The sequence below is a fragment of the Lepidochelys olivacea genome (assembly GCF_965140295.1).
Source record: "Lepidochelys olivacea isolate rLepOli2 genome assembly, chromosome: 10".
NCBI classification, from domain to species: Eukaryota; Metazoa; Chordata; order Testudines; family Cheloniidae; genus Lepidochelys; species Lepidochelys olivacea.
Window position 1 is genome coordinate 48039122 of NC_140420.1, and position 109066 is coordinate 48148187.

At 50.7% G+C, this 109066-nt stretch overlaps 11 protein-coding genes, 2 long non-coding RNA genes and 1 pseudogene across 14 annotated transcripts; all 14 read left to right on the top strand.

The window, feature by feature from the left end:
- Positions 1 to 2807: 2807 nt before the first annotated feature.
- On the top strand, positions 2808 to 7782 carry LOC311526897 (zona pellucida sperm-binding protein 3-like; the record flags this gene model as incomplete). Its single annotated transcript, XM_084640361.1, has 9 exons — positions 2808 to 2993; positions 3740 to 3858; positions 3939 to 4042; positions 4119 to 4296; positions 4374 to 4494; positions 4595 to 4686; positions 4775 to 4917; positions 5081 to 5206; positions 7608 to 7782. 9 exons carry the CDS (start codon positions 2808 to 2810, stop codon positions 7739 to 7741), a joined length of 1203 nt encoding a protein of 400 aa, XP_084496487.1. The 3' UTR covers positions 7742 to 7782.
- Positions 7783 to 11651: 3869 nt separating this feature from the next.
- On the top strand, positions 11652 to 14797 carry LOC311527433 (zona pellucida sperm-binding protein 3-like; the record flags this gene model as incomplete). Its single annotated transcript, XM_084641410.1, has 9 exons — positions 11652 to 12065; positions 12717 to 12835; positions 12916 to 13019; positions 13093 to 13270; positions 13351 to 13471; positions 13572 to 13663; positions 13752 to 13897; positions 14021 to 14146; positions 14691 to 14797. 9 exons carry the CDS (start codon positions 11652 to 11654, stop codon positions 14795 to 14797), a joined length of 1407 nt encoding a protein of 468 aa, XP_084497536.1.
- A 4907-nt stretch (positions 14798 to 19704) lies between these two features.
- Positions 19705 to 21606, top strand: LOC311526899 (zona pellucida sperm-binding protein 3-like; the record flags this gene model as incomplete). The annotated part of the gene is made up of 6 exons (XM_084640366.1): positions 19705 to 19890; positions 20656 to 20774; positions 20855 to 20958; positions 21035 to 21212; positions 21290 to 21410; positions 21511 to 21606. The coding sequence occupies 6 exons, from the start codon at positions 19705 to 19707 to the stop codon at positions 21604 to 21606; spliced, it is 804 nt and encodes a 267-aa protein (XP_084496492.1).
- Positions 21607 to 21693: 87 nt separating this feature from the next.
- LOC311527680 lies at positions 21694 to 22715 on the top strand. Its single transcript, XR_014713417.1, has 3 exons — positions 21694 to 21836; positions 21960 to 22085; positions 22630 to 22715. It is a non-coding gene; the product is annotated as an uncharacterized lncRNA (long non-coding RNA).
- Positions 22716 to 27055: 4340 nt separating this feature from the next.
- LOC311526900 (zona pellucida sperm-binding protein 3-like) lies at positions 27056 to 28881 on the top strand (the record flags this gene model as incomplete). The annotated part of the gene is made up of 4 exons (XM_084640367.1): positions 27056 to 27566; positions 28326 to 28444; positions 28525 to 28628; positions 28700 to 28881. Exons 1-4 carry the CDS (start codon positions 27153 to 27155, stop codon positions 28879 to 28881), a joined length of 819 nt encoding a protein of 272 aa, XP_084496493.1. The 5' UTR covers positions 27056 to 27152.
- A 299-nt stretch (positions 28882 to 29180) lies between these two features.
- LOC311527740 lies at positions 29181 to 30440 on the top strand. The gene is made up of 4 exons (XR_014713431.1): positions 29181 to 29267; positions 29356 to 29501; positions 29625 to 29750; positions 30310 to 30440. It is a non-coding gene; the product is annotated as an uncharacterized lncRNA (long non-coding RNA).
- A 6848-nt stretch (positions 30441 to 37288) lies between these two features.
- Positions 37289 to 42263, top strand: LOC311526901 (zona pellucida sperm-binding protein 3-like; the record flags this gene model as incomplete). The annotated part of the gene is made up of 9 exons (XM_084640368.1): positions 37289 to 37474; positions 38221 to 38339; positions 38420 to 38523; positions 38600 to 38777; positions 38855 to 38975; positions 39076 to 39167; positions 39256 to 39398; positions 39562 to 39687; positions 42089 to 42263. 9 exons carry the CDS (start codon positions 37289 to 37291, stop codon positions 42220 to 42222), a joined length of 1203 nt encoding a protein of 400 aa, XP_084496494.1. The 3' UTR covers positions 42223 to 42263.
- Positions 42264 to 46132: 3869 nt separating this feature from the next.
- Positions 46133 to 49334, top strand: LOC311527084 (zona pellucida sperm-binding protein 3-like; the record flags this gene model as incomplete). Its single annotated transcript, XM_084640709.1, has 9 exons — positions 46133 to 46546; positions 47199 to 47317; positions 47398 to 47501; positions 47578 to 47755; positions 47833 to 47953; positions 48054 to 48145; positions 48234 to 48379; positions 48503 to 48628; positions 49173 to 49334. 9 exons carry the CDS (start codon positions 46133 to 46135, stop codon positions 49277 to 49279), a joined length of 1407 nt encoding a protein of 468 aa, XP_084496835.1. The 3' UTR covers positions 49280 to 49334.
- Positions 49335 to 53851: 4517 nt separating this feature from the next.
- On the top strand, positions 53852 to 57245 carry LOC311527085 (zona pellucida sperm-binding protein 3-like). Its single transcript, XM_084640710.1, has 9 exons — positions 53852 to 54362; positions 55110 to 55228; positions 55309 to 55412; positions 55489 to 55666; positions 55744 to 55864; positions 55965 to 56056; positions 56145 to 56290; positions 56414 to 56539; positions 57084 to 57245. Exons 1-9 carry the CDS (start codon positions 53949 to 53951, stop codon positions 57188 to 57190), a joined length of 1407 nt encoding a protein of 468 aa, XP_084496836.1. The 5' UTR covers positions 53852 to 53948; the 3' UTR covers positions 57191 to 57245.
- Positions 57246 to 62087: 4842 nt separating this feature from the next.
- On the top strand, positions 62088 to 65156 carry LOC311526902 (zona pellucida sperm-binding protein 3-like; the record flags this gene model as incomplete). The annotated part of the gene is made up of 9 exons (XM_084640369.1): positions 62088 to 62273; positions 63021 to 63139; positions 63220 to 63323; positions 63400 to 63577; positions 63655 to 63775; positions 63876 to 63967; positions 64056 to 64201; positions 64325 to 64450; positions 64995 to 65156. The coding sequence occupies 9 exons, from the start codon at positions 62088 to 62090 to the stop codon at positions 65099 to 65101; spliced, it is 1179 nt and encodes a 392-aa protein (XP_084496495.1). The 3' UTR covers positions 65102 to 65156.
- A 4517-nt stretch (positions 65157 to 69673) lies between these two features.
- On the top strand, positions 69674 to 74972 carry LOC311527086 (zona pellucida sperm-binding protein 3-like). Its single transcript, XM_084640711.1, has 9 exons — positions 69674 to 70184; positions 70932 to 71050; positions 71131 to 71234; positions 71311 to 71488; positions 71565 to 71685; positions 71786 to 71877; positions 71966 to 72108; positions 72272 to 72397; positions 74798 to 74972. The coding sequence occupies exons 1-9, from the start codon at positions 69771 to 69773 to the stop codon at positions 74929 to 74931; spliced, it is 1431 nt and encodes a 476-aa protein (XP_084496837.1). The 5' UTR covers positions 69674 to 69770; the 3' UTR covers positions 74932 to 74972.
- Positions 74973 to 78840: 3868 nt separating this feature from the next.
- LOC311527840 (zona pellucida sperm-binding protein 3-like) lies at positions 78841 to 81974 on the top strand (the record flags this gene model as incomplete). The annotated part of the gene is made up of 9 exons (XM_084642228.1): positions 78841 to 79254; positions 79906 to 80024; positions 80105 to 80208; positions 80282 to 80459; positions 80540 to 80660; positions 80761 to 80852; positions 80941 to 81086; positions 81210 to 81335; positions 81868 to 81974. The coding sequence occupies 9 exons, from the start codon at positions 78841 to 78843 to the stop codon at positions 81972 to 81974; spliced, it is 1407 nt and encodes a 468-aa protein (XP_084498354.1).
- Positions 81975 to 86657: 4683 nt separating this feature from the next.
- LOC311526903 (zona pellucida sperm-binding protein 3-like) lies at positions 86658 to 89932 on the top strand (annotated as a pseudogene). Its single transcript, XR_014714732.1, has 8 exons — positions 86658 to 87071; positions 87818 to 88101; positions 88178 to 88355; positions 88433 to 88553; positions 88654 to 88745; positions 88834 to 88976; positions 89121 to 89246; positions 89773 to 89932. The product of XR_014714732.1 is annotated as a zona pellucida sperm-binding protein 3-like (transcript).
- Positions 89933 to 96909: 6977 nt separating this feature from the next.
- Positions 96910 to 99814, top strand: LOC311527841 (zona pellucida sperm-binding protein 3-like; the record flags this gene model as incomplete). The annotated part of the gene is made up of 9 exons (XM_084642229.1): positions 96910 to 97317; positions 98032 to 98150; positions 98237 to 98340; positions 98412 to 98589; positions 98667 to 98787; positions 98888 to 98979; positions 99068 to 99213; positions 99347 to 99483; positions 99791 to 99814. The coding sequence occupies 9 exons, from the start codon at positions 96910 to 96912 to the stop codon at positions 99812 to 99814; spliced, it is 1329 nt and encodes a 442-aa protein (XP_084498355.1).
- Between the last annotated feature and the right edge of the window lie 9252 nt (positions 99815 to 109066).

A 109066-nucleotide genomic window follows, 5' to 3' on the forward strand; every position in this document is an offset into this window, starting at 1 on the left:
ATTTTGTGATGCCCAGCGCAGCAGTCTGGGAGCTGACCTTGTTAGTGAAAACAGAGGCAAAAAAAGCATTGAGTACATTAGCTCAGTTGCATGCCATCCCATGGGCTCCCCACAGGTATGGTGTTGAGAACAAGTGTCTGTCTCCCTCTGGGCACACTGTCATTCCATGCAGGCTCTCAGCAGTCCCATTCGTTGCTCCATCAAACCAGAGATAAAGTTGAATAACTTCATATGGACTAGCTTTTGGAGCTTGCCCCTGGTGCAGGCCACTAGATTCCCACAGGGGTACCTCTGTCCCAAGAACCAACTGACAGAGGGTACTGGGAGACACCGGGGGACAGGGACCCCCTGGGTTCACCAAAAGAATGTCATGTAAGGTCTCGAATGAAACCCCGGGTCACACAGGTCATCATAACCTTTGTGAGATGTAGGCATGGGAAGCATGCAAGGAGCACTGAAAATTACAATCTGTAGGCCTTGTAGATGAAGCAGGCCTCTCAAAGGTGTGCATCTTGAGACAAACTCCTCCAGTCAGCAAATGAGGAGCTGGCAGAGACTTCAGAAAGAAACTAACAGGATGAAGTCAACATTGGAGGGGGAACCCTAGCTAGAGGTAAACATCAAAGGTGCATTCTGGTGTATTTGAGGAGCAAAAAGACACCCTGACATCAGGTGCCTAGGAAGTAAACTGACAGCGAGTTGGTGTCATGAAAAAGGAGTCTCAGCCAGGCTTAGCTGAAAATGCTGGAGAGAACTTGGGTGAGAGACACTTTTCGAGACTGGAGGATAACTTGTTAGTTAAGTGGAGGCTCCAGAACGCAAGTTATGATTTTGTTTCACAGCTAGCCGTTTGTTTCCAGCTCTCACACCATTTTTATGTGACTATTCTGTCTTAAATAAATCTCCTTTTGCTTTAGAATTCGGCTGAAGCGTAGTGTGTGATACAAGAGCGGTGAGCTAACGCCAAACTAGTAAAGGGGGACGCCCTGTCCTTTAGCAACAGAAGGTCTGGGATTTCTGTGGATCTCCAGTGATCAGGGTGGATCCCACATTGAAGGGACTTGAAGCCTGGGGCGCATTGATTGTCAACCTGCCAGGCAAAACACAGGGCTGGGCTATCCCAGAGAAGAATGCTTGAGGCGCTGATGGGCTGGTTGCATTGGGGAGCTAACACCCAGCTGGCACAGGCAAGGCTCCTTCATACTGGAGGCTGGTGGCAACTAGGTTGCTGCACAGCCCTGGCTGCCCTGAGAAGTGTCACAGTCCCTATCCCAGGAATCTCGGTTTCAAATGGATCCTCCCTCCAGGACAGGCCCTCTCTTCGCTTTGAGAAACAAACCATTCTGGGGAGGGGAGATATGGGGGCAGATGTGGGTACACGTTGGGGAAAACAATTCAACCCAGCAAACTCCACCCCAACCCTGGAAGGAGAACACCAGTTCTGGAACTCATCTGACGAGTTATGCGAATATTAGAGAGGACACAAATTTCCCCTTGAACAGATTTTACTTTCACACTTATCCACAGTGGAACACTTGGTGGGCCAGACTGAGAGAGCATGTGACCAGGAATGCGGCTGTAGTCCGGTGGGAGGTGGAAGCACTGGAGACTGGTCCCTCTTTCATCATTTATCCACAACAGAACAGCTTGAATGGGAAAGTAGGAGGAAGCCCAACATCAGAATGTCCCCTAGCTCAGTGGTTCAAGCATTCTTCTGAGAGATGGGAGACCCCTGTTCACGTCCTTTCTCTCCCCTCAGCAGAGAGGGGGAATGAAACCTGGGTCTCCCATATTCCAGGTGAATGCTCTAACCGCTGGGCTAAAACATCTGAGGAGGACACCACGTCCTGCTTCAGTGCAATTGTGAATGGGGTCAACATGGGCAAGCAGCACAGCTAGTGAATTGAGCTCCGCATATGAGGTAGGCAACTAAATGCCTAACTTCCCCTGGCTCATGGATGGCTCTGGGCTTAGGTGGGAGACAGGTGCCCGGACTCCCAGAGGGAGGCAGCTGGGCATGGGCCCAGAGGCTGAGACACGGGCACCAGGGACCTTTATAGTGTAAAAACTTCGGTGCTGCTGAATTTGGACACCTACAGAGTTCGCTATATGGTTTGTATCAGAGGGGAGTGGGTGGGTCTGATGAAGAGGGTATTCACCCACGGAAGCTTATGCTCCAATACCTCTGTTAGTCTATAAGGTGCCTCAGGACTCTTTGCCGCTGTGTGATTTGTGGATCACAGTGGAGCCAAACCCAGGATTTACAGGCCTAAATTGGGGATTGAGGGGCCTGGGTCCCTTTGTGGTGGAGCCCACCCTTAGCCTTCCATTGAACGAAACAGGGCAGGAATTTTCCAAACTGCAGCTGATGTACTGACCAACAGGTGGAGCTGATTCCCATTGGCCCTCCTATTTCCCTGGTTCAGGGCGTGGGCACTGGGCATGATTGGGCCCCGGTTACCTGCAGATTAGGGGAGGGTGTTAATTACCTGGGACAGCTGTCACCTGGCTCTGAGTCACGGAATAAAGCCCCAGAGCAGCAGTTTCCCTCCATACTGGATTTGCTGCAAGCAGGCAAGATGGGGTACAGAAACAACCTGTGCTTTGTTCTTCTGTGCTGGGTGGTCAGTGGGGTGACCTGTTACAATCCCTGGGATTTCTCTAGGATTGACTCTGCCATCTGGAGACCCACCCCCAGGGCTGAGCCCCCTCAACGACAAGCCCATGTTCTCTCTGTTGCCCAGCCCTACCCCTGGGCTCGGGCTGATACTTCCCAGCTCAGGGCTGTGTCCGTGCTGCAGCCTGTCATGGTGCAGTGTGAGGAGGCTCAGATGGTGATCACTGTGCACAGGGATCTGTTTGGGATGGGGAGACTGATCAAAGCTGCTGACCTGAGCCTTGGCCCAGCTGCCTGCCGGTACGTGTCCCTTAATGATGCAGAGAACACAGTGATCTTTGTAGCTGGGCTCCATGAATGTGGCAGCACCTTGCAGGTAAGGATTTATGCAAGTCAGGAGCCCCTACTGATCCCTAGCATCACTGCCCCTGCCTTGTCTGATGGGGTAAAAATGGGGCAGCAGGAGAGAACAGTGGGTGGGATTTTGTCCATGTTATTGATAAGCTCCCTGGTTTTTCCTGGGTGCTTCTTCTTAGCTTCCAGTCTCATGCGCCAGGCAAAGAATTCTGCCTTGCTCAGCTCCTGGAGCAGGCTCACAAGTGGAGCCTGAAGAGGGTGCTCTTGTGGCTCAGACAGACTTTACTTCTAGCCCCCCCGTCCAAAGTCTGTCTGCAGACTCCACAGACCGGAGCCTGCAACTGAATAAACTGATTGGTGTTAGCCTGAGCTCTGCATAGTCTGTAGGAGGGAAAGGGACAGACTACTGGCTTCCTTAATCCCTGGTCAAAATTCACCTCAAGGCAGCTAACAGATTAACCCTGGGGGTTTTACTGTCTGAGATTCCTTCACAACCTGCACAGAGGAAAAGAGTGAGCAGAGTTGTGTAAAATGGCACTACTGTGGTGCTCATCTTCCGATGGCTGCTCTAGCAGACTGAGCTCTGAAATCCCCTGCTTCTAGTGTCCAGTCCTTCCAAAGGCAGTTGCCAGTTGACTGGGCACTGGTTGGAAAACTTGAGCTCAAGTTTTCCATCTGGCTGAGGCTTGTTCTTGGGCTCATCTGAATGACTTTACAAATGCTCTGTGTACTAGTGTTAACCCTTCCATGTCTGCTGCTTCCTAGATGACCCCAGACTCCCTGGTTTACAGCACAAGCCTGAACTATAACCCCACCCCTGCCAGCAACCCAGTGATCCTGAGAACCAATCCAGCTGTGATTCCCATTGAGTGTCACTACCCCAGGTGAGAGTCTGAGATGCTCAGATCCCCTCTCTCCCCTTCTGGAATCTGGCTCAGTGACTGAGGTTTGCTCCTCCTCCCAGGAAGGACAATGTGAGCAGTAAAGCCATCAAGCCAACATGGGTTCCCTTCAGCTCCACCCTGTCTGCTGAGGAGAGGCTGGATTTCTCCCTGCACCTGATGAATGGTAGGTGGGAGGAGCCTTCAGGGGAGCCCAGCCCTGCCTGCCTGTCTGTCCTGCTCAATGTGAACTTGCCTTGCAGATGACTGGAGTGCTGAGAGACCCTCCAATGGATTCCAGCTGGGGGAGGTCATGCATATCCAAGCTGATGTCCACACTGGGAACCATGTGGCTCTGAGGCTCTTTGTGGACAGCTGTGTGGCCACCCTGAGCCCAGACAGGGACTCCTCTCCCCGCTATGCTGTCATTGACTTCAATGGGTAAGAGCTGGGAGCCCTTTCTAGACTAAAACAAGACTGATCAGGGACTCTTACTGACCCTTGATTCTTGTGTGTAGGTGCCTGGTGGATGGGAGATCAGATGACACCACCTCGGCCTTCATATCCCCCAGGCCCAGGCAGGACACGCTGCAGTTCATGGTGGATGTGTTCAGGTTTGCAGGAGATGCCAGGAACTTGGTGAGAGCCCACATTTCTGCTCCAAGTCGATTTCCCCAGGCTAAGCAGCTGTTAGGGTCCCCTGGGATGGTCCTAACCCCTCTTCCCACTTCCCTTCCAGATCTACATCACCTGTCATCTGAAAGTCACTGCAGCTGAGCAAGCCCCAGATCCCTTGAACAAGGCTTGTTCCTTCAACAAAGCAGGCAACATGTGAGTAGCCTAGAACCCCATCAGGGGAGTGACAGGCAGCCTAGAACAGAACTCTTCACTGTAGATGACTGTTCCTGTTCTGTTCCAGCTGGTCTCCAGTGGAAGGCACCCGAGACATCTGCAGGTGCTGTGAGACTGGGAACTGTGGGCTGGCTGGACAGTCCAGGAGAGTGAACCCTCTGGACAGATGGTCAGGGAGGCGCTTCCAGAGAGACGTGGCCTCCAGGCATGGTAGGATCTCTATAATCAGAGTTAATAGGTGGCTGTGTGGTGTTTAGGTCTCTCAATAAAAAAGGGGGTTCTGCTAGACAACCCAGGGACCTTCAGCTTGGCTTTATCACAATGTGGATAACGAAGCAACACCCATGTAGTAACATCTCTTACCTCAATACAGGTGACTCCTCACTGAGGGAGGCTGAGGCTGATGTTGTGGTAGGACCCCTATTCATCACTGATGCCTATTGGGGATCCAGGAATCTTGTGGAAGATCAAATGGAAGTAGGGAAGGCAGCATCACCAGGTACTTAACTTGTATAGTAGTAATCCATGCACCTTCAGGGCATTGGGCCTTTTATGAAAAGTGAAAACTCCCTGCAACCACCAGGCTCAGCCCTGCAACCCAAGGGAACACTGAGTAAATGGCTTTGCCAGGACAAACCTATGAGCTGTCAGACCAGTGGGGAGGACCCAAAAGAAGCAAACTAGAATCCAGGGAAGTTCTCCATCCTCCACTCCTGACTCCACCCCCAGCTGGGCTGAAGCACTAAAGTGGCTGAGACTAATTTATAATCTGCGTGGCTTGTTTAACAGGAAGTGCCTGACTCCTGCTCCAGGAAGTTATGACAAAACACATACCACAGAACCAATAGAGTGACCTTAACAGAGGGCTAGATTTAGGAGGGAACATGGAAAATTACAGTAGGGTCATAGGATTAACAAGGTGGGAATCTGATCATGTCTTGGATTTGTGGATCAACATCCAAGGAGTATGGGGAATAAAGTGGTGGTAGAAGTACATAAGTTTAGCTTATGTCCCAGCTTGGTGGGAGAAATCTCATGACTGGAATGTAGCTATAGATGGATATAGCTCCTTCAGGAAGGACAGGATTTAAAAAAAGGATACCTTGTCTATTCTTGATGTACATGTGTTCTGTGTCCTCTCCTGGATCTTAGATCAGTTTAATGTCTCTGCCTAAAGAATATATCCGGGGGGGGGGGGGAGTGCAGGTCCATTGTAGATTCCAAATCAGGAAGAAGTGGATGAGGAATTTCTAGGACATAATAGAAATATCAAAACAGGAGACCTGGTGGTAATGGGGGACTTTCTTTTCTAAGACATCTGGGTTGTCCAATACAGCAAAAACTAATTCTTCCAACAAGTTCACACTACATTCTGTTTTGGAGAGTAGAGGCAGTAACTGAGGAGAGCCATCTGAGACTTGATCCTGACCAACAGGGAGGCATTGGTAACAAATCAGAAGGTGGAAGGCAATTGGGGTGGAAGAGATCCTGCAATGATCTCTTACAAGCCTAAGGCAAGAGCAGTAAAATCAAGATAATGGACTTCAAAAATAGCCGATTAACAGACAGGTAGGGAAAGGTCCCAAGGGAAGGTAATTTAAGGGGAAAAGGAATTCAGAAGAGCTAGCAATTTCTCAAGGAGAAATATTACAAGCACACCTGCAAACTATCCCAATTTAAAGGAAAGGTAGAGTAAGGTCACTATGGCTCCATCAAGAGCTCTTTAATGTCCTAAAAATGCTAAGGAGTACAAAATGCTAGCACAAGCATGTAGGGACAAAATCAGACTAAGGCACAAAAATGAGTTACACCTGCCAAGGGACATAAAAGGCAAAAAGCCATTCTGCAAATACATTAGGAGCAAGAGACTAAGGAAAGGGGCTGCCCTTTCCTTAGTGGGGAGGGGATCTAATAAGGGATGACATCAAGAAGGCTGAGGTGTCTAGTGCCTATTTTTCTTCAGTCACCATTAAAAAGGTTTACGGTGACCAGATACTCAACACCACTATTAACAAGGTGGAAGGAACACAAGCCAAAGTAGGTAAAGAACAGGATAGAAAGTATTGAGCTGTATTCTAGTTGGCAGGGCCTGATATCTGTCCTACGGAACTAGCTGAAACCATCTCTGAACCGTTAGTGATCACTCGTCCTCCATGCACTCTGAGATGAGGTCCCAAAGGACTAGATAGGCACTACGTTTGCACCAAGCTTTAAAAAGGGGAACCAAAGGCCTGGGAAATAGGACTAGTTAGCCTAACTTTATTACAAACTGATTGTGCCATACCTTACAGGTAGGTGCCTAGAAGACAATAGGGTTATAGGGAGTAGGCAGCATGAATTGGTTTGACATTTGTTCTTGATCAATAACTGTCAAAAAAGGAAATTACTGGCCTAGTGGTGCAGGAGGTGGGGGAAGCAGATGTCAGGTGTGTGTATAGACTTTTTTAGTCAGCCTTGGATCAGTCCAATGAGTCTCATAAGCAAACTAAGGAAATGCATGTAGATGCAACTGGTTGAAAGATATTACTCAGTAATTATCAGTGGTCTGCTGTGACTCTGAGAGGGTGTATTTAAGCAGACAGTCCCTGGGTCTGGTACTAGTCAATATTTTTGTGAATCTCTTAGATAAGAGGGGTGAGTGTACTTAAAATGTGGCTGACACCGTGCAACCCCTCTCAGCTTGCACTCTGGAGTACAGGATAAGAATTCAAAACTGACTGGAGAATTCAAGATGAAAGTCCATGAAGTGCTAAGCACTACACTTAAGAAGGGAAAAATCAAATGCCTGGCTACAAAAGAGGGAATAACTGGCTTGCCTATGTAGGATACAAACACCCAGCGATTTCACTAAAGCTGGAAAAGTGCCTGGTTCCCATTCTAACCACAGATCTTTCCTACAGGTGCAGAAGAGACTCCTGGGCTGGTGCTTGGGCTGAGCTTGGTGGCGGCTGCTATTGGTTTGGCCTCCGTGACTCTGACCATCTGCTTCATATACAAAAACCGCAGCCGTGCAATGGCTGGTGCTGTCATGTGACTTGGCCCTTCTGTGTCATGTAAAATAAACCCATAAATGGACTTGAGTCTGGTCAGTGCTGACTTCTTAATGGGTGGGAGTGATGCTTTCTGTGCTGTGGGGGTAACTCAACCAGCTGGTCTCCTCATGAACTGACACTGCAGTGATTACTATTCACACAGTGGCGGGATGAGGGCAGAGTTAGCCTCTCTCCTGGCAACAGAGTTGAGCTGTTAATGTGAAATGTTGGCAGTGCTGTCCTGAGCTGCTTGGGATCTAACACCTGCTACCTGTAGTCCTTCTCCAAACAAAAGCAGTCTGCCTTAATTTGCAGGGGGAGTCATGGCTGGAAGTCACTGGTGACAACAGCTAGAGGCAGCCAGAATGCTGAGAACAGATCTAACAGCAGGCCTATCCTAGATAGAAAGGTATAAATTCCACCTCGAGGGGAGACACCCACGCTATAACTAGTGTGGCTGTGGAGTGGGAGGGGCTCCCTGCCTCCCTATGTACCAGGGTATCACTGTCAGGGCAACTAGCCCCTCACAATACCCCACTCAACCATTTTATTTTAAAGTTGGCAAGCTCAACAGCCAAGTGCAGATAAGCTTCCTCCAGCTGGAATTTACACCTGGTCAAGTCTAGGGTAGCATTATTGCTAATGAGAACAAGCTACCAGTGGACCAAACTCATCTCTGGTATAACTTCGGTGGCCAGGTATTAGTCATAGTCCTGGCCCTGCGGTGGTTCAGTAGGGCTTGGCTTATTTATACAGTGGCCCAGCCAACATCACTTAAACAACCTCCTGCACTATCTTGGTCAGAAAACTCTGCTGCATGACACCCCTTACAGTGTGGGGAAGGGACGCTGCAGCTGGGCTCTGATGACCTCTGTAGCCAGCATCCTCCATCCAACCTGCCTTGCTGTAGAAAAGTCCTGGTACAGTAAAAAGAAAAGACGTACTAGTGGCACCTTTAGAGACTAACCAGTTTATCTGAGCATCGAATGCATCCGAGGAAGTGAGCTGTAGCTCACGAAAGCTTATGCTCAAATAAATTAGCTAGTCTCTAAGGTGCCACTAGTACTCATTTTCCTTTTGCAACTACAGACTAACACGGCTGCTACTCTGAAACCTGGTACAGTAAAAACTCCCTTGGAAGGAAAACTGCAAATGCAGGGGACAGAGCAGGCCTGGGGGGGGGGGAAGGGGTGCATAGAGAGCAGGACCACTGAGGGCACCAGTAATGCTAGGGTGGAGGATGCCAGCAGCTAAGATGCATGTTCCTATCTGACAAGATGTGGAATAGGAAATAATCCCATGTGCCTCCTAAACATCTTCATAGGGCTGTGCTGCTGTGGGGAAAACTATGGCCTTGTCTACAGTGAACACTTGTGCTGAAATGTAACTCCCCTGCAATGGCAACATCATAAAACCATCGCAGGGAGTGGTGTAGCACTTCTGTCCATGTAGTTAGGATGATGGAGTGTCTGGGTAGATACTGTTCCATACATCAGCTGTTCTTGTCAATTTTGTGGCTCCAGGGGAGCCATGAAACTAACAAGAAAGCCAGTTCCCCAGCCTGGCTGCTATTCTGGCTTGGGCTGCTACCTGGGCTACCCCCTGGGAGCCCTACTGCCCCCCAGAGTCCCTGCCAGGAGTACAGCAGCCAGCTAGACTCCAGCTGTGGATCTCTCTGCTGGAAGCAAGAAGCCCCAGGTACCTGCCCTCCTGGCTGGGAGCACAGAGGCAAGAACTGTTCATGGTGGGTGGGAGGCACAGGGAGCGGGAGGTGCTGATGGGCAAGGCCCGCTGGAAGGCAGGAGGCACTGGGTTGCCAGTGGGTGCTCAGCACCCACCATTTTTTTTCCCCATGGGTGCTCCAGCCCCAGAGCACCCATGGAGTCGGCACCTGTGATGACACAAGATGCAGGGAGGAATTTTATCCCTATTTTACACCTGTGGAAACTGAGACATAGAGAGGCTGTGACATGGTCGTGGTCCCCCAAGAATATGGCAGCAGAACTAGAAGTTGAACCCTGAGCTGGGGAGTCCAAAGCCAGTGCTTCAACCACCAGAACACACCTCAAGGTCATCAGCGGGGTTCTGCACACATACTGCCCTCAAAAGAGCAGAGCTGGCTCTAGCCGCTGACCGTCCCTCTGTTCTCCCAACCTTCCCACGCCTGGTGCTGCAGAGATACTGACTGCTCAGCTGCCTCTAGGACAACTTTAACCTTCCCCCCATTCCTTAAGCTTTCAACCCAGCCCTTTGTTCCACTCTAGACAGCTCCCTGCCCCTAACATCCCTCCACTATGACTGCATTTATCTATCCAAACCTGCAGTTAGGGAGGGGTCGTGTAATCATCCCCATCTCTCACAGGGGAACTGAGGCACGCTGACAAAGGGCCAGAATTAGTGGCCACCTATCTAAATTCCCATGTAAGTGATTTTGAAAAAAAAAATGCAAAATTTGGTTTTAAAGAGAAATTTAGCTGCGGCCTTCACTGAACTGGCTACAGAGAATTTCTATCAGGTGGAACCATAAAATGCCCAACCATGATCGGCATCCAATTTAACGCAGGCCCTTTAGAACCAGCCCGTGGCCCTCTGCCCATTCAGCTAATCCACCGTATAAGTGGACTGTTCAACGGTTGGTTAGACAGCAGCAGAGTCAGGCTGCTTGTGTCAGGAATGGAAGTGTTCTCTAGTGGTTAGAACCGTGGCTACAGACAGGACAACCAACCACATGCTTTGGATGTTCGCTTCAATAGACAGCCTGGCTCAGTGGATGACACTCAGGTCTGCCATATTAATGAGCTAGATATAAATGTGACCTTTCCCAAGAGGACCATTGTGCAGCCTCTTGGTGACGTTACCTATAAAACAGGGGAGAATGAGACCTGTCTCCCCTAGTGCATGCGGAGGAAGCTAGTCAAGTATAAATACACATAAATATGAACAGCCATCGCTGGAAGCAACAAATCTTGAACTTACAGTCTCCTGGGCCCAGTTCTTCCAAGGTATTTAGGCTCCTAAATTCCATTGAGCCTAACTACCTATGAGGAGCTGGGTCATGGTTCCTAGCCCAGTGCCCTGTCCCCTGGTTGAAAGAGGAATCCTGTGTTTATCTGTGCATACAGGCACAGCATGCATGGCTCACAGAAAACCCCTGGGCTCTTCCCCAGGACCAGAAATAAAACAGAAGGATTTTGGATAGGCTAAGTTTTGGGACTTGTTCTTTGGACTGGACCTTAGCCTTCAGCAGGGGTAGCCCAACGATCTCCGTTTCACGGGGATCCCTCCCTGATCATTTCTTAGCTGTGGAAAAATATCATGATCAGATTGTTCCAACAGCATACTCAAAATTTAAAAGTAGGCCACTTGGGAGAGCTGTGGCTGGCAAACCCTTTGGTCAAATGAACTCAAGTTGGCATCCCAAAATGCACCTCAGCCGCTGAACTAGATTGCCAGTTTGGGAGCTGATCTGACTATCGACACCAAGTTCAGATAAGAGGCAAAATTCAGAGACCAGGAATTTAAACAGAGAGTGGGTTTCAAACGTAACCATGATGCAGCGATCACTGCTCCATAATAAAAATCCCCTTTGGAATTGAGTATCAGCATTGCAGACTCTGCACAGCTGATGTTTCACATCCACGACAAAATGTGTCAGATTTAATTGAATGAAACCTCACAGGAATCTCCCAGAATACAACTGATGAACTGACCAACAGGTGGAGCTGATTCCCATTGGTCCTCCCATTTCCCTGCTCCAGGGATGGGTAGTGGATGTGATTGGGCCCCAGCTGCTTGCAGTCTAGGGGAGGGTGTTCATTACCTGGAGCAGCTGTGAACTGGCTTTAGGTGCAGGGTATAAAAGGCCCACAGCAGCAGATTCTCCCCATACTGGGTTTGCTACTGGTAGGCAGGATGGGGTACAGAGGTAGCCTGGGCTTTGCTCTTCTGTGCTGGGTGGTCAGTGGGGTGACCTGTTACAATCCCTGGGATTTCTCTAGGATTGACTCTGCCGTCTGGAGACCCACCCCCAGAGCTGAGCCCCCTCAACGACAAGCCCATGTGCCTTCTCTTGCCCAGCCCTCCCCCTGGGCTCGGGTTGATGCTTCCCAGCTCAGGGCTGTGTCCCTGCTGCAGCCTGTCACAGTGCAGTGTGAGGAGGCTCAGATGGTGATCACTGTGCACAGGGATCTGTTTGGCACGGGGAGACTGATCAAAGCTGCTGACCTGAGCCTTGGCCAGGCCACCTGCAGGTACACATCCCTTAATGCTGCAGAGAACACTGTGACCTTTGCAGCTGGGCTCCATGAATGTGGCAGCACCTTGCAGGTAAGGCAGCTTCATAGAAACCAGGAGCTTCCTATTTGTGGGATTAAAAAGGGGTAACAGTGCAGCACAGGGTCTTGGCTCAGTTACTGAGCCGCTAGCTATTTCTTGGAGGGGAGGGTGTCTTTTCCCCTTAGTCTTCAGTCTCCTTACAGTTAAGAACTATTTCATGTCTTTATGCTCCAAAAGGTGGTTTAAGAGCATGCATGGGGAGTGAGCCATGGTGGCTCTGTCAGATTTCACAAGTGGACCCTTGTGCTCAGTCCAAGCCAGGGACTTTTACTGCCAGGAAAGCCCAGTTTGGCTCACTGAATTCTGTGAGATCTCCAAACCCTGTAGATGGGAAGGAGGCAGCTGAATGTGTTTCTGTACTCTGCTAGCGCAGTAACTTGAGAAGTGGAGTGAGTGTGTTTTACATGGGGGGGGGGGCAGTTACTGTATGGCACATACCTCAGAACAGGCACAGAGGAAACGCGTGAATAGTCATGCGAAGGGGGGCACTACCATAGCTCCAGTATTTTGATGGCTGCTCAGCAGAATGAGCACAGGAACTACTTGTTGGAAGACATGCCCGCTTCCTGGAGAACTGTCTTAAATTCTCAGCTCTCAGCTGAACTACTTGCCCTTAATCTGTCCAATGTCCCCTCCTTCCAGATGACCCCAGACTCCCTGGTTTACAGCACAAGCCTGAACTATAACCCCACCCCTGCCAGCAACCCAGTGATCCTGAGAACCAATCCAGCTGTGATTCCCATTGAGTGTCACTACCCCAGGTGAGAGTCTGAGATGCTCAGATCCCCTCCCTCCCCTTCTGGAATCTGGCTCAGTGACTGAGGTTTGCTCCTCCTCCCAGGAAGGACAATGTGAGCAGTAAAGCCATCAAGCCAACATGGGTTCCCTTCAGCTCCACCCTGTCTGCTGAGGAGAGGCTGGATTTCTCCCTGCACCTGATGAATGGTAGGTGGGAGGAGCCTTCAGGGGAGCTGAGCCCTGTCCTGTCTGTCCTGCTCACTGTGAACTTGCCTTGCAGATGACTGGAGTGCTGAGAGACCCTCCAATGGATTCCAGCTGGGGGAGGTCATGCATATCCAAGCTGATGTCCACACTGGGAACCATGTGGCTTTGAGGCTCTTTGTGGACAGCTGTGTGGCCACCCTGAGCCCAGACAGGGACTCCTCTCCCCGCTATGCTGTCATTGACTTCAATGGGTAAGAGCTGGGAGCCCTTTCTAGTCTAGAATCTACCTCAAGTCTGTGGGGATCTTACTAACCAGAGTTCTTGTGTGTAGGTGCCTGGTGGATGGGAGATCAGATGACACCACCTCGGCCTTCATATCCCCCAGGCCCAGGCAGGACTCACTGCAGTTCATGGTGGATGTGTTCAGGTTTGCAGGAGATGCCAGGAACTTGGTGAGAGCCCACATTTCTGCTCCAAGTCGATTTCCCCAGGCTAAGCAGCTGTTAGGGTCCCCTGGGATGGTCCTAACCCCTCTTCCCACTTCCCTTCCAGATCTACATCACCTGTCATCTGAAAGTCACTGCAGCTGAGCAAGCCCCAGATCCCTTGAACAAGGCTTGTTCCTTCAACAAAGCAGGCAACATGTGAGTAGCCTAGAACCCCATCAGGGGAGTGACAGGCAGCCTAGAACAGAACTCTTCACTGTAGATGACTGTTCCTGTTCTGTTCCAGCTGGTCTCCAGTGGAAGGCATCCGAGACATCTGCAGGTGCTGTGAGACTGGGAACTGCGCATTCCTTGGAGGACAGTCTGGGAGAGGCAGCCCTCTGGACAGATGGTCAGGGAGGCGCTTCCAGAGAGATGTGGCCTCCAGGCATGGTAGGTTCTGTGCCCACTTCACCTGGGAAGATGTCTGGCTTACTCCAGCAGACTGTTCCTAGGGGATCTTCCACCCAAAATGGGATGGATTGGTTTTCTAGTAGTGCTTCTCTCCCAATACAGGTGAGCCCTTGGTGAGGGAAGCTGAGGCTGATGTTGTGGTAGGACCCATGATCATCTTGGATACTGATCAAGGATCAAGGGATCTCTCAGTTGCTCAAATGGAAGCAGAGAAGGCAGCATCAGAGGGTAACTAGTTCTAATGAACAAGTCTCATGGTGCCTCTATTGTCACTACTAATCTACATTGGGTTTGCTGGGAAAAGATGCACTAAAAGATGGAAGAAATGAGTTTTACAAAGTCAGTTGTAAGAATCCCTTAGTCCAAGGAGGGAGTGTTAATAATGAGTCAACAAGACTCAAGAAGGGCTCCTTGTTGAGAGGGTCCAACCAGAGCCAGTCATACATAGGACTGTCGGCCACTGTAGCCTGGGCTTACCTGCTGGGACACCAGTTGTGTGACCTGAGACCTGCAACCTATTATCCAGTGGGATTTATAAAGAGGTGCTGATCTCCTGCTCCAGCCACTTCTAGTAGACAAACTCCAATATGTATGGCTATAAAAGACTTCAAAAAACACAGCCCTACAATACAGCTCAAAGAAAAAATCCCCCATTTTATTAACTGTGGCCTTGACTCATGTACCCAGCGAGTCCCTGGTAGATTTTTGGAGAGGAGAGGTTGCTGGAGAAGCAACTAGCTGCAGTTTTAACCATGTGTCCTTCCTCTTCTAGGATTCTCTTCCACAGCTGGTCTGATCTCAGTGGCAGCTGCCATTGCACTGGCCTTTATTACACTGGGGATACTCGTATACAGAAGATGCAGCCATTCCAGTGCCTGAGCAGTCACAGCCCTTTTTACCTTCTGTCTAATGTAAATAAACCCCAATGACTTGATTCTGGTCTGTGACGTATTAATGGGCAAGGGAGATGCCTTCCCTTCTGTGGGGAAGGAAATGGTGTGGTTGATGCACCAACCACATTATGGACACACCCACGGGGCTGCATGGGGAGAGATCATGTGAGGGTGAAGAAAGCAGAGATTGCTGCCTTCAGGCTCCCAGAGGCAAATGGCAGGGGGATTTCCCTCCATCTGAACTGTCCATCTGGCACCTGTAACCATTACAGGGCTCTTGCAGTAGAGAGAACACACATCCCCCAGCCACTGTGCCCTCTAAGTGAAACAGATGCCATGAGGGAGTTCCTACTGACTCCATGACTGGCTTTAGGTGATGCTCTAGGGCAAGGGTTTTTAAACTTCATTGCACTGTAATCCCCGTTGTTCAACTACTGCCCTGGTCCAGGGGGTCAAACCCCCAGGGCTTACCCTGGGGAGCAGGGGCTGTAACCTGAGCCCCACTGCCTAGGGCAAAAGACTGAGATCTGCCAAACAGGGCTGAAGCCCTTGTGCTTTGGCCCTGGGCACTGGGGCTCAGTCGGCAACTTTAGTTTGAGCCAGTCTAACACAGCCTTAGCAAACCCATTAAAATGGGGTGGTGACCCACTTTGGGATCCTAACCTGCAGTTTAAGAACTGCTGCTCTAGGGTAACTACTCACCTTAGAGAGAAGGATGGGGGCACTTTAGACAACCTGGTCTCACCATGGACTGAAATCATGGCTGGGGTGAACTCTTTAGGCTCAGGCTAGTTAGTTCTGCAGGCTAGCCCTGTTCTCTTACCACCAGGCCTAGGCAGAAAGTGTCTTAAAAAAAACCTTCCAGTTTCTGTGCCCTTACCTGCAGTGGAATGAGGCCTGTACAACAATGATCATGCAGCCTCTACTCAAACCCAAGTGTAAAGGGCTCTATCTAGGTCTCTACCGTGGTAGAGACAACACAGCCAACCCTGCTCTAGGACAGGATGTCACTTCTTCAACATCTGCCCTTTAGCTGTGTGGGGAGCAGATCCAAGACCAGGGTTGCACAAATAAACCTCCTCAGCAGGCCAGAGGAGAGCAAAGGGAGCAGCAGCGTGTATGTTCCCAGAACAAGCTCTCTGCCGGAGTGGTTATTCACCCTCTCCCGTGTGATGCTGCAGTGGGGCAGGAGCAGCCTCTTTCCTCCAACACATGCAGCTCTCTGAGCAGGGGCCCTTGGAGGCTTGCTGTGCACCTGCAAGTGGAAGGGACTCTGAGCGAGTAAGGTCCTGACAGGGACTGTCTAAGGTCAGAGCGCCTCATCTACAGTGTCCAATGACTCCCCCAATGCCCTGGGAGGTAGGGGAATGCTGACCACCTTTCATACAAGGGGGGAAAAGACAGGGTTATTAAGTGAGGTTGCCCAGGAAGGCTTTGGCACAATGTGGAATTTAACCTTGGTCTCTTGCATGCCAAGGTGGTGTCTCAACCATCAGACCATGTCTCTCAATGCTTTTCAGCCCGTATTCCCAAAGTCCCTCTGTTCTTGTCCCCTCTGACTAGCTGAGATCCAGCCCTCAAGCCGGAGGTACATTTCCCCCTACCTCTGGCACAACTCCAGCCCTTCCTCTAAAATATGGGTCCTCTAGTTGGGAAGCTCCAAGACCCTGACATCCTTCAAATCCCCCTCCTTTCTCTGCACTCAGCTTGTTTCTCTCCCTCCCAAATATTGTTGGCTGTATCGAAACAAAGAGCAGGAATCATTCCTGTCCTCATTTCACAGAGGAGACTCTAAGGTTCAGTGCTGCTAAGCCAAAATTAGTGGCCAGTTCCCAAACTAAGAGGAGTTGGTGCTGCATGAGGGGTGTGGATTCAATGCCTGGAGGTACTGCAGCTGGTAGAGCTGTCAGGCCCTGACCTGCCAGTTTTCTGGCTTTCTCGCGTGCCTTGAAGAGGGGATGCCAAAATCTGATTTTTAAATAGAAATTTCACTACAACCTTCACTAAACTGGGAAAAGAGCAATTCCATCATGTGGTGCCAAAATTACACCCCTGGGACTCACCTGGTTTGGACACAGTCCTCTGCTCCTTGACCTAACCTTTCTGTCAGTGGGCTTCACAGCTGCTTGGCAGAGAATCAGGATTCCTGGGTTCTTGACCCAGCTCTGGAAGGAGACTGTGGTCTCGTGCTTAGCACAGGGAATGTAACCGACTGCATTCACTCCATGCATTCATTTCAGACAGCAGCACGGCTGTGACTGGGGTCATCTGGAGAGACCTAGGTTTTATTTCTAGCTTACCCAGGGAGAACATGATGTAACTTCTCAGTAAGCTTAGCTCTAAGATGCCAGAGCATGAGAGCTGCCTTGCCCTGGAATAGGGCTATGAAGCCTTAATCTGTTATTAGCACTGCAGGAACAAATACGTATTTGGCAGAGGGTACTGGGAGGCACAGGGACTCTCTGGGTTCACCAGAAGAATGACATGTAAGGTCTCTAATGAAAACCCGAGTCACACAGGTCATCATAACCATTGTGAGATGTAGGTATGGGAAGTATGCAAGGAGCACTGAAAATGAGGTTCTGTAGGCCTTGTAGATGAAGCAGGCCTCTCAAAGGTAGTGGGTCTTGAGACAAAATCCTGCAGACAGGAGGGGTGGGCGATGCTTTTCTTCATGGTGGACCATTGTGTGTTGTATGTCATGCAATGTCTAAGACAAATGCCAATGAGGAGCTGGCAGAGACTTCAGACAGAAACTAACAGGAAGAAGTCAATATTGGAGGGGGAACCCTATCTACTGATAAACATCAAAGGTGCCTGCTGGAATATTTGAGGGGCAAAAAGACATCCTAACATCAGGTGCCTAGGAAGTAAACTAACAGCGAGTTGGCATCATGAATAAGGGGTTTCAGCCAGGCTTGGCTGCAAATGCTGAAGGGAACTTGGGTGAGACGCTTTCCAGATTGGAGGATAAATCTCCTTTTACTTTAGATTAGAGCTGAAGTGCTGTGTGTGATACAAGAGAACTGAGCTAATGCCAAACTGGTGAATGAGGATGCGCTGTTCCTTTGGAAACAGAGCATCTGGGATTTCTCTGGGTATCCAGTGATTGGGGTTGAACCACAGAGGGGCCCACTTTGAAGGGACTTGAAGCCTGGGGCGCATTAATTGTTATCCTGCCAGGCAAAACACAGGGCTGGGCTATCCCAGAGAAGAATGCTTGAGGCGCTGATGGGCTGGTTGCATTGGGGAGCTAAAACCCAGCTGGCACAGGCAAGGCTCCTTCATACAGGAGGCTGGTGGCAACTAGGTTGCCGCACAGCCCTGGCTGCCCTGAGAAGTGTCACAGTCCCTATCCCAGGAATCTCAGTTTCACATGGATCCTCCCTCCAGGACAGGCCCTCTCTTCGCTTTGAGAAACAAGCCATTCTGGGGAGGGGAGATATGGGGGTAGATGTGGGTACACGTTGGGGAAAACAATTCAACCCACCAAACTCCACCCCAACCCTGGAAGGAGAACACCAGTTCTGGAACTCATCTGACGAGTTATGCGGATATTAGAGAGGACACAAATTTCCCCTTGAACAGATTTTAGTTTCACACTTATCCACAGTGGAGCACTTGATGGGCCAGACTGAGAGAACAAGTGACCAGGAATGCGGCTGTAGCCCGGTGGGAGGTGGAAGCACTGGGGTCTGGTCCCTCTTTCATCATTTATCCACAACAGAACAGCTTGAATGGGAGAGTAGGAGGAAGCCCAACATCAGAATGTCCCCTAGCTCAGTGGTTCAAGCATTCTTCTGAGAGATGGGAGACCCCTGTTCACGTCCTTTCTCTCCCCTCAGCAGAGAGGGGGAATGAAACCTGGGTCTCCCACATTCCAGGTGAATGCTCTAACCGCTGGGCTAAAAGATCCGAGGAGGACACCGCGTCCTGCTCCAGTGCAATTGTGAACGGGGTCAACATGGGCAAGCAGCACAGCTAGTGAATTGGGCTCCACATAAGACATAGGCAACTAAATGCCTAACTTCCCCTAGCTCATGGACAGCTCTGGCCTTAGGTGGGAGACAGGTGCCCAGACTCCCAGAGGGAGGCAGCTGGGCATGTGCCCAGAGGCTGAGACACGGGCACCAGGGACCTTTATAGTGTAAAAACTTCGGTGCTGCTGAATTTGGACACCTACAGAGTTCGCTATATGGTTTGTATCAGAGGGGAGTGGGTGGGTCTGATGAAGAGGGTATTCACCCACGAAAGCTTATGCTCCAATACCTCTGTTAGTCTATAAGGTGCCTCAGGACTCTTTGCCGCTGTGTGATTTGTGGATCACAGTGGAGCCAAACCCAGGATTTACAGGCCTAAATTGGGGATTGAGGGGCCTGGGTCCCTTTGTGGTGGAGCCCACCCTTAGCCTTCCATTGAACGAAACAGGGCAGGAATTTTCCAAACTGCAGCTGATGTACTGACCAACAGGTGGAGCTGATTCCCATTGGCCCTCCTATTTCCCTGGTTCAGGGCATGGGCACCGGGCATGATAGGGCCCCGGTTACCTGCAGATTAGGGGAGGGTGTTAATTACCTGGGACAGCTGTCATCTGGCTCTGAGTCACGGTATAAAGCCCCAGAGCAGCAGTTTCCCTCCATACTGGATTTGCTGCAAGCAGGCAAGATGGGGTACAGAAACAACCTGTGCTTTGTTCTTCTGTGCTGGGTGGTCAGTGGGGTGACCTGTTACAATCCCTGGGATTTCTCTAGGATTGACTCTGCCATCTGGAGACCCACCCCCAGGGCTGAGCCCCCTCAACGACAAGCCCATGTTCTCTCTCTTGCCCAGCCCTACCCCTGGGCTCGGGCTGATACTTCCCAGCTCAGGGCTGTGTCCGTGCTGCAGCCTGTCATGGTGCAGTGTGAGGAGGCTCAGATGGTGATCACTGTGCACAGGGATCTGTTTGGGATGGGGAGACTGATCAAAGCTGCTGACCTGAGCCTTGGCCCAGCTGCCTGCCGGTACGTGTCCCTTAATGATGCAGAGAACACAGTGATCTTTGTAGCTGGGCTCCATGAATGTGGCAGCACCTTGCAGGTAAGGATTTATGCAAGTCAGGAGCCCCTACTGATCCCTAGCATCACTGCCCCTGCCTTGTCTGATGGGGTAAAAATGGGGCAGCAGGAGAGAACAGTGGGTGGGATTTTGTCCATGTTATTGATAAGCTCCCTGGTTTTTCCTGGGTGCTTCTTCTTAGCTTCCAGTCTCATGCGCCAGGCAAAGAATTCTGCCTTGCTCAGCTCCTGGAGCAGGCTCACAAGTGGAGCCTGAAGAGGGTGCTCTTGTGGCTCAGACAGACTTTACTTCTAGACCCCCCCCCCCCCCCACACACACACATCCAAAGTCTGTCTGCAGACTCCACAGACCGGAGCCTGCAACTGAATAAACTGATTGGTGTTAGCCTGAGCTCTGCATAGTCTGTAGGAGGGAAAGGGACAGACTACTGGCTTCCTTAATCCCTGGTCAAAATTCACCTCAAGGCAGCTAACAGATTAACCCTGGGGGTTTTACTGTCTGAGATTCCTTCACAACCTGCACAGAGGAAAACAGTGAGCAGAGTTGTGTAAAATGGCACTACTGTGGTGCTCATCTTCCGATGGCTGCTCTAGCAGACTGAGCTCTGAAATCCCCTGCTTCTAGTGTCCAGTCCTTCCAAAGGCAGTTGCCAGTTGACTGGGCACTGGTTGGAAAACTTGAGCTCAAGTTTTCCATCTGGCTGAGGCTTGTTCTTGGGCTCATCTGAATGACTTTACAAATGCTCTGTGTACTAGTGTTAACCCTTCCATGTCTGCTGCTTCCCAGATGACCCCAGACTCCCTGGTTTACAGCACAAGCCTGAACTATAACCCCACCCCTGCCAGCAACCCAGTGATCCTGAGAACCAATCCAGCTGTGATTCCCATTGAGTGTCACTACCCCAGGTGAGAGTCTGAGATGCTCAGATCCCCTCTCTCCCCTTCTGGAATCTGGCTCAGTGACTGAGGTTTGCTCCTCCTCCCAGGAAGGACAATGTGAGCAGTAAAGCCATCAAGCCAACATGGGTTCCCTTCAGCTCCACCCTGTCTGCTGAGGAGAGGCTGGATTTCTCCCTGCACCTGATGAATGGTAGGTGGGAGGAGCCTTCAGGGGAGCCCAGCCCTGCCTGCCTGTCTGTCCTGCTCAATGTGAACTTGCCTTGCAGATGACTGGAGTGCTGAGAGACCCTCCAATGGATTCCAGCTGGGGGAGGTCATGCATATCCAAGCTGATGTCCACACTGGGAACCATGTGGCTCTGAGGCTCTTTGTGGACAGCTGTGTGGCCACCCTGAGCCCAGACAGGGACTCCTCTCCCCGCTATGCTGTCATTGACTTCAATGGGTAAGAGCTGGGAGCCCTTTCTAGACTAAAACAAGACTGATCAGGGACTCTTACTGACCCTTGATTCTTGTGTGTAGGTGCCTGGTGGATGGGAGATCAGATGACACCACCTCGGCCTTCATATCCCCCAGGCCCAGGCAGGACACGCTGCAGTTCATGGTGGATGTGTTCAGGTTTGCAGGAGATGCCAGGAACTTGGTGAGAGCCCACATTTCTGCTCCAAGTCGATTTCCCCAGGCTAAGCAGCTGTTAGGGTCCCCTGGGATGGTCCTAACCCCTCTTCCCACTTCCCTTCCAGATCTACATCACCTGTCATCTGAAAGTCACTGCAGCTGAGCAAGCCCCAGATCCCTTGAACAAGGCTTGTTCCTTCAACAAAGCAGGCAACACGTGAGTAGCCTAGAACCCCATCAGGGGAGTGACAGGCAGCCTAGAACAGAACTCTTCACTGTAGATGACTGTTCCTGTTCTGTTCCAGCTGGTCTCCAGTGGAAGGCATCCGAGACATCTGCAGGTGCTGTGAGACTGGGAACTGCGCATTCCTTGGAGGACAGTCTGGGAGAGGCAGCCCTCTGGACAGATGGTCAGGGAGGCGCTTCCAGAGAGATGTGGCCTCCAGGCATGGTAGGTTCTGTGCCCACTTCACCTGGGAAGATGTCTGGCTTACTCCAGCAGACTGTTCCTGGGGGATCTTCCACCCAAAATGGGATGGATTGGTTTTCTAGTAGTGCTTCTCTCCCAATACAGGTGAGCCCTTGGTGAGGGAAGCTGAGGCTGATGTTGTGGTAGGACCCATGATCATCTTGGATACTGATCAAGGATCAAGGGATCTCTCAGTTGCTCAAATGGAAGCAGAGAAGGCAGCATCAGAGGGTAACTAGTTCTAATGAACAAGTCTCATGGTGCCTCTATTGTCACTACTAATCTACATTGGGTTTGCTGGGAAAAGATGCACTAAAAGATGGAAGAAATGAGTTTTACAAAGTCAGTTGTAAGAATCCCTTAGTCCAAGGAGGGAGTGTTAATAATGAGTCAACAAGACTCAAGAAGGGCTCCTTGTTGAGAGGGTCCAACCAGAGCCAGTCAAACATAGGACTGTCAGCCACCGTAGCCTGGGCTTATCTGCTGGGACACCAGTTGTGTGACCTGAGACCTGCAACCTATTACCCAGTGGGATTTATAAAGAGGTGCTGATCTCCTGCTCCAGCCACTTCTAGTAGACAAACTCCAATATGTATGGCTATAAAAGACTTCAAAAAACACAGCCCTACAATACAGCTCAAAGAAAAAATCCCCCATTTTATTAACTGTGGCCTTGACTCATGTACCCAGCGAGTGCCTGGTAGATTTTTGGAGAGGAGAGGTTGCTGGAGAAGCAACTAGCTGCAGTTTTAACCATGTGTCCTTCCTCTTGTAGGATTCTCTTCTACAGCTGGTCTGATCTCAGTGGCAGCTGCCATTGCACTGGCCTTTATTACTCTGGGGATACTCGTATACAGAAGATGCAGCTATTCCAGTGCCTGAGCAGTCACAGGCCTTTTTACCTTCTGTCTAATGTAAATAAACCCCAATGACCTGATTCTGGTCTGTGACGTATTAATGGGCAAGGGAGATGCCTTCCCTTCTGTGGGGAAGGAAATGGTGTGGTTGATGCACCAACCACATTATGGACACACCCACGGGGCTGCATGGGGAGAGATCATGTGAAGGTGAAGAAAGCAGAGATTGCTGCCTTCAGGCTCCCAGAGGCAAATGGCAGGGGGATTTCCCTCCACCTGAACTGTCCATCTGGCACCTGTAACCATTACAGGGCTCTTGCAGTAGAGAGAACACACATCCCCCAGCCACTGGGCCCTCTAAGTGAAACAGATGCCATGAGGGAGTTCCTACTGACTCCATGACTGGCTTTAGGTGATGCTCTAGGGCAAGGGTTTTTAAACTTCATTGCACTGTAATCCCCGTTGTCCAACTACTGCCCTGGTCCAGGGGGTCAAACCCCCATGGCTTACCCTGGGGAGCAGGGGCTGTAACCTGAGCCCCACTGCCTAGGGCAAAAGACTGACCTGCCAAACAGGGCTGAAGCCCTTGTGCTTTGGCCCTGGGCACTGGGGCTCAGTCGGCAACTTTAGTTTGAGCCAGTCTAACACAGCCTTGGCGAACCCATTAAAATGGGGTGGTGACCCACTTTGGGATCCTAGCCTGCAGTTTATCCGGGGCTCTATCTAGTTCTCTACAGTGGTAGAGACAACACAGCCAACCCTGCTCTAGGACAGGATGTCACTTCTTCAACATCTGCCCTTTAGCTGTGTGGGGAGCAGATCCAAGACCAGGGTTGCACAAATAAACCTCCTCAGCAGGCCAGAGGAGAGCAAAGGGAGCAGCAGCGTGTATGTTCCCAGAACAAGCTCTCTGCCGGAGTGGTTATTCACCCTCTCCCGTGTGATGCTGCAGTGGGGCAGGAGCAGCCTCTTTCCTCCAACACATGCAGCTCTCTGAGCAGGGGCCCTTGGAGGCTTGCTGTGCACCTGCAAGTGGAAGGGACTCTGAGCGAGTAAGGTCCTGACAGGGACTGTCTAAGGTCAGAGCGCCTCATCTACAGTGTCCAATGACTCCCCCAATGCCCTGGGAGGTAGGGGAATGCTGACCACCTTTCATACAAGGGGGGAAAAGACAGGGTTATTAAGTGAGGTTGCCCAGGAAGGCTTTGGCACAATGTGGAATTTAACCTTGGTCTCTTGCATGCCAAGGTGGTGTCTCAACCATCAGACCATGTCTCTCAATGCTTTTCAGCCCATATTCCCAAAGTCCCTCTGTTCTTGAAGGGACCCCTCTGACTAGCTGAGATCCAGCCCTCAAGCCGGAGGTACATTTCCCCCTGCCTCTGGCACAACTCCAGCCCTTCCTCTAAAATATGGGTCCTCTAGTTGGGAAGCTCCAAGACCCTGACATCCTTCAAATCCCCCTCTTTTCTCTGCACTCAGCTTGTTTCTCTCCCTCCCAAATATTGTTGGCTGTATCGAAACAAAGAGCAGGAATCATTCCTGTCCTCATTTCACAGAGGAGACTCTAAGGTTCAGTGCTGCTAAGCCAAAATTAGTGGCCAGTTCCCAAACTAAGAGGAGTTGGTGCTGCATGAGGGGCGTGGATTCAATGCCTGGAGGTACTGCAGCTGGTAGAGCTGTCAGGCCCTGACCTGCCAGTTTTCTGGCTTTCTCGCGTGCCTTGAAGAGGGGATGCCAAAATCTGATTTTTAAATAGAAATTTCACTACAACCTTCACTAAACTGGGAAAAGAGCAATTCCATCATGTGGTGCCAAAATTACACCCCTGGGACTCACCTGGTTTGGACACAGTCCTCTGCTCCTTGACCTAACCTTTCTGTCAGTGGGCTTCACAGCTGCTTGGCAGAGAATCAGGATTCCTGGGTTCTTGACCCAGCTCTGGAAGGAGACTGTGGTCTCGTGCTTAGCACAGGGAATGTAACCGACTGCATTCACTCCATGCATTCATTTCAGACAGCAGCACGGCTGTGACTGGGGTCATCTGGAGAGACCTAGGTTTTATTTCTAGCTTACCCAGGGAGAACATGATGTAACTTCTCAGTTAGCTTAGCTCTAAGATGCCAGAGCATGAGAGCTGCCTTGCCCTGGAATAGGGCTATGAAACCTTAATCTGTTATTAGCACTGCAGGAACAAATACGTATTTGGCAGAGGGTACTGGGAGGCACAGGGACTCTCTGGGTTCACCAGAAGAATGACATGTAAGGTCTCTAATGAAAACCCGAGTCACACAGGTCATCATAACCATTGTGAGATGTAGGTATGGGAAGTATGCAAGGAGCACTGAAAATGAGGTTCTGTAGGCCTTGTAGATGAAGCAGGCCTCTCAAAGGTAGTGGGTCTTGAGACAAAATCCTGCAGACAGGAGGGGTGGGCGATGCTTTTCTTCATGGTGGACCATTGTGTGTTGTATGTCATGCAATGTCTAAGACAAATGCCAATGAGGAGCTGGCAGAGACTTCAGACAGAAACTAACAGGAAGAAGTCAATATTGGAGGGGGAACCCTATCTACTGATAAACATCAAAGGTGCCTGCTGGAATATTTGAGGGGCAAAAAGACATCCTAACATCAGGTGCCTAGGAAGTAAACTAACAGCGAGTTGGCATCATGAATAAGGGGTTTCAGCCAGGCTTGGCTGCAAATGCTGAAGGGAACTTGGGTGAGACGCTTTCCAGATTGGAGGATAAATCTCCTTTTACTTTAGATTAGAGCTGAAGTGCTGTGTGTGATACAAGAGAACTGAGCTAATGCCAAACTGGTGAATGAGGATGCGCTGTTCCTTTGGAAACAGAGCATCTGGGATTTCTCTGGGTATCCAGTGATTGGGGTTGAACCACAGAGGGGCCCACTTTGAAGGGACTTGAAGCCTGGGGCGCATTAATTGTTATCCTGCCAGGCAAAACACAGGGCTGGGCTATCCCAGAGAAGAATGCTTGAGGCGCTGATGGGCTGGTTGCATTGGGGAGCTAAAACCCAGCTGGCACAGGCAAGGCTCCTTCATACAGGAGGCTGGTGGCAACTAGGTTGCCGCACAGCCCTGGCTGCCCTGAGAAGTGTCACAGTCCCTATCCCAGGAATCTCAGTTTCACATGGATCCTCCCTCCAGGACAGGCCCTCTCTTCGCTTTGAGAAACAAGCCATTCTGGGGAGGGGAGATATGGGGGCAGATGTGGGTACACGTTGGGGAAAACAATTCAACCCACCAAACTCCACCCCAACCCTGGAAGGAGAACACCAGTTCTGGAACTCATCTGACGAGTTATGCGGATATTAGAGAGGACACAAATTTCCCCTTGAACAGATTTTAGTTTCACACTTATCCACAGTGGAGCACTTGATGGGCCAGACTGAGAGAACAAGTGACCAGGAATGCGGCTGTAGCCCGGTGGGAGGTGGAAGCACTGGGGTCTGGTCCCTCTTTCATCATTTATCCACAACAGAACAGCTTGAATGGGAGAGTAGGAGGAAGCCCAACATCAGAATGTCCCCTAGCTCAGTGGTTCAAGCATTCTTCTGAGAGATGGGAGACCCCTGTTCACGTCCTTTCTCTCCCCTCAGCAGAGAGGGGGAATGAAACCTGGGTCTCCCACATTCCAGGTGAATGCTCTAACCGCTGGGCTAAAAGATCCGAGGAGGACACCGCGTCCTGCTCCAGTGCAATTGTGAACGGGGTCAACATGGGCAAGCAGCACAGCTAGTGAATTGGGCTCCACATAAGACATAGGCAACTAAATGCCTAACTTCCCCTAGCTCATGGACAGCTCTGGCCTTAGGTGGGAGACAGGTGCCCAGACTCCCAGAGGGAGGCAGCTGGGCATGGGCCCAGAGGCTGAGACACGGGCACCAGGGACCTTTATAGTGTAAAAACTTCGGTGCTGCTGAATTTGGACACCTACAGAGTTCGCTATATGGTTTGTATCAGAGGGGAGTGGGTGGGTCTGATGAAGAGGGTATTCACCCACGGAAGCTTATGCTCCAATACCTCTGTTAGTCTATAAGGTGCCTCAGGACTCTTTGCCGCTGTGTGATTTGTGGATCACAGTGGAGCCAAACCCAGGATTTACAGGCCTAAATTGGGGATTGAGGGGCCTGGGTCCCTTTGTGGTGGAGCCCACCCTTAGCCTTCCATTGAACGAAACAGGGCAGGAATTTTCCAAACTGCAGCTGATGTACTGACCAACAGGTGGAGCTGATTCCCATTGGCCCTCCTATTTCCCTGGTTCAGGGCGTGGGCACTGGGCATGATTGGGCCCCGGTTACCTGCAGATTAGGGGAGGGTGTTAATTACCTGGGACAGCTGTCACCTGGCTCTGAGTCACGGTATAAAGCCCCAGAGCAGCAGTTTCCCTCCATACTGGATTTGCTGCAAGCAGGCAAGATGGGGTACAGAAACAACCTGTGCTTTGTTCTTCTGTGCTGGGTGGTCAGTGGGGTGACCTGTTACAATCCCTGGGATTTCTCTAGGATTGACTCTGCCATCTGGAGACCCACCCCCAGGGCTGAGCCCCCTCAACGACAAGCCCATGTTCTCTCTCTTGCCCAGCCCTACCCCTGGGCTCGGGCTGATACTTCCCAGCTCAGGGCTGTGTCCGTGCTGCAGCCTGTCATGGTGCAGTGTGAGGAGGCTCAGATGGTGATCACTGTGCACAGGGATCTGTTTGGGATGGGGAGACTGATCAAAGCTGCTGACCTGAGCCTTGGCCCAGCTGCCTGCCGGTACGTGTCCCTTAATGATGCAGAGAACACAGTGATCTTTGTAGCTGGGCTCCATGAATGTGGCAGCACCTTGCAGGTAAGGATTTATGCAAGTCAGGAGCCCCTACTGATCCCTAGCATCACTGCCCCTGCCTTGTCTGATGGGGTAAAAATGGGGCAGCAGGAGAGAACAGTGGGTGGGATTTTGTCCATGTTATTGATAAGCTCCCTGGTTTTTCCTGGGTGCTTCTTCTTAGCTTCCAGTCTCATGCGCCAGGCAAAGAATTCTGCCTTGCTCAGCTCCTGGAGCAGGCTCACAAGTGGAGCCTGAAGAGGGTGCTCTTGTGGCTCAGACAGACTTTACTTCTAGACCCCCCCCCACACACACACATCCAAAGTCTGTCTGCAGACTCCACAGACCGGAGCCTGCAACTGAATAAACTGATTGGTGTTAGCCTGAGCTCTGCATAGTCTGTAGGAGGGAAAGGGACAGACTACTGGCTTCCTTAATCCCTGGTCAAAATTCACCTCAAGGCAGCTAACAGATTAACCCTGGGGGTTTTACTGTCTGAGATTCCTTCACAACCTGCACAGAGGAAAACAGTGAGCAGAGTTGTGTAAAATGGCACTACTGTGGTGCTCATCTTCCGATGGCTGCTCTAGCAGACTGAGCTCTGAAATCCCCTGTTTCTAGTGTCCAGTCCTTCCAAAGGCAGTTGCCAGTTGACTGGGCACTGGTTGGAAAACTTGAGCTCAAGTTTTCCATCTGGCTGAGGCTTGTTCTTAGGCCCATCTGAATGACTTTACAAATGCTCTGTGTACTAGTGTTAACCCTTCCATGTCTGCTGCTTCCCAGATGACCCCAGACTCCCTGGTTTACAGCACAAACCTGAACTATAACCCCACCCCTGCCAGCAACCCAGTGATCCTGAGAACCAATCCAGCTGTGATTCCCATTGAGTGTCACTACCCCAGGTGAGAGTCTGAGATGCTCAGATCCCCTCCCTCCCCTTCTGGAATCTGGCTCAGTGACTGAGGTTTGCTCCTCCTCCCAGGAAGGACAATGTGAGCAGTAAAGCCATCAAGCCAACATGGGTTCCCTTCAGCTCCACCCTGTCTGCTGAGGAGAGGCTGGATTTCTCCCTGCACCTGATGAATGGTAGGTGGGAGAAGCCTCCAGGGGAGCCCTGCCTGCCTGTCTGTCCTGCTCACTGTGAACTTGCCTTGCAGATGACTGGAGTGCTGAGAGACCCTCCAATGGATTCCAGCTGGGGGAGGTCATGCATATCCAAGCTGATGTCAGCACTGGGAACCATGTGGCTCTGAGGCTCTTTGTGGACAGCTGTGTGGCCACCCTGAGCCCAGACAGGGACTCCTCTCCCCGCTATGCTGTCATTGACTTCAATGGGTAAGAGCTGGGAGCCCTTTCTAGACTAAAACAAGACTGATCAGGGACTCTTACTGACCCTTGATTCTTGTGTGTAGGTGCCTGGTGGATGGGAGATCAGATGACACCACCTCGGCCTTCATATCCCCCAGGCCCAGGCAGGACACGCTGCAGTTCATGGTGGATGTGTTCAGGTTTGCAGGAGATGCCAGGAACTTGGTGAGAGCCCACATTTCTGCTCCAAGTCGATTTCCCCAGGCTAAGCAGCTGTTAGGGTCCCCTGGGATGGTCCTAACCCCTCTTCCCACTTCCCTTCCAGATCTACATCACCTGTCATCTGAAAGTCACTGCAGCTGAGCAAGCCCCAGATCCCTTGAACAAGGCTTGTTCCTTCAACAAAGCAGGCAACATGTGAGTAGCCTAGAACCCCATCAGGGGAGTGACAGGCAGCCTAGAACAGAACTCTTCACTGTAGATGACTGTTCCTGTTCTGTTCCAGCTGGTCTCCAGTGGAAGGCATCCGAGACATCTGCAGGTGCTGTGAGACTGGGAACTGCGCATTCCTTGGAGGACAGTCTGGGAGAGGCAGCCCTCTGGACAGATGGTCAGGGAGGCGCTTCCAGAGAGATGTGGCCTCCAGGCATGGTAGGTTCTGTGCCCACTTCACCTGGGAAGATGTCTGGCTTACTCCAGCAGACTGTTCCTGGGGGATCTTCCACCCAAAATGGGATGGATTGGTTTTCTAGTAGTGCTTCTCTCCCAATACAGGTGAGCCCTTGGTGAGGGAAGCTGAGGCTGATGTTGTGGTAGGACCCATGATCATCTTGGATACTGATCAAGGATCAAGGGATCTCTCAGTTGCTCAAATGGAAGCAGAGAAGGCAGCATCAGAGGGTAACTAGTTCTAATGAACAAGTCTCATGGTGCCTCTATTGTCACTACTAATCTACATTGGGTTTGCTGGGAAAAGATGCACTAAAAGATGGAAGAAATGAGTTTTACAAAGTCAGTTGTAAGAATCCCTTAGTCCAAGGAGGGAGTGTTAATAATGAGTCAACAAGACTCAAGAAGGGCTCCTTGTTGAGAGGGTCCAACCAGAGCCAGTCAAACATAGGACTGTCGGCCACTGTAGCCTGGGCTTATCTGCTGGGACACCAGTTGTGTGACCTGAGACCTGCAACCTATTATCCAGTGGGATTTATAAAGAGGTGCTGATCTCCTGCTCCAGCCACTTCTAGTAGACAAACTCCAATATGTATGGCTATAAAAGACTTCAAAAAACACAGCCCTACAATACAGCTCAAAGAAAAAATCCCCCATTTTATTAACTGTGGCCTTGACTCATGTACCCAGCGAGTCCCTGGTAGATTTTTGGAGAGGAGAGGTTGCTGGAGAAGCAACTAGCTGCAGTTTTAACCATGTGTCCTTCCTCTTGTGGGATTCTCTTCTACAGCTGGTCTGATCTCAGTGGCAGCTGCCATTGCACTGGCCTTTATTACGCTGGGGATACTCGTATACAGAAGATGCAGCCATTCCAGTGCCTGAGCAGTCACAGGCCTTTTTACCTTCTGTCTAATGTAAATAAACCCCAATGACTTGATTCTGGTCTGTGACGTATTAATGGGCAAGGGAGATGCCTTCCCTTCTGTGGGGAAGGAAATGGTGTGGTTGATGCACCAACCACATTATGGACGCACCCACGGGGCTGCATGGGGAGAGATCATGTGAGGGTGAAGAAAGCAGAGATTGCTGCCTTCAGGCTCCCAGAGGCAAATGGCAGGGGGATTTCCCTCCATCTGAACTGTCCATCTGGCACCTGTAACCATTACAGGGCTCTTGCAGTAGAGAGAACACACATCCCCCAGCCACTGTGCCCTCTAAGTGAAACAGATGCCATGAGGGAGTTCCTACTGACTCCATGACTGGCTTTAGGTGATGCTCTAGGGCAAGGGTTTTTAAACTTCATTGCACTGTAATCCCCATTGTCCAACTACTGCCCTGGTCCAGGGGGTCAAACCCCCAGGGCTTACCCTGGGGAGCAGGGGCTGTAACCTGAGCCCCACTGCCTAGGGCAAAAGACTGAGATCTGCCAAACAGGGCTGAAGCCCTTGTGCTTTGGCCCTGGGCACTGGGGCTCAGTTGGCAACTTTAGTTTGAGCCAGTCTAACACAGCCTTGGCAAACCCATTAAAATGGGGTGGTGACCCACTTTGGGATCCTAACCTGCAGTTTAAGAACTGCTGCTCTAGGGTAACTACTCACCTTAGAGAGAAGGATCGGGGCACTTTAGACAAATTGCTCTCACCATGGACTGAAATCATGGCTGGGGTGAACTCTTTAGGCTCAGGCTAGTTAGTTCTGCAGGCTAGCCCTGTTCTCTTGCCACCAGGCCTAGGCAGAAAGTGTCTTAAAAAAAACTTTCCAGTTTCTGTGCCCTTACCTGCAGTGGAGTGAGGCCTGTACAACAATGATCATGCAGCCTCTACTCAAACCCAAGTGTAAAGGGCTCTATCTAGGTCTCTACCGTGGTAGAGACAACACAGCCAACCCTGCTCTAGGACAGGATGTCACTTCTTCAACATCTGCCCTTTAGCTGTGTGGAGAGCAGATCCAAGACCAGGGTTGCACAAATAAACCTCCTCAGCAGGCCAGAGGAGAGCAAAGGGAGCAGCAGCGTGTATGTTCCCAGAACAAGCTCTCTGCCGGAGTGGTTATTCACCCTCTCCCGTGTGATGCTGCAGTGGGGCAGGAGCAGCCTCTTTCCTCCAACACATGCAGCTCTCTGAGCAGGGGCCCTTGGAGGCTTGCTGTGCACCTGCAAGTGGAAGGGACTCTGAGCGAGTAAGGTCCTGACAGGGACTGTCTAAGGTCAGAGCGCCTCATCTACAGTGTCCAATGACTCCCCCAATGCCCTGGGAGGTAGGGGAATGCTGACCACCTTTCATACAAGGGGGGAAAAGACAGGGTTATTAAGTGAGGTTGCCCAGGAAGGCTTTGGCACAATGTGGAATTTAACCTTGGTCTCTTGCATGCCAAGGTGGTGTCTCAACCATCAGACCATGTCTCTCAATGCTTTTCAGCCCATATTCCCAAAGTCCCTCTGTTCTTGAAGGGACCCCTCTGACTAGCTGAGATCCAGCCCTCAAGCCGTAGATACATTTCCCCCTGCCTCTGGCACAACTCCAGCCCTTCCTCTAAAATATGGGTCCTCTAGTTGGGAAGCTCCAAGACCCTGACATCCTTCAAATCCCCCTCCTTTCCCTGCACTCAGCTTGTTTCTCTCCCTCCCGAATATTGTTGACTGTATCTAGACAAACAGCAGGAATCATTCCTGTCCTCATTTCACAGAGAAGACTCTAAGGTTCAGTGCTGCTAAGCCAAAATTAGTGGCCAGCTCCCAAACTAAGAGGAGTTGGTGCTGCATGAGGGGTGTGGATTCAATGCCTGGAGGTACTGCAGCTGGTAGAGCTGTCAGGCCCTGACCTGCCAGTTTTCTGGCTTTCTCGGGTGCCTTGAAGAGGGGATGCAAAATCTGATTTTTAAATAGAAATTTTGCTGCAACTTTCACTAAACTGGGAAAAGAGAAATTCCATCATGTGGAGCCAAAATTACACCCCTGGGACTCACCTGGTTTGGACACAGTCCTCTGCCCCTTGACCTAACCTTTCTGTCGGTGGGCTTCACAGCTGCTTGGCAGAGAATCAGGATTCCTGGGTTCTCGACCCAGCTGTGGGAGGAGACTGTGGTCTCGTGCTTAGCACAGGGAAGGTAACCGACCACATTCACTCCATGCATTCATTCATTCATGCACGGCTGTGACTGGGGTCATCTGGAGAGACCTGGGTTTTATCTCTAGCTTACCCAGGGGGAACATGATGTAACCTCTCAGTTAGCTTAGCTCTAAGATGCCGGAGCATGAGAGCTGCCTTGCCCTAGTATAGGGCAATGAAGCCTTAATCAGTTATTAGTGCTGCAGGAACAAATACGTATTAAGAGCTGTCAGTGGAATGGACCATAGAATCATAGAATATCAGGGTTGGAAGGGACCCCAGAAGGTCATCTAGTCCAAACCCCCTGCTCGAAGCAGGACCAATTCCCAGTTAAATCATCCCAGCCAGGGCTTTGTCAAGCCTGACCTTAAAAACCTCTAAGGAAGGAGATTCTACCACCTCCCTAGGTAACGCATTACAGTGTTCCACCACCCTCTTAGTGAAAAAGTTTTTCCTAATATCCAATCTAAACCTCCCCCACTGCAACTTGAGACCATTACTCCTCGTTCTGTCATCTGCTACCATTGAGAACAGTCTAGAGCCATCCTCTTTGGAACCCCCTTTCAGGTAGTTGAAAGCAGCTATCAAATCCCCCCTCATTCTTCTCTTCTGCAGGCTAAACAATCCCAGCTCCCTCAGCCTCTCCTCATAAGTCATGTGTTCCAGACCCCTAATCATTTTTGTTGCCCTTCGCTGGACTCTCTCCAATTTATCCACATCCTTCTTGTAGTGTGGGGCCCAAAACTGGACACAGTACTCCAGATGAGGCCTCACCAATGTCGAATAGAGGGGAACGATCACGTCCCTCGATCTGCTCGCTATGCCCCTACTTATACATCCCAAAATGCCATTGGCCTTCTTGGCAACAAGGGCACACTGCTGACTCATATCCAGCTTCTCGTCCACTGTCACCCCTAGGTCCTTTTCTGCAGAACTGCTGCCTAGCCATTCGGTCCCTAGTCTGTAGCTGTGCATTGGGTTCTTCCATCCTAAGTGCAGGACCCTGCACTTATCCTTATTGAACCTCATCAGATTTCTTTTGGCCCAATCCTCCAATTTGTCTAGGTCCTTCTGTATCCTATCCCTCCCCTCCAGCGTATCTACCACTCCTCCCAGTTTAGTATCATCCACAAATTTACTGAGAGTGCAATCCACACCATCCTCCAGATCATTTATGAAGATATTGAACAAAACCGGCCCCAGGACCGACCCTTGGGGCACTCCACTTGATACCGGCTGCCAACTAGACATGGAGCCATTGATCACTACCCGTTGAGCCCGACAATCTAGCCAGCTTTCTACCCACCTTATAGTGCATTCATCCAGCCCATACTTCCTTAACTTGCTGACAAGAATACTGTGGGAGACCGTGTCAAAAGCTTTGCTAAAGTCAAGAAACAATACATCCACTGCTTTCCCTTCATCCACAGAACCAGTAATCTCATCATAAAAGGCGATTAGATTAGTCAGGCATGACCTTCCCTTGGTGAATCCATGCTGGCTGTTCCTGATCACTTTCCTCTCATGCAAGTGCTTCAGGATTGATTCTTTGAGGACCTGCTCCATGATTTTTCCAGGGACTGAGGTGAGGCTGACTGGCCTGTAGTTCCCAGGATCCTCCTTCTTCCCTTTTTTAAAGATTGGCACTACATTAGCCTTTTTCCAGTCATCCGGGACTTCCCCGGTTCGCCACGAGTTTTCAAAGATAATGGCCAATGGCTCTACAATCACAGCCGCCAATTCCTTCAGCACTCTCGGATGCAACTCGTCCGGCCCCATGGACTTGTGCACGTCCAACTTTTCTAAATAGTCCCTAACTACCTCTATCTCCACAGAGGGCTGGCCATCTCTTCCCCATTTTGTGATGCCCAGCGCAGCAGTCTGGGAGCTGACCTTGTTAGTGAAAACAGAGGCAAAAAAAGCATTGAGTACATTAGCTCAGTTGCATGCCATCCCATGGGCTCCCCACAGGTATGGTGTTGAGAACAAGTGTCTGTCTCCCTCTGGGCACACTGTCATTCCATGCAGGCTCTCAGCAGTCCCATTCGTTGCTCCATCAAACCAGAGATAAAGTTGAATAACTTCATATGGACTAGCTTTTGGAGCTTGCCCCTGGTGCAGGCCACTAGATTCCCACAGGGGTACCTCTGTCCCAAGAACCAACTGACAGAGGGTACTGGGAGACACCGGGGGACAGGGACCCCCTGGGTTCACCAAAAGAATGTCATGTAAGGTCTCGAATGAAACCCCGGGTCACACAGGTCATCATAACCTTTGTGAGATGTAGGCATGGGAAGCATGCAAGGAGCACTGAAAATTACAATCTGTAGGCCTTGTAGATGAAGCAGGCCTCTCAAAGGTGTGCATCTTGAGACAAACTCCTCCAGTCAGCAAATGAGGAGCTGGCAGAGACTTCAGAAAGAAACTAACAGGATGAAGTCAACATTGGAGGGGGAACCCTAGCTAGAGGTAAACATCAAAGGTGCATTCTGGTGTATTTGAGGAGCAAAAAGACACCCTGACATCAGGTGCCTAGGAAGTAAACTGACAGCGAGTTGGTGTCATGAAAAAGGAGTCTCAGCCAGGCTTAGCTGAAAATGCTGGAGAGAACTTGGGTGAGAGACACTTTTCGAGACTGGAGGATAACTTGTTAGTTAAGTGGAGGCTCCAGAACGCAAGTTATGATTTTGTTTCACAGCTAGCCGTTTGTTTCCAGCTCTCACACCATTTTTATGTGACTATTCTGTCTTAAATAAATCTCCTTTTGCTTTAGAATTCGGCTGAAGCGTAGTGTGTGATACAAGAGCGGTGAGCTAACGCCAAACTAGTAAAGGGGGACGCCCTGTCCTTTAGCAACAGAAGGTCTGGGATTTCTGTGGATCTCCAGTGATCAGGGTGGATCCCACATTGAAGGGACTTGAAGCCTGGGGCGCATTGATTGTCAACCTGCCAGGCAAAACACAGGGCTGGGCTATCCCAGAGAAGAATGCTTGAGGCGCTGATGGGCTGGTTGCATTGGGGAGCTAACACCCAGCTGGCACAGGCAAGGCTCCTTCATACTGGAGGCTGGTGGCAACTAGGTTGCTGCACAGCCCTGGCTGCCCTGAGAAGTGTCACAGTCCCTATCCCAGGAATCTCGGTTTCAAATGGATCCTCCCTCCAGGACAGGCCCTCTCTTCGCTTTGAGAAACAAACCATTCTGGGGAGGGGAGATATGGGGGCAGATGTGGGTACACGTTGGGGAAAACAATTCAACCCAGCAAACTCCACCCCAACCCTGGAAGGAGAACACCAGTTCTGGAACTCATCTGACGAGTTATGCGAATATTAGAGAGGACACAAATTTCCCCTTGAACAGATTTTACTTTCACACTTATCCACAGTGGAACACTTGGTGGGCCAGACTGAGAGAGCATGTGACCAGGAATGCGGCTGTAGTCCGGTGGGAGGTGGAAGCACTGGAGACTGGTCCCTCTTTCATCATTTATCCACAACAGAACAGCTTGAATGGGAAAGTAGGAGGAAGCCCAACATCAGAATGTCCCCTAGCTCAGTGGTTCAAGCATTCTTCTGAGAGATGGGAGACCCCTGTTCACGTCCTTTCTCTCCCCTCAGCAGAGAGGGGGAATGAAACCTGGGTCTCCCATATTCCAGGTGAATGCTCTAACCGCTGGGCTAAAACATCTGAGGAGGACACCACGTCCTGCTTCAGTGCAATTGTGAATGGGGTCAACATGGGCAAGCAGCACAGCTAGTGAATTGAGCTCCGCATATGAGGTAGGCAACTAAATGCCTAACTTCCCCTGGCTCATGGATGGCTCTGGGCTTAGGTGGGAGACAGGTGCCCGGACTCCCAGAGGGAGGCAGCTGGGCATGGGCCCAGAGGCTGAGACACGGGCACCAGGGACCTTTATAGTGTAAAAACTTCGGTGCTGCTGAATTTGGACACCTACAGAGTTCGCTATATGGTTTGTATCAGAGGGGAGTGGGTGGGTCTGATGAAGAGGGTATTCACCCACGGAAGCTTATGCTCCAATACCTCTGTTAGTCTATAAGGTGCCTCAGGACTCTTTGCCGCTGTGTGATTTGTGGATCACAGTGGAGCCAAACCCAGGATTTACAGGCCTAAATTGGGGATTGAGGGGCCTGGGTCCCTTTGTGGTGGAGCCCACCCTTAGCCTTCCATTGAACGAAACAGGGCAGGAATTTTCCAAACTGCAGCTGATGTACTGACCAACAGGTGGAGCTGATTCCCATTGGCCCTCCTATTTCCCTGGTTCAGGGCGTGGGCACTGGGCATGATTGGGCCCCGGTTACCTGCAGATTAGGGGAGGGTGTTAATTACCTGGGACAGCTGTCACCTGGCTCTGAGTCACGGAATAAAGCCCCAGAGCAGCAGTTTCCCTCCATACTGGATTTGCTGCAAGCAGGCAAGATGGGGTACAGAAACAACCTGTGCTTTGTTCTTCTGTGCTGGGTGGTCAGTGGGGTGACCTGTTACAATCCCTGGGATTTCTCTAGGATTGACTCTGCCATCTGGAGACCCACCCCCAGGGCTGAGCCCCCTCAACGACAAGCCCATGTTCTCTCTGTTGCCCAGCCCTACCCCTGGGCTCGGGCTGATACTTCCCAGCTCAGGGCTGTGTCCGTGCTGCAGCCTGTCATGGTGCAGTGTGAGGAGGCTCAGATGGTGATCACTGTGCACAGGGATCTGTTTGGGATGGGGAGACTGATCAAAGCTGCTGACCTGAGCCTTGGCCCAGCTGCCTGCCGGTACGTGTCCCTTAATGATGCAGAGAACACAGTGATCTTTGTAGCTGGGCTCCATGAATGTGGCAGCACCTTGCAGGTAAGGATTTATGCAAGTCAGGAGCCCCTACTGATCCCTAGCATCACTGCCCCTGCCTTGTCTGATGGGGTAAAAATGGGGCAGCAGGAGAGAACAGTGGGTGGGATTTTGTCCATGTTATTGATAAGCTCCCTGGTTTTTCCTGGGTGCTTCTTCTTAGCTTCCAGTCTCATGCGCCAGGCAAAGAATTCTGCCTTGCTCAGCTCCTGGAGCAGGCTCACAAGTGGAGCCTGAAGAGGGTGCTCTTGTGGCTCAGACAGACTTTACTTCTAGCCCCCCCGTCCAAAGTCTGTCTGCAGACTCCACAGACCGGAGCCTGCAACTGAATAAACTGATTGGTGTTAGCCTGAGCTCTGCATAGTCTGTAGGAGGGAAAGGGACAGACTACTGGCTTCCTTAATCCCTGGTCAAAATTCACCTCAAGGCAGCTAACAGATTAACCCTGGGGGTTTTACTGTCTGAGATTCCTTCACAACCTGCACAGAGGAAAAGAGTGAGCAGAGTTGTGTAAAATGGCACTACTGTGGTGCTCATCTTCCGATGGCTGCTCTAGCAGACTGAGCTCTGAAATCCCCTGCTTCTAGTGTCCAGTCCTTCCAAAGGCAGTTGCCAGTTGACTGGGCACTGGTTGGAAAACTTGAGCTCAAGTTTTCCATCTGGCTGAGGCTTGTTCTTGGGCTCATCTGAATGACTTTACAAATGCTCTGTGTACTAGTGTTAACCCTTCCATGTCTGCTGCTTCCTAGATGACCCCAGACTCCCTGGTTTACAGCACAAGCCTGAACTATAACCCCACCCCTGCCAGCAACCCAGTGATCCTGAGAACCAATCCAGCTGTGATTCCCATTGAGTGTCACTACCCCAGGTGAGAGTCTGAGATGCTCAGATCCCCTCTCTCCCCTTCTGGAATCTGGCTCAGTGACTGAGGTTTGCTCCTCCTCCCAGGAAGGACAATGTGAGCAGTAAAGCCATCAAGCCAACATGGGTTCCCTTCAGCTCCACCCTGTCTGCTGAGGAGAGGCTGGATTTCTCCCTGCACCTGATGAATGGTAGGTGGGAGGAGCCTTCAGGGGAGCCCAGCCCTGCCTGCCTGTCTGTCCTGCTCAATGTGAACTTGCCTTGCAGATGACTGGAGTGCTGAGAGACCCTCCAATGGATTCCAGCTGGGGGAGGTCATGCATATCCAAGCTGATGTCCACACTGGGAACCATGTGGCTCTGAGGCTCTTTGTGGACAGCTGTGTGGCCACCCTGAGCCCAGACAGGGACTCCTCTCCCCGCTATGCTGTCATTGACTTCAATGGGTAAGAGCTGGGAGCCCTTTCTAGACTAAAACAAGACTGATCAGGGACTCTTACTGACCCTTGATTCTTGTGTGTAGGTGCCTGGTGGATGGGAGATCAGATGACACCACCTCGGCCTTCATATCCCCCAGGCCCAGGCAGGACACGCTGCAGTTCATGGTGGATGTGTTCAGGTTTGCAGGAGATGCCAGGAACTTGGTGAGAGCCCACATTTCTGCTCCAAGTCGATTTCCCCAGGCTAAGCAGCTGTTAGGGTCCCCTGGGATGGTCCTAACCCCTCTTCCCACTTCCCTTCCAGATCTACATCACCTGTCATCTGAAAGTCACTGCAGCTGAGCAAGCCCCAGATCCCTTGAACAAGGCTTGTTCCTTCAACAAAGCAGGCAACATGTGAGTAGCCTAGAACCCCATCAGGGGAGTGACAGGCAGCCTAGAACAGAACTCTTCACTGTAGATGACTGTTCCTGTTCTGTTCCAGCTGGTCTCCAGTGGAAGGCACCCGAGACATCTGCAGGTGCTGTGAGACTGGGAACTGTGGGCTGGCTGGACAGTCCAGGAGAGTGAACCCTCTGGACAGATGGTCAGGGAGGCGCTTCCAGAGAGACGTGGCCTCCAGGCATGGTAGGATCTCTATAATCAGAGTTAATAGGTGGCTGTGTGGTGTTTAGGTCTCTCAATAAAAAAGGGGGTTCTGCTAGACAACCCAGGGACCTTCAGCTTGGCTTTATCACAATGTGGATAACGAAGCAACACCCATGTAGTAACATCTCTTACCTCAATACAGGTGACTCCTCACTGAGGGAGGCTGAGGCTGATGTTGTGGTAGGACCCCTATTCATCACTGATGCCTATTGGGGATCCAGGAATCTTGTGGAAGATCAAATGGAAGTAGGGAAGGCAGCATCACCAGGTACTTAACTTGTATAGTAGTAATCCATGCACCTTCAGGGCATTGGGCCTTTTATGAAAAGTGAAAACTCCCTGCAACCACCAGGCTCAGCCCTGCAACCCAAGGGAACACTGAGTAAATGGCTTTGCCAGGACAAACCTATGAGCTGTCAGACCAGTGGGGAGGACCCAAAAGAAGCAAACTAGAATCCAGGGAAGTTCTCCATCCTCCACTCCTGACTCCACCCCCAGCTGGGCTGAAGCACTAAAGTGGCTGAGACTAATTTATAATCTGCGTGGCTTGTTTAACAGGAAGTGCCTGACTCCTGCTCCAGGAAGTTATGACAAAACACATACCACAGAACCAATAGAGTGACCTTAACAGAGGGCTAGATTTAGGAGGGAACATGGAAAATTACAGTAGGGTCATAGGATTAACAAGGTGGGAATCTGATCATGTCTTGGATTTGTGGATCAACATCCAAGGAGTATGGGGAATAAAGTGGTGGTAGAAGTACATAAGTTTAGCTTATGTCCCAGCTTGGTGGGAGAAATCTCATGACTGGAATGTAGCTATAGATGGATATAGCTCCTTCAGGAAGGACAGGATTTAAAAAAAGGATACCTTGTCTATTCTTGATGTACATGTGTTCTGTGTCCTCTCCTGGATCTTAGATCAGTTTAATGTCTCTGCCTAAAGAATATATCCGGGGGGGGGGGGGAGTGCAGGTCCATTGTAGATTCCAAATCAGGAAGAAGTGGATGAGGAATTTCTAGGACATAATAGAAATATCAAAACAGGAGACCTGGTGGTAATGGGGGACTTTCTTTTCTAAGACATCTGGGTTGTCCAATACAGCAAAAACTAATTCTTCCAACAAGTTCACACTACATTCTGTTTTGGAGAGTAGAGGCAGTAACTGAGGAGAGCCATCTGAGACTTGATCCTGACCAACAGGGAGGCATTGGTAACAAATCAGAAGGTGGAAGGCAATTGGGGTGGAAGAGATCCTGCAATGATCTCTTACAAGCCTAAGGCAAGAGCAGTAAAATCAAGATAATGGACTTCAAAAATAGCCGATTAACAGACAGGTAGGGAAAGGTCCCAAGGGAAGGTAATTTAAGGGGAAAAGGAATTCAGAAGAGCTAGCAATTTCTCAAGGAGAAATATTACAAGCACACCTGCAAACTATCCCAATTTAAAGGAAAGGTAGAGTAAGGTCACTATGGCTCCATCAAGAGCTCTTTAATGTCCTAAAAATGCTAAGGAGTACAAAATGCTAGCACAAGCATGTAGGGACAAAATCAGACTAAGGCACAAAAATGAGTTACACCTGCCAAGGGACATAAAAGGCAAAAAGCCATTCTGCAAATACATTAGGAGCAAGAGACTAAGGAAAGGGGCTGCCCTTTCCTTAGTGGGGAGGGGATCTAATAAGGGATGACATCAAGAAGGCTGAGGTGTCTAGTGCCTATTTTTCTTCAGTCACCATTAAAAAGGTTTACGGTGACCAGATACTCAACACCACTATTAACAAGGTGGAAGGAACACAAGCCAAAGTAGGTAAAGAACAGGATAGAAAGTATTGAGCTGTATTCTAGTTGGCAGGGCCTGATATCTGTCCTACGGAACTAGCTGAAACCATCTCTGAACCGTTAGTGATCACTCGTCCTCCATGCACTCTGAGATGAGGTCCCAAAGGACTAGATAGGCACTACGTTTGCACCAAGCTTTAAAAAGGGGAACCAAAGGCCTGGGAAATAGGACTAGTTAGCCTAACTTTATTACAAACTGATTGTGCCATACCTTACAGGTAGGTGCCTAGAAGACAATAGGGTTATAGGGAGTAGGCAGCATGAATTGGTTTGACATTTGTTCTTGATCAATAACTGTCAAAAAAGGAAATTACTGGCCTAGTGGTGCAGGAGGTGGGGGAAGCAGATGTCAGGTGTGTGTATAGACTTTTTTAGTCAGCCTTGGATCAGTCCAATGAGTCTCATAAGCAAACTAAGGAAATGCATGTAGATGCAACTGGTTGAAAGATATTACTCAGTAATTATCAGTGGTCTGCTGTGACTCTGAGAGGGTGTATTTAAGCAGACAGTCCCTGGGTCTGGTACTAGTCAATATTTTTGTGAATCTCTTAGATAAGAGGGGTGAGTGTACTTAAAATGTGGCTGACACCGTGCAACCCCTCTCAGCTTGCACTCTGGAGTACAGGATAAGAATTCAAAACTGACTGGAGAATTCAAGATGAAAGTCCATGAAGTGCTAAGCACTACACTTAAGAAGGGAAAAATCAAATGCCTGGCTACAAAAGAGGGAATAACTGGCTTGCCTATGTAGGATACAAACACCCAGCGATTTCACTAAAGCTGGAAAAGTGCCTGGTTCCCATTCTAACCACAGATCTTTCCTACAGGTGCAGAAGAGACTCCTGGGCTGGTGCTTGGGCTGAGCTTGGTGGCGGCTGCTATTGGTTTGGCCTCCGTGACTCTGACCATCTGCTTCATATACAAAAACCGCAGCCGTGCAATGGCTGGTGCTGTCATGTGACTTGGCCCTTCTGTGTCATGTAAAATAAACCCATAAATGGACTTGAGTCTGGTCAGTGCTGACTTCTTAATGGGTGGGAGTGATGCTTTCTGTGCTGTGGGGGTAACTCAACCAGCTGGTCTCCTCATGAACTGACACTGCAGTGATTACTATTCACACAGTGGCGGGATGAGGGCAGAGTTAGCCTCTCTCCTGGCAACAGAGTTGAGCTGTTAATGTGAAATGTTGGCAGTGCTGTCCTGAGCTGCTTGGGATCTAACACCTGCTACCTGTAGTCCTTCTCCAAACAAAAGCAGTCTGCCTTAATTTGCAGGGGGAGTCATGGCTGGAAGTCACTGGTGACAACAGCTAGAGGCAGCCAGAATGCTGAGAACAGATCTAACAGCAGGCCTATCCTAGATAGAAAGGTATAAATTCCACCTCGAGGGGAGACACCCACGCTATAACTAGTGTGGCTGTGGAGTGGGAGGGGCTCCCTGCCTCCCTATGTACCAGGGTATCACTGTCAGGGCAACTAGCCCCTCACAATACCCCACTCAACCATTTTATTTTAAAGTTGGCAAGCTCAACAGCCAAGTGCAGATAAGCTTCCTCCAGCTGGAATTTACACCTGGTCAAGTCTAGGGTAGCATTATTGCTAATGAGAACAAGCTACCAGTGGACCAAACTCATCTCTGGTATAACTTCGGTGGCCAGGTATTAGTCATAGTCCTGGCCCTGCGGTGGTTCAGTAGGGCTTGGCTTATTTATACAGTGGCCCAGCCAACATCACTTAAACAACCTCCTGCACTATCTTGGTCAGAAAACTCTGCTGCATGACACCCCTTACAGTGTGGGGAAGGGACGCTGCAGCTGGGCTCTGATGACCTCTGTAGCCAGCATCCTCCATCCAACCTGCCTTGCTGTAGAAAAGTCCTGGTACAGTAAAAAGAAAAGACGTACTAGTGGCACCTTTAGAGACTAACCAGTTTATCTGAGCATCGAATGCATCCGAGGAAGTGAGCTGTAGCTCACGAAAGCTTATGCTCAAATAAATTAGCTAGTCTCTAAGGTGCCACTAGTACTCATTTTCCTTTTGCAACTACAGACTAACACGGCTGCTACTCTGAAACCTGGTACAGTAAAAACTCCCTTGGAAGGAAAACTGCAAATGCAGGGGACAGAGCAGGCCTGGGGGGGGGGGAAGGGGTGCATAGAGAGCAGGACCACTGAGGGCACCAGTAATGCTAGGGTGGAGGATGCCAGCAGCTAAGATGCATGTTCCTATCTGACAAGATGTGGAATAGGAAATAATCCCATGTGCCTCCTAAACATCTTCATAGGGCTGTGCTGCTGTGGGGAAAACTATGGCCTTGTCTACAGTGAACACTTGTGCTGAAATGTAACTCCCCTGCAATGGCAACATCATAAAACCATCGCAGGGAGTGGTGTAGCACTTCTGTCCATGTAGTTAGGATGATGGAGTGTCTGGGTAGATACTGTTCCATACATCAGCTGTTCTTGTCAATTTTGTGGCTCCAGGGGAGCCATGAAACTAACAAGAAAGCCAGTTCCCCAGCCTGGCTGCTATTCTGGCTTGGGCTGCTACCTGGGCTACCCCCTGGGAGCCCTACTGCCCCCCAGAGTCCCTGCCAGGAGTACAGCAGCCAGCTAGACTCCAGCTGTGGATCTCTCTGCTGGAAGCAAGAAGCCCCAGGTACCTGCCCTCCTGGCTGGGAGCACAGAGGCAAGAACTGTTCATGGTGGGTGGGAGGCACAGGGAGCGGGAGGTGCTGATGGGCAAGGCCCGCTGGAAGGCAGGAGGCACTGGGTTGCCAGTGGGTGCTCAGCACCCACCATTTTTTTTCCCCATGGGTGCTCCAGCCCCAGAGCACCCATGGAGTCGGCACCTGTGATGACACAAGATGCAGGGAGGAATTTTATCCCTATTTTACACCTGTGGAAACTGAGACATAGAGAGGCTGTGACATGGTCGTGGTCCCCCAAGAATATGGCAGCAGAACTAGAAGTTGAACCCTGAGCTGGGGAGTCCAAAGCCAGTGCTTCAACCACCAGAACACACCTCAAGGTCATCAGCGGGGTTCTGCACACATACTGCCCTCAAAAGAGCAGAGCTGGCTCTAGCCGCTGACCGTCCCTCTGTTCTCCCAACCTTCCCACGCCTGGTGCTGCAGAGATACTGACTGCTCAGCTGCCTCTAGGACAACTTTAACCTTCCCCCCATTCCTTAAGCTTTCAACCCAGCCCTTTGTTCCACTCTAGACAGCTCCCTGCCCCTAACATCCCTCCACTATGACTGCATTTATCTATCCAAACCTGCAGTTAGGGAGGGGTCGTGTAATCATCCCCATCTCTCACAGGGGAACTGAGGCACGCTGACAAAGGGCCAGAATTAGTGGCCACCTATCTAAATTCCCATGTAAGTGATTTTGAAAAAAAAAATGCAAAATTTGGTTTTAAAGAGAAATTTAGCTGCGGCCTTCACTGAACTGGCTACAGAGAATTTCTATCAGGTGGAACCATAAAATGCCCAACCATGATCGGCATCCAATTTAACGCAGGCCCTTTAGAACCAGCCCGTGGCCCTCTGCCCATTCAGCTAATCCACCGTATAAGTGGACTGTTCAACGGTTGGTTAGACAGCAGCAGAGTCAGGCTGCTTGTGTCAGGAATGGAAGTGTTCTCTAGTGGTTAGAACCGTGGCTACAGACAGGACAACCAACCACATGCTTTGGATGTTCGCTTCAATAGACAGCCTGGCTCAGTGGATGACACTCAGGTCTGCCATATTAATGAGCTAGATATAAATGTGACCTTTCCCAAGAGGACCATTGTGCAGCCTCTTGGTGACGTTACCTATAAAACAGGGGAGAATGAGACCTGTCTCCCCTAGTGCATGCGGAGGAAGCTAGTCAAGTATAAATACACATAAATATGAACAGCCATCGCTGGAAGCAACAAATCTTGAACTTACAGTCTCCTGGGCCCAGTTCTTCCAAGGTATTTAGGCTCCTAAATTCCATTGAGCCTAACTACCTATGAGGAGCTGGGTCATGGTTCCTAGCCCAGTGCCCTGTCCCCTGGTTGAAAGAGGAATCCTGTGTTTATCTGTGCATACAGGCACAGCATGCATGGCTCACAGAAAACCCCTGGGCTCTTCCCCAGGACCAGAAATAAAACAGAAGGATTTTGGATAGGCTAAGTTTTGGGACTTGTTCTTTGGACTGGACCTTAGCCTTCAGCAGGGGTAGCCCAACGATCTCCGTTTCACGGGGATCCCTCCCTGATCATTTCTTAGCTGTGCAAAAATATCATGATTAGATTGTTCCAACAGCATACTCAAAATTTAAAAGTAGGCCACTTGGGAGAGCTGTGGCTGGCAAACCCTTTGGTCAAATGAACTCAAGTTGGCATCCCAAAATGCACCTCAGCCGCTGAACTAGATTGCCAGTTTGGGAGCTGATCTGACTATCGACACCAAGTTCAGATAAGAGGCAAAATTCAGAGACCAGGAATTTAAACAGAGAGTGGGTTTCAAACGTAACCATGATGCAGCGATCACTGCTCCATAATAAAAATCCCCTTTGGAATTGAGTATCAGCATTGCAGACTCTGCACAGCTGATGTTTCACATCCACGACAAAATGTGTCAGATTTAATTGAATGAAACCTCACAGGAATCTCCCAGAATACAACTGATGAACTGACCAACAGGTGGAGCTGATTCCCATTGGTCCTCCCATTTCCCTGCTCCAGGGATGGGTAGTGGATGTGATTGGGCCCCAGCTGCTTGCAGTCTAGGGGAGGGTGTTCATTACCTGGAGCAGCTGTGAACTGGCTTTAGGTGCAGGGTATAAAAGGCCCACAGCAGCAGATTCCCCCCATACTGGGTTTGCTACTGGTAGGCAGGATGGGGTACAGAGGTAGCCTGGGCTTTGCTCTTCTGTGCTGGGTGGTCAGTGGGGTGACCTGTTACAATCCCTGGGATTTCTCTAGGATTGACTCAGCCGTCTGGAGACCCACCCCCAGAGCTGAGCCCCCTCAACGACAAGCCCATGTGCCTTCTCTTGCCCAGCCCTCCCCCTGGGCTCGGGTTGATGCTTCCCAGCTCAGGGCTGTGTCCCTGCTGCAGCCTGTCACAGTGCAGTGTGAGGAGGCTCAGATGGTGATCACTGTGCACAGGGATCTGTTTGGGACGGGGAGACTGATCAAAGCTGCTGACCTGAGCCTTGGCCAGGCCACCTGCAGGTACACATCCCTTAATGCTGCAGAGAACACTGTGACCTTTGCAGCTGGGCTCCATGAATGTGGCAGCACCTTGCAGGTAAGGCAGCTTCATAGAAACCAGGAGCTTCCTATTTGTGGGATTAAAAAGGGGTAACAGTGCAGCACAGGGTCTTGGCTCAGTTACTGAGCCGCTAGCTATTTCTTGGAGGGGAGGGTGTCTTTTCCCCTTAGTCTTCAGTCTCCTTACAGTTAAGAACTATTTCATGTCTTTATGCTCCAAAAGGAGGTTTAAGAGCATGCATGGGGAGTGAGCCATGGTGGCTCTGTCAGATTTCACAAGTGGACCCTTGTGCTCAGTCCAAGCCAGGGACTTTTACTGCCAGGAAAGCCCAGTTTGGCTCACTGAATTCTGTGAGCTCTCCAAACCCTGTAGATGGGAAGGAGGCAGCTGAATGTGTTTCTGTACTCTGCTAGCGCAGTAACTTGAGAAGTGGAGTGAGATGTGTTTTACATGGGGGGGGGGGCAGTCACTGTATGGCACATACCTCAGAACAGGCACAGAGGAAACTCGTGAATAGTCATGCGAAGGGGGGCACTACCACAGCTCCAGTATTTTGATAGCTGCTCAGCAGAATGAGCACAGGAACTACTTGTTGGAAGACATGCCCGCTTCCTGGAGAACTGTCTTAAATTCTCAGCTCTCAGCTGAACTACTTGCCCTTAATCTGTCCAATGTCCCCTCCTTCCAGATGACCCCAGACTCCCTGGTTTACAGCACAAGCCTGAACTATAACCCCACCCCTGCCAGCAACCCAGTGATCCTGAGAACCAATCCAGCTGTGATTCCCATTGAGTGTCACTACCCCAGGTGAGAGTCTGAGATGCTCAGATCCCCTCTCTCCCCTTCTGGAATCTGGCTCAGTGACTGAGGTTTGCTCCTCCTCCCAGGAAGGACAATGTGAGCAGTAAAGCCATCAAGCCAACATGGGTTCCCTTCAGCTCCACCCTGTCTGCTGAGGAGAGGCTGGATTTCTCCCTGCACCTGATGAATGGTAGGTGGGAGGAGCCTTCAGGGGAGCCCAGCCCTGCCTGCCTGTCTGTCCTGCTCAATGTGAACTTGCCTTGCAGATGACTGGAGTGCTGAGAGACCCTCCAATGGATTCCAGCTGGGGGAGGTCATGCATATCCAAGCTGATGTCCACACTGGGAACCATGTGGCTTTGAGGCTCTTTGTGGACAGCTGTGTGGCCACCCTGAGCCCAGACAGGGACTCCTCTCCCCGCTATGCTGTCATTGACTTCAATGGGTAAGAGCTGGGAGCCCTTTCTAGACTAAAACAAGACTGATCAGGGACTCTTACTGACCCTTGATTCTTGTGTGTAGGTGCCTGGTGGATGGGAGATCAGATGACACCACCTCGGCCTTCATATCCCCCAGGCCCAGGCAGGACACGCTGCAGTTCATGGTGGATGTGTTCAGGTTTGCAGGAGATGCCAGGAACTTGGTGAGAGCCCACATTTCTGCTCCAAGTCGATTTCCCCAGGCTAAGCAGCTGTTAGGGTCCCCTGGGATGGTCCTAACCCCTCTTCCCACTTCCCTTCCAGATCTACATCACCTGTCATCTGAAAGTCACTGCAGCTGAGCAAGCCCCAGATCCCTTGAACAAGGCTTGTTCCTTCAACAAAGCAGGCAACATGTGAGTAGCCTAGAACCCCATCAGGGGAGTGACAGGCAGCCTAGAACAGAACTCTTCACTGTAGATGACTGTTCCTGTTCTGTTCCAGCTGGTCTCCAGTGGAAGGCATCCGAGACATCTGCAGGTGCTGTGAGACTGGGAACTGCGCATTCCTTGGAGGACAGTCTGGGAGAGGCAGCCCTCTGGACAGATGGTCAGGGAGGCGCTTCCAGAGAGATGTGGCCTCCAGGCATGGTAGGTTCTGTGCCCACTTCACCTGGGAAGATGTCTGGCTTACTCCAGCAGACTGTTCCTGGGGGATCTTCCACCCAAAATGGGATGGATTGGTTTTCTAGTAGTGCTTCTCTCCCAATACAGGTGAGCCCTTGGTGAGGGAAGCTGAGGCTGATGTTGTGGTAGGACCCATGATCATCTTGGATACTGATCAAGGATCAAGGGATCTCTCAGTTGCTCAAATGGAAGCAGAGAAGGCAGCATCAGAGGGTAACTAGTTCTAATGAACAAGTCTCATGGTGCCTCTATTGTCACTACTAATCTACATTGGGTTTGCTGGGAAAAGATGCACTAAAAGATGGAAGAAATGAGTTTTACAAAGTCAGTTGTAAGAATCCCTTAGTCCAAGGAGGGAGTGTTAATAATGAGTCAACAAGACTCAAGAAGGGCTCCTTGTTGAGAGGGTCCAACCAGAGCCAGTCAAACATAGGACTGTCGGCCACTGTAGCCTGGGCTTATCTGCTGGGACACCAGTTGTGTGACCTGAGACCTGCAACCTATTATCCAGTGGGATTTATAAAGAGGTGCTGATCTCCTGCTCCAGCCACTTCTAGTAGACAAACTCCAATATGTATGGCTATAAAAGACTTCAAAAAACACAGCCCTACAATACAGCTCAAAGAAAAAATCCCCCATTTTATTAACTGTGGCCTTGACTCATGTACCCAGCGAGTCCCTGGTAGATTTTTGGAGAGGAGAGGTTGCTGGAGAAGCAACTAGCTGCAGTTTTAACCATGTGTCCTTCCTCTTGTAGGATTCTCTTCTACAGCTGGTCTGATCTCAGTGGCAGCTGCCATTGCACTGGCCTTTATTACGCTGGGGATACTCGTATACAGAAGATGCAGCCATTCCAGTGCCTGAGCAGTCACAGGCCTTTTTACCTTCTGTCTAATGTAAATAAACCCCAATGACCTGATTCTGGTCTGTGACGTATTAATGGGCAAGGGAGATGCCTTCCCTTCTGTGGGGAAGGAAATGGTGTGGTTGATGCACCAACCACATTATGGACACACCCACGGGGCTGCATGGGGAGAGATCATGTGAGGGTGAAGAAAGCAGAGATTGCTGCCTTCAGGTTCCCAGAGGCAAATGGCAGGGGGATTTCCCTCCACCTGAACTGTCCATCTGGCACCTGTAACCATTACAGGGCTCTTGCAGTAGAGAGAACACAAATCCCCCAGCCACTGTGCCCTCTAAGTGAAACAGATGCCATGAGGGAGTTCCTACTGACTCCATGACTGGCTTTAGGTGATGCTCTAGGGCAAGGGTTTTTAAACTTCATTGCACTGTAATCCCCGTTGTCCAACTACTGCCCTGGTCCAGAGGGTCAAACCCCCAGGGCTTACCCTGGGGAGCAGGGGCTGTAACCTGAGCCCCACTGCCTAGGGCAAAAGACTGAGATCTGCCAAACAGGGCTGAAGCCCTTGTGCTTTGGCCCTGGGCACTGGGGCTCAGTTGGCAACTTTAGTTTGAGCCAGTCTAACACAGCCTTGGCAAACCCATTAAAATGGGGTGGTGACCCACTTTGGGATCCTAACCTGCAGTTTAAGAACTGCTGCTCTAGGGTAACTACTCACCTTAGAGAGAAGGATCGGGGCACTTTAGACAAATTGCTCTCACCATGGACTGAAATCATGGCTGGGGTGAACTCTTTAGGCTCAGGCTAGTTAGTTCTGCAGGCTAGCCCTGTTCTCTTACCACCAGGCCTAGGCAGAAAGTGTCTTAAAAAAAACCTTCCAGTTTCTGTGCCCTTACCTGCAGTGGAATGAGGCCTGTACAACAATGATCATGCAGCCTCTACTCAAACCCAAGTGTAAAGGGCTCTATCTAGGTCTCTACCGTGGTAGAGACAACACAGCCAACCCTGCTCTAGGACAGGATGTCACTTCTTCAACATCTGCCCTTTAGCTGTGTGGGGAGCAGATCCAAGACCAGGGTTGCACAAATAAACCTCCTCAGCAGGCCAGAGGAGAGCAAAGGGAGCAGCAGCGTGTATGTTCCCAGAACAAGCTCTCTGCCGGAGTGGTTATTCACCCTCTCCCGTGTGATGCTGCAGTGGGGCAGGAGCAGCCTCTTTCCTCCAACACATGCAGCTCTCTGAGCAGGGGCCCTTGGAGGCTTGCTGTGCACCTGCAAGTGGAAGGGACTCTGAGCGAGTAAGGTCCTGACAGGGACTGTCTAAGGTCAGAGCGCCTCATCTACAGTGTCCAATGACTCCCCCAATGCCCTGGGAGGTAGGGGAATGCTGACCACCTTTCATACAAGGGGGGAAAAGACAGGGTTATTAAGTGAGGTTGCCCAGGAAGGCTTTGGCACAATGTGGAATTTAACCTTGGTCTCTTGCATGCCAAGGTGGTGTCTCAACCATCAGACCATGGCTCTCAATGCTTTTCAGCCCATATTCCCAAAGTCCCTCTGTTCTTGTCCCCTCTGACTAGCTGAGATCCAGCCCTCAAGCCGGAGGTACATTTCCCCCTGCCTCTGGCACAACTCCAGCCCTTCCTCTAAAATATGGGTCCTCTAGTTGGGAAGCTCCAAGACCCTGACATCCTTCAAATCCCCCTCCTTTCTCTGCACTCAGCTTGTTTCCCTCCCTCCCAAATATTGTTGGCTGTATCAAAACAAAGAGCAGGAATCATTCCTGTCCTCATTTCACAGAGGAGACTCTAAGGTTCAGTGCTGCTAAGCCAAAATTAGTGGCCAGTTCCCAAACTAAGAGGAGTTGGTGCTGCATGAGGGGTGTGGATTCAATGCCTGGAGGTACTGCAGCTGGTAGAGCTGTCAGGCCCTGACCTGCCAGTTTTCTGGCTTTCTCGCGTGCCTTGAAGAGGGGATGCCAAAATCTGATTTTTAAATAGAAATTTCACTACAACCTTCACTAAACTGGGAAAAGAGCAATTCCATCATGTGGTGCCAAAATTACACCCCTGGGACTCACCTGGTTTGGACACAGTCCTCTGCTCCTTGACCTAACCTTTCTGTCAGTGGGCTTCACAGCTGCTTGGCAGAGAATCAGGATTCCTGGGTTCTTGACCCAGCTCTGGAAGGAGACTGTGGTCTCGTGCTTAGCACAGGGAATGTAACCGACTGCATTCACTCCATGCATTCATTTCAGACAGCAGCACGGCTGTGACTGGGGTCATCTGGAGAGACCTAGGTTTTATTTCTAGCTTACCCAGGGAGAACATGATGTAACTTCTCAGTTAGCTTAGCTCTAAGATGCCAGAGCATGAGAGCTGCCTTGCCCTGGAATAGGGCTATGAAGCCTTAATCTGTTATTAGCACTGCAGGAACAAATACGTATTTGGCAGAGGGTACTGGGAGGCACAGGGACTCTCTGGGTTCACCAGAAGAATGACATGTAAGGTCTCTAATGAAAACCCGAGTCACACAGGTCATCATAACCATTGTGAGATGTAGGTATGGGAAGTATGCAAGGAGCACTGAAAATGAGGTTCTGTAGGCCTTGTAGATGAAGCAGGCCTCTCAAAGGTAGTGGGTCTTGAGACAAAATCCTGCAGACAGGAGGGGTGGGCGATGCTTTTCTTCATGGTGGACCATTGTGTGTTGTATGTCATGCAATGTCTAAGACAAATGCCAATGAGGAGCTGGCAGAGACTTCAGACAGAAACTAACAGGAAGAAGTCAATATTGGAGGGGGAACCCTATCTACTGATAAACATCAAAGGTGCCTGCTGGAATATTTGAGGGGCAAAAAGACATCCTAACATCAGGTGCCTAGGAAGTAAACTAACAGCGAGTTGGCATCATGAATAAGGGGTTTCAGCCAGGCTTGGCTGCAAATGCTGAAGGGAACTTGGGTGAGACGCTTTCCAGATTGGAGGATAAATCTCCTTTTACTTTAGATTAGAGCTGAAGTGCTGTGTGTGATACAAGAGAACTGAGCTAATGCCAAACTGGTGAATGAGGATGCGCTGTTCCTTTGGAAACAGAGCATCTGGGATTTCTCTGGGTATCCAGTGATTGGGGTTGAACCACAGAGGGGCCCACTTTGAAGGGACTTGAAGCCTGGGGCGCATTAATTGTTATCCTGCCAGGCAAAACACAGGGCTGGGCTATCCCAGAGAAGAATGCTTGAGGCGCTGATGGGCTGGTTGCATTGGGGAGCTAAAACCCAGCTGGCACAGGCAAGGCTCCTTCATACAGGAGGCTGGTGGCAACTAGGTTGCCGCACAGCCCTGGCTGCCCTGAGAAGTGTCACAGTCCCTATCCCAGGAATCTCAGTTTCACATGGATCCTCCCTCCAGGACAGGCCCTCTCTTCGCTTTGAGAAACAAGCCATTCTGGGGAGGGGAGATATGGGGGCAGATGTGGGTACACGTTGGGGAAAACAATTCAACCCAACAAACTCCACCCCAACCCTGGAAGGAGAACACCAGTTCTGGAACTCATCTGACGAGTTATGCGGATATTAGAGAGGACACAAATTTCCCCTTGAACAGATTTTAGTTTCACACTTATCCACAGTGGAGCACTTGATGGGCCAGACTGAGAGAAGGAATGCGGCTGTAGCCCGGTGGGAGGTGGAAGCACTGGGGTCTGGTCCCTCTTTCATCATTTATCCACAACAGAACAGCTTGAATGGGAGAGTAGGAGGAAGCCCAACATCAGAATGTCCCCTAGCTCAGTGGTTCAAGCATTCTTCTGAGAGATGGGAGACCCCTGTTCACGTCCTTTCTCTCCCCTCAGCAGAGAGGGGGAATGAAACCTGGGTCTCCCACATTCCAGGTGAATGCTCTAACCGCTGGGCTAAAAGATCCGAGGAGGACACCGCGTCCTGCTCCAGTGCAATTGTGAACGGGGTCAACATGGGCAAGCAGCACAGCTAGTGAATTGGGCTCCACATAAGACATAGGCAACTAAATGCCTAACTTCCCCTAGCTCATGGACAGCTCTGGCCTTAGGTGGGAGACAGGTGCCCAGACTCCCAGAGGGAGGCAGCTGGGCATGGGCCCAGAGGCTGAGACACGGGCACCAGGGACCTTTATAGTGTAAAAACTTCGGTGCTGCTGAATTTGGGCACCTACAGAGTTCGCTATATGGTTTGTATCAGAGGGGAGTGGGTGGGTCTGATGAAGAGGGTATTCACCCACGAAAGCTTATGCTCCAATACCTCTGTTAGTCTATAAGGTGCCTCAGGACTCTTTGCCGCTGTGTGATTTGTGGATCACAGTGGAGCCAAACCCAGGATTTACAGGCCTAAATTGGGGATTGAGGGGCCTGGGTCCCTTTGTGGTGGAGCCCACCCTTAGCCTTCCATTGAACGAAACAGGGCAGGAATTTTCCAAACTGCAGCTGATGTACTGACCAACAGGTGGAGCTGATTCCCATTGGCCCTCCTATTTCCCTGGTTCAGGGCGTGGGCACTGGGCATGATTGGGCCCCGGTTACCTGCAGATTAGGGGAGGGTGTTAATTACCTGGGACAGCTGTCACCTGGCTCTGAGTCACGGTATAAAGCCCCAGAGCAGCAGTTTCCCTCCATACTGGATTTGCTGCAAGCAGGCAAGATGGGGTACAGAAACAACCTGTGCTTTGTTCTTCTGTGCTGGGTGGTCAGTGGGGTGACCTGTTACAATCCCTGGGATTTCTCTAGGATTGACTCTGCCATCTGGAGACCCACCCCCAGGGCTGAGCCCCCTCAACGACAAGCCCATGTTCTCTCTCTTGCCCAGCCCTACCCCTGGGCTCGGGCTGATACTTCCCAGCTCAGGGCTGTGTCCGTGCTGCAGCCTGTCATGGTGCAGTGTGAGGAGGCTCAGATGGTGATCACTGTGCACAGGGATCTGTTTGGGATGGGGAGACTGATCAAAGCTGCTGACCTGAGCCTTGGCCCAGCTGCCTGCCGGTACGTGTCCCTTAATGATGCAGAGAACACAGTGATCTTTGTAGCTGGGCTCCATGAATGTGGCAGCACCTTGCAGGTAAGGATTTATGCAAGTCAGGAGCCCCTACTGATCCCTAGCATCACTGCCCCTGCCTTGTCTGATGGGGTAAAAATGGGGCAGCAGGAGAGAACAGTGGGTGGGATTTTGTCCATGTTATTGATAAGCTCCCTGGTTTTTCCTGGGTGCTTCTTCTTAGCTTCCAGTCTCATGCGCCAGGCAAAGAATTCTGCCTTGCTCAGCTCCTGGAGCAGGCTCACAAGTGGAGCCTGAAGAGGGTGCTCTTGTGGCTCAGACAGACTTTACTTCTAGACCCCCCCGTCCAAAGTCTGTCTGCAGACTCCACAGACCGGAGCCTGCAACTGAATAAACTGATTGGTGTTAGCCTGAGCTCTGCATAGTCTGTAGGAGGGAAAGGGACAGACTACTGGCTTCCTTAATCCCTGGTCAAAATTCACCTCAAGGCAGCTAACAGATTAACCCTGGGGGTTTTACTGTCTGAGATTCCTTCACAACCTGCACAGAGGAAAACAGTGAGCAGAGTTGTGTAAAATGGCACTACTGTGGTGCTCATCTTCCGATGGCTGCTCTAGCAGACTGAGCTCTGAAATCCCCTGCTTCTAGTGTCCAGTCCTTCCAAAGGCAGTTGCCAGTTGACTGGGCACTGGTTGGAAAACTTGAGCTCAAGTTTTCCATCTGGCTGAGGCTTGTTCTTGGGCTCATCTGAATGACTTTACAAATGCTCTGTGTACTAGTGTTAACCCTTCCATGTCTGCTGCTTCCCAGATGACCCCAGACTCCCTGGTTTACAGCACAAGCCTGAACTATAACCCCACCCCTGCCAGCAACCCAGTGATCCTGAGAACCAATCCAGCTGTGATTCCCATTGAGTGTCACTACCCCAGGTGAGAGTCTGAGATGCTCAGATCCCCTCTCTCCCCTTCTGGAATCTGGCTCAGTGACTGAGGTTTGCTCCTCCTCCCAGGAAGGACAATGTGAGCAGTAAAGCCATCAAGCCAACATGGGTTCCCTTCAGCTCCACCCTGTCTGCTGAGGAGAGGCTGGATTTCTCCCTGCACCTGATGAATGGTAGGTGGGAGGAGCCTTCAGGGGAGCCCAGCCCTGCCTGCCTGTCTGTCCTGCTCAATGTGAACTTGCCTTGCAGATGACTGGAGTGCTGAGAGACCCTCCAATGGATTCCAGCTGGGGGAGGTCATGCATATCCAAGCTGATGTCCACACTGGGAACCATGTGGCTTTGAGGCTCTTTGTGGACAGCTGTGTGGCCACCCTGAGCCCAGACAGGGACTCCTCTCCCCGCTATGCTGTCATTGACTTCAATGGGTAAGAGCTGGGAGCCCTTTCTAGACTAAAACAAGACTGATCAGGGACTCTTACTGACCCTTGATTCTTGTGTGTAGGTGCCTGGTGGATGGGAGATCAGATGACACCACCTCGGCCTTCATATCCCCCAGGCCCAGGCAGGACACGCTGCAGTTCATGGTGGATGTGTTCAGGTTTGCAGGAGATGCCAGGAACTTGGTGAGAGCCCACATTTCTGCTCCAAGTCGATTTCCCCAGGCTAAGCAGCTGTTAGGGTCCCCTGGGATGGTCCTAACCCCTCTTCCCACTTCCCTTCCAGATCTACATCACCTGTCATCTGAAAGTCACTGCAGCTGAGCAAGCCCCAGATCCCTTGAACAAGGCTTGTTCCTTCAACAAAGCAGGCAACATGTGAGTAGCCTAGAACCCCATCAGGGGAGTGACAGGCAGCCTAGAACAGAACTCTTCACTGTAGATGACTGTTCCTGTTCTGTTCCAGCTGGTCTCCAGTGGAAGGCATCCGAGACATCTGCAGGTGCTGTGAGACTGGGAACTGCGCATTCCTTGGAGGACAGTCTGGGAGAGGCAGCCCTCTGGACAGATGGTCAGGGAGGCGCTTCCAGAGAGATGTGGCCTCCAGGCATGGTAGGTTCTGTGCCCACTTCACCTGGGAAGATGTCTGGCTTACTCCAGCAGACTGTTCCTGGGGGATCTTCCACCCAAAATGGGATGGATTGGTTTTCTAGTAGTGCTTCTCTCCCAATACAGGTGAGCCCTTGGTGAGGGAAGCTGAGGCTGATGTTGTGGTAGGACCCATGATCATCTTGGATACTGATCAAGGATCAAGGGATCTCTCAGTTGCTCAAATGGAAGCAGAGAAGGCAGCATCAGAGGGTAACTAGTTCTAATGAACAAGTCTCATGGTGCCTCTATTGTCACTACTAATCTACATTGGGTTTGCTGGGAAAAGATGCACTAAAAGATGGAAGAAATGAGTTTTACAAAGTCAGTTGTAAGAATCCCTTAGTCCAAGGAGGGAGTGTTAATAATGAGTCAACAAGACTCAAGAAGGGCTCCTTGTTGAGAGGGTCCAACCAGAGCCAGTCAAACATAGGACTGTCGGCCACTGTAGCCTGGGCTTATCTGCTGGGACACCAGTTGTGTGACCTGAGACCTGCAACCTATTATCCAGTGGGATTTATAAAGAGGTGCTGATCTCCTGCTCCAGCCACTTCTAGTAGACAAACTCCAATATGTATGGCTATAAAAGACTTCAAAAAACACAGCCCTACAATACAGCTCAAAGAAAAAATCCCCCATTTTATTAACTGTGGCCTTGACTCATGTACCCAGCGAGTCCCTGGTAGATTTTTGGAGAGGAGAGGTTGCTGGAGAAGCAACTAGCTGCAGTTTTAACCATGTGTCCTTCCTCTTGTAGGATTCTCTTCTACAGCTGGTCTGATCTCAGTGGCAGCTGCCATTGCACTGGCCTTTATTACGCTGGGGATACTCGTATACAGAAGATGCAGCCATTCCAGTGCCTGAGCAGTCACAGGCCTTTTTACCTTCTGTCTAATGTAAATAAACCCCAATGACCTGATTCTGGTCTGTGACGTATTAATGGGCAAGGGAGATGCCTTCCCTTCTGTGGGGAAGGAAATGGTGTGGTTGATGCACCAACCACATTATGGACACACCCACGGGGCTGCATGGGGAGAGATCATGTGAGGGTGAAGAAAGCAGAGATTGCTGCCTTCAGGTTCCCAGAGGCAAATGGCAGGGGGATTTCCCTCCACCTGAACTGTCCATCTGGCACCTGTAACCATTACAGGGCTCTTGCAGTAGAGAGAACACAAATCCCCCAGCCACTGTGCCCTCTAAGTGAAACAGATGCCATGAGGGAGTTCCTACTGACTCCATGACTGGCTTTAGGTGATGCTCTAGGGCAAGGGTTTTTAAACTTCATTGCACTGTAATCCCCGTTGTCCAACTACTGCCCTGGTCCAGAGGGTCAAACCCCCAGGGCTTACCCTGGGGAGCAGGGGCTGTAACCTGAGCCCCACTGCCTAGGGCAAAAGACTGAGATCTGCCAAACAGGGCTGAAGCCCTTGTGCTTTGGCCCTGGGCACTGGGGCTCAGTTGGCAACTTTAGTTTGAGCCAGTCTAACACAGCCTTGGCAAACCCATTAAAATGGGGTGGTGACCCACTTTGGGATCCTAACCTGCAGTTTAAGAACTGCTGCTCTAGGGTAACTACTCACCTTAGAGAGAAGGATCGGGGCACTTTAGACAAATTGCTCTCACCATGGACTGAAATCATGGCTGGGGTGAACTCTTTAGGCTCAGGCTAGTTAGTTCTGCAGGCTAGCCCTGTTCTCTTACCACCAGGCCTAGGCAGAAAGTGTCTTAAAAAAAACCTTCCAGTTTCTGTGCCCTTACCTGCAGTGGAATGAGGCCTGTACAACAATGATCATGCAGCCTCTACTCAAACCCAAGTGTAAAGGGCTCTATCTAGGTCTCTACCGTGGTAGAGACAACACAGCCAACCCTGCTCTAGGACAGGATGTCACTTCTTCAACATCTGCCCTTTAGCTGTGTGGGGAGCAGATCCAAGACCAGGGTTGCACAAATAAACCTCCTCAGCAGGCCAGAGGAGAGCAAAGGGAGCAGCAGCGTGTATGTTCCCAGAACAAGCTCTCTGCCGGAGTGGTTATTCACCCTCTCCCGTGTGATGCTGCAGTGGGGCAGGAGCAGCCTCTTTCCTCCAACACATGCAGCTCTCTGAGCAGGGGCCCTTGGAGGCTTGCTGTGCACCTGCAAGTGGAAGGGACTCTGAGCGAGTAAGGTCCTGACAGGGACTGTCTAAGGTCAGAGCGCCTCATCTACAGTGTCCAATGACTCCCCCAATGCCCTGGGAGGTAGGGGAATGCTGACCACCTTTCATACAAGGGGGGAAAAGACAGGGTTATTAAGTGAGGTTGCCCAGGAAGGCTTTGGCACAATGTGGAATTTAACCTTGGTCTCTTGCATGCCAAGGTGGTGTCTCAACCATCAGACCATGGCTCTCAATGCTTTTCAGCCCATATTCCCAAAGTCCCTCTGTTCTTGTCCCCTCTGACTAGCTGAGATCCAGCCCTCAAGCCGGAGGTACATTTCCCCCTGCCTCTGGCACAACTCCAGCCCTTCCTCTAAAATATGGGTCCTCTAGTTGGGAAGCTCCAAGACCCTGACATCCTTCAAATCCCCCTCCTTTCTCTGCACTCAGCTTGTTTCCCTCCCTCCCAAATATTGTTGGCTGTATCGAAACAAAGAGCAGGAATCATTCCTGTCCTCATTTCACAGAGGAGACTCTAAGGTTCAGTGCTGCTAAGCCAAAATTAGTGGCCAGTTCCCAAACTAAGAGGAGTTGGTGCTGCATGAGGGGTGTGGATTCAATGCCTGGAGGTACTGCAGCTGGTAGAGCTGTCAGGCCCTGACCTGCCAGTTTTCTGGCTTTCTCGCGTGCCTTGAAGAGGGGATGCCAAAATCTGATTTTTAAATAGAAATTTCACTACAACCTTCACTAAACTGGGAAAAGAGCAATTCCATCATGTGGTGCCAAAATTACACCCCTGGGACTCACCTGGTTTGGACACAGTCCTCTGCTCCTTGACCTAACCTTTCTGTCAGTGGGCTTCACAGCTGCTTGGCAGAGAATCAGGATTCCTGGGTTCTTGACCCAGCTCTGGAAGGAGACTGTGGTCTCGTGCTTAGCACAGGGAATGTAACCGACTGCATTCACTCCATGCATTCATTTCAGACAGCAGCACGGCTGTGACTGGGGTCATCTGGAGAGACCTAGGTTTTATTTCTAGCTTACCCAGGGAGAACATGATGTAACTTCTCAGTTAGCTTAGCTCTAAGATGCCAGAGCATGAGAGCTGCCTTGCCCTGGAATAGGGCTATGAAGCCTTAATCTGTTATTAGCACTGCAGGAACAAATACGTATTTGGCAGAGGGTACTGGGAGGCACAGGGACTCTCTGGGTTCACCAGAAGAATGACATGTAAGGTCTCTAATGAAAACCCGAGTCACACAGGTCATCATAACCATTGTGAGATGTAGGTATGGGAAGTATGCAAGGAGCACTGAAAATGAGGTTCTGTAGGCCTTGTAGATGAAGCAGGCCTCTCAAAGGTAGTGGGTCTTGAGACAAAATCCTGCAGACAGGAGGGGTGGGCGATGCTTTTCTTCATGGTGGACCATTGTGTGTTGTATGTCATGCAATGTCTAAGACAAATGCCAATGAGGAGCTGGCAGAGACTTCAGACAGAAACTAACAGGAAGAAGTCAATATTGGAGGGGGAACCCTATCTACTGATAAACATCAAAGGTGCCTGCTGGAATATTTGAGGGGCAAAAAGACATCCTAACATCAGGTGCCTAGGAAGTAAACTAACAGCGAGTTGGCATCATGAATAAGGGGTTTCAGCCAGGCTTGGCTGCAAATGCTGAAGGGAACTTGGGTGAGACGCTTTCCAGATTGGAGGATAAATCTCCTTTTACTTTAGATTAGAGCTGAAGTGCTGTGTGTGATACAAGAGAACTGAGCTAATGCCAAACTGGTGAATGAGGATGCGCTGTTCCTTTGGAAACAGAGCATCTGGGATTTCTCTGGGTATCCAGTGATTGGGGTTGAACCACAGAGGGGCCCACTTTGAAGGGACTTGAAGCCTGGGGCGCATTAATTGTTATCCTGCCAGGCAAAACACAGGGCTGGGCTATCCCAGAGAAGAATGCTTGAGGCGCTGATGGGCTGGTTGCATTGGGGAGCTAAAACCCAGCTGGCACAGGCAAGGCTCCTTCATACAGGAGGCTGGTGGCAACTAGGTTGCCGCACAGCCCTGGCTGCCCTGAGAAGTGTCACAGTCCCTATCCCAGGAATCTCAGTTTCACATGGATCCTCCCTCCAGGACAGGCCCTCTCTTCGCTTTGAGAAACAAGCCATTCTGGGGAGGGGAGATATGGGGGCAGATGTGGGTACACGTTGGGGAAAACAATTCAACCCACCAAACTCCACCCCAACCCTGGAAGGAGAACACCAGTTCTGGAACTCATCTGACGAGTTATGCGGATATTAGAGAGGACACAAATTTCCCCTTGAACAGATTTTAGTTTCACACTTATCCACAGTGGAGCACTTGATGGGCCAGACTGAGAGAAGGAATGCGGCTGTAGCCCGGTGGGAGGTGGAAGCACTGGGGTCTGGTCCCTCTTTCATCATTTATCCACAACAGAACAGCTTGAATGGGAGAGTAGGAGGAAGCCCAACATCAGAATGTCCCCTAGCTCAGTGGTTCAAGCATTCTTCTGAGAGATGGGAGACCCCTGTTCACGTCCTTTCTCTCCCCTCAGCAGAGAGGGGGAATGAAACCTGGGTCTCCCACATTCCAGGTGAATGCTCTAACCGCTGGGCTAAAAGATCCGAGGAGGACACCGCGTCCTGCTCCAGTGCAATTGTGAACGGGGTCAACATGGGCAAGCAGCACAGCTAGTGAATTGGGCTCCACATAAGACATAGGCAACTAAATGCCTAACTTCCCCTAGCTCATGGACAGCTCTGGCCTTAGGTGGGAGACAGGTGCCCAGACTCCCAGAGGGAGGCAGCTGGGCATGGGCCCAGAGGCTGAGACACGGGCACCAGGGACCTTTATAGTGTAAAAACTTCGGTGCTGCTGAATTTGGGCACCTACAGAGTTCGCTATATGGTTTGTATCAGAGGGGAGTGGGTGGGTCTGATGAAGAGGGTATTCACCCACGAAAGCTTATGCTCCAATACCTCTGTTAGTCTATAAGGTGCCTCAGGACTCTTTGCCGCTGTGTGATTTGTGGATCACAGTGGAGCCAAACCCAGGATTTACAGGCCTAAATTGGGGATTGAGGGGCCTGGGTCCCTTTGTGGTGGAGCCCACCCTTAGCCTTCCATTGAACGAAACAGGGCAGGAATTTTCCAAACTGCAGCTGATGTACTGACCAACAGGTGGAGCTGATTCCCATTGGCCCTCCTATTTCCCTGGTTCAGGGCGTGGGCACTGGGCATGATTGGGCCCCGGTTACCTGCAGATTAGGGGAGGGTGTTAATTACCTGGGACAGCTGTCACCTGGCTCTGAGTCACGGTATAAAGCCCCAGAGCAGCAGTTTCCCTCCATACTGGATTTGCTGCAAGCAGGCAAGATGGGGTACAGAAACAACCTGTGCTTTGTTCTTCTGTGCTGGGTGGTCAGTGGGGTGACCTGTTACAATCCCTGGGATTTCTCTAGGATTGACTCTGCCATCTGGAGACCCACCCCCAGGGCTGAGCCCCCTCAACGACAAGCCCATGTTCTCTCTCTTGCCCAGCCCTACCCCTGGGCTCGGGCTGATACTTCCCAGCTCAGGGCTGTGTCCGTGCTGCAGCCTGTCATGGTGCAGTGTGAGGAGGCTCAGATGGTGATCACTGTGCACAGGGATCTGTTTGGGATGGGGAGACTGATCAAAGCTGCTGACCTGAGCCTTGGCCCAGCTGCCTGCCGGTACGTGTCCCTTAATGATGCAGAGAACACAGTGATCTTTGTAGCTGGGCTCCATGAATGTGGCAGCACCTTGCAGGTAAGGATTTATGCAAGTCAGGAGCCCCTACTGATCCCTAGCATCACTGCCCCTGCCTTGTCTGATGGGGTAAAAATGGGGCAGCAGGAGAGAACAGTGGGTGGGATTTTGTCCATGTTATTGATAAGCTCCCTGGTTTTTCCTGGGTGCTTCTTCTTAGCTTCCAGTCTCATGCGCCAGGCAAAGAATTCTGCCTTGCTCAGCTCCTGGAGCAGGCTCACAAGTGGAGCCTGAAGAGGGTGCTCTTGTGGCTCAGACAGACTTTACTTCTAGACCCCCCCGTCCAAAGTCTGTCTGCAGACTCCACAGACCGGAGCCTGCAACTGAATAAACTGATTGGTGTTAGCCTGAGCTCTGCATAGTCTGTAGGAGGGAAAGGGACAGACTACTGGCTTCCTTAATCCCTGGTCAAAATTCACCTCAAGGCAGCTAACAGATTAACCCTGGGGGTTTTACTGTCTGAGATTCCTTCACAACCTGCACAGAGGAAAACAGTGAGCAGAGTTGTGTAAAATGGCACTACTGTGGTGCTCATCTTCCGATGGCTGCTCTAGCAGACTGAGCTCTGAAATCCCCTGCTTCTAGTGTCCAGTCCTTCCAAAGGCAGTTGCCAGTTGACTGGGCACTGGTTGGAAAACTTGAGCTCAAGTTTTCCATCTGGCTGAGGCTTGTTCTTGGGCTCATCTGAATGACTTTACAAATGCTCTGTGTACTAGTGTTAACCCTTCCATGTCTGCTGCTTCCCAGATGACCCCAGACTCCCTGGCTTACAGCACAAGCCTGAACTATAACCCCACCCCTGCCAGCAACCCAGTGATCCTGAGAACCAATCCAGCTGTGATTCCCATTGAGTGTCACTACCCCAGGTGAGAGTCTGAGATGCTCAGATCCCCTCTCTCCCCTTCTGGAATCTGGCTCAGTGACTGAGGTTTGCTCCTCCTCCCAGGAAGGACAATGTGAGCAGTAAAGCCATCAAGCCAACATGGGTTCCCTTCAGCTCCACCCTGTCTGCTGAGGAGAGGCTGGATTTCTCCCTGCACCTGATGAATGGTAGGTGGGAGGAGCCTTCAGGGGAGCCCAGCCCTGCCTGCCTGTCTGTCCTGCTCAATGTGAACTTGCCTTGCAGATGACTGGAGTGCTGAGAGACCCTCCAATGGATTCCAGCTGGGGGAGGTCATGCATATCCAAGCTGATGTCCACACTGGGAACCATGTGGCTTTGAGGCTCTTTGTGGACAGCTGTGTGGCCACCCTGAGCCCAGACAGGGACTCCTCTCCCCGCTATGCTGTCATTGACTTCAATGGGTAAGAGCTGGGAGCCCTTTCTAGACTAAAACAAGACTGATCAGGGACTCTTACTGACCCTTGATTCTTGTGTGTAGGTGCCTGGTGGATGGGAGATCAGATGACACCACCTCGGCCTTCATATCCCCCAGGCCCAGGCAGGACACGCTGCAGTTCATGGTGGATGTGTTCAGGTTTGCAGGAGATGCCAGGAACTTGGTGAGAGCCCACATTTCTGCTCCAAGTCGATTTCCCCAGGCTAAGCAGCTGTTAGGGTCCCCTGGGATGGTCCTAACCCCTCTTCCCACTTCCCTTCCAGATCTACATCACCTGTCATCTGAAAGTCACTGCAGCTGAGCAAGCCCCAGATCCCTTGAACAAGGCTTGTTCCTTCAACAAAGCAGGCAACATGTGAGTAGCCTAGAACCCCATCAGGGGAGTGACAGGCAGCCTAGAACAGAACTCTTCACTGTAGATGACTGTTCCTGTTCTGTTCCAGCTGGTCTCCAGTGGAAGGCATCCGAGACATCTGCAGGTGCTGTGAGACTGGGAACTGCGCATTCCTTGGAGGACAGTCTGGGAGAGGCAGCCCTCTGGACAGATGGTCAGGGAGGCGCTTCCAGAGAGATGTGGCCTCCAGGCATGGTAGGTTCTGTGCCCACTTCACCTGGGAAGATGTCTGGCTTACTCCAGCAGACTGTTCCTGGGGGATCTTCCACCCAAAATGGGATGGATTGGTTTTCTAGTAGTGCTTCTCTCCCAATACAGGTGAGCCCTTGGTGAGGGAAGCTGAGGCTGATGTTGTGGTAGGACCCATGATCATCTTGGATACTGATCAAGGATCAAGGGATCTCTCAGTTGCTCAAATGGAAGCAGAGAAGGCAGCATCAGAGGGTAACTAGTTCTAATGAACAAGTCTCATGGTGCCTCTATTGTCACTACTAATCTACATTGGGTTTGCTGGGAAAAGATGCACTAAAAGATGGAAGAAATGAGTTTTACAAAGTCAGTTGTAAGAATCCCTTAGTCCAAGGAGGGAGTGTTAATAATGAGTCAACAAGACTCAAGAAGGGCTCCTTGTTGAGAGGGTCCAACCAGAGCCAGTCAAACATAGGACTGTCGGCCACTGTAGCCTGGGCTTATCTGCTGGGACACCAGTTGTGTGACCTGAGACCTGCAACCTATTATCCAGTGGGATTTATAAAGAGGTGCTGATCTCCTGCTCCAGCCACTTCTAGTAGACAAACTCCAATATGTATGGCTATAAAAGACTTCAAAAAACACAGCCCTACAATACAGCTCAAAGAAAAAATCCCCCATTTTATTAACTGTGGCCTTGACTCATGTACCCAGCGAGTCCCTGGTAGATTTTTGGAGAGGAGAGGTTGCTGGAGAAGCAACTAGCTGCAGTTTTAACCATGTGTCCTTCCTCTTGTAGGATTCTCTTCTACAGCTGGTCTGATCTCAGTGGCAGCTGCCATTGCACTGGCCTTTATTACGCTGGGGATACTCGTATACAGAAGATGCAGCCATTCCAGTGCCTGAGCAGTCACAGGCCTTTTTACCTTCTGTCTAATGTAAATAAACCCCAATGACCTGATTCTGGTCTGTGACGTATTAATGGGCAAGGGAGATGCCTTCCCTTCTGTGGGGAAGGAAATGGTGTGGTTGATGCACCAACCACATTATGGACACACCCACGGGGCTGCATGGGGAGAGATCATGTGAGGGTGAAGAAAGCAGAGATTGCTGCCTTCAGGTTCCCAGAGGCAAATGGCAGGGGGATTTCCCTCCACCTGAACTGTCCATCTGGCACCTGTAACCATTACAGGGCTCTTGCAGTAGAGAGAACACAAATCCCCCAGCCACTGTGCCCTCTAAGTGAAACAGATGCCATGAGGGAGTTCCTACTGACTCCATGACTGGCTTTAGGTGATGCTCTAGGGCAAGGGTTTTTAAACTTCATTGCACTGTAATCCCCGTTGTCCAACTACTGCCCTGGTCCAGAGGGTCAAACCCCCAGGGCTTACCCTGGGGAGCAGGGGCTGTAACCTGAGCCCCACTGCCTAGGGCAAAAGACTGAGATCTGCCAAACAGGGCTGAAGCCCTTGTGCTTTGGCCCTGGGCACTGGGGCTCAGTTGGCAACTTTAGTTTGAGCCAGTCTAACACAGCCTTGGCAAACCCATTAAAATGGGGTGGTGACCCACTTTGGGATCCTAACCTGCAGTTTAAGAACTGCTGCTCTAGGGTAACTACTCACCTTAGAGAGAAGGATCGGGGCACTTTAGACAAATTGCTCTCACCATGGACTGAAATCATGGCTGGGGTGAACTCTTTAGGCTCAGGCTAGTTAGTTCTGCAGGCTAGCCCTGTTCTCTTACCACCAGGCCTAGGCAGAAAGTGTCTTAAAAAAAACCTTCCAGTTTCTGTGCCCTTACCTGCAGTGGAATGAGGCCTGTACAACAATGATCATGCAGCCTCTACTCAAACCCAAGTGTAAAGGGCTCTATCTAGGTCTCTACCGTGGTAGAGACAACACAGCCAACCCTGCTCTAGGACAGGATGTCACTTCTTCAACATCTGCCCTTTAGCTGTGTGGGGAGCAGATCCAAGACCAGGGTTGCACAAATAAACCTCCTCAGCAGGCCAGAGGAGAGCAAAGGGAGCAGCAGCGTGTATGTTCCCAGAACAAGCTCTCTGCCGGAGTGGTTATTCACCCTCTCCCGTGTGATGCTGCAGTGGGGCAGGAGCAGCCTCTTTCCTCCAACACATGCAGCTCTCTGAGCAGGGGCCCTTGGAGGCTTGCTGTGCACCTGCAAGTGGAAGGGACTCTGAGCGAGTAAGGTCCTGACAGGGACTGTCTAAGGTCAGAGCGCCTCATCTACAGTGTCCAATGACTCCCCCAATGCCCTGGGAGGTAGGGGAATGCTGACCACCTTTCATACAAGGGGGGAAAAGACAGGGTTATTAAGTGAGGTTGCCCAGGAAGGCTTTGGCACAATGTGGAATTTAACCTTGGTCTCTTGCATGCCAAGGTGGTGTCTCAACCATCAGACCATGGCTCTCAATGCTTTTCAGCCCATATTCCCAAAGTCCCTCTGTTCTTGTCCCCTCTGACTAGCTGAGATCCAGCCCTCAAGCCGGAGGTACATTTCCCCCTGCCTCTGGCACAACTCCAGCCCTTCCTCTAAAATATGGGTCCTCTAGTTGGGAAGCTCCAAGACCCTGACATCCTTCAAATCCCCCTCCTTTCTCTGCACTCAGCTTGTTTCCCTCCCTCCCAAATATTGTTGGCTGTATCGAAACAAAGAGCAGGAATCATTCCTGTCCTCATTTCACAGAGGAGACTCTAAGGTTCAGTGCTGCTAAGCCAAAATTAGTGGCCAGTTCCCAAACTAAGAGGAGTTGGTGCTGCATGAGGGGTGTGGATTCAATGCCTGGAGGTACTGCAGCTGGTAGAGCTGTCAGGCCCTGACCTGCCAGTTTTCTGGCTTTCTCGCGTGCCTTGAAGAGGGGATGCCAAAATCTGATTTTTAAATAGAAATTTCACTACAACCTTCACTAAACTGGGAAAAGAGCAATTCCATCATGTGGTGCCAAAATTACACCCCTGGGACTCACCTGGTTTGGACACAGTCCTCTGCTCCTTGACCTAACCTTTCTGTCAGTGGGCTTCACAGCTGCTTGGCAGAGAATCAGGATTCCTGGGTTCTTGACCCAGCTCTGGAAGGAGACTGTGGTCTCGTGCTTAGCACAGGGAATGTAACCGACTGCATTCACTCCATGCATTCATTTCAGACAGCAGCACGGCTGTGACTGGGGTCATCTGGAGAGACCTAGGTTTTATTTCTAGCTTACCCAGGGAGAACATGATGTAACTTCTCAGTTAGCTTAGCTCTAAGATGCCAGAGCATGAGAGCTGCCTTGCCCTGGAATAGGGCTATGAAGCCTTAATCTGTTATTAGCACTGCAGGAACAAATACGTATTTGGCAGAGGGTACTGGGAGGCACAGGGACTCTCTGGGTTCACCAGAAGAATGACATGTAAGGTCTCTAATGAAAACCCGAGTCACACAGGTCATCATAACCATTGTGAGATGTAGGTATGGGAAGTATGCAAGGAGCACTGAAAATGAGGTTCTGTAGGCCTTGTAGATGAAGCAGGCCTCTCAAAGGTAGTGGGTCTTGAGACAAAATCCTGCAGACAGGAGGGGTGGGCGATGCTTTTCTTCATGGTGGACCATTGTGTGTTGTATGTCATGCAATGTCTAAGACAAATGCCAATGAGGAGCTGGCAGAGACTTCAGACAGAAACTAACAGGAAGAAGTCAATATTGGAGGGGGAACCCTATCTACTGATAAACATCAAAGGTGCCTGCTGGAATATTTGAGGGGCAAAAAGACATCCTAACATCAGGTGCCTAGGAAGTAAACTAACAGCGAGTTGGCATCATGAATAAGGGGTTTCAGCCAGGCTTGGCTGCAAATGCTGAAGGGAACTTGGGTGAGACGCTTTCCAGATTGGAGGATAAATCTCCTTTTACTTTAGATTAGAGCTGAAGTGCTGTGTGTGATACAAGAGAACTGAGCTAATGCCAAACTGGTGAATGAGGATGCGCTGTTCCTTTGGAAACAGAGCATCTGGGATTTCTCTGGGTATCCAGTGATTGGGGTTGAACCACAGAGGGGCCCACTTTGAAGGGACTTGAAGCCTGGGGCGCATTAATTGTTATCCTGCCAGGCAAAACACAGGGCTGGGCTATCCCAGAGAAGAATGCTTGAGGCGCTGATGGGCTGGTTGCATTGGGGAGCTAAAACCCAGCTGGCACAGGCAAGGCTCCTTCATACAGGAGGCTGGTGGCAACTAGGTTGCCGCACAGCCCTGGCTGCCCTGAGAAGTGTCACAGTCCCTATCCCAGGAATCTCAGTTTCACATGGATCCTCCCTCCAGGACAGGCCCTCTCTTCGCTTTGAGAAACAAGCCATTCTGGGGAGGGGAGATATGGGGGCAGATGTGGGTACACGTTGGGGAAAACAATTCAACCCAACAAACTCCACCCCAACCCTGGAAGGAGAACACCAGTTCTGGAACTCATCTGACGAGTTATGCGGATATTAGAGAGGACACAAATTTCCCCTTGAACAGATTTTAGTTTCACACTTATCCACAGTGGAGCACTTGATGGGCCAGACTGAGAGAAGGAATGCGGCTGTAGCCCGGTGGGAGGTGGAAGCACTGGGGTCTGGTCCCTCTTTCATCATTTATCCACAACAGAACAGCTTGAATGGGAGAGTAGGAGGAAGCCCAACATCAGAATGTCCCCTAGCTCAGTGGTTCAAGCATTCTTCTGAGAGATGGGAGACCCCTGTTCACGTCCTTTCTCTCCCCTCAGCAGAGAGGGGGAATGAAACCTGGGTCTCCCACATTCCAGGTGAATGCTCTAACCGCTGGGCTAAAAGATCCGAGGAGGACACCGCGTCCTGCTCCAGTGCAATTGTGAACGGGGTCAACATGGGCAAGCAGCACAGCTAGTGAATTGGGCTCCACATAAGACATAGGCAACTAAATGCCTAACTTCCCCTAGCTCATGGACAGCTCTGGCCTTAGGTGGGAGACAGGTGCCCAGACTCCCAGAGGGAGGCAGCTGGGCATGGGCCCAGAGGCTGAGACACGGGCACCAGGGACCTTTATAGTGTAAAAACTTCGGTGCTGCTGAATTTGGGCACCTACAGAGTTCGCTATATGGTTTGTATCAGAGGGGAGTGGGTGGGTCTGATGAAGAGGGTATTCACCCACGGAAGCTTATGCTCCAATACCTCTGTTAGTCTATAAGGTGCCTCAGGACTCTTTGCCGCTGTGTGATTTGTGGATCACAGTGGAGCCAAACCCAGGATTTACAGGCCTAAATTGGGGATTGAGGGGCCTGGGTCCCTTTGTGGTGGAGCCCACCCTTAGCCTTCCATTGAACGAAACAGGGCAGGAATTTTCCAAACTGCAGCTGATGTACTGACCAACAGGTGGAGCTGATTCCCATTGGCCCTCCTATTTCCCTGGTTCAGGGCGTGGGCACTGGGCATGATTGGGCCCCGGTTACCTGCAGATTAGGGGAGGGTGTTAATTACCTGGGACAGCTGTCACCTGGCTCTGAGTCACGGTATAAAGCCCCAGAGCAGCAGTTTCCCTCCATACTGGATTTGCTGCAAGCAGGCAAGATGGGGTACAGAAACAACCTGTGCTTTGTTCTTCTGTGCTGGGTGGTCAGTGGGGTGACCTGTTACAATCCCTGGGATTTCTCTAGGATTGACTCTGCCATCTGGAGACCCACCCCCAGGGCTGAGCCCCCTCAACGACAAGCCCATGTTCTCTCTCTTGCCCAGCCCTACCCCTGGGCTCGGGCTGATACTTCCCAGCTCAGGGCTGTGTCCGTGCTGCAGCCTGTCATGGTGCAGTGTGAGGAGGCTCAGATGGTGATCACTGTGCACAGGGATCTGTTTGGGATGGGGAGACTGATCAAAGCTGCTGACCTGAGCCTTGGCCCAGCTGCCTGCCGGTACGTGTCCCTTAATGATGCAGAGAACACAGTGATCTTTGTAGCTGGGCTCCATGAATGTGGCAGCACCTTGCAGGTAAGGATTTATGCAAGTCAGGAGCCCCTACTGATCCCTAGCATCACTGCCCCTGCCTTGTCTGATGGGGTAAAAATGGGGCAGCAGGAGAGAACAGTGGGTGGGATTTTGTCCATGTTATTGATAAGCTCCCTGGTTTTTCCTGGGTGCTTCTTCTTAGCTTCCAGTCTCATGCGCCAGGCAAAGAATTCTGCCTTGCTCAGCTCCTGGAGCAGGCTCACAAGTGGAGCCTGAAGAGGGTGCTCTTGTGGCTCAGACAGACTTTACTTCTAGACCCCCACGTCCAAAGTCTGTCTGCAGACTCCACAGACCGGAGCCTGCAACTGAATAAACTGATTGGTGTTAGCCTGAGCTCTGCATAGTCTGTAGGAGGGAAAGGGACAGACTACTGGCTTCCTTAATCCCTGGTCAAAATTCACCTCAAGGCAGCTAACAGATTAACCCTGGGGGTTTTACTGTCTGAGATTCCTTCACAACCTGCACAGAGGAAAACAGTGAGCAGAGTTGTGTAAAATGGCACTACTGTGGTGCTCATCTTCCGATGGCTGCTCTAGCAGACTGAGCTCTGAAATCCCCTGCTTCTAGTGTCCAGTCCTTCCAAAGGCAGTTGCCAGTTGACTGGGCACTGGTTGGAAAACTTGAGCTCAAGTTTTCCATCTGGCTGAGGCTTGTTCTTGGGCTCATCTGAATGACTTTACAAATGCTCTGTGTACTAGTGTTAACCCTTCCATGTCTGCTGCTTCCCAGATGACCCCAGACTCCCTGGTTTACAGCACAAGCCTGAACTATAACCCCACCCCTGCCAGCAACCCAGTGATCCTGAGAACCAATCCAGCTGTGATTCCCATTGAGTGTCACTACCCCAGGTGAGAGTCTGAGATGCTCAGATCCCCTCTCTCCCCTTCTGGAATCTGGCTCAGTGACTGAGGTTTGCTCCTCCTCCCAGGAAGGACAATGTGAGCAGTAAAGCCATCAAGCCAACATGGGTTCCCTTCAGCTCCACCCTGTCTGCTGAGGAGAGGCTGGATTTCTCCCTGCACCTGATGAATGGTAGGTGGGAGGAGCCTTCAGGGGAGCCCAGCCCTGCCTGCCTGTCTGTCCTGCTCACTGTGAACTTGCCTTGCAGATGACTGGAGTGCTGAGAGACCCTCCAATGGATTCCAGCTGGGGGATGTCATGCATATCCAAGCTGATGTCCACACTGGGAACCATGTGGCTCTGAGGCTCTTTGTGGACAGCTGTGTGGCCACCCTGAGCCCAGACAGGGACTCCTCTCCCCGCTATGCTGTCATTGACTTCAATGGGTAAGAGCTGGGAGCCCTTTCTAGACTAAAACAAACTGATCAGGGACTCTTACTGACCCTTGATTCTTGTGTGTAGGTGCCTGGTGGATGGGAGATCAGATGACACCACCTCGGCCTTCATATCCCCCAGGCCCAGGCAGGACACGCTGCAGTTCATGGTGGATGTGTTCAGGTTTGCAGGAGATGCCAGGAACTTGGTGAGAGCCCACATTTCTGCTCCAAGTCGATTTCCCCAGGCTAAGCAGCTGTTAGGGTCCCCTGGGATGGTCCTAACCCCTCTTCCCACTTCCCTTCCAGATCTACATCACCTGTCATCTGAAAGTCACTGCAGCTGAGCAAGCCCCAGATCCCTTGAACAAGGCTTGTTCCTTCAACAAAGCAGGCAACATGTGAGTAGCCTAGAACCCCATCAGGGGAGTGACAGGCAGCCTAGAACAGAACTCTTCACTGTAGATGACTGTTCCTGTTCTGTTCCAGCTGGTCTCCAGTGGAAGGCACCCGAGACATCTGCAGGTGCTGTGAGACTGGGAACTGTGGGCTGGCTGGACAGTCCAGGAGAGTGAACCCTCTGGACAGATGGTCAGGGAGGCGCTTCCAGAGAGACGTGGCCTCCAGGCATGGTAGGATCTCTATAATCAGAGTTAATAGGTGGCTGTGTGGTGTTTAGGTCTCTCAATAAAAAAGGGGGTTCTGCTAGACAACCCAGGGACCTTCAGCTTGGCTTTATCACAATGTGGATAACGAAGCAACACCCATGTAGTAACATCTCTTACCTCAATACAGGTGACTCCTCACTGAGGGAGGCTCAGGCTGATGTTGTGGTAGGACCCCTATTCATCACTGATGCCTATTGGGGATCCAGGAATCTTGTGGAAGATCAAATGGAAGTAGGGAAGGCAGCATCACCAGGTACTTAACTTGTATAGTAGTAATCCATGCACCTTCAGGGCATTGGGCCTTTATGAAAAGTGAAAACTCCCTGCAACCACCAGGCTCAGCCCTGCAACCCAAGGGAACACTGAGTAAATGGCTTTGCCAGGACAAACCTATGGGCTGTCAGACCAGTGGGGAGGACCCAAAAGAAGCAAACTAGAATCCAGGGAAGTTCTCCATCCTCCACTCCTGACTCCACCCCCAGCTGGGCTGAAGCACTAAAGTGGCTGAGACTAATTTATAATCTGGGTGGCTTGTTTAACAGGAAGTGCCTGACTCCTGCTCCAGGAAGTTATGACAAAACACATACCACAGAACCAATAGAGTGACCTTAACAGAGGGCTAGATTTAGGAGGGAACATGGAAAATTACAGTAGGGTCATAGGATTAACAAGGTGGGAATCTGATCATGTCTTGGATTTGTGGATCAACATCCAAGGAGTATGGGGAATAAAGTGGTGGTAGAAGTACATAAGTTTAGCTTATGTCCCAGCTTGGTGGGAGAAATCTCATGACTGGAATGTAGCTATAGATGGATATAGCTCCTTCAGGAAGGACAGGATTTAAAAAAAGGATACCTTGTCTATTCTTGATGTACATGTGTTCTGTGTCCTCTCCTGGATCTTAGATCAGTTTAATGTCTCTGCCTAAAGAATATATCCGGGGGGGGGGCGGAGTGCAGGTCCATTGTAGATTCCAAATCAGGAAGAAGTGGATGAGGAATTTCTAGGACATAATAGAAATATCAAAACAGGAGACCTGGTGGTAATGGGGGACTTTCTTTTCTAAGACATCTGGGTTGTCCAATACAGCAAAAACTAATTCTTCCAACAAGTTCACACTACATTCTGTTTTGGAGAGTAGAGGCAGTAACTGAGGAGAGCCATCTGAGACTTGATCCTGACCAACAGGGAGGCATTGGTAACAAATCAGAAGGTGGAAGGCAATTGGGGTGGAAGAGATCCTGCAATGATCTCTTACAAGCCTAAGGCAAGAGCAGTAAAATCAAGATAATGGACTTCAAAAATAGCCGATTAACAGACAGGTAGGGAAAGGTCCCAAGGGAAGGTAATTTAAGGGGAAAAGGAATTCAGAAGAGCTAGCAATTTCTCAAGGAGAAATATTACAAGCACACCTGCAAACTATCCCAATTTAAAGGAAAGGTAGAGTAAGGTCACTATGGCTCCATCAAGAGCTCTTTAATGTCCTAAAAATGCTAAGGAGTACAAAATGCTAGCACAAGCATGTAGGGACAAAATCAGACTAAGGCACAAAAATGAGTTACACTTGCCAAGGGACATAAAAGGCAAAAAGCCATTCTGCAAATACATTAGGAGCAAGAGACTAAGGAAAGGGGCTGCCCTTTCCTTAGTGGGGAGGGGATCTAATAAGGGATGACATCAAGAAGGCTGAGGTGTCTAGTGCCTATTTTTCTTCAGTCACCATTAAAAAGGTTTACGGTGACCAGATACTCAACACCACTATTAACAAGGTGGAAGGAACACAAGCCAAAGTAGGTAAAGAACAGGATAGAAAGTATTGAGCTGTATTCTAGTTGGCAGGGCCTGATATCTATCCTATGGAACTAGCTGAAACCATCTCTGAACCGTTAGTGATCACTCGTCCTCCATGCACTCTGAGATGAGGTCCCAAAGGACTAGATAGGCACTACGTTTGCACCAAGCTTTAAAAAGGGGAACCAAAGGCCTGGGAAATAGGACTAGTTAGCCTAACTTTATTACAAACTGATTGTGCCATACCTTACAGGTAGGCGCCTAGAAGACAATAGGGTTATAGGGAGTAGGCAGCATGAATTGGTTTGACATTTGTTCTTGATCAATAACTGTCAAAAAAGGAAATTACTGGCCTAGTGGTGCAGGAGGTGGGGGAAGCAGATGTCAGGTGTGTGTATAGACTTTTTTAGTCAGCCTTGGATCAGTCCAATGAGTCTCATAAGCAAACTAAGGAAATGCATGTAGATGCAACTGGTTGAAAGATATTACTCAGTAACTATCAGTGGTCTGCTGTGACTCTGAGAGGGTGTATTTAAGCAGACAGTCCCTGGGTCTGGTACTAGTCAATATTTTTGTGAATCTCTTAGATAAGACAGTTGAGTGTACTTAAAATGTGGCTGACACCGTGCAACCCCTCTCAGCTTGCGCTCTGGAGTACAGGATAAGAATTCAAAACTGACTGGAGAATTCAAGATGAAAGTCCATGAAGTGCTAAGCACTACACTTAAGAAGGGAAAAATCAAATGCCTGGCTACAAAAGAGGGAATAACTGGCTTGCCTATATAGGATACAAACACCCAGCGATTTCACTAAAGCTGGAAAAGTGCCTGGTTCCCATTCTAACCACAGATCTTTCCTACAGGTGCAGAAGAGACTCCTGGGCTGGTGCTTGGGCTGAGCTTGGTGGCGGCTGCTATTGGTTTGGCCTCCGTGACTCTGACCATCTGCTTCATATACAAAAACCGCAGCCGTGCAATGGCTGGTGCTGTCATGTGACTTGGCCCTTCTGTGTCATGTAAAATAAACCCATAAATGGACTTGAGTCTGGTCAGTGCTGACTTCTTAATGGGTGGGAGTGATGCTTTCTGTGCTGTGGGGGTAACTCAACCAGCTGGTCTCCTTATGAACTGACACTGCAGTGATTACTATTCACACAGTGGCGGGATGAGTGCAGAGTTAGCCTCTCTCCTGGCAACAGAGTTGAGCTGTTAATGTGAAATGTTGGCAGTGCTGTCCTGAGCTGCTTGGGATCTAACACCTGCTACCTGTAGTCCTTCTCCAAACAAAAGCAGTCTGCCTTAATTTGCAGGGGGAGTCATGGCTGGAAGTCACTGGTGACAACAGCTAGAGGCAGCCAGAATGCTGAGAACAGATCTAACAGCAGGCCTATCCTAGATAGAAAGGTATAAATTCCACCTCGAGGGGAGACACCCACGCTATAACTAGTGTGGCTGTGGAGTGGGAGGGGCTCCCTGCCTCCCTATGTACCAGGGTATCACTGTCAGGGCAACTAGCCCCTCACAATACCCCACTCAACCATTTTATTTTAAAGTTGGCAAGCTCAACAGCCAAGTGCAGATAAGCTTCCTCCAGCTGGAATTTACACCTGGTCAAGTCTAGGGTAGCATTATTGCTAATGAGAACAAGCTACCAGTGGACCAAACTCATCTCTGGTATAACTTCGGTGGCCAGGTATTAGTCATAGTCCTGGCCCTGCGGTGGTTCAGTAGGGCTTGGCTTATTTATACAGTGGCCCAGCCAACATCACTTAAACAACCTCCTGCACTATCTTGGTCAGAAAACTCTGCTGCATGACACCCCTTACAGTGTGGGGAAGGGACGCTGCAGCTGGGCTCTGATGACCTCTGTAGCCAGCATCCTCCATCCAACCTGCCTTGCTGTAGAAAAGTCCTGGTACAGTAAAAAGAAAAGACGTACTAGTGGCACCTTTAGAGACTAACCAGTTTATCTGAGCATCGAATGCATCCGAGGAAGTGAGCTGTAGCTCACGAAAGCTTATGCTCAAATAAATTAGCTAGTCTCTAAGGTGCCACTAGTACTCATTTTCCTTTTGCAACTACAGACTAACACGGCTGCTACTCTGAAACCTGGTACAGTAAAAACTCCCTTGGAAGGAAAACTGCAAATGCAGGGGACAGAGCAGGCCTGGGGGGGGGGGAAGGGGTGCATAGAGAGCAGGACCACTGAGGGCACCAGTAATGCTAGGGTGGAGGATGCCAGCAGCTAAGATGCATGTTCCTATCTGACAAGATGTGGAATAGGAAATAATCCCATGTGCCTCCTAAACATCTTCATAGGGCTGTGCTGCTGTGGGGAAAACTATGGCCTTGTCTACAGTGAACACTTGTGCTGAAATGTAACTCCCCTGCAATGGCAACATCATAAAACCATCGCAGGGAGTGGTGTAGCACTTCTGTCCATGTAGTTAGGATGATGGAGTGTCTGGGTAGATACTGTTCCATACATCAGCTGTTCTTGTCAATTTTGTGGCTCCAGGGGAGCCATGAAACTAACAAGAAAGCCAGTTCCCCAGCCTGGCTGCTATTCTGGCTTGGGCTGCTACCTGGGCTCCCCACTGGGAGCCCTACTGCCCCCCAGAGTCCCTGCCAGGAGTACAGCAGCCAGCTAGACTCCAGCTGTGGATCTCTCTGCTGGAAGCAAGAAGCCCCAGGTACCTGCCCTCCTGGCTGGGAGCACAGAGGCAAGAACTGTTCATGGTGGGTGGGAGGCACAGGGAGCGGGAGGTGCTGATGGGCAAGGCCCGCTGGAAGGCAGGAGGCACTGGGTTGCCAGTGGGTGCTCAGCACCCACCATTTTTTTTCCCATGGGTGCTCCAGCCCCAGAGCACCCATGGAGTCGGCACCTGTGATGACACAAGATGCAGGGAGGAATTTTATCCCTATTTTACACCTGTGGAAACTGAGACATAGAGAGGCTGTGACATGGTTGTGGTCCCCCAAGAATATGGCAGCAGAACTAGAAGTTGAACCCTGAGCTGGGGAGTCCAAAGCCAGTGCTTCAACCACCAGAACACACCTCAAGGTCATCAGCGGGGTTCTGCACACATACTGCCCTCAAAAGAGCAGAGCTGGCTCTAGCCGCTGACCGTCCCTCTGTTCTCCCAACCTTCCCACGCCTGGTGCTGCAGAGATACTGACTGCTCAGCTGCCTCTAGGACAACTTTAACCTTCCCCCCATTCCTTAAGCTTTCAACCCAGCCCTTTGTTCCACTCTAGACAGCTCCCTGCCCCTAACATCCCTCCACTATGACTGCATTTATCTATCCAAACCTGCAGTTAGGGAGGGGTCGTGTAATCATACCCATCTCTCACAGGGGAACTGAGGCACGCTGACAAAGGGCCAGAATTAGTGGCCACCTATCTAAATTCCCATGTAAGTGATTTTGAAAAAAAAAATGCAAAATTTGGTTTTAAAGAGAAATTTAGCTGCGGCCTTCACTGAACTGGCTACAGAGAATTTCTATCAGGTGGAACCATAAAATGCCCAACCATGATCGGCATCCAATTTAACGCAGGCCCTTTAGAACCAGCCCGTGGCCCTCTGCCCATTCAGCTAATCCACCGTATAAGTGGACTGTTCAACGGTTGGTTAGACAGCAGCAGAGTCAGGCTGCTTGTGTCAGGAATGGAAGTGTTCTCTAGTGGTTAGAACCGTGGCTACAGACAGGACAACCAACCACATGCTTTGGATGTTCGCTTCAATAGACAGCCTGGCTCAGTGGATGACACTCAGGTCTGCCATATTAATGAGCTAGATATAAATGTGACCTTTCCCAAGAGGACCATTGTGCAGCCTCTTGGTGACGTTACCTATAAAACAGGGGAGAATGAGACCTGTCTCCCCTAGTGCATGCGGAGGAAGCTAGTCAAGTATAAATACACATAAATATGAACAGCCATCGCTGGAAGCAACAAATCTTGAACTTACAGTCTCCTGGGCCCAGTTCTTCCAAGGTATTTAGGCTCCTAAATTCCATTGAGCCTAACTACCTATGAGGAGCTGGGTCATGGTTCCTAGCCCAGTGCCCTGTCCCCTGGTTGAAAGAGGAATCCTGTGTTTATCTGTGCATACAGGCACAGCATGCATGGCTCACAGAAAACCCCTGGGCTCTTCCCCAGGACCAGAAATAAAACAGAAGGATTTTGGATAGGCTAAGTTTTGGGACTTGTTCTTTGGACTGGACCTTAGCCTTCAGCAGGGGTAGCCCAACGATCTCCGTTTCACGGGGATCCCTCCCTGATCATTTCTTAGCTGTGGAAAAATATCATGATCAGATTGTTCCAATAGCATACTCAAAATTTAAAAGTAGGCCACTTGGGAGAGCTGTGGCTGGCAAACCCTTTGGTCAAATGAACTCAAGTTGGCATCCCAAAATGCACCTCAGCCGCTGAACTAGATTGCCAGTTTGGGAGCTGATCTGACTATCGACACCAAGTTCAGATAAGAGGCAAAATTCAGAGACCAGGAATTTAAACAGAGAGTGGGTTTCAAACGTAACCATGATGCAGCAATCACTGCTCCATAATAAAAATCCCCTTTGGAATTGAGTATCAGCATTGCAGACTCTGCACAGCTGATGTTTCACATCCACGACAAAATGTGTCAGATTTAATTGAATGAAACCTCACAGGAATCTCCCAGAATACAACTGATGAACTGACCAACAGGTGGAGCTGATTCCCATTGGTCCTCCCATTTCCCTGCTCCAGGGATGGGTAGTGGATGTGATTGGGCCCCAGCTGCTTGCAGTCTAGGGGAGGGTGTTCATTACCTGGAGCAGCTGTGAACTGGCTTTAGGTGCAGGGTATAAAAGGCCCACAGCAGCAGATTCTCCCCATACTGGGTTTGCTACTGGTAGGCAGGATGGGGTACAGAGGTAGCCTGGTCTTTGCTCTTCTGTGCTGGGTGGTCAGTGGGGTGACCTGTTACAATCCCTGGGATTTCTCTAGGATTGACTCAGCCGTCTGGAGACCCACCCCCAGAGCTGAGCCCCCTCAACGACAAGCCCATGTGCCTTCTCTTGCCCAGCCCTCCCCCTGGGCTCGGGTTGATGCTTCCCAGCTCAGGGCTGTGTCCCTGCTGCAGCCTGTCACAGTGCAGTGTGAGGAGGCTCAGATGGTGATCACTGTGCACAGGGATCTGTTTGGGACGGGGAGACTGATCAAAGCTGCTGACCTGAGCCTTGGCCAGGCCACCTGCAGGTACACATCCCTTAATGCTGCAGAGAACACTGTGACCTTTGCAGCTGGGCTCCATGAATGTGGCAGCACCTTGCAGGTAAGGCAGCTTCATAGAAACCAGGAGCTTCCTATTTGTGGGATTAAAAAGGGGTAACAGTGCAGCACAGGGTCTTGGCTCAGTTACTGAGCCGCTAGCTATTTCTTGGAGGGGAGGGTGTCTTTTCCCCTTAGTCTTCAGTCTCCTTACAGTTAAGAACTATTTCATGTCTTTATGCTCCAAAAGGAGGTTTAAGAGCATGCATGGGGAGTGAGCCATGGTGGCTCTGTCAGATTTCACAAGTGGACCCTTGTGCTCAGTCCAAGCCAGGGACTTTTACTGCCAGGAAAGCCCAGTTTGGCTCACTGAATTCTGTGAGCTCTCCAAACCCTGTAGATGGGAAGGAGGCAGCTGAATGTGTTTCTGTACTCTGCTAGCGCAGTAACTTGAGAAGTGGAGTGAGATGTGTTTTACATGGGGGGGGGGCAGTCACTGTATGGCACATACCTCAGAACAGGCACAGAGGAAACGCGTGAATAGTCATGCGAAGGGGGGCACTACCATAGCTCCAGTATTTTGATGGCTGCTCAGCAGAATGAGCACAGGAACTACTTGTTGGAAGACATGCCCGCTTCCTGGAGAACTGTCTTAAATTCTCAGCTCTCAGCTGAACTACTTGCCCTTAATCTGTCCAATGTCCCCTCCTTCCAGATGACCCCAGACTCCCTGGTTTACAGCACAAGCCTGAACTATAACCCCACCCCTGCCAGCAACCCAGTGATCCTGAGAACCAATCCAGCTGTGATTCCCATTGAGTGTCACTACCCCAGGTGAGAGTCTGAGATGCTCAGATCCCCTCCCTCCCCTTCTGGAATCTGGCTCAGTGACTGAGGTTTGCTCCTCCTCCCAGGAAGGACAATGTGAGCAGTAAAGCCATCAAGCCAACATGGGTTCCCTTCAGCTCCACCCTGTCTGCTGAGGAGAGGCTGGATTTCTCCCTGCACCTGATGAATGGTAGGTGGGAGGAGCCTTCAGGGGAGCTGAGCCCTGTCCTGTCTGTCCTGCTCACTGTGAACTTGCCTTGCAGATGACTGGAGTGCTGAGAGACCCTCCAATGGATTCCAGCTGGGGGAGGTCATGCATATCCAAGCTGATGTCCACACTGGGAACCATGTGGCTTTGAGGCTCTTTGTGGACAGCTGTGTGGCCACCCTGAGCCCAGACAGGGACTCCTCTCCCCGCTATGCTGTCATTGACTTCAATGGGTAAGAGCTGGGAGCCCTTTCTAGTCTAGAATCTACCTCAAGTCTGTGGGGATCTTACTAACCAGAGTTCTTGTGTGTAGGTGCCTGGTGGATGGGAGATCAGATGACACCACCTCGGCCTTCATATCCCCCAGGCCCAGGCAGGACTCACTGCAGTTCATGGTGGATGTGTTCAGGTTTGCAGGAGATGCCAGGAACTTGGTGAGAGCCCACATTTCTGCTCCAAGTCGATTTCCCCAGGCTAAGCAGCTGTTAGGGTCCCCTGGGATGGTCCTAACCCCTCTTCCCACTTCCCTTCCAGATCTACATCACCTGTCATCTGAAAGTCACTGCAGCTGAGCAAGCCCCAGATCCCTTGAACAAGGCTTGTTCCTTCAACAAAGCAGGCAACATGTGAGTAGCCTAGAACCCCATCAGGGGAGTGACAGGCAGCCTAGAACAGAACTCTTCACTGTAGATGACTGTTCCTGTTCTGTTCCAGCTGGTCTCCAGTGGAAGGCATCCAAGACATCTGCAGGTGCTGTGAGACTGGGAACTGCGCATTCCTTGGAGGACAGTCTGGGAGAGGCAGCCCTCTGGACAGATGGTCAGGGAGGCGCTTCCAGAGAGATGTGGCCTCCAGGCATGGTAGGTTCTGTGCCCACTTCACCTGGGAAGATGTCTGGCTTACTCCAGCAGACTGTTCCTGGGGGATCTTCCACCCAAAATGGGATGGATTGGTTTTCTAGTAGTGCTTCTCTCCCAATACAGGTGAGCCCTTGGTGAGGGAAGCTGAGGCTGATGTTGTGGTAGGACCCATGATCATCTTGGATACTGATCAAGGATCAAGGGATCTCTCAGTTGCTCAAATGGAAGCAGAGAAGGCAGCATCAGAGGGTAACTAGTTCTAATGAACAAGTCTCATGGTGCCTCTATTGTCACTACTAATCTACATTGGGTTTGCTGGGAAAAGATGGAAGAAATGAGTTTTACAAAGTCAGTTGTAAGAATCCCTTAGTCCAAGGAGGGAGTGTTAATAATGAGTCAACAAGACTCAAGAAGGGCTCCTTGTTGAGAGGGTCCAACCAGAGCCAGTCATACATAGGACTGTCGGCCACTGTAGCCTGGGCTTACCTGCTGGGACACCAGTTGTGTGACCTGAGACCTGCAACCTATTATCCAGTGGGATTTATAAAGAGGTGCTGATCTCCTGCTCCAGCCACTTCTAGTAGACAAACTCCAATATGTATGGCTATAAAAGACTTCAAAAAACACAGCCCTACAATACAGCTCAAAGAAAAAATCCCCCATTTTATTAACTGTGGCCTTGACTCATGTACCCAGCGAGTCCCTGGTAGATTTTTGGAGAGGAGAGGTTGCTGGAGAAGCAACTAGCTGCAGTTTTAACCATGTGTCCTTCCTCTTGTAGGATTCTCTTCTACAGCTGGTCTGATCTCAGTGGCAGCTGCCATTGCACTGGCCTTTATTACACTGGGGATACTCGTATACAGAAGATGCAGCCATTCCAGTGCCTGAGCAGTCACAGGCCTTTTTACCTTCTGTCTAATGTAAATAAACCCCAATGACTTGATTCTGGTCTGTGACGTATTAATGGGCAAGGGAGATGCCTTCCCTTCTGTGGGGAAGGAAATGGTGTGGTTGATGCACCAACCACATTATGGACACACCCACGGGGCTGCATGGGGAGAGATCATGTGAGGGTGAAGAAAGCAGAGATTGCTGCCTTCAGGCTCCCAGAGGCAAATGGCAGGGGGATTTCCCTCCATCTGAACTGTCCATCTGGCACCTGTAACCATTACAGGGCTCTTGCAGTAGAGAGAACACACATCCCCCAGCCACTGTGCCCTCTAAGTTGAAACAGATGCCATGAGGGAGTTCCTACTGACTCCATGACTGGCTTTAGGTGATGCTCTAGGGCAAGGGTTTTTAAACTTCATTGCACTGTAATCCCCGTTGTTCAACTACTGCCCTGGTCCAGGGGGTCAAACCCCCAGGGCTTACCCTGGGGAGCAGGGGCTATAACCTGAGCCCCACTGCCTAGGGCAAAAGACTGACCTGCCAAACAGGGCTGAAGCTCTTGTGCTTTGGCCCTGGGCACTGGGGCTCAGTCGGCAACTTTAGTTTGAGCCAGTCTAACACAGCCTTAGCAAACCCATTAAAATGGGGTGGTGACCCACTTTGGGATCCTAACCTGCAGTTTAAGAACTGCTGCTCTAGGGTAACTACTCACCTTAGAGAGAAGGATGGGGGCACTTTAGACAACCTGGTCTCACCATGGAATGAAATCATGGCTGGGGTGAACTCTTTAGGCTCAGGCTAGTTAGTTCTGCATGCTAGCCCTGTTCTCTTACCACCAGGCCTAGGCAGAAAGTGTCTTAAAAAAAACCTTCCAGTTTCTGTGCCCTTACCTGCAGTGGAATGAGGCCTGTACAACAATGATCATGCAGCCTCTACTCAAACCCAAGTGTAAAGGGCTCTATCTAGGTCTCTACCGTGGTAGAGACAACACAGCCAACCCTGCTCTAGGACAGGATGTCACTTCTTCAACATCTGCCCTTTAGCTGTGTGGGGAGCAGATCCAAGACCAGGGTTGCACAAATAAACCTCCTCAGCAGGCCAGAGGAGAGCAAAGGGAGCAGCAGCGTGTATGTTCCCAGAACAAGCTCTCTGCCGGAGTGGTTATTCACCCTCTCCCGTGTGATGCTGCAGTGGGGCAGGAGCAGCCTCTTTCCTCCAACACATGCAGCTCTCTGAGCAGGGGCCCTTGGAGGCTTGCTGTGCACCTGCAAGTGGAAGGGACTCTGAGCGAGTAAGGTCCTGACAGGGACTGTCTAAGGTCAGAGTGCCTCATCTACAGTGTCCAATGACTCCCCCAATGCCCTGGGAGGTAGGGGAATGCTGACCACCTTTCATACAAGGGGGGAAAAGACAGGGTTATTAAGTGAGGTTGCCCAGGAAGGCTTTGGCACAATGTGGAATTTAACCTTGGTCTCTTGCATGCCAAGGTGGTGTCTCAACCATCAGACCATGTCTCTCAATGCTTTTCAGCCCATATTCCCAAAGTCCCTCTGTTCTTGAAGGGACCCCTCTGACTAGCTGAGATCCAGCCCTCAAGCCGGAGGTACATTTCCCCCTGCCTCTGGCACAACTCCAGCCCTTCCTCTAAAATATGGGTCCTCTAGTTGGGAAGCTCCAAGACCCTGACATCCTTCAAATCCCCCTCCTTTCTCTGCACTCAGCTTGTTTCTCTCCCTCCCAAATATTGTTGGCTGTATCTAAACAAAGAGCAGGAATCATTCCTGTCCTCATTTCACAGAGGAGACTCTAAGGTTCAGTGCTGCTAAGCCAAAATTAGTGGCCAGTTCCCAAACTAAGAGGAGTTGGTGCTGCATGAGGGGTGTGGATTCAATGCCTGGAGGTACTGCAGCTGGTAGAGCTGTCAGGCCCTGACCTGCCAGTTTTCTGGCTTTCTCGGGTGCCTTGAAGAGGGGATGCCAAAATCTGATTTTTAAATAGAAATTTCACTACAACCTTCACTAAACTGGGAAAAGAGCAATTCCATCATGTGGTGCCAAAATTACACCCCTGGGACTCACCTGGTTTGGACACAGTCCTCTGCTCCTTGACCTAACCTTTCTGTCAGTGGGCTTCACAGCTGCTTGGCAGAGAATCAGGATTCCTGGGTTCTTGACCCAGCTCTGGAAGGAGACTGTGGTCTCCTGCTTAGCACAGGAAATGTAACCGACTGCATTCACTCCATGCATTCATTTCAGACAGCAGCACGGCTGTGACTGGGGTCATCTGGAGAGACCTAGATTTTATTTCTAGCTTACCCAGGGAGAACATGATGTAACTTCTCAGTTAGCTTAGCTCTAAGATGCCAGAGCATGAGAGCTGCCTTGCCCTGGAATAGGGCTATGAAGCCTTAATCTGTTATTAGCACTGCAGGAACAAATACGTATTTGGCAGAGGGTACTGGGAGGCACAGGGACTCTCTGGGTTCACCAGAAGAATGACATGTAAGGTCTCTAATGAAAACCCGAGTCACACAGGTCATCATAACCATTGTGAGATGTAGGTATGGGAAGTATGCAAGGAGCACTGAAAATGAGGTTCTGTAGGCCTTGTAGATGAAGCAGACCTCTCAAAGGTAGTGGGTCTTGAGACAAAATCCTGCAGACAGGGCGGGTGGGCGATGCTTTTCTTCATGGTGGACCATTGTGTGTTGTATGTCATGGAATATCTAAGACAAATGCCAATGAGGAGCTGGCAGAGACTTCAGACAGAAACTAACAGGAAGAAGTCAACATTGGAGGGGGAACCCTATCTACTGATAAACATCAAAGGTGCCTGCTGGAATATTTGAGGGGCAAAAAGACATCCCAACATCAGGTGCCTAGGAAGTAAACTAACAGCGAGTTGGCATCATGAATAAGGGGTTTCAGCCAGGCTTGGCTGCAAATGCTGGAGGGAACTTGGGTGAGACGCTTTCCAGATTGGAGGATAAATCTCCTTTTACTTTAGAATTGAGCTGAAGTGCTGTGTGTGATACAAGAGCACTGAGCTAAAGCCAAACTGGTGAATGAGGATGCGCTGTTCCTTTGGAAACAGAGCATCTGGGATTTCTCTGGGTATCCAGTGATTGGGGTTGAACCACAGGGGGGCCCACTTTGAAGGGACTTGAAGCCTGGGGCGCATTAATTGTTATCCTGCCAGGCAAAACACAGGGCTGGGCTATCCCAGAGAAGAATGCTTGAGGCGCTGATGGGCTGGTTGCATTGGGGAGCTAAAACCCAGCTGGCACAGGCAAGGCTCCTTCATACAGGAGGCTGGTGGCAACTAGGTTGCCGCACAGCCCTGGCTGTCCTGAGAAGTGTCACAGTCCCTATCCCAGGAATCTCAGTTTCACATGGATCCTCCCTCCAGGACAGGCCCTCTCTTCGCTTTGAGAAACAAACCATTCTGGGGAGGGGAGATATGGGAGCAGATGTGGGTACACGTTGGGGAAAACAATTCAACCCAGCAAACTCCACCCCAACCCTGGAAGGAGAACACCAGTTCTGGAACTCATCTGACGAGTTATGCGGATATTAGAGAGGACACAAATTTCCCCTTGAACAGATTTTACTTTCACACTTATCCACAGTGGAACACCTGGTGGCCCAGACTGAGAGAACAAGTGACCAGGAATGCGGCTGTAGCCCGGTGGGAGGTGGAAGCACTGGGGTCTGGTCCCTCTTTCATCATTTATCCACAAAAGAACAGTTTGAATGGGAGAGTAGGAGGAAGCCCAACATCAGAATGTCCCCTAGCTCAGTGGTTCAAGCATTCTTCTGAGAGATGGGAGACCCCTGTTCACGTCCTTTCTCTCCCCTCAGCAGAGAGGGGGAATGAAACCTGGGTCTCCCATATTCCAGGTGAATGCTCTAACCGCTGGGCTAAAACATCTGAGGAGGACACCACGTCCTGCTCCAGTGCAATTGTGAACGGGGTCAACATGGGCAAGCAGCACAGCTAGTGAATTGGGCTCCACATAAGACATAGGCAACTAAATGCCTAACTTCACCTAGCTCATGGACAGCTCTGGCCTTAGGTGGCAGACAGGTGCCCAGACTCCCAGAGGGAGGCAGCTGGGCATGTGCCCAGAGGCTGAGACACGGGCACCAGGGACCTTTATAGTGTAAAAATTTCGGTGCTGCTGAATTTGGGCACCTACAGAGTTCGCTATATGGTTTGTATCAGAGGGGAGTGGGTGGGTCTGATGAAGAGGGTATTCACCCACGAAAGCTTATGCTCCAATACCTCTGTTAGTCTATAAGGTGCCTCAGGACTCTTTGCCGCTGTGTGATTTGTGGATCACAGTGGAGCCAAACCCAGGATTTACAGGCCTAAATTGGGGATTGAGGGGCCTGGGTCCCTTTGTGGTGGAGCCCACCCTTAGCCTTCCATTGAACGAAACAGGGCAGGAATTTTCCAAACTGCAGCTGATGTACTGACCAACAGGTGGAGCTGATTCCCATTGGCCCTCCTATTTCCCTGGTTCAGGGCGTGGGCACTGGGCATGATTGGGCCCCGGTTACCTGCAGATTAGGGGAGGGTGTTAATTACCTGGGACAGCTGTCACCTGGCTCTGAGTCACGGTATAAAGCCCCAGAGCAGCAGTTTCTCTCCATACTGGATTTGCTGCAAGCAGGCAGGATGGGGTACAGAAACACCCTGTGCTTTGGTTTTCTGTGCTGGGTGGTCAGTAGAGTGACCTGTTACAATCCCTGGGATTTCTCTAGGATTGACTCAGCCGTCTGGAGACCCACCCCCAGAGCTGAGCCCCCTCAATGACAAGCCCATGTTCTCTCTGTTGCCCAGCCCTCCCCCTGGGCTCGGGTTGGTTCTTCCCAGCTCAGGGCTGTGTCCGTGCTGCAGCCTGTCACAGTGCAGTGTGAGGAGGCTCAGATGATGATCACTGTGCACAGGGATCTGTTTGGGATGGGGAGACTGATCAAAGCTGCTGACCTGAGCCTTGGCCCAGCTGCCTGCCGGTACGTGTCCCTTAATGCTGCAGAGAACACAGTGATCTTTGTAGCTGGGCTCCATGAATGTGGCAGCACCTTGCAGGTAAGGATTTATGCAAGCCAGGAGCCCCTACTGATCCCTAGCATCACTGCCCCTGCCTTGTCTGATGGGGTAAAAATGGGGCAGCAGGAGAGAACAGTGGGTGGGATTTTGTCCATGTTATTGATAAGCTCCCTGGTTTTTCCTGGGTGCTTCTTCTTAGCTTCCAGTCTCATGCGCCAGGCAAAGAATTCTGCCTTGCTCAGCTCCTGGAGCAGGCTCACAAGTGGAGCCTGAAGAGGGTGCTCTTGTGGCTCAGACAGACTTTACTTCTAGCCCCCCCGTCCAAAGTCTGTCTGCAGACTCCACAGACCGGAGCCTGCAACTGAATAAACTGATTGGTGTTAGCCTGAGCTCTGCATAGTCTGTAGGAGGGAAAGGGACAGACTACTGGCTTCCTTAATCCCTGGTCAAAATTCACCTCAAAGCAGCTAACAGATTAACCCTGGGGGTTTTACTGTCTGAGATTCCTTCACAACCTGCACAGAGGAAACCAGTGAGCAGAGTTGTGTAAAATGGCACTACTGTGGTGCTCATCTTCCGATGGCTGCTCTAGCAGACTGAGCTCTGAAATCCCCTGCTTCTAGTGTCCAGTCCTTCCAAAGGCAGTTGCCAGTTGACTGGGCACTGGTTGGAAAACTTGAGCTCAAGTTTTCCATCTGGCTGAGTCTTGTTCTTGGGCCCATCTGAATGACTTTACAAATGCTCTGTGTACTAGTGTTAACCCTTCCATGTCTGCTCCTTCCCAGAAGACCCCAGACTCCCTGCTTTATAGCACAAGCCTGAACTATAACCCCACCCCTGCCAGAAACCCAGTGATCCTGAGAACCAATCCAGCTGTGATTCCCGGTGAGAGTCTGAGATGCTCAGATCCCCTCCCTCCCCTTCTGGAATCTGGCTCAGTGACTGAGGTTTGCTCCTCCTCCCAGGAAGGACAATGTGAGCAGTAAAGCCATCAAGCCAACATGGGTTCCCTTCAGCTCCACCCTGTCTGCTGAGGAGAGGCTGGATTTCTCCCTGCACCTGATGAATGGTAGGTGGGAGGAGCCTTCAGGGGAGCCCAGCCCTGCCTGCCTGTCTGTCCTGCTCACTGTGAACTTGCCTTGCAGATGACTGGAGTGCTGAGAGACCCTCCAATAGATTCTAGCTGGGGGAGGCCATGCATATCCAAGCTGATGTCCACGCTGGGAACCATGTGGCTCTGAGGCTCTTTGTGGACAGCTGTGTGGCCACCCTGAGCCCAGACAGGGACTCCTCTCCCCGCTATGCTGTCATTGACTTCAATGGGTAAGAGCTGGGAGCCCTTTCTAGACTAAAACAAGACTGATCAGGGACTCTTACTGACCTTTGATTCTTGTGTGTAGGTGCCTGGTGGATGGAAGATCAGATGACACCACCTCGGCCTTCATATCCCCCAGGCCCAGGCAGGACACGCTGCAGTTCATGGTGGATGTGTTCAGGTTTGCAGGAGATGCCAGGAACTTGGTGAGAGCCCACATTTCTGCTCCAAGTCGATTTCCCCAGGCTAAGCAGCTGTTAGGGTCCCCTGGGATGGTCCTAACTCCTCTTCCCACTTCCCTTCCAGATCTACATCACCTGTCATCTGAAAGTCACTGCAGCTGAGCAAGCCCCAGATCCCTTGAACAAGGCTTGTTCCTTCAACAAAGCAGGCAACATGTGAGTAGCCTAGAACCCCATCAGGGGAGTGACAGGCAGCCTAGAACAGAACTCTTCACTGTAGATGACTGTTCCCGTTCTGTTCCAGCTGGTCTCCAGTGGAAGGCACCCAAGACATCTGCAGGTGCTGTGAGACTGGGAACTGTGGGCTGGCTGGACAGTCCAGGAGAGTGAACCCTCTGTACAGATGGTCAGGGAGGCGCTTCCAGAGAGATGTGGCCTCTAGGCATGGTAGGTTCTGTGCCCACTTCACCTGGGAAGATGTTTGGCTTACTCCAACAGACTGTTCCTAGGGGATCTTTCACCCAAAATGGGATGGATGAGACTAACCTGACCTGTATTGGTTCTCTAGTAGTGCTTCTCTCCTCAATACAGGTGAGCCCTTGGTGAGGGAAGGTGGGGCTGATGTTGTGGTAGGACCCCTAATCATCTTTGATGCTGATCAAGGATCAAGGGATCTCTTAACTGGTCAAATGGAAGCAGAGAAGACTGCGTCAGAAGGTAACTAGTACTACTCAGAACAAGTCACATGGTGTCTCTATTGTCACTTAATCTACATTAGGGTGGCTTGGAAAAATTGATCTAAAGGATGGAAGAAATGAGTCTTACAAAGTCAGCTGTAAGAATCCCTTACCCCAAGGACAGGGGTGTTAGCAATGAGTAAACGAGACTCAAGAAGGCTTCTTGCTGAGATGGTCCAACCAGAGTCAGTCATACATAGGACTGTCGGCCACTGTAGGCTGGGCTTATCTCCTGGGACACCAGTTGTGTGGCCTGAGACCTGCAACCTATTATCTAGTGGGATTTATAAAGAGGTGCTGATCTCCTGCTCTGGCCACTTCTAGTAGACAAACTCCAACTGGTATCCATTTAAAAAAATGGCCCAACAATAGAGCTCAAATAAAATCCCCCATTTTATTTAATTGTGGCCTTCACTGATATACCCAGCAAGTCCACACAGACTTTTGGAGAGGTAGCTGGAAAAGCAGCTAGTTGCAGTTTTAACCACCTGTTCTTCCTCTTGTAGGATTCTCTTCTACAGCTGGGCTGATCTCAGTGGCAGCGGCCATTGCACTGGCCTTCATTACTCTGGGAATACTCGTATACAGAAGATGCAGTCGTTCGAGTGTCTGAGCAATCACATGCCTTGTACCTTCTATCTAATGTAAATAAATCCAGTGACTTGAGTCTGGTCTATGCCTTATTCTTAATGGGCAAGGGAATTGCCCCCTCCCCCTTCTGATGCACCAACCACATCATGGACACACCAATGGGCTTCACAAGGAGAAATCATGTGAGGGTGAAGAGAGCAGAGCTTACTACCTTCAGGTTCTGAGACTCGAATGGCTGGTTTCTCTCATGGGTAAATAGCAGGGGCATTTACCTCTTCTGACCTGTCCAGCTGGCTGTTGTAAGCATTACAGGGCTCTAGCCATAGAGAAAACACAAATCCCCCAGCCACTCTGACCTGTGAGCAAAACACATTCCATGAGAGATAGAGTTCTATTGCTGGCCTCAAGTGAGGCTCTAGGATAACTTCCCCCAATCCTTCTGTCTAAGGTGAGCAGGCTAGCCCAGTTCTTCTTACCATGGATTTAAATCACCTGGTGTTCATTTTTTGGGCTTAAGCTAGACCTGGTTGTGTAGGCCACCCCTCACTGGTGCCACAGGGCCTAACCAAAGATGGTTTTAAAAAAATCTTCCAGTTTCTGCTTATGCTCTGGGCCATGACCTGTAGATCGGTGAGGCCTGTTTGACACATGCAGGGCAGCCTCTACTCAAACCCAAGTCTAGAGGGCTCTACTATCTTGCGCTCTCTACAACTGTAACAAACACATCCCACCCTGCTGCGTAACAGCATGTCATTTGTTCAAACAATATCTCTCCTGTAGCTGTGGGGGGAGCAGGCCCAGGGCTACACACACAAGAAGCACTGTCAGCAGGCCCAGGAAGGGCATAGGGAATAGCATAGTGTATGTTCCCAGAACAAGCTCTCTGCAGGAGTGGTTATTCCACCTCTCCCATGTGGTGCTGCAGTGGGGCACTGAAGCTGGTGGGCAAGATAGTGGGGCAGGAGCAGCCCCTCTTTCCTCCAACACATGCAGCTCTCTGAGCAGTGGCTCTTGGAGGCTTGCTGTGGAAGGGACTCTGACCTAGTAAGGTCCTGACAGGCACTGTCCAAGGTCAGAGTACCTCATCTACAGTGTCCAATGACTCTCTCAGCAACCTGGGAGCTAGGGGGGTACTGACCCCCTTTCATACAAGGGGTAAAAGAGACTGCCCAGGAAGACTTTGGCACAGTGTGGAGCTTAACCTTGGTTTCTTGCATCCTAAGGTGGTGTCCCAACCATCACACGATTGTTCTCAGTGCTTTCCGGACCATATTCTCATGGTCCTTCTGTTCTTCTTCCCCTGGTCTAGCTGAGATCCAGCCCTTCTCCTGTAGGTATATTTCTCCTGCCTCTGGCCTAATTCCAGCCCTCCCACCATTACCCCAGCAAATGCTAGGTCCCCCAGTTGGGAAGCTCCAAGGCCCTGACATCCCTCGACTCCACCTTCTTTCTTTGCACTCAGCTTGTTTCTCTCCCTCCCAAATGTTGTTGGCTGTTTCTAGACAAACAGCAGGAATCATTCCTGTCCTCATTTCACAGAGGAGACTCTGAGGTTCAGAGCAGCTAAGCCAAAATTAGTGGCCAGTTCCGAAACTAAGAGTTGTTGGAGCTTCATGAGGGGCGTGCATTCAATGCCTGGAGGTACGGCAGCTGGTAGAGCTGTCAGCCCCCGACCTGCCAATTTTTTGACTTTCTCAGGTGGCTTGAAGAGGGGATGCAAAATTTGGTTTTTAAATAGAAATTTTACTACAACCTTCACTAAACTGGGAAAAAAGCAATTCCATCATGTGGAGCCAAAATTACACCCCTGGGACTCACCTGGTTTGGACACAGTCCTCTGCCCCTTGACCTAACCTTTCTGTCAGTGGGCTTCACAGCTGCTTGGCAGAGAATCAGGATTCCTGAGTTCTCGACCTAGCTCTGGGAGGAGACTGGTCTCATCCTTAGCATAGGGAAGGTAACTGACTACATTCACTCCATGCATTCATTTCAGATAGCAGCACGGCTGTGACTGGGGTCATCAGTAGACACTTGGTTTTTATTCCTAGCGTTCCAAGGGGGAACATGATGTAACCTCTCCTTTAGCTTAGTTCTAAGGTGCTGGAGCATGAGAGCTGCCTTGCCCTAGAATAGGGCTATGAAGCCTTAATTGGTTATTAGTGATGTAGGTAAAAGTATGTATTAGGAGCCGTCAGTGGAATGGACCAGTTGCATGCCGTCCCATGGGCTCCCCACAGGTATGGTGTTGAGAACAAGTGTCTGTCTCCCTCTGGGCACACTGTCATTCCATGCAGGGCTCGCAGCAGCCCCATTCGTTGCTCCATCAAACCAGAGATAAAGTTGAATAACTTCATATGGACTAGCTTTTGGAGCTTGGCCTTGGTGCAGGCTACTAGATTCCCACAGGGGTACCTGTGCCACAAGAACCTCATGATGCCAACTGACAGAGGGTACTGGGGGGCACAGGGACCCCCTATGTTCACCAAAAGAATGTCATGTAAGGTCTCTAATGAAACCCCAAGTCACACAGGTCATCATAACCATTGTGAGATGTAGATATGGGAAATATGCAAGGAGCACTGAAAATGAGGTTCTGTAGGCCTTGTAGATGAAGCAGGCCTCTCAAAGGTAGTGGGTCTTGAGATAAAGTCCTGCAGACAGAAGGGGTGGGTGATGCTTATCTCCATGGTGGACCATTGTGTATTGTATGTCATACAATGTCTAAGTCAACTGCTAATGTGGAGTTGGCAGAGACTTCAGAAAGAAATTAACAGGAAAAAGTAAACATTGGATGGGGAACCCTAGCTAGAGATAAACATCAAAGATGCATTCTGGTATATTTGAGGGACAAAAAGACACCCCGACGATCAGGTGCCCAGGAAGTAAACTGACAGTGAGTTGGCGTCATGAATAAGGGGTCTCAGCCAGGCTTGGCTGAAAATGCTGGAGGGAATTTGGGTGAAGGACACTTTTCTAGACTGGAGGATAACTTGTTAGTTAAGTGTAGGCTCTAGAATGCGAGTTATGATTTTGTTTCATAGCTAGCCATTTGTTTCCAGCTCTCACACTGGTTTTTATTTGACTCTCTATTCTGTCTTAAATAAATCTCCTTTTGCTTTAGAATTGAGCTGAAGGGTTGTCTGTGATACAAGAGTAGTGAGCTAAGGCCAAACTGGTAAACAGGGGCATGCTGTTCCTTTGGAAACAGAGGATCTGGGATTTCTGTGGGTTTCCAGTGGTTGGGGCAGGACCCCACAGGGGGCCGCTTTGAAGGGACTTGAAGCCTGGGGTGCATTGATTGTCAATCTGCAAGGCAAAAGACAGGCCTGGGTAGTCCAGAGAAGAATGCTTGAGGGGCTGATTGCCTGGTTGCATTGGGGAGTTAACATCCAGCTGGCATAGGCAAGGCTCCCTCATACTGGAGACAGCCTAAGGGGAGGATCCACAACGTCCGGGATCTCAAGTAATTACAGGGGACAACTAAAGCTATAACAGGGACGGGTGTGAGGTCACAGGGCTGAACAAAGGGAACCTGACAGGGACACCGAGCAGAGAACCCTGGACAGTGCCAACTGCTCCTCAAAGGTGTCAAGGGAGAACTCCAGAACCAGCTTCCAGAGGTTGGCCAGGAAACTCAGGGCCGGGACCAGGGTGTTGAGGCAGTGCCAGAGCATGGACAGGACTAGTTGGTTCAGTACCAGTGCCCTCCCTCGGAGGGAGAGGCACCGGAGTAGTCCTGCCCATCTCCGGAGCCGCTCTGACACCCTACCCTCTAAACCTTGCCAGTTCTCCAGTGGAGACAGATGCATGGCAGAAAGATAAATGTCGAGACAGAGCAGCAGACCTGCTCTCCCCCGGATGGCCTGAAGAGCAGGTGGGAGGGAGCTCGCCTGCCACCCATCCCTGACCACAAGGTCAGAGCTCTTGACCTAGTTGACCTGGGCAGAGGAGGTTACCGAGTAGACGGCCTGGCAAGCCTCCATCCGCACTAGGTCGCCCGGGTGCTGGACAGTGAGGAGCACGTTGTTGGTGTACGCTGACAGGACCAGCCGCAACTCCGGCTCTCGCAGCACAAACCCCATCAACCTTCGACAGATGAGACAAAGGAAGGAATCAAACACCAGTGCATACAGCTGGCCTGACAGCGGGCACCCCTCGCCCAAAGCTGATCAGGGTCCAGTTGAGCTTGAGCAGACACTCCGCGGAAGCATACAGTACCTGGAGAAACCCCACAAACTGGAGCACGAAACCAAATGCTCGCAGAGTGCCCAGGAGATACTCGTGCTCCATCCAGTCAAACACCTTCTCCTGATCTAGAGACAGGAGGGCAAACGACAGACCATCCCTACACCCAAGTTCAAGGAGATCCCGGACCAAATACAGGCTGTCGAAGATGGAGTGGCCCGGGACAATGTAGGTCTGATCGGGGTGGACCACATCCACCAGCATGGATCCCAGCCGCAGCAAGATGGCCGTCACTATGACCTTGTAGTTCATGCTAAGGAACGAAACAGGACACCAATTCCGAAGGTTGCAGAGGTGAGCATGGCTTGCCCAGGCCCTCTCTTGGCTTTCAGAAACAAACCATTCTGGGGGAGGGGAGATGTGGGGAACACATTGGGGAAAACAACTCAACCCCGCAAACTCCACCCCTACCCTGGAATGAGAACACCAGTTTTGGAACTCATCTGACGCGTTATGCATATATTAGAGAGGACACAAATTTCCCCTTGAACAGAATTCAGTTTTGCACTTATCCACAGTGGAACAGTCGTTGGGCCAGACTGAGTGAGCAAGTGACCAGGAATGCTGCTGTAGCCCAGTGGAAGGTGGAAGCACTGGGGTCTGGTCCCTCTTTCATTATTTATCCACAATAGAATAGCTTGAATGGGAGAGCAGGGGGAAACCCATCATCAGAATGTCCCCTAGCCCAGTGGTTCAAGCATTCTTCTGAGAGATGGGAGACCCCTGTTCCATCCTTTCTCTACCCTGCAGCAGAGAGGGGGAATCAAACCTGGGTCTCCCACATTCCAGGTGAACGCTCTAACAACTGGGCTAAAAGTTCTGAGATGGACACCACGTCCTGCTCCAGTAAAATTGTGAATGGGGACCAAGCCAGTAAGCAGCACACCAAGAAGATTGGAACCAACATGCGACTTAGGCAGCCAAACGCCTAACTTCCCCTGGCTAATGGGTAGCTCTGGGCTTAGGTCCTTTTGAGTGCAAGGATGTGGGCAGGAGCTAGCTCGCCCACTGCTAAAAGCCCCTCCCTCAGCCTAGGGAGGAGCTACTGAACCAAGAACCCAACCAAGTTCAGGGGACAACAAAGGCAATAACGGGAACAGGCATGGGGGTCAAAGGGCCAAAACTAGGGAACCAGAAAGGGACAATGAGCAGAGAGCTCCGGACAGTGCCCACTGCTCCTCAAAGGCAACGAGAGAGCTGGGGGATGCTGCCCAGAGGAACTCTTCCCAGATACGTGAACGGATAAAAGAACGAAAGACAGCCCCACAGTCGCAGGACCCCATCTGCCAACCTCCTCTCCCTGGTGTTACAAATGGACACATTGGCCATGGCCAGGGGGAGCCTGATGAGGTGGTCCCACGACTTCATGGAGCCTCGGATCGGATGTATGTAAATAAACAAGTGTGGGGAAAAGTGCAGCCAGAACCTCAATAAGAGGTTCTGGAGGAGCTGGAAGAGGAGCTGCAGCCTGGCGTACTGAAGGTACGCATGTGCCAGGGTCTCCCTCATGCCACAAAAGGGACAGGCTTCAGGGACAGAAGTGAACTGCACCAAGTAGGCTTAGGTGGGAGATAGGTATCTGGACTCCTAGAGGGAGGCAGCTGTGCACATGCCCAGAGTCTGAAACATGGGCACCTTGGGAACTTTATACTTAAGAACATAAGAATGGCCATACTGGGTCAGACCAAACGTCCATCCAGCCCAGTATCCTGTCTACTGACAGTAGCCAATGCCAGGTGCCCAGAGGGAATGAACCTAACAGGTAATGATCAAGTGATCTCTCTCCTGCCATCCATCTCCACCCTCTGACAAACAGAGGCTAGGGACACCATACCTTACCCAGCCTGGCTAATAGCCATTGATGGACTTAACCTCCATGAATTTATCCAGTTCTCTTTTAAACCCTGTTATAGTCCTAGCCTTCACAACCTTCTCAGGCAAGGAGTTCCACAGGTCGACTGTGCCCTGTGTGAAGAAGAACTTCCTTTTATTTGTTTTAAACCTGCTGCCCATTAATTTCATTTGGTGGCCCCTAGTTCTTATATTATGGGAACAAGTAAATAACACTTCCTTATTTACTTTCTCCACACCACTCATGATTTTATATACCTCTATCATATCCCCCCTTAGTTTCCTCTTTTCCAAGCTGAAAAGTCCTAGCCTCTTTAATCTCTCCTCCTATGGGACCTGTTCCAAACCCCTAATCATTTTAGTTGCCCTTTTCTGAACCTTTTCTAATGCCAGTATTCAGAGTAGCAGCCGTGTTAGTCTGTATTCGCAAAAAGAAAAGGAGGACTTGTGGCACCTTAGAGACTAACCAATTTATTTGAGCACAAGTACTCTTTTTCTCAATGCAGGTATATCTTTTTTGAGCTGAGGGGACCACATCTCAAAACCACTGTAATAACTTAGATGCTGCTGAGTGAATTTAGGTGCCTACAGATTTGGCTGTGTGATTTGTGGATCACAGTGAAGCCAAACCCAGGATTTACAGGCCTCCATTGGGGATTGAGGGGCCTGGGTCCCTTTGTGGTGGAGCCCACTCTTAGCCTTCCATTGAACGAAACAGGGCAGGAATTTCCCAAACTGCAGCTGATGTACTGACCAACAGGTGGAGCTGATTCCCATTGGCCCTCCTATTTCCTTGCGCCAGGGTGTGGGCAGTGGGTGTAATTGGGCCCCACCTGCCTGCAAATTAGCGGAGGGTGTTAATTACCTGGGGCAGCTCTGAGCTGGCTTTAGGTGCAGGGTATAAAGCCCCAGAGCAACAGTGTCCCTTCATACTGGGTTTGCTGCAAGCAGGCAGGATGGGGTATAGCAGCAGCTTAGGCTTTGCTCTTCTGTGCTGGGCAGTCAGTAGGGTGACCTGTTACAATCCCTGGGATTTCTCTAGGAGTAACTCTGCCATCTGGAGACCCACCCCCAGGGCTGAGCCCCCTCGCAGAAATGCCAATGTGCCCTCTCTTGCCCAGCCCTACCCCTGGGCTAAAGTTTCCCAGCCCGGGGCTGTGTCCCTGCTGCAGCCTGTCATGCTGCAGTGTGAGGAGGCTCAGATGGTGATCACTGTGCACAGGGATCTGTTTGGGACAGGGCGACTGATCAAAGCTGCTGACCTGAGCCTTGGCCCAGCTGCCTGCCGGTACACGTCCCTTAATGCTGCAGAGAACACAGTGATCTTTATAGCTGGGCTCCATGAATGTGGCAGCACCTTACAGGTAAGGATTCGTGCAAGCGAGGAGCCCCTATTGATCCCTAGCATCACTGCCCTTGTCTTGTCTGATGGGGTTAAAAATGCAAGAGGGGAGGGAACGGAGGGTGGACTCTTGTTCCTGTCATTGACCAGCTCCCTGTTTTTTCCTGGGTGCTTCTTCCTAGCCTCCAATTTCATGCACTAGTCAAAGAATTCTGCCCTGCTCTGTTCCTGGAGCAGGCTCATAAGTGGAGCCTGAATAGGGTGCTCTTGTGGCTCAGACAGACTTTACTTCTACACACCCCCTGTCCAAAGACTGTCTGGAAGCTCTACAGACAGGACCACTGAACTGAATATGGTGATTGGTATTTGCTGGAGCTCTACATAGGATGTAGGGGAGAGAGGGATAGACACCTGTCTTCCTGAAACATTGGTTAAAACTCACCTGAATGCAGTTAACAGGTTATATCTGGGGTAGGGGTGGGGGGAGGCTACTGTTTGACTCTTGCACAATGTGCACAGAGAAAACTAGTGAGTAGTTGTACAAAATGGCAGTACTCTGGATCCAGTATTCTGATGGCTGCTCCAGCAAACTGAGCTCTGAAGTTCCCAGTTGATCGCTTGTTGGAAAACTTGAGCTCTCTTCTATCTGGCTGAGGCTTGTTCTTAGGCTTTTCTGAATGACTTAACAAATGCTCTGTGTACTACTGTTAACCCTTCCATGTCTGCTCCTTCCCAGATGACCCCAGACTCCCTGGTTTACAGCACAAGCCTGAACTATAACCCCACCCCTGCCAGCAACCCAGTGATCCTGAGAACCAATCCAGCTGTGATTCCTATTGGGTGTCACTACCCCAGGTGAGTGTCTGAGGTGCTCAGATCCCTCCCTCCCTCCCATTTGGTCCCTGATATTGCTCAGTTATTGAGATTTCGTCTTCTCCCAGGAAGAACAATGTGAGCAGTAAAGCCATCAAGCCAACATGGGTTCCCTTCAGCTCCACCCTGTCTGCTGAGGAGAGGCTGGATTTCTCCCTGCACTTGATGAATGGTAGGTGGGAGAAGCCTCCAGGGGAGCCCTGCCTGCCTGTCTGTCCTGCTCACTGTGAACTTGCCTTGCAGATGACTGGAGTGCTGAGAGACCCTCCAATGGATTCCAGCTGGGGGAGGTCATGCATATCCAAGCTGATGTCAGCACTGGGAACCATGTGGCTCTGAGGCTCTTTGTGGACAGCTGTGTGGCCACCCTGAGCCCAGACAGGGACTCCTCTCCCCGCTATGCTGTCATTGACTTCAATGGGTAAGAGGTGGCAGCCTTTTCTAGACTAAAACAAGACCGATCAGGGACTCTTACTGACCTTTGGGTCTTGTGTGTAGGTGCCTGGTGGATGGGAGATCAGATGACACCACCTCAGCCTTCATATCCCCCAGGCCCACGCAGGACACGCTGCAGTTCACGGTGGATGTGTTCAGGTTTGCAGGAGATGCCAGGAACTTGGTGAGAGCCCACACTTCTGCTCCAAGTCTATTTCCCCAGGTTAAGCAGCTGTTAGGGTCCCCTGGGATGGTCCTAACCCCTCTTCCCACTTCCCTTCCAGATCTACATCACCTGTCATCTGAAAGTCACTGCAGCTGAGCAAGCCCCAGATCCCTTGAACAAGGCTTGTTCCTTCAACAAAGCAGGCAACATGTGAGTAGCCTAGAACCCCATCAGGGGAGTGACAGGCAGCCTAGAACAGAACTCTTCACTGTAGATGACTGTTCCTGTTCTGTTCCAGCTGGTCTCCAGTGGAAGGCACCAGAGACATCTGCAGGTGCTGTGAGACTGGGAACTGTGGATTGCTTGCAAGACAGTCCAGGAGAGCAAAGCATTTGAATAGATGGCCAGGAGAGCACTTCCAAAGAGATGTGGTATCCAGACGTGGTAAGTTCTATTTCAGCCACTCCACCTGGAAAGATGTCTGGCTTGCTCAAACTGACTGGTCTTTGGTGCTCTCATCCCAAAGTGAGACTAACCAACTTAATGGGTTCTTGCTTATGCCTCTTCCCCCATACAGGTCCTCTTTCCAGGAGGGAAGCTGATGTTGTAGTAGGACCCCTATTCATCATGGATGACTATAAAGGATCCAGGGATAATCTAGCAGATCCAGTGGAAGTGGGAAAGGCAGCCTCCAACAGGAGATGGCATCAGAGGGTATCTATTTTCTAGCTTATAAGTGTGTGTTTTGGCTGGCTGTCTTGGTCTGTCATAACTGCAGCGCTGGGTTGAAGCCCCCATTGGTGGTCTGAGAAGCAGAGGTTGATCAGGGATTTACAACAGAGGTGCCTGCATTGTCGTGCAGGCTAAAACTCCAGTTGAGTATGGATAACAGCAGCGTTAGCTCAATGGAGCACACAGAATGCTTCCAAACTGCTGCACTCTGTGAATTGGCCAAGTCATCTTGGTGGACTTGACAGGGCAATGGAGGTAGATGATTTCTAACTACCTGTATCTCTCTCAGGGGCAGGAGAGAAGGCTTGGCTGAGGCTAACCATGGTGGCTGTATAGGTTTTTACCTACTTGTAGGAGGCCTCCTCCATTTCAAAAAGCCGCAGTTTCATTGCGGGAGCTGTTGTGTGAGCTGTACCTTCTGTATAATGACAAATAAAATCCACTGTTGTGTGAGGCTGGCCTGTACTGACTCTGTAACAGGGGCAGCCCTTCAGCGCAATGGGCACACGAAGGGAATTGTAGGGAGGAAGAGGAGGCTCTGAATGGGTGCGGGTGACTGTCACCTTATTTGTTTTGTCAAGGGACAATTCTGCTTAGATATTAAATGAGCCGCCTCCTGCAGCCCCATCACTTTAGAAAAAACAGGGAGGGGTGTAGATACGTCCCCATGTAGAACATGAGATGGGATGAGATTGAGATTGTATCTGGTAAAGTTGGGAGTGGGGGCAAAAGAGGTGTAAAATGGCATGTGCTGATACCATAACCCCGCTTCCTTTATAGCAAACAATCCCCCTTCTGCCCCCCCACCCAAGGTGCAAGTCAGAGTTCTACAAATTGGGTGTTCTCCCTCTCCCAGCCACCGGTTCTCTGCATGAAATAGCTTCCAAGGCTGGTTGACTTTGGCAAGGTAGCTTTACAAAGCCCTCTACCCCAGTGCTACTCAAAGTGGCAGTCCACGGACCAGTGCTGGTCCACGAGCCATTGGCTGCCGGACTGTGTGCACCTTTTGTGGGGGGAGGAAATAGTGCTTCTCAAGCTGCTCTAGGCTACATCTAGGGGCACAAGAGTCTCTCAACAGCTTAGCTGAATGGTGGTTGCTTTAGTTTGCAGCAATGGCCAAAGTCCTGCCCAGTGCCCCTTATGGGCTATTGGTTGACCTGACCCTGTGGAGGGTCACAGAGGAAGTGCCTTAAGTGCTGGCAAGAGAGAGCTGGTGTTCTGAGGCCCAAGCCAGGGCCTGAACCCCTCCTTTCAGGGGGTTTTAGAGACAGCTAGTTTTGCCTTTCCGAGGTCTGTATCTGCTGCCTCATCTGTTCCTGTGGCAGAGATCCAGCCTCCCCTACCCATACAGTTTCAACCCTCCCATCGCTTCCTGATGTACCTAACATACATCTAGGCCCTTCACCTGTTTCTTCCTCAACTGAGAGCTCCCAGCTGCTGACTCCCTTCCCTGCAGGATGATTCATTTCCACCTCCAAGAACACAACTGAATTTATCTCTAGGGCAGCTGTGTGAGGCAGAGAAGCCTCCCTCTCTCTGGTTCACACAGGGGGAATAGAGCATCCCCGAGGTTAAGGTGAAACTGAGGTGCCAGTACCACAAATCCTTGTTTAGTGATTTGTCCCACAGGAAATCTGGCCGAGATGGCATAGATCCCTTTCCCTGGGCCTTAGTTCATTGACAGAACCATAATCTGTCCTGGAATTCCTCCAGCATCACTCATCCTGGGGCAGGGTGGAGGGAATTATTCATAACAATGGGGGTTGAAGAGGGAAGCAGCAAACCGAGAGTCAGTGGGGGCGGGGGGTCTCCACTGAATGCCTGTTCCAGTCCATCACAGCTAGGCTGTGAAGAGCGTTGGTGGCTAGGCTGTGGTCTTTGATCAACAGCTGGAATTATAAGGCCTGTATGAGGAGCTTAAGCAAGTTAGCATAAGTGTGGTGAAGTAGGCTAGTGACCTTTTGCATAGATAAATGACCTAATTGTCACCCTTTTAGATTTTGGGGAACTGAACATCTTTACCTAAGTGTAGGAGATGGAACTTAACAGACAGTGACCACAGGGAACGCTGCAGGAACATGGATGTACTCACCATAAACCAGTTCAGGCATGGAGTGGCAGGTTTGAGAATGAGCTAATTGGTGTTAAGATGTATAGCTGAGCAGACCATGAAATACATGAGTCTGCTATGAGCCTGCATGGAAGGTTGGGTATTAGCATGAACATTCATGATATTGCTCAGGCCCTGTACAAAAGGCAAACCACCCTGTGGAATTAGTCTGTCTTATTCTGTTGTTTCTTCCTCTTCCTTTAGCTTTTAAATTTTGTAGCTGTCTATTAACTTAGCTACTCAGCATTTGATTCTTCAGCTCTATTCACCTTCATTGAGGAAGCTGGACCATAGGGCTCACTTGGCATGCCAGAAGCAAGGCTGGTCCTTTATTTCTTACCACCAGGTACCCCAGGAAGGGTGTGAGTGTCCTAATCTAGGAGCGTCATAAGGAATGATACCACAGGTTCCCCCGGTGCTGTACTGCATGGTCTGGAGTTTTTGTAGCCTTTTCATTAACTTTAATAAAAGTCTCCAAGGCTGTTTTGTTCTCCAGTGTGAGTGTCCTTGCCAAATGCCCTGCAGGTCTGTACAAGACACTGAACTCACTAAATCTGTGTAGCCTGATTCCAGGACAAGAACCTTATCTTCTGGTCAGATTGATGGGGGAGCCTATATTATACTAACCTCTACAATCAGGCAACAAGTTCAACCCTGGCTTTCCTCTTCCAGCAGCCATAGATCCTGCGCTGCTGGTGGGGTTGAGCGCAGCAGCTGCTACCCCAGCTTTGGCCTGTCTTACTCTGGGACCTTTTCTTGTAGGCACAAACTCCAGCCAGTCCCTGCCCGAGCTGTCAAGTGACACTGCCATCCTTGCAGAGTAAATGAAGAGCACTGAGGTGGCTGCTGCCTGCCTGAGGGGGATGTTCCCGCTAGTGAATGGGCGAGGAAGGAGGTGACCCCTTTAGCTGTATCCCAGACTCTCCCACGAGAAGCTCCTCCCTGGGGTGGGCTGGAGCGGGGGTGACCCCTGTATTGCCTGGAATGCTGCTATGAATGCTGTTAATGAGCAAGGGGGCCAGGAGGTCAGACCCCTGGGCACTTTGGAAAACACCTTTATTCCCCTTCAGGAGCCTCCCTGGGAGAGGCAGGGTATGCGGCAGGGAGCTGCATTTCAGAGTGTGGCTTTGTTTCCCAGGAGCCCCATGTTGCTACTCTTGGGGGTGTATGTGTGGAAATCCTTGTGTGGTGCTGCCAGGGAACTAGCTGCCGCAGGATGAAGGTGAGGTCAGCAGCACCCCATGTCTTCCTGTTCCGCCCTGGAGCTGCGGACTCAGCCCTGATGCTGTCTGTTCCTTGTCGCAGGGGGGAAGGTAGGAGTCCCCCAAACCCGCTGGCCTTCATGGATTTGCGATCTGAAGGTGTCAGCTTAAATCTGCCTCTAGCTCTCCATTGAAATCTCCTGAGAGCCTCTTCCTAGGAGACACTCGACCACTTCTCCCACCTAGTGTGCTCACGAATACCCTGGAGACCACAGTCCCCGCTCAGCTGGGATAACTGTCCAGCTCTCTTCCAGCCCCATTGCCCATCAGAGCCCCACCGCTCAGGGGGTGGGAGCAGGGACTCCACAGGTCCTGGGCTCAGTCCCCTCCCCAAGCCCCTGGTCCTGGCTGAATGGATTTGGAAGAGGAGTTAACAGGGGAGGGTCCCTCCTTTCCCACCCTGATTCCAGTAACTGACATCCCATGGTAAGCCATTTCCAGGAGCCAGGCACGAGTTAATGCTTGCAGGCTAGAGTGGCAAGATCCTGTGCATGGCTCTGCTGCTTGGAGGGCACGGCTGAGCCCACCTGCTTGGAACAGCTGGTGCCCAGCTGGTGTCTGTGGTCCAAAGGCCAACTCCAGCCTCCCGCAGTGAGCGTTTGGGCTGGATTTTGGTGCAGCTGGGTGTCCTTTGTCCTACAAAAGGAAACCTGGGCGGTCCTGGACCTACAGGCTCACTCAGTGCTTGTTCCTCTAGCACAGGGTGCAGGGAGAGAAGAACAGGCCCCTCCCTTCAACTACTCTTCCAGCGCTGCTCTGTGCCCAGTGGCCTTTGGCTAATTACAATAGTGAACAGGTGTGGCCAAACTTTCAAGACTCAGAACTTAGGTGGGCGCCAGGAATGTAAGAATGGGCCTGGGGAGTTTTCCGGGGAAGGGTGGCCCATGGAATGTTTTTTCTGCTGCCTCTTGTTCCCTGCCCAGCTCACTCCCTCAGGACAGCTCTGGCAAGACACTGGTTCCAGAGCAGAGGTGCCCTTTCTCCAAGGGGCTGTGCTGGGCGGGGGGTCCCCTCCCTGCCCTGCCTTGGGCAAGTCATTTAGACCCAGATCCTCAAAGATATTCAGACTCTCAACTTCCATTGAATTTAAATCAAGGGAAAGGAGGAGTCAAGTACCTTTTGAGGATCTGGGCTTTAGTCTCTCTGCCTCAGTTCCCCTTCTGTGATATGCACCTCCCTCCCTCCCTCCCAGGAATGTTGTGAGGACAAATACATTAAGAGCATGAGGTGCTCACAGCCTATGCAGCTGGGGGCCAAAGCTGTACCTTAGCTAGCAGGGTTAACAGGCTAGTGGACATCCAGTTGCTCAGTCATTGACCTCCCTTTCAGAGTAGCCCTGGGCGGAAGGCAAGGTAGAGTGTTTGCTTTGCAGTAGGGAATAGAACGCCTAAGAAACAGATCTGAAGGCCTCTGCTGCCCCCTGTTGGCAGCAGAGAATTATAGTGTTGCCACGTGATGCACCTTTCTGACGTGGTGCCTGGCTTTTACTGTGTGATTGTTTGTCACACTGGAAGTGGTAAGAGCTCCTTGACTCTCGGGGGTGGCTCTTTTATCTGCTCCCTCCCTCCCTCCCTGATTCCTCCATCAGGGGTTTACATTGAGTTTATTATAGTTTTGCTGCCATGGCCCTTCCTAGACTCTAGTACCTGGAGCCGCTAATCTCTGCTCTGCTGGGAAGGAAGCGGGGGGGGGGACAGGGAACCAGAGAAGGGGAGAAGAAGGAACCAAAATAAGGGAAAGGAGCAGGGATTTGTTTCTCCCCTTTTACTCCTAATGGTGCTAAATCTAACATGGCTTTTACTTACTTTGCATCAGAACCATAGCACAGTTCCCAGAACAGGCGTGGAGAGGTAACATGAGCCTGGCGTTGAGCGGTAACTAGAGCATTGGAGTAGGCCTCAGAAGATCTGGATCCTGCTCCTGGCTTAGGGTTGCCAACTTTCTAATTGCAAAAAAACTGAACAGCCCTGCCCTTTCTCTGAGGCCCGGCTCACTCCATCTCCTTTCCTCCATCACTCACTCTCCTCCAGCCTGACACTCACTCATTCATTTTCACCAGAATGGGGCAGGGGGTTGGGGGTGAGGGCTTGGGGGTGGGCTCTGGGATGGGGCCTGGAATGAGGGGTTTGGGGTGCAGGAGGCGGCTCTGGGCTGGGGCAGGGAGTTGGGGTGCAGGAGGGGGTGATGGGCATGGGCACCCGATGGCGCTTACCTCGGCAGCTCCTGGGAAGTGGCTGACATCCCTCTGCTAGGCCTAGGGGTGGCCACAGGGGCTCTGCGTGTTGTACTTACAGTATTGCACAGAATCTTTTCAGGGGGGATAAGGCAAACTGCCACATTTATATATTACACTCATGTACTCACATACACAAGCACACTCCGTCTTATTGTTACCAACTAGTTCCTCCCCTTAAGTTCACTGGCCAGGCGCGTTAGATGCGGGAGGGGTGGAGTCGGGCTTCTGTCAATCCGGATCAATGCTCTGATGTTGACAAGACATCCTGGGGTCCTCTGCAGGATACCTCACATTTATAGCAGTTCCCCTCTCATGCAAATCTATACCAGATTCAAAATCTGTGTCAGTTGGTCATCTGTGGTGCTTCCTTCTGGGTGTTGTTTTCATGCTGCCACATTTATTTTCAAAGCGGGTGTTTTCAAAAGAAGGTGCTTGCTTCTAACTCCCAAGGCTGTCAATATGTCTGATCTTCTTTAATGAGACCGCTTGACAAGTTCTATTGTTCTTGAGTCTGGTTTCCATCCTCTCTCCAACTGTTGCAGCTGGCTGGAGGTGCTTGCCTTCCACGCCTTACTCATTCGCACCTCATTCATTCAACAGGGCAATTGATTAAAAGTGAGGGGACATCTTATTCTACGCCTAGCAAAAAGACATTTTTCTTCTACCTTTATCCTTAGGGGCTATAACATTATACCAAGGTTCAATACAAAGTTTCTATATAAGGATTTGATACAAAGTTCCCATATCAAAGGACTTGACACAAAGTTGAATGAAAACAGAGGTCACACATGGATAGACTTAATACAAGGTTATATGAAGAGGCATAATACAAAGTCATATGAGAATGATACACAATTATGCAAAGATGCTTAATGCAGAGATTTATCTACAGGCGCACTGCCCCCCTCTGCAGAGGCTACCCCCACAGCTCCCATTGGCTGCAGTTCCCACAGAATCCCCATAGCTGCTCCTCCACCTAGGAGACAGAGGGACATGCTGGCCGCTTCCCGGGAGCTGGGTGGGAAGCCTGCCAGCCTTGTGCCAACTGGACTTTTAATGGCCTGGTCAGTGGTGCTTACTGGAACCACTAGGGTCCCTTTTTGACCAGGTGTTCCAGTCAAAAACCGGTTACCTGGCAACCCTATCCTGGCTCAGCCACACACCTGCTGTATGATCTTGAGCAAGTTACTACCTCTCTCTGTCTCAGTTTTCCTTCCCAGCCTGGGTCTGTCATGCCTAGTTAGATTGTGAACTGTTCAGGGTATTTTCCACTGAATGCATCCGATGAAGTGAGCTGTAGTTCACGAAAGCTTATGCTCAAATAAATTGATTAGTCTCTAAGGTGCCACAAGTCCTCCTTTTCTTTTTGTTCAGGATAGGGATTTCATGTATGCACAGCACCAAGTACCATGAGGCCCTGATTTCAGCTGGAGCCTCTAGATGCGACTGTAATCATAGGCAGCAAGTTATATGGGCCCATGGTGCCCGTGCTCCACCAATATTTAGGAATGTGAGCCCGGCTCCACCAATGTTTGGGCTTACCGTGCTTTGGGGGGCCCCATGCTTCGGGGGGATGCAGGGTCCAGAGTGGTCTGGAGGGTTAGCGGGGCGGCTGGCAGCAGCAAGCAACCCAGCCCCAGCCCACCCTCCTCTGCCCCACCAGCTCCTGGCGTCGCTCGGGGGAGGGACGGAAGCTGGAAAGAGATGGAGCGGGAGCTTGGGGGAAGGGGTGGAATGGGGGCAGAGCAGGGGCAGGCTGGGACCAGGTCGCTTGCTGCTGCTGGCACCAGGCCCCCCACTAACCCTCCAGGCCACTCTGGACCCCCTGTCCCCTGAAACACGGGGCCCCCCAAAGTGCAGGCCCTGGGGTGGTTGCCCTGGTCTGTCCTATGGACAGGACAGCTCTATCTGGACCCCTCATCCCCCCAAAGCATGTGGCCCCCCCACAGTGCAGGGCCTGGGGCGGTTGCCCTGGGGATGGCTCTGCTTGGACTTGTTCTGGGCACCATCAAAAATTATACACACCTGGCACCCATAACTGTAATATAAATTATAATAGGCATATTAAATGCAGCTGCACAAAAGATTAATGTTTAGGTCCTATATAAACATTGGCTTTTAACAAAAACCCTACTGTCTGATAAATTGAACACAATAGCTGTTTAAAAGCATGCCAGTTTTCTCTGCTAGCATGCAACCCCCTGATGTTATCTCGGGTGAGTCACTTAAACTCCCTGACCCTCGGTTTCCCCATTTGCTGTGAAAGAATGTGTGAGATCAGGATGAAGACAAGGTTCTGTCCCAGACACTTTACAGGCTAAATACCCAGATGAAGGGTGGGGCAAAGGATGCAGCAAAAACAGGCAATGGAGCAGTGACATTAGCTCAGGCCTTGTCAGCTCCAAGATTAGTGTTTCAATATTTTTATGGCCATTTTGCTCCAGCTGCTTTGAACAAGAGCTCTGGGCCCAAGGGTAGAGAGATCTTCTAGGAGACTGTTTTTAAGGTGGAGAGGCGAGAGGTGGGTTCATGTCTGAGAGGAAATACTACCACTGAAATCCTATTGAAGCCAATGGGGGTTTTGCTACTGCCTTCTCCAGGGCCAGGATTTCACGCTACAAGGTTCAGCTTGCAACATTCTCCCATCATTTTGGGGGAGTGTGTGTGGGAGGGGGGCTAATCACCCAAGCAAAAGAGGCAGGGAAGTTGGTGCGTAACCCACTGGATGTACCTGCCACCTGCATAGCCCTCCCCAGGTCCTCTGGGCAAGGTGTGGTGCTGGCAGGGAGCTGGTGCTCCTCCCTCATCCTCCTACCCTTCAGTATGCCCAGGCTGGTTCATTCTCATGTGCAGCCAGAGAGGGAACGATCTTTCCATTGACCTAAATCCTGGGTGTGTGCGAAACGCTATACCCTAAGCCAGGCCCCTCAGTGGCCTCCTTCCTTTTAGACCCAGCTTCACCTCCCTCTGCAGAGCTGCTCTTAACTCCCTACAGCTGTGGGACACTGTCTGCACCAGGAACACACAAAGGGGACCAGTGTCCCAGTGCAGCATGGGGAGATTCCTGGCCAGTTACTGAGCGAAAGGGAGCTGGAGAGGGGAAAGGTGTGCGGAGCTGGAGGCTGGAAAGCCAATAGGTGGCCAGGGAGATAGGAAAAGGCTGTGAGCAGGAGCCAGCCCACAGCCAAAGCCAGGCTGACCTGACCCTCCCCTGCCCATCTAAGCTATTAGCCCTTCCTGAAGGCATTGATGCCCTCTCACCCCGTCCCCAATCCCTCCTGCATTCCCCACAGCAATGTTAAGGAAAGCATCAAGCTGTTCTGAAAGTGACTGCATCTTAGTAATAACACAGAACCACTCTATCCCCTAAAGCTTCCCCCACCACCACCCCCGGCAGTGTGTCATAGGCACATTTTTGGAAGAGCTTGGACCAAACCTGCTCTGGATTCAGATCAAAATCTGAACTCCCCCCGAGACTGGACACGTTTGGATTTAGGGTTCCAGTCTGGCCCATCAGAGAGAGAAACCCAAGCAATGACATTTGGATCAGAACTTCCCTAGAATTTGGGGGAGGGGTGGAGTTGGGCTCCCATTCTTTGGCCTTTGTGACAATTACCCAATAAAACTGATCATTCACTGCTTTAATTTAGTGACAAAGTAGGGTGCTGGATTTGACTCAGCTCACTTTATCATCTGTCTCACTCATGACAATTGGTGCTTTGCCTTAAAGCCCCAACTCATGGAGTCATGAGATTATGTGAGAATCTCAGGTTCCATTTAAACCCCCCCCCACCATTTTCCAGTACCCAGCATTGTATAGAAAAAGCTTCAAAACGTAAGACCTGAAGCTTCAAAAACCAGACACCAAAGGAAAAGAACCCCTAACGGTCGTAGCAGTCTTTTAAAAACTCATGGTTTTTTTGGATGCAGTGTTGTTCCAGCTGTGTTGGTCCCAGG

Bases quoted from the DNA above. Each gene is read 5' to 3' on its own strand.
- LOC311527085 (XM_084640710.1), top strand. From the start codon at position 53,949: ATGGGGTACAGAAACAACCTGTGCTTTGTTCTTCTGTGCTGGGTGGTC. The intron at 56,057-56,144 runs GTGAGTAGCCTA...GTTCTGTTCCAG, and splicing joins TTCAACAAAGCAGGCAACAT to CTGGTCTCCAGTGGAAGGCA. The intron at 56,291-56,413 runs GTAGGTTCTGTG...CTCCCAATACAG, and splicing joins AGATGTGGCCTCCAGGCATG to GTGAGCCCTTGGTGAGGGAA.
- LOC311527086 (XM_084640711.1), top strand. From the start codon at position 69,771: ATGGGGTACAGAAACAACCTGTGCTTTGTTCTTCTGTGCTGGGTGGTC. The intron at 70,185-70,931 runs GTAAGGATTTAT...GCTGCTTCCCAG, and splicing joins AATGTGGCAGCACCTTGCAG to ATGACCCCAGACTCCCTGGT. The intron at 72,398-74,797 runs GTACTTAACTTG...TCTTTCCTACAG, and splicing joins AGGGAAGGCAGCATCACCAG to GTGCAGAAGAGACTCCTGGG.